This window comes from Peromyscus leucopus, chromosome 23 (genome assembly GCF_004664715.2).
Source record: "Peromyscus leucopus breed LL Stock chromosome 23, UCI_PerLeu_2.1, whole genome shotgun sequence".
NCBI lineage: Eukaryota > Metazoa > Chordata > Mammalia > Rodentia > Cricetidae > Peromyscus > Peromyscus leucopus.
In genome coordinates, this window is record NC_051082.1 from 5,215,622 (window position 1) to 5,356,647 (window position 141,026).

At 50.3% G+C, this 141,026-nt stretch overlaps 3 protein-coding genes and 1 long non-coding RNA gene across 21 annotated transcripts; 2 read left to right on the plus strand and 2 right to left on the minus strand.

Moving 5' to 3' along the window:
* Positions 1–1,601: 1,601 nt before the first annotated feature.
* On the plus strand, positions 1,602–17,597 carry LOC114681333 (trichoplein keratin filament binding). Of its 2 annotated transcripts, XR_005089889.1 has the most exons (14): positions 1,602–1,691; positions 2,273–2,466; positions 2,792–3,002; positions 4,532–4,588; positions 7,218–7,286; positions 8,547–8,720; positions 9,406–9,518; positions 9,643–9,709; positions 11,677–11,849; positions 12,681–12,762; positions 14,277–14,462; positions 15,065–15,208; positions 15,371–15,465; positions 16,011–17,597. XR_005089889.1 is itself a non-coding variant. In XM_028854785.2 (13 exons), the coding sequence occupies exons 2-13, from the start codon at positions 2,273–2,275 to the stop codon at positions 16,041–16,043; spliced, it is 1,503 nt and encodes a 500-aa protein (XP_028710618.1). In that variant the 5' UTR covers positions 1,602–1,691; the 3' UTR covers positions 16,044–17,597. The 2 variants fall into 2 exon arrangements, 1 of the variants encoding a protein (XP_028710618.1); XM_028854785.2 differs by lacking the exon at positions 15,371–15,465.
* An 8,288-nt stretch (positions 17,598–25,885) lies between these two features.
* On the minus strand, positions 25,886–75,096 carry Git2 (GIT ArfGAP 2). 16 transcript variants are annotated; one of them, XM_028854794.2, is made up of 21 exons: positions 74,903–75,096; positions 71,311–71,444; positions 69,023–69,135; positions 68,264–68,369; positions 66,230–66,316; positions 65,984–66,114; positions 62,890–62,984; positions 51,606–51,651; positions 51,472–51,477; positions 50,578–50,626; positions 47,658–47,730; positions 47,306–47,403; positions 46,297–46,408; positions 44,461–44,603; positions 42,717–42,866; positions 38,018–38,266; positions 36,039–36,128; positions 32,651–32,733; positions 31,993–32,181; positions 29,422–29,485; positions 25,886–28,908 (listed from the first exon to the last, which is right to left on the minus strand). In XM_028854794.2, exons 1-21 carry the CDS (start codon positions 74,952–74,954, stop codon positions 28,696–28,698), a joined length of 2,283 nt encoding a protein of 760 aa, XP_028710627.1. In that variant the 5' UTR covers positions 74,955–75,096; the 3' UTR covers positions 25,886–28,695. The 16 variants fall into 16 exon arrangements, with proteins under 16 accessions (XP_028710627.1, XP_028710630.1, XP_028710626.1 ...); XM_028854797.2 differs by having other exon boundaries at positions 42,762–42,866; positions 50,578–50,629; XM_028854793.2 differs by having other exon boundaries at positions 50,578–50,629.
* A 1,601-nt stretch (positions 75,097–76,697) lies between these two features.
* Ankrd13a (ankyrin repeat domain 13A) lies at positions 76,698–111,308 on the plus strand. 2 transcript variants are annotated; one of them, XM_028854745.2, is made up of 15 exons: positions 76,698–76,949; positions 89,405–89,537; positions 90,165–90,289; positions 92,904–92,949; positions 94,789–94,932; positions 95,690–95,879; positions 99,638–99,704; positions 100,896–100,977; positions 102,347–102,408; positions 102,895–103,028; positions 103,432–103,589; positions 104,865–104,972; positions 107,240–107,400; positions 108,943–109,010; positions 109,499–111,308. In XM_028854745.2, the coding sequence occupies exons 1-15, from the start codon at positions 76,854–76,856 to the stop codon at positions 109,692–109,694; spliced, it is 1,770 nt and encodes a 589-aa protein (XP_028710578.2). In that variant the 5' UTR covers positions 76,698–76,853; the 3' UTR covers positions 109,695–111,308. The 2 variants fall into 2 exon arrangements, with proteins under 2 accessions (XP_028710578.2, XP_028710579.1); XM_028854746.2 differs by having other exon boundaries at positions 76,700–76,949; positions 102,898–103,028.
* Positions 111,309–113,276: 1,968 nt separating this feature from the next.
* On the minus strand, positions 113,277–120,041 carry LOC119086577. The gene is made up of 2 exons (XR_005089890.1): positions 119,847–120,041; positions 113,277–114,558 (listed from the first exon to the last, which is right to left on the minus strand). It is a non-coding gene; the product is annotated as an uncharacterized LOC119086577 (long non-coding RNA).
* Between the last annotated feature and the right edge of the window lie 20,985 nt (positions 120,042–141,026).

Consider the following 141,026-nt stretch of genomic DNA (forward strand, 5'->3'; position numbering starts at 1 on the left):
ACTGAGGCCCAGAAAGGGGAGCAGGCTTGCCCAAGACAAATCAAGACTCAAAGCCGGGTACCCTCTGGATTTAACTCTTGCATGTCTGGGGTTCTCAACACACTCAGGGAGTTCTGTCAACAGACAGGCCTTGGACTCCTTACCCTGGCTGGGCGGCCCTTTCTGGCTTGATCACAGCAGGGGTGGGGTGGGGAGTGGGGTGGGGTGGGGTGCCGCCTCCCCTTCATTGGAGATACAGCATGGGAGATGGCCGGGGTGTAGGACATCCATGAGGATCTTCAAGTCTGGAGCAGGCACTCCCCCAGTAAATATCTCAAAACTGAAGGAAAGCAGAAGTACGCTCACTTTGTCCTGGTGGGATGACCTAGATCTCTGACCCCACACCCTCTGACCCCATACCCTCCAGTTAAACCTCCCTGTAGTCTCTTACAAGGTTGCTCCTAGGAGGCCCCAGGGTCAGAGGGTGAGGTGACCAGCCCAGCATCGCCACACTTACCACGCTGCAGGTTCGAACCTGGTCGTAGAGGCCCAACAACACTGTGCGGCCTCCATGGGGAACAGAGAAACAAAGGAATGGAGGATGAGGGGGATGAAAAATGAAAGAAAAAAGAATGAATGATGGAATATTTGTCTATATTTTTACACTATTTTGGGGGTGCTGGGGATTGAACTCAGAGCTTTGAGCATGCTGAGCACACACAATATCCGAGTTCTCCAGCCCTGCCTTTTCTTTCTTTCTTTCTTCCTTCCTTTTTTTTTTTTTGGGGGGGGGTTCGAGACAGGGTTTCTCTGTGTAGTTTTGGTGCCTGTCCTGGATCTCGCTCTGTAGACCAGGCTGGCCTCGAACTCACATAGATCCGCCTGGCTCTGCCTCCCGAGTGCTGGGATTAAAGGCGTGCGCCACCACCCGGCATGGTAGCTTCTTTTTTAACCAATGGTAGCAGCACATAGTCACAGCCCGGCGTTGCCTTTTCTTTTGAATGGAATAGTTCACGCATAAATACATGCAATCATGCGAGTTACAGTTATTAAAACCCTTATACCCCCCGCTCATCTAAGGCAACAGTAGAAATTTACCAATGACTTGTAATGACGGAGACCAGCGGCTCTTGGCCTCTGCTGCCTATGGGACACACCCCGGGAACTTTGAAAATCATTGATCTCTTTTTTTTTGACTCTGGGGCAGCTCCCGGGCTGATGCTGATGTGCCTTGTTTGAGAAACATGTGCTTAATTCTCCTCTATCCTAGCCCGTCGGTTTCCGCCCTCCCTCCACTTCCAACCCCCATCCCCACCCCACGCTCGCTCGCCACCACCCTCTCCATCCCCTCCCCACCTCCTCCCCGGGAACGGCCACCCGAACTCTGGTCCTTCCTTTCTCCCTGCTTCAAGGACTAGCAACACTTGGTTGCTGTCCCTCCTACCGCGAGGGGGCGCCAGAGCAAAAAACCCCACCACCGCTTCCTTTCCCCGGCGAGCGGCGGGTGTCGCGCCGGAGGTGCTTTGGCCCTCGCGGCGCCCCGTCGCCCCGCGCGGGCTGCCCGGCAACCGACCGGGAAACGGCTGGCGTCTCTGCCGCGGGCGGGCGGGCGCCGCGGGACTCTCGGATCCGGTGCGCGCGTGCGCGCTCGCGCTTAGGCCGGCGGCGACGCTTCTTCGAGAACTTGGGGGGCCGAGAAACACGAGCCCGAGGTTAGGCTGGGCCCGCCCGGGGGTCCGGGGTGGGGGCGCCGGGCGGGGGTGCCGCGGGGCCTGTCCACAGGTGTCCGTCCGGTGCTGGGCGTCCTCTCCGGTTATGTTGTTGTTGTTTTGGAGGCAGGTCGGCTTTGAACTCCGGGACCACTCGAGTGGTCTCTTCCTGCTCCGGCCTCCGACGTCCGTCCTTGGGTCTGCAGGGGCTATGCCGCCGAGCCCTGCTTGCCCGTGTAGTTTTCTGCAGAGTGTAAACGTCCTCAGTGGCCTCTCCCAGACTTTTCCGGGCGGTTTCCGTGTCTGTCGTGACCCCCGATGACGGGTGGCCACAGCCCGGGTTTATTTAAATTGATAACGTGCAGCCTTGGCGGCACATCACTGAAAACACGCTGGCGTGGGCCGCCTCCTAAAGTTTTGATCGTTCAGTTGTTCCAGGGTGGGAATGTGGACGTCTTTTTTAAGCGATCATAAAGGGGGCGGGCGCCCCTCAGAAAGGAGAGGAGACCAGACAAGGAGGAGGGGGTTGTATCCAGCGTTTGCAGCTGGCTCAGTTCCTGCCCACTGATGTCCCTCCCCTTCAGATGGCGCTCCCCACGCTGCCCTCTTACTGGTGCAGCGGGAGACCCCAGGACCAGCAGGTCGCACGCCAGCGCCAGCGAGAGCAGGAGGCCCAGCTTCGCCTGCAGTGGGAAGAGAACAGCCGTTATTTCAGGATTTCGGACATCCACAGCTCCAAACAGGCCGAATGGAGCTCCGAGACCTCCTATCGGCGGAGGCAAGTATCAGTGTGTCCTGCCTGCTGGTTCCTTCCACTAGATGCTCGGGGGATGTGGCCTCAGGGCCTAGGGACTGTGGCTTGTGACAGCGTGAGTGATCTACATGGTGATGCTATTTCTAGCTGAAAATTGGGGTGTGTGTGTGGGAATAACCAGTGAAATAACGTGCATTATGAAAGATAAAATGTTTGCAGAGCAGTCGTCTTCTTTGCAGGTGTTTGTGTTTTTTGTGTTTAAATACACCCACCCACCCCCAACTGATATAGAAAAGCATAGGAAACTGTGGCCTGGGTTTGACTGACGCGCAGTGGGCTCCTTACCTAGCATGCATGCGTACCAGCGTGAGAAGCTGAGGGAGGAGAAGAGGATGAGTCTGGAGGTCCGGCGTGAGAGACTCAGGCAGCTGGTGCTGGAGGAGCAGGACCTGCTGGCCGCTGAGCTGGAGGAGCTGAGGCTGAGCATGAGCCTGCGGGAGCGAAGAATCCGGGAACAGCACCGGGATCTGAAGTCAGCCCGAGAGGAACAAAGGAAACTGGTACCTAGTCTAAACCTGAGGAAGGTCGCATGGTGACGTGGCCACAGCCTGAACTGAAGGTTCCACCCCTGGGGCTCTTCTTGGCTGAGTTGGTCAGATGAGATGGCCAGGGGACTCTACAGTCCGTGCGAAAAGCACTCTTTTTTTTATTTTGGCCCATGGCTTTAGAGGGTCTCAGGCCATCCTAATGGGGAAGGCCTGGAGTCCTTGCCCGCTGGAGCTCGCTTATCATGTTGGTTCAGGGAGCAGGGAGCGCATGAGGAGGAGGGTTTGGGCTGTAGCCTTCAAAGATACGCCCTGGTGGGCTGCCGCCGCCAGCTACTTCCTCACCCCCTGAAGGCACCACGGCTTCTCTGCATAGTGCCAAAGCTGGGGGGCAATTGTTTTTGCTGTTGGTTTTGTTGTTGGTTTTGAACTGGTCTGTGTCGTCCTGGTTGGCCTGGAACTTTCTCTGTAGACCAGCCTGGCCTCAAAGTGACAGAGATCTGGCTGCCTCTGACCTCCTCATGCTGGGATGAGAGGGGAAGAGCCTGCCTGGCAAGTATTTAAAATGTAAGCATCAGGAGTAATTCAGATCCGGCTCATAGCAACAATCTGAACCAGATATGGTAAAACGTTAAAGGTCTGTACAGGGTGGGGAGGGCAGCAATGTTTGGTTAGTGCCTTCGGCACATAGTCCGGGTGGTCACAGCGGCGACGTGCCATCGCACAGCAGACAGACCGAGGGTCCAGCAGTTGTTCAACCCATGAAGCTTGGTCTCTCCACGCCCAGCCTGGTGCTGGAGTCGGGGATTTTTTTCTTTTTCATTTTCCTCCCTCCCTCCCTCCCTCTCTCTCTTCTCTCTTTCCTCCTTCCTTCCTTCCTTCTTTCCTTCCTTCCTTCCTTTCTTTTTCTGAGACAGGGTTTCTCTGTGTAGTCCCAGCTGGCCTCGAACTCACAGAGATCCGCTTCCACCAACCTCTGCTTCCCGAGTGCTGGAATTAAAGGTGCTCCACCACTACCTGGTTAACTTCTGGTTTTCTGCTGTAAGAAGTTGGAGTTAATACCAGCCACAGTAACGGTGGATGAGCTTGCCAGCAAGAATGAGGGGAGACAAAAAGCCAGCACCCACACTTATGCCTTTAGAGGGCAGTTTGGTGTGTGGTAGCTCTCTTCTCTGCCGAATAAGTCACTGCAAGTGATTCCTCCTCTTCTCTTTAGTTCTGTGTCCCACGAAGGTCTGGGAACACTATAGTTTATCAAGTGGCTATGGTCATTAGCCTCAGTCTGTGTGTTTCAACTTGCTGTGTACTTGGAAACTCCGAGAAGGGACCCAGCCACAGCATCAGCTCTTCGCTAGTTCTAGGTCCATTCTCCTCTGAAGGCCTGTCCCCAGACCTGTGTGTGCAAGGAGAGCAGACTTGAGTGGCAGATGGGTTGACACTGCTGAATGGAGAAGGTCATGGCCTGAGCTGACTTCTGCTGTACTTTGTCTACGTGAATGGATTTGAACAGTGACGTCAGGTGTCCTTCTATGTTTTCTCCATAGATTGCTGAACAACTCTTATATGAACACTGGAAAAAAAACAATCCCAAACTTCGAGAGGTGAGAATTAAGGGCCTTCCATCGCTTTGCCTGGGTGGGTGACATTGTGTTTTCAGATTTGTTTGTTTGTTTTAATTTATTTATTATTCTTTTATGTACATTGGTGTTTTGCCTGCATGTATGTCTGTGTGAAGGTGTCAGATCTTGGCATGTGGGTGCTGGGAATGAACCCCAGGCCTCTGAAAGAGCAGCCAGTGCTCTTAACCGCTGAGCCATCTCTCCAGCCCCTTTTGTTGTTTTTTCGAGACAGGGTTTCTCTGTGTAGCCTTGGCTGTCCTGGAACTCACTCTGTAGACCAGGCTGGTCTCGAACTCACAGAGATCCACTTGCCTCTGCCTCCTTAAGTGCTGGGATTAAAGGCGTGCACCACCATCGCTTGGCTTTTGTTTGTTTTTGAATCTGGATTTGTGCTGGGTTGGTACAGAGGAAAAAAGATCACCAGGCAGAAGGCCTGGTCGGACAGGGCTGAACAGTGGCCGCTAACTCTTTGGCCCTGGAGCTCTTCCCAGCAGGCTGCAGAGACAGACCTGGGCGGGTGGGCTCAGGACGTCTCTAAGAGCGGTTTCTGGAGGGGAGGAGCACGCAGGATGCTGGCTTTAGTTCTGCAGTACAGAGTGCAGAAAGGGCCTGGATGGAGGTGCTGAAGAACTGGCCTGTGGGGTGAGAACAGAGACGGGGGCTGTAAAGGCCAGGGGGACCGCGGTGCCCAAGAGTAGAGTCCTGAAGTGATGGAGCTGGTGAAGTAGACGGGCCAGACCTTGAGCAGCACTGCCTGACCTCCTTCAGAGGCATCGGACCACTTTAATGTGTGCAGGGCCACAGCTGCATCCTGGGGTACCCCTGCACAGCTGCATCCTGGGCCACGCCTGCACAGCTGCATCCTGGGGCACCCCCGCACAGCTGCATCCTGGGGCACCCCCGCACAGCTGCATCCTGGGGCACCCCCGCACAGCTGCACCCCCGCACAGCTGGATCCTGGGCCACCCCCACACAGCTGCATCCTGGGGTAGCCCCCGCACAGCTGCATCCTGGGGTACCCCTGCACAGCTGCATCCTGGGGCACCCCCGCACAGCTGCATCCCCGCACAGCTGCATCCCTGCACAGCTGCATCCTGGGCCACCCCCCCAGCTGCATCCTGGGGCACCCCCCCAGCTGCATCCTGGGGCACCCCCGCACAGCTGCACCCCTCCACAGCTGCATCCCCACACAGCTGCGTCCTGGGGCACTCTCTCTGGCAGCATTGTTGGCGTGAGCAGCTGGGCAGGGGTGCTGCTGCTGCTGCTGGGCTCCTGAGGTGAAGGCAGACTGGGGTGGAGGAGACAGGAGTCTGCAGACCTGGGGACAGAGGGAGTGATGGCCTGGTTTCCATCACTGAGCAGACTGGCTGGAGGGTGCTAGGCCTGTTACTGATAGCGTTTATCATCCCAGCAGTGTTTGTAGGAGTTAGGTTCTCTCACTTGATGTAGCTTCTTAAGTCTGGAAACGGCCAGGAGCAGTTTCCAGGGGAGATGGGATCAGCCGGTAAAGGTGTTTGCTGCCAAACCTGGTGACCAGAGTTTCACCCCAGGACCAACATGGTGGACGGAGAGAACCAACTGCCACAAGTTGTCCTCTGACAGGCACACGCACACACACGCGCATATGCACAAAATGTAAAAAATAAGAAACCTGGGTGGAGTGGTTCACTTTTTGTTTGTTTGTTTTGTTTTGAGACAGGGTCTTACTATGTAGCCCTGGCTGGCCTGGAACTCATTATGTAGACCAAGCTGACCTTGAACTCACAGAGATCCACCTGCCTCTGCTTCCTAAGTTCTGGGGTTAAAGGCTCTGCACGACACCATCCACCAGGCTCTGGTTCACTCCTTTAATCTCAGCACTGGGGAGGCAGAGGCAGACGGGTCTCTGCGTTCAAGGCCAGCCTGGTCTAAAGCTGCTCCTTTGTAAAGGAAGTTTTGGTGAGCCGAGCTTGGGGCTGGCTCTGCTTCTTACCCAGCTGTCTCCTGAGCTCTCCTTTCAAAACTCAGTTCCTTTTCCGAGTCTGCTGAGAAATGCCTCCTGCTTACCCGGGGCTCCAGGAGCGAGCTTTGGCCCTTCTGTTCGAGGTGTGAACTGGGCTTAGAAGCGGCTGGTCCTTTGGTTTCCTACCTGCCGAGTGTTCAGATTGGTTTTGTTGCTGATTTTATGGATTATTGTGTGTGAGGGGTACAAGTGTGCCGTGGCGACTGTGGAGGTCAGAGGACAACTTTTTTGAGTCATTTCTCCCCTCCCGCCTCGCTGAGGCAGGGTTTGTCTTGTTTATGCCGCTTGGCCGAGCACTCCAAGCTAGCTGGCCCTGGAGCATCTGGGTTTCTAGGCGTTCTCCGTTTCTGCCTCCCATCTTAGCACAGAGGTGCTGGGACCACACACGCATGCCACCACATCCTGCTTTTTCCACAGATGGCTCCAGAGGCTGAGCTCAGGTTTGCAGGCTGCGCCCTCACTCACAGTGTTCTCGTTGGGGCCGCCTTACACTCGAAGTTCACAGAGAGAGTCATGGTCCGGTTCCAGCAGAGGGCACAGACAGGAGCACGTCACCTCAGTCTCACATAGCCCACCGGGAAGTTAATCTTCTCTCTTTCTCACCCTCAGATTGAGTTGGACCTTCACAAGAAGCACGTGATAGATTCCTGGGCAACACAGAAAGAAGAAAAAAAACAGGTGTGTGATGGGTGCCCCTTGCATGCTGTGCCGTGGCTCCTCCCCCACCGACCACTGTGTCTTGTTTCTGCTCTTGGCTGGATGAGCAGGCACATGCAGCCTGAACGTTAGCTTTGTGTGTGCCTACGTGCATGTTCATGCATGTGTCTGTGTGTACAGGTGTGTGCATGCAGGTGTGCATGTGTATGCAGGTATGCACATGGGTGTGTGTCTGCAAGTGTGTGTGTGTGTGTGTGTGTGTGTGTGTGTGTGTGTGTGTACATTGGCGGGTGGGTTTAACAGGTGTGGGTGGGTGTGTGCAGGTGTGTGCATGGGTGGGTGGATATGCAGATGTGTGTGTGTGTGTGTGTGTGTGTGTGTACATGGGTGGGTGGGTGTATGCATGCAGGTGTGGGTAGGTATGTAGGTGTGTGCGTGTGCATGTGGCAGTCAGTGCATAACCTCAGGTGATGGTCCTCAGGAGCCAGCCACCTTTTTTTGAGATAGGGCCTCTCAGTGGCCTGTAGCTTTCCCAAGTAGACTACTGGGGACCTATAGGGACTCACCAGTTTCCACTTTCCGGGATTGAGCTGTAAGCATGTGTCACTTTGTCCGCTTTTTTTAATTAAAAAATTTAGAAAAGTTTTTTTTCTGTGTATGGGTGTTTTGCCTGCTCTGTCTGTATACTTCAAGCATGTCTGGTGCCTGTGGAGGCAGGAACAGGGTGTTGAATCCTCTGGAACTGGAATTATGGACAGCTGTGACTGCCACGTAGATTCTGGGAATTGAACCCAGGTCCTCTGGGAGAGCAGCCACGGTGCTCTTAACTGGGGAGCCATCTCTCCAGCGCCAAGTTCTCACTTGTATTTACTTTTTTTTTTAATGTGTTTGAGTGTGTGCCACGTGTGTACTGGTATCTGAGAGGCCAGATGAGAGCATCAGGTCGCTCGGAGGTGGCGTTCCAGGTGACCGGGATGCCTGATGCCGGTGCTGGGAACTGAACTCTGGTCGTCCCCTGGCAGAGCAGAGGAGTCCCTACTGCCAAGCTGTCTCAGCCCTGGGTCATCGCAGCCCCTCTGGGGATGAGTCCACAGCACGCACGGGTCACTTTGCGTTCATTGTGTTCTCTTGTGGAGGGGAGAGAGCCTGACGTGGAGAGCTCTAGGTCCCTGCTGGAGAAGGGGCTCCAGGCGGAGCTTACCGGGGCCCTGCGGCCGGCTGGAGGCCAGCCGGGAGCTGAGTCTCTGCTGGCTGTGTGTTGAGAGTGTTGCCCTCTGGTAGCAAGAAGCCACGGAGCAGCAGGAGAAGAAGCGGTTTGAAAATGAGTATGAAGCAGCGCGCAGGGAGGCGATGGAGCGGCTGAGAGCGGAGGCGGAGCGGAGGCAGCAGGAAGATAAACTGCAGGCCGAGGCGCTGTGCCAGCAGATGGAGGAGCTCAAGCAGAAGGAGATGGAGGTGAGGGGGAGCCCTCCAGGCCCGAGGCAGCCATTCCGAGGCCAGCGGGGTGGGGGTTCCATGGACGGGTCCCCGTTCTCAGAGCTGGGTGCTCCCCTCTCGTGTGTGCCCTGTCCCAGCTCTGCTGTGCTCCTCCACGTGTGCTCAGACCTCGGGACATTAATGGTCTAGAGACACACCTGTCCACTGGGATCCCGGGTTTTCCCGTGGGACATGCTCCAGCACACTGTTCCACTAGTAGCAGGTTTGGGTCTCAGGGTGTCAGCCATGAGGTGGTCCAGGAGGCTGTCTTCGAGAACGCTGGCTTCCTGAGAGGACTGAGTCTCTGTCCAGATGGAGAGGGGCTTCGCCTCTTTGGTCTCTGTCTGTTTCCCTTTTCCCTAGCCCCATAGTTTCAATAGCTAGAAACTGAGTGCCTCTCACTAATTCTAGATACTAGGAGATAGGGCCTGAGCAAGGCTTCTGTGTTGGCTGAGGAAACAGAAGTTTAGTCAGAGCAGGTGTGGGCCAGCACAGGGAGTCAGTCTCCCGGGCTGGGCCAGGCTTGTAGGAATAGTTCAGTTGAGGTGGGACTCAGAATCCCATGGAGGAGGCCAGGCTGTGCTCATGTGGAGCCCGCCAGAGATGGAGATGACGCGTGAGGACAGTGATTGCCCATCTTACCGGGTTCCCGATGTCACCGCAGGCAACCAAGCTGAAGAAGGAACAGGAGAACCTGCTGAAGCAGCGCTGGGAGCTGGAGAAGCTGGAGGAGGAGAGGAAGCAGATGGCCGCCCTCCGGCGCAAGGCCGAGCTGGGGTGCGTGGGAAGCCTCTTGCCCTCTCAGACTCCCATGGGGTCTCCCCAGAACCAAAGGGGGTGTGGCCTGTGTGGAGCAGTTGTTGGTCCTGCGGCCCTGAAGCCTCTTGCTCCCCATCTTTAGGCGCTTCCTGAGACATCAGTACAATGCGCAGCTGCACAGGCGGACCCAGCAGATCCAGGAGGAACTGGTGAGTGAGCCCACATCCCATCCCGGCAGTTTCCATCCTTTGGAAACGGTATTTTCACCGCTCAGGACCTGAGTGCATCCTCAGGAGAATTAAAACACAAAGGGGAGCAGAGAGATGCCAGTGGACGGTACAGAGGAGTCGAGGAATTTGCAGGTGTGGGGTTACACTTGACAAAGCAGTCAGTGCTGTTCTGTACCTGAACTGTGAGGGCACGGGGCAGCTCCACGGCAGACTCCATTGGTACTGGTTTTTGGTTGTTCATTTTAGAGACTCACAGGGTCTCACTGTGTAGCCCTGGCAGGCCAGGAATAGCTGTGAGGCCACCAGGCTGGCCTCAGATTCACAGGGATCTATCTGCTTCTGCTTCTCAAGCGCTGGGATTAAAGTCCTGCACCACCACATCTGGTTCTTAGGGATTCATTTAGAAAAATAATAAATTTTGGGGACTGGAGAGGTGGCCCAGTGGTTAAGGTCACTTGTTGCTCTTGCAGAGGACCTGGGTTTGGTTCCTAGCAGCCACAGGGTGCTAAAGGGACCTGACGTCCTCTTCTGACCTCTGTAAGCAGCAGGCACACATGTGGTGCACACAGATGCAGTCAGAACACTCACACATAGAAAGGAAATTTTTTTTTTTTTTTTTGGTTTTTCGAGACAGGGTTTCTCTGTGTAGCTTTGCGCCTTTCCTGGAACTCACTTGGTAGCCCAGGCTGGCCTCGAACTCACAGAGATCCGCCTGGCTCTGCCTCCCGAGTGCTGGGATTAAAGGCGTGCGCCACCACCGCCCGGCTAGAAAGGAAATTTAAGCTGTATTGTTTGCAGGGGAGGGTATGCATGTGCCACAGTGTGCACATGAAGGTCAGGGGTCAACTTTCGGGGGCAGTTTGTCCCTCCTCCTGTGAGTTTTGGGGATTGAACTCAGGTTGTCAGGTTTATGTGGCAAATGCTTTTCCCCGCGGAGCCGTCTCTCGGCCCATTCCTTAGGTATTCTTGATGGGAAAAACGATGCCGGTGCTGCGGGTGTGAATAGGCCTAACGAGCAGTCCTTTCTCGCTGTGGGCAGTGCCGGGGTGCCCGGTTCTGCCTCACTGAGGCACACGGCGAGGTCCCCCATCTCCAGAGATGGCTGCTGAGCTGCACACTCTCCTGACTTGTTTGCCACACACCACAGAGGGCGGGTTCCCTCCTGTGCTCACCTCCCAGTGCCTTGTTTGGGTGTGAAAGACAAGTGTACGCCGCTCGGCTTCTTAGTGGAGCTGCTTGGTGTTCCTGTCACAGCTCTGATGAGCTTGTGAATGAGCACAGTCAGGTTCCTGACTGTCTGCCTCCTTTGGTCACATTGGTGGTCTGGTGCCACTGTTCTGCCCTCGCCCCTGCCTGGGTTCCCCTGCCTCCACCCCTGGGTTCTCCTCCCCTCTCCCCCGGGTTCCCCTGCCCCCGCCCCTGGGTTCCCCTGCCCCCGCCCCTGGGTTCCCCTGACCCCGCCCCTGGGCTCCCCCGCCCCCCCCCCTGGGTTCCCCTGCCCCCGCCCCCGGGTTCCCCTGCCCCTCTTACTGTAGTGTGGAGTTCTGTAGACATAGATAAAGGTCACTTTCTGCCAGCTGGCATTTGGTGATTTCTCGTTTTCCTCCGCATTTACAGTAAAGCTGTGGTGAGTAGTTTGTGTATGTATCTGTGTTGACACTGCTGTGACCTCTTCAAAGCTAGTGTTCTAAAATGTGTCATACATATCCAGGGCCACGTATGTGCCTGTGGCGGCGCAGGTGGCAGGAGGGGTCACTTGCTTTAGTGAGAAGCTTCTGGGCCGGTGCAGTGTCTACAGCGGACCTTTGTGGTTACCCAGAAGCAGTCCAGCCCCTTCCCTCTGTCCTGAGAATGCTTCAGGCCCTACATGGCCGTGTCTGAGACACACAGAAGCAGCTGTGTAGGGAGGTGGGCTCCTCTGTCTGACCTCCACGCCCCCCCTCTAGGAGGCAGACGGGCGGATCCTGCAGGCGCTCCTGGAGAAGGAAGGCGAGCTGCAGCGTGTCGAGCTGGCCAGGCGGGAGCAGGCCCTGGCCGATGCAGCCTGGATGAAGCAGGTCATCGAGGAGCAGCTGCAGCTCGAGAAAGCTCGGGAGGCAGAGCTGCAGCTGCTGCTGAGGTGAGGGGCAGCTGCTGGCCTCTGCTCTGGTTCTGTGAGGTGCCCTCAGGTCACTGGGCAGGCCACTTTTGTTCTGAAACATCTGTCCTTGTAACTCATCATCCCTAGGGACCTTGTCTTTGCTAGTAGGTTGGGGTAGTGACCTCACGTTATTCACGGTGGAAGTCTTTATGGTTCAGAGTAATAATGCGTTCACCTAAAGTCTTTAAACCACGTGACGAGACTGTTCCCATCAGTTTAATTTTTCTAAGCTCTGTAAAAACCAGCCTGGATCCCAATGTGCTCCTGAAGACAGTCCCACCATGTTGCCTTGGCTGGTCCCCGCTCCTGAGCTCCTCAGGGCCCAGGGGCTTAGGACTTGGGGCCTAAAAGTCCAGCTCACAGATGGAAATAGCCAAATAACAGGCAATCCATACTGATATGCAGACACGGTGATTGGTCCCAGACATTCAGCCTAGTGGTGGGTACATGACTTGGGGAGATCCCAGGAGGTGGCTAGCTGCTGCCAGGTGAGCCGGCAACCATCCTGGGAGGGTGGTGGTCGGCACAGGTTAGTGCTCTCACCCTTCCCATCTCTGGTCCTGATGGTTTTATTTACCTTAGTGCTAAATGGCTGTGGTACTTTTTTTTTTTTTTTTTTTTAATTTAAGGAGATGAAGTATTAAATGATGACCTAAAATGCTACCAGAGTGCTGTCCTTAGCCGTCATCGTTGGAGAGCTGGTGTGGATGGGCGTGTCTAGAGCGGGGCAGCTGTGTGTGCCCGCTCTGCCGTCCATCCCTGCCTTTGGTGGTGGCGCACAACCTCTGTGTCCCTTTTGTGTTTGTCCAGGGAGGAGGCCAAGGAGATGTGGGAAAGGAGAGAAGCGGAGTGGGCTCGAGAGCAGAGTGCGAGGGACAGACTGATGAATGAGGTAATTCCAGACATGGTCCCACGGGGATGGGCAGCCCCACCGACTCAGCCTGCTCTGGTTGTCCTTTTTTTTTTTTTCTTTTTTCCCTGAGGCAGGGTTTCTCTGTGTAGCTTTGCGCCTTTCCTGGGACTCACTCTGTAGCCCAGGCTGGCCTCAAACTCACAGAGATCCGCCTGCCTCTGCCTCCCGAGTGCTGGGATTAAAGGCGGGCGCCACCACCGCCCGACTCTGGTTGTCTTAAGTAGCATTGAAGTCACTGTGTTAGTAGCACAGGATTACTAAAAGGATCCCGACGTACAGAAAGAACACGTGGGAAGTCCTCAGTCCTCTCCCCCACAGCCTCCTGCTGCTCTGTGTCCTGGCCCCAGTGCACGGCCTCTTAACTACATGCGGTTTTCCCCACTGTGCTGTTTATTGATTTCGAGCATTCTCGCTAGCACACCTCAGCTCCTTATCAGTGACAACCACACGGCTGCAGCCCGCCCTTCCTCCTCCTCCTCGAGTGGGTATTCTCGGAGGCGCCTTCATGAAGGAGTCCGTGTCCCCTGGGGCCAGCAGCCAGCAGAGGAGCCAAGTGTGAGGGGTGCAGGGACCTGGCGGGAGGTCCTTGTCAGGTCCTTGTCCTGCACAGACAGCTGTGCTGAGGCGGGCTGGAACGGTGAGCCCCGTGTTTGGAAATCAGGCCACGCTGGCTGGTCGGTTGGTGCTCACTTGTGTGTAGCAGATTCCCTGTGGGTTTCGAACTTCCTCACTTCAGTTTCCCCCTGGTGGTGGCCACTTTGTGTCCCCCTCCTGACGGTGCAGGCGTTAGGCATGTCTTGTGGCTTCTTGGTTCCTTGGCTGGGGTTGGGACATCTCAGTGCTCTGGGCCAAGGTCCAAGTTCCAAACAGCAGCAGGTGTTTGCTGCTTGGAGCCATCGAGGATGCGTGACTGCATCCTGGCGGCCTGTGGAGAGGCCTCCCCAGTGTCTCCCCCATGACACTGCTGTGTCCTGTAGGTTGGTGTCCTAGTCAGGGTGTCTAGTGCAGTGATAAAACACATGACCTAAAGCAGCTTGGACAGGAAAGGGTTATTGAGACTTAAAGCTCTCAGGTCACAGTCTATCACTGAAGGAAGTCAGGGCAGAACCTGGAGGCGGGAGCTGAAGCAGAGGCCATGGCGGGTGCTGCTCACTGGCTTGTCCCTCCTGACTGGCTTAGCCTGCTTTCTTATACAACTTAGGACCATCTGCCCAGGGCGAGCACCGCCCACAGTGGGCTGGGCTCTCCCATGCCAATCATTAACCAGGAAAATCCCCCTCTGGCGGCATTTTCAACTGATCGTGGAGCATTGGAAACGGAACTCATCAGGGCGGGTGGCATGGCTGGGAAGGGCAGTGGCCTACTGGGCCTGTGGTTCGGTCTGCTGCCCGTGTGTGAGGATTAGCCTGGATTGGTACACTGGCTGCGGCCCGTGTGAAGCTTAGAACGGGTGTCTTAGACTGAAATGCAAACCTTCTTTTCCCCTTGGCCAGGTTCTCATGGGGAGGCAGCAGCAGATACAAGAAAAGATCGAACAGAACCGGAGGGCACAAGAGGAAACCCTAAAACACAGGGAAAGACTCATCCAGAGTCTGGAGGAGGCAAAGCAGTCAGCTCAGCGTGCAAAGGAGGAGAAAGAGGAGCTGAAGTCAGCCAGGAAGCAGGAGCTGGAAGCCCAGGTGGGCGCCGAGGGCCAGGGCAGCCTCTGTAGGTCAGGGCCTGGAGGCAGCAGGCTCTGCAGGGTTCTCGGGACACTGAAGAACAGAGCTCAGAGTTCCATAACTCAGTTCATTCCTCATTCATATCTAAATCCCTTTTGGTTTCTGTAGCAGCCCTGACACTTCAAAAGAATTATGTGCATGCATGTGTCTGAATGTGGGTTTGTGTACTTGTGTGCAGTGCCCAAGGAGGCCAGTAGAGGGCACTGGATCTCTTGGCGCTAAGTCACAGGCACGAGAGAGCCACTCACCGGCGGTTGCTGGGAACTGAACTTGGCTCCTTGGGAGAGCAGTTTGTCCTCCCAACTGCTGAGCCGTGGCTCCGTGGCACAGGCTCCATTCTGGTTCCTTGGTCTCTGTGGGGACCGCGCTGATGTCACGGTTACTTTTTTCTCCTCCGTTGTCCTCCAAACACATGGCTGCACCCAGAGCTTCACAAGGTCCACAGTGCCATCTCCAAGGCCTCAGGTTCCCATCCTGGCTGCTGGCATTGGCCTCCTGGCTCAGAGGCAGGGCTCTGCCCCACGGGCCTGGTCTCTGGTGACTCTGTTCTTGGTGTTCAGGTCGCGGAGCGCCAGCTCCAGGCGTGGGAAGCAGCCCAGCAGGCGGAGGCGGAAGAGGAGGAGGTCCAGCGGGCAGATCAGCTCTCGGATGCCCTGTTGCAGCAGGAGGCGAAGGCCATGGCTGAGGAGGGCTACCGGCCCAAGGTAGGCACTTGCCAGGTGACTGGCCGCCGCAGCCCCATCCTGGGCTCTCTTGCCCCTCCCTGTGTCTGTCTGTGCGGCTGCTGACGGCCTCCGTGCAGAGGCCGCTCCTTGATTGGACCTCAAGTGGTCTGAGTGGCTTTGCTCTGGTTCCCGCCGCTTCAGGCTTTGCAAAGACGGAGAGCCTGACTGCTGATGTTGCCCCTGAAGAATGAAGGCCATAGCTAGTGAGAAGTGACCGTGGGACCAGGTGGAGCCAGGTGACCGGGACCTACTTCTCTGTGCCCCCCCCCTTTCCTCTGCTCTTCATCTCTCTCTGTGCATCCCTATGTGGTGCTCTTGAGTGACTTGTGTGAGCCCTGAGCAGGGCACCGTGGGGGCTGTCGTACCTGTTGGGAGGGACCTGCTGACTAGAGGGTCCCTCTGCAGCAGCTAGAGGGACTCGGGCCACCTGGCTCCTTGCATTCTGAGGGTTGTGTGCTGGAGAGAGGGCTGACCGCTTCCCTGTCAGAGAGCGAGGGGCCGGGGTGGACTAAGACTTCAAAGTCAGACCAGGCAGAGGGCTCTGAGTACAGGAGACAGCATTTCCAAAGTCACTGGAGCATGCATCAGGGTGCCGGGGCCAGGGCTTCACAGAGCACCCAGAGTGTCTCAGGGCCGGTCACAGAGTGCCTCACTCGTGGCTCAGAGTCAGGGCTTTCTCAGCTGTAAGTGAAAAGTAACTCGTGTGCTCCTACTAGAGCGAGAGGTCAGTTCCCAGAGTTCCACACTGCTGACCCGATAAATCATATGCTTGCTTTCTCAGCCTTATGGACACCCCAGAATTGCCTGGGACTGACGTTGAGCACAGAGGAGCATGCCGGACTTGATAGACAGCTCCAGACATCTGCACAGTGCTTGTTCTGGCCAGGGCTCAGGGCAGGACATCGTGGTCCAGCGGGATGTGAAGATGCCATAGGTGCCCGGTGAGATGCCATAGGCGCCCGGTGAGAGCCCTCCCTGCCTTCCTCACCCAGACCCACGTTTGCAGCACTGTCCAGAGGTCGTCCATGCTTTCTACATAGACTTCAGAGCTACCGAGAACAAGTTGTATTCCCGGCACAGGATATGTAGGTTCCCTGTACATGTCAGCTCTAGGGAGGACCAGTCACAGAGAGGAGGGACCTTTCGGGTTTTAAAGTTGCCATTTAATAAGTTATTCTATTGAAGGCAGACTCGCAGGGTCTTGGTGTAGTTATTTCAGGTCATTAGCTGCGTAGCCCCAAAGGAAGAGCCCGGCAGTCTGGGCTTCATCTGCCGTGCGTTCTGCAAAGACCCGGCAAAGGAGCTTCTTGTTCTGCAGTGTTGTGAGAATTCCCATGGGGGGCCGGGGCGTAGTTCAGTGTGGAACGCTTCCCTAGCACCTGTCTGGTCCTCATCCCAGCCCCAGCCCCACTAAGAAGAAAAGAAGCCCAGAGCATTAGAACACATGTCGTCAAGGGCACCTGGCTGGCTAGCCTGGTAAAGGCAGGGGCGTGACTAGGACCTCCAGAGTCCAGGGCAGGCCTGTGTGCAGCCCTGTGGGAATTATGTGCCCAGAGGAGCATGCGACCCTGGAGAAATGGAATCAATCACAGCTGACCCCATTTCCCCCACTGTTGGGTCCCATGTGACAGGCCCGACTCACCTCTGCCCACAGCTGTGGCTCCTTGCAGCAACAGTTGTTAGGTTTATGACTTGTACTTTCCCACGCCCTTCCTCTGGGGTTCCGCACCTCAGTAAACTCCAGCCAGTTGTAGGGTCTCGTCTCTGGTTATGGAAACCCAGAGCTTATGAAACAGCCCAGGTCTGTGGGCCGCGTCCCTTTCCTCCTCCACTGTGGAACCCCAGCCCAGCCTCTTCACTTCCCACTGGAGCTCTCGGATGTGGTCCCCGAGCAGCATTTCCATTAGGCACTTTTCAGATGCTCACTAATGTGAAAGAAAGCTCAGGCTGTCACTGCTGCCGGTGGGTGCTGGGCAGGTTGATGCGTACAGCCCACATCACGGGTCTTCCACTGGTCACATCGCACAGGCTACTCTCACTTTTCTTGTGAACATGGTACTCTCTCCCCTCCTGTTTTTCAAGACAGGGTTTCTCTGTGTAGCCCTGGCTGTCCTGGAACTCTTTGTAGTCCAGTCTGGCCTCGAACTCAGAGATCCACCTGCCTTTGCCTCCCGAGTGCTGGCATTAAAGGTGTGCGGCACTCTGCCCACATGGCTTTTCCCTCTTATTTCTCCCGGAACCACAGAAAATCACTAGTGGTTGCACACTGCTCCAGGGCAGAACCCGGTGGACAGACACTGCACACAGGTATCGAAGGTTTACTGGACAAGCATTGTTTTTCTGGCATTAAAATGATGTCCCACTAGTTCTCTGTTTTGTCATCATGTGTGTGTGTGTGTGTGTGTGTGTGTGTGTGTGTGTGTGTGCTTGTGTATACACACATGCTTTTGTGTGATGGTGTGTGTGGTGGTGTGCACATGGGATTAGAGGACAGTTGTGTACACTCCCTTCTCCTCCCTTCATGAAGGTCCCAGGAATTGAACTAGGGTCATGAGGCTTGTGTGGCAAAGTGCCTTGAACTGCTGACCCGTCTCTCTGGCCTCTGGTTTTAAATGTTTGAAACACTTCCTCTACAAACAGAGTCAAGACGCTCTTTCTAAAGTCAGCACTGTCACGTTCTTGTAAGAGCTCACGCCTCCAACTGCCTGTGTGTTTGTGTGTGCAGTCACACCGAGGGCAGCAGTGTGCTGTGGGGAGCGTGTGGCTTCATCACGGTGCAAACTCAACTTCCACAGGCCAACCCTGGGTTCTGCACCCGGGACCCCAGTAGTCAGTCCTCCCTGCCTGTTAGAGCACGTCATCATGCAGCACACGACCCTGTGTGACTCAGCGTGGTCCGAGATGTCTTCGGCAGGTTCCCCTCACAGTGGTTCTGGAAGAGAGATGGGTTGGAGCCACTATGGCCGTGCAGTGATGGATGCTCTATACAGCCTGTCCTCGGCAGGGCTTTTGGCATAGTCTCCCTAGGGAAGGTCCCTGGCTGGCTCCGAACCCTGGCAGGAGTCAGACGGTGGACTCAGCCATGGACACACAGACAGCATTGCATGACATAGACCATGGCGCACCAGGAAGGAGACATAGTCCCTTTCTTTCTCTTTTGGTTTATCTAGACAGGGTTTCTGTGTAGCCTTGGCTGTCCTGGAACTCTGTAGACCAAACCAGAGATCACCTGCCTCTGCCTGTGGAGTGCTGGGATTAAAGGTGTGCGCCACCCCCGCCCGGCCGTAGCCCTGTGTATGGACAGAAAGTGGTTTCCTGCCGTCTGGGTTTTAGGGAGCCTTCAGTTCATGAAATAAGTATCACTTGCAGGACTAGTGTGATGCTTTTGAAAACCACTGGCCTTGCAGTTCTTTGTCTATGACCTGGCCTGGGTTCAGCCATGTGGAGTCTGACCTCAGTGTCTTTGAGGAAGGGGACTTGACAATCACCAGGACACAGTCACATGCTTCTCTAACACTAGCTACAGTTCCTTTGTTTCCGCTGCACGAGGCTGACGTACGCGTACACTGCTGTTCCTTCTCTCATTTCCGTTGTCTCCGCCTTTTTCTATTGAAATGGGCTTTTCTAAAGTTCCTTGTGTGACCCCACGTGATCCCCACATCTGCAGCCCTCAGAGTCCTGGAGGGCCCCAGGCTGCTGTGCGCGGCCCTACGGTGTTCGTCTTTAGGAGACACACCACATCTGCAGCTCTCTCGTGAGAGTCCCCACGCTGGACCACGCTGTCCTTGACGCCACTTGACCGGTCACTCCCAAGACTGCACTGGGCATCTAGACCTCACTGGCCACAGCTCTGCTTCTGGCTTCCAGCACACATAGTTGTTTCTGGACCTTTCTGGGCTGTGGATAGAAACTGGTTTCTCGGAGGCCAGGAAGATGGCTTAGTGGTTAGAGGCACTTGTTGCCAAGCCTAAGGATTTCAGTCCTCAAGAACATATGGTGGAAGGGGAGATCAGACTCCTGCAAGTAGCTGCATGTGTGTGCATACACGCTCGCTCACACGCACGTGCGCACACACACATGCATGAAAATCAAGACGTGAGCTGCTCTGAGCACACCTGCAGTGACACCGGTCTCTTCTAGCTGTCACCTCAGAAGTGCAGCCCTGAAGGGTCAGGCCTTGACACCTCCCAGGCCTTTCGGGTGACATGAGGCAGACCCTGGTTTCCACATCAGTACCTCACGGGATTGCAGCCTCACTTCCAACTCCTACATCCCCACCATGGAGTTACAGGCGCCTGGGGGTCCCTGCTCAGCTGTCACCAGATGAGTCCAGACTCCATCACAACCCAGAAATCCATCTGCCCTTCTGTGTTCTAAGTGCACAGTTGACAGGAACCTGGGGTCCCAGAGTCTCCCACCTCATCACGGTTCCAGGTGACAGGGACTTCCCTTCACCCCATCTTCTCACGATGTGGTCAGAACTTTTACAGTCTCACACCTCCAGTCGGAGTCACTGGCCTGCAGTGACCTCCCAGAAGCCCTCCTGGAACATGCCACCCTGCATCCTGGCCTGGAAATAGCCTGGGGCAAAGACATGGCTCATGTGCTGGTCTGTGAGAGCTCACTGAAGTGCCCAACCGGGAGGCTGGGGTGTTACACACCAAGACAGCAGCAGACTTGTAAACCAAGTTCTGGAGACTAGTCATGCCTGGATAGATTAAAAAGTGTCTCATCCTGAGTGAGGTAACCCAAACCCAGAAAGACAGTCATGGTATGTACTCACTCATAGGTGGATTCTAGATATAAAATAAAGAACAATCAGACCACAACCCATAGAACCACAGAGGCTATATATATAGCATGGAGGTCCCTAGGATGACTGTGGCTTATAATAAATTTCGATTTTACTCAATTATTGAAAAAAAAAAAGCCAAATGAATGTAAACACATGAACTATGAACCAAAGGCTGAGGGGCCCCCAGCTGGATCAGGCCCTCTGAATAGGTGAGACAGTTGATTGGCTTGATCTGTTTGGGAGGCAACTAGGCAGTGGGACCAAGTCCTGTGCTCATTGCATGAGTTGGCTGTTTGAAACCTGGGGCTTATGCAGGGACACTTGGCTCAGTCTGGGAGGAAGGGACTGGACCTGCCTGGACTGAGTCTACCAGGTTGATCGCAGTCCTCGGGGGAGGATTTGCCCTGGAGGAGGTGGGAATGGGGGTGGGTTGGGAGTAAGGGGAGGGAGTGGGAGGGGGGAGAATAGGGGAACCCGTGGCTGATATGTAGAATTGAATGGTATTGTAAAATAAAATTTAAAAAAAAAAAAGTGTCTTAAAAGCAGTAATTACAGAATTCCAACTTTAAGGAAGCAATATGCATTATGGTGATTTCTAACAGGGTAAATGGTGTTTTTCATTCTGGCGAGTGTCTGCACAGGGTAAATGGTGTTTTTCATTCTGGAGTGTGTCTGCTCAGCCTGGTTTATATTTTGCTGGGGAGAATCCAGCCAGAGCCTCGTATGTTTGGCAAGCACTCACCAACTGGGCTACATCCCTATCCACGTTGTTTTCATTTTGGGTATTTGTCTATATTTCCCCACAGAAAACAGCTGTAGCCTTTGAAACGCAATTTTAAAAATAAAACAGGGCTGGTGAGATGTCTCAGCACACAGCAGAGCCTGCTGCCCAGCCTGGCCGCTGAGTCCAACCTCTGGGACCCTCAGAGAGAACGGATTCCTGCAAGCTGACTTCTGTAAATAAAAAGATAATAAATGTGAAAAACAGATGATGTAAGAGGCAAACACTGGAGATAATTAAAGTTACCCGAGCTCCTATGGCATGCCCCCAGCAGGAAAATTCCTGTGAGAGTGTAGGAGTCTCCTGTCAGGGCCAGGCCTGTAACATCAATCCATGTGAGTCGATTTAATGGGTAACAGAATTTATTAAGATATAAACTGAGGAGATACACTCATGAATACAGAATGGAGTAGCCAGCTGAAGTTGTCCTCTGATCTGACCAGGAAGCAGGCAGCAGGGACAAGGGACTCACGACTCTTCTCCCTTACTTTTTAAGAGGCCACATACAACGGCAGGAAGTACCGCCTCCTTTGAGCCCTATAGCCCAAGGTCATGGGCGGAGCAAATACCACTACATTTCCTCTTTTTGTCTAAATAAGAAGGTTCTAAACTTAATGCAAACTATATACAATAAGAATGATTATCAAGTATTGTCCAGGAAAAACAAAGGGTAACCACATAAACAAAAATGGAACTACAACCAACAAGAACAACAACCAACAAGAAAGACATGCTGAATGTCTAGAAATGTCCAGATCATAGGTAAATGGCAAATTACTGAGATTACTCCGGTAGCTGTCCTATGTGAAGATTCTAGCTCTGGTACTAATATGTTCTAGCTAAGATACGAGAAGATTGTAACTGTAACTAGCTAGTCTTCAATCCCATCAAAGACCTGAGAAGTAACATAATAATACCTGAGAAAACAGAAAATGTAAGCAACCAATTTCTGAAGTTCTTATGAGAATAGACAGAGATAGTTGGCAGCCTGGACAGTCACCTAACGTTTCTCAGCATTGTTGGGACATCCAATTTGTCTACAGGCCTAGACTATCTGACAGACCATTTTCAGAAGCAGGAATTTTGAAAGACCATCTTACCCTGTCTTGGCAGAGTTCAGTAGTCGCTTTTCCTTGTGTCCTGCTCATCCAGAAAGGACAGCATTTGTACTGTCAGCAGTCAAGGCAAGGGCAGTTCTTTGCCCAGCAGGCCACTTTGTGCCAAGAAGAAGACAAACTTCCAAATGGAGTGTCTTAGAAGCCCAACATTCTCTCAGGATCAGTTTGGTGCTGCCAGGAGCAATTGTGTCTCACGCCAACAGAATTATAAGTTATCAAAACACTTAAATGCCATATTCTCTAGGCCTATGAAGTGTTTGAAGATTACCTATCCATCTGACATATGTTTCTGTAAATCTGGACAACCTAACATAACTATAGAAATGTCAAGCATGGGTGACTATAATTCTGTAAGTCTTATCCACCTAAATAACCTAAGGACTAAGGCTACACATTAACAAGGTAAACAATCTGTAAGCAGATGTACAGTATAAGGAAAATTACATCAAAATTTTGACAATACACAAAATATCTTACATTGAGGTAGAAATATATAGTACAATATGATAACAATATCCTTAATATGTATCAATATACAAAATATCCTAAACAGAGGTAGAACATACATACAGTATGGTGAATGTAACTTTACATTTGTATTAATATAAAAAATATTTCAAATAGGAGTAGGAACATGTGTACAATACAACAAATATAATTTTGTATTTGTATCAATATACAATTATCTTAAATAGGAATGTAAGGATAGTTTACATTTGTATTAAATATATAAGAATATGTATCAGCACAGATTATCTACGGCTGATAGTTTGCTAAGTCAGTTTACTGGCAGATACAATAATCTGCCTTAAGATACTATGCCTATCCATACATGGAGTGTATACCAGTCTCAGGGGCCTCTTCACAAGTTCTGTGAAGCCAAACTGGTCCTGGAGATGCACACAAGCTTTGTCAGCTGCCCTGAAGTCTAGAGGATGAAGGGCCCACAGGGCCTTGGAAAGACTGCGTGGGTTCCTCACCTGGGCCTGGGGTCACAAGTGGATAGATACTTCGTAACCCTGCAGCTGTGGCAGTCACATTGAGGGAGAGCGCCCAGCCCTCCTTGGCCCAGGCTCTGGTTCCGGTCAGTGCCCATCACACAGCAGTCAGATGACTCCTCTTGGGCCCAGGTCTTCTGTCTGTGAAATGAGGAGTACGGAAATGTAGGATGTGGGGAACTTCAACAGGGAGCTCAGGAGACCTAGCCTTCCAGGGGATGCCTTCCGTGTGTCTGCCAGAGGTGTGGGCAGAAATGTCCCCATTTTAACCAGGAGCCGGCCATCCTTCATTCTTCGGCCTTGCCTGGGGATGGCCCTCCTCTCAGGACACAGGAGCCTGGCGTGGGGTGGGCTGGGGTGGGGGCTTCTCCTCTCCTCATCTCCTGTCAACATGCCCGTGGAACCTGTGGTCCTCAGACCATTCCTGCTGGTGAACTGGGCAGTGGCTTCACTGAGACCGGTGTCTAACAGCAGAAGGTAAGGGATGCCTCGGTGTCCAACAACCAGAACCGATGAGAAACCCGTGGGGAAAATGTGGCACTGGCAGACAAAACAGACTGGGGGGGGGGGGGAGCCAGTCTGGACCCCCTCCTGGCCTCCTCCTTTTATATAAAGACAGGCCTGCTGTCTATACGGGATGTCCATTCGCCTGGGTTCAGAGCACAGGCCTTGTACTCTGGGCTGCTCCATGACTACCTGTGTTGGAAGGTCTGAGCCTCAGGCTCCTCATCTGCAGAATGGGGAGGTTTCAATTCCTAGTTCCCGGGTGTTGGATAACTGGCTGCAAGATAGAGAGACCCTGGCACGGTGGGCGTGGGGGACTGTAGACCGTACTGGAGGAGTACCGAAGCAGGGTTCTGGATGGACAGGTCAAACTGCAGGTTCAAAATGTGCCCATCTCTAGGTGTTCTGGGCATGAGATGGAGCTTAGAGTAGGCAAAGAGAAGCCAAGGCTAGCAAAGAGAAGCCAAGGCTAGCAAAGAGAAGCCAAGGCTAGCAAAGAGAAGAAGCCAAGGCTAGCAAACAGTAGAAGCCAAGGCTAGCAAACACAAGTAGCCAAGGCTAGCAAACACAAGTAGCCAGGGCTAGCAAACAGAAGCCAAGGCTAGGTGAGTGTCAGCCTGGGCTTTTGAAGGAGAGGCTGACCGAAGTGGACCCGAGAGAGGGCAGACAGGAAGGGAGGATGACTCCAGGGAGGGGAGGTGTTGGGAAGAGGGGGTTTTGTAGGCCGGGGCTCTGGAGTCACTGGAGAGATGCCCCATTTGGGAGACAAATTGGACTAAGTTCTGAGTGAGTGAACCGTTTGGGAACCTGGGAAGAGAGGAAGCTGTGGGGGGTGTGGGGTGGGGAGCAGGAGCCCGGTGTGCAGAGCCGAGGTCATGGCTGCCTCTCTTGGAGACCTGCTTCATGGCCGATGCCCTGTAAGTGGAAAGCAGGTGCAAGGATTGTATGGGCTGAAGCGTGGAGAGCGCGCCATGGTCAGAGGGCAGAGGTGGGCGCCCTCTGGACTTGCTCCTGGACAACCTCCCACTCCTGGCCTGCTGGGAGGCAGACAGGTCCCTTGGGTGCCTGTGTGAGGTGGCCTGTGCTTGGCCTACAGACGGAGGGCATGTTCACACAGTGCTGAGGCATGGCCGAAGCTCAGCAGTCGACACCGGACAGTCCAGGTGCGAGGAGGGCCTGAGACGCTCAGCACAGCCCCTGCTGGGGAGACCCCAGGCTTTGGGTCACAAGCTGAGCAGTCTTCATGGCGACCTGGCAGTGGGGCTTCGAGGCTTCCAGAGCTCCAGTCTGCTTTGCCACATTCTCAAAGATGCCTCATTGGATGGACTGTCAGGCCCCTCACCATCCCCAGGCGGGAGCGCCCCGCCTTGTGTGCGGGTTTCTTCTGTCAAATGGAAGGAAACACATCTTCCTCCATAGGTTGCTGAAGACTGAAGTGGCCATCTATCCTGTGCGTGTCTGTGGGTGTGGACACGCCCTGGGGCATTCATGGCTTTGGAGGACAATTCAAGGAAGCTGGTGTTCTCGACCATGTTCTGGGTTCTGGGTTCAAACTCAGCTTATCAGGCTTGGAGGCAAGTGCCTTTACGGCTGAGTTATCTCACCAGTACTTGGAAGAGGTCACCCACGTAAAGAACTGAGCAGTGCTAATAGTCACGGTCGATCGTCAACAGCAGCTGGGATCATGTCATGATCAAGAGGAGTGCTGTGTGTGCACAGACCTGCGAGCATCTACAGCAATGTCGTCCGGCGCGGTACAGACGGGCAGCAGCAACAGCCCCAGGGGCACCCACACAGCCAGGCCAGCCTCGTATGGCTCAGCAATTCCACAGGGCTTCTTGGGAACCTGGCCCCGGAAGCACTCTGGGGGTGAGCTGTTGGGTGTGACCTGTGGACTGTGGGCTCTCCCTAGATGTCCTCCCTAGCAGGGAGTAACGTCCTGCCTTTCTGAGGCTTCATTTACCGGAAGTACCAAGTTACTTCTCCAGAAGACTGGGTGGCCCCGACAGACCCAAGCACACGGCCCCCACGCAGCTGGAAGTGAAGACTGCTGGGAAGGGGTGAGGCCCTTCAGCACGAACTCCTTCTGTGACCTGACTGCCTGCTGGGAAGGGGTGAGGCCATGTGAGTTAGGCTGGCTTGGGATGACCTAGACATAAAGGGCCAAGTGCACCAGGGTGGGCATGATGGCATATGTCTGTAGTTCCAGTGTTCAGGAAGCCGAGGCAGGAGGATGACTGCTCAAGGAATGCCTGAGCTACAGATTGAGACCCTGCCTCAAATATAAAACACACAGGCTGCATGCTAAACACAGGAAAGAGAAGGCTAAGCTGGGCGCCCCAAGGTGGGGAGACTCAAACCACCCCTCCTCAGAGATACAGTGGCGTGAGGGCCTCCCCACCCCTACCCAGTGTCTGGAGACGTCCAGCAGCTGGAGGAGAGCAAAGTGACCACAGGAACTTGAGGAGACTGTTTATTGCATAACTGGCAGGGACAATGTCCAGAACAACGGTTTTACATGAGGGGACAGCGACGTCAGGAACCGGATGTTTAATGACAACGGGGGCCGGTGCAGGCGAAGGAGTGACGCAGGTAAACACCGGGCGTGACATGCGTCTCCTTCTGTCTGTGCAGCATTCTGTTTTGTAAGAGCACGGGTCATATTCAACTAGCACAAGGAAGGAAAGGAGACTGACTACAAGAGGCTCCCGGGAGCTGTGGAGGACTCGCTGGAGGCAGGGGAGCACCCCACGCTGTGTGATTATAGTCCCGACTGTGTGCAACCCTGGACTCGAGTCTTTGGCAAGTAAGAACCGTCATGCCGAGACCACGGTGCCTTCTGCAAATGGAGCTTGGGGCGGGGCCTGCTCACCAACAGGACCTTCATCCTCTCGGTCCTGGGAAGTGGGGTACGCAGGCAGGCAGGAAGAACGGGGAAGAAGGGACAGAACAGCTGGATTGGACGCAGGGCTGACTTGCGCAAGGCGATGGGACCCACAAGCAAAACCGGCCAGGACAAGCGTTGAGACAGGATGCATTTGCCTATGGGAGCAGAATGTTCTGACCCCAGGTTTCACGAGGGGCTGTGTGGGGCACCTCCTGCTGTTTCCTTGGCCTCCACCTGGAAGCTTCGGCCTGAGGAGCACTCAAGACTGACTGAACTCTGGTGTTTTTGAGAGCAGTTGGAAACGCTGTACTGGCCCTGTGTTCTTTAATTTTCTACAGACAGTGTCCTCTGGGGCAGGTCCTTGCCTCTAACGAAAAATTCTCTTCCAAGAAGCTTCCAACAGAGGCCTGTCCTCCCCGGGGATCATGGGAACCAGCTTAGGATTGGAACCCGCTCCGCAGAGCCTGCCAGGAAGGGCAGCAGAGTCCTTGAAGCATGCAGAAAAGCTTGTCAAAGTCAATGCCTGAGCTCAAGCTAGCAGACCCCTTTGGGAAAGGCGCTCCTGGGCATCCAGCAGCCATGTGGCATTTAGGGTTTTATGGACAGATAAGTGGGCAGAGTTTCTGGAGTGCTGGCCCTTTCCCATGCACACAATGTAGGCAACCTGACCTGGAGAACCTGACTGGCGGTGCTGTTTCCGGGAGGAAACCTGCACCTTGGTCATTCCCACAGAGCACACGGGAGGAGACCGGCAGTGACCTCATGGCAGGTGATCGCTGCCTTCCAGGGTTGGCTCAGAGGCTGCTTCTGGTGGCCAGTAAAGCCAGCCCTCCTCGGGAGGCAGAGCCGGCAGATCTCTGTGAGTTCGAGGCCAGCCTGGTCTACAGAGCCAGATTTAGGACAGGCACCAGAACTACACAGAGAAACCCTGTCTCGAAAAAAACAAAAACAAAAACAAACATACAAAAAGCCAGCCCTCATGTTACAGTTTACAGACCCCAGCAGAGGCTGTGAGAGGCAGCCTAGAGGCTACAGGTCACTTCCGCCTGTTCAGTGGGCATGTCTGGATTGACTACCCACATTTCTAACTAGAAAAATGGCATAAAATGACCCAAATTTCTGGTATTTGGAAAAACCAAAACTTTAGCAACTTCAAGTCTGTTTCTCCACAGCAACAGGAGAGGAGGGAGAGGGAGAGGAGCCGCTGTCCTTGCAGGCCGGGCGGGGCTCCCCCGCTGCCCTCTGCCCTGCTGGACACATGGCTGCCTTCACAGCCATACACTGCCTGTGCTCTCAGGTCAGGGCCTGAGTTCCACCCATACGAAACAGATGGGGTAAGCTGGGACAGATGGGCTGGGGCATGAAGAAAGAGCCTGAGGTAATGTGAACCCCAGTGCTGCTGTGGTCTGGGTGTCAACCTCCTCCCTTGCAGAGCCATGGGAGAGCGGCAGTCAGCTGGAGCATGCTGAGAACTACCTCATCTCTAAGTAGCAGCGAGGTGAAGGGAAGAAACCGAGGCCATGTCTTACCTGGGAAGAAACCCTTCCAGAGCAGGAGTCACGGGAAGCTGTGAGGGGTCACAGAATGAAGGGCACTGTGGTGTCCGCCCAGTGCAAGAGCCGTGGTTCTCTTTGCAGTAAGTTCTCAGTGAACGTCAGGCTGGGGGGAAGGTAGGTCCCTGACAGTGGGTGCTGCTCATGCTCTGAATGTGGCCCACTGGAACCCGATGTAGAGGGGGGATTCATAACTACTATTTGGACATTATGGAGACATCAGCTGATGGTAAAATCTTTATAGATAGAAAATCAAGATAAAAATATTAAATAACACACACTTAACATGATATAAAAGTTAGATATGGGTCATTTCCTTGTCTCTCCTAAGAGATGCGCTCTCTTTAGAAGAGGCAAGGACCCTGCTCTCCACACGCGCCTGGAGATACCCCGAGCTCTGGGAGTCTACGGCAGGATGGACAATCTACTTATTGCACGATGCTTGGAAGGAACAGAAGTCATTTTTTAAAAATCCAACTCTCTTAAGAAAAGGTTTTACTAAAAATATCAGTTATAGTTTCAGCCATGGGCAGAGAGTTGTAAGGGATGGAAGAGTTTTAGCAAACTCTGCACAGAGACTTGAAACACATCTGGTCATGATCTAAGCACCTGGTGACAGGAACACAACAGGAACGAAGCTGCAGACAGGCACAGGTAAGGCAACGGTAAGTTACAGTCAGAAGTCTGTTAGAAAACATGCAAAAATAATACTGAGTTTTCTTTTAAAAGTTTCAAATCATCATTAACGTTTCTATAAAAATCTGAAGAGTTCAGGTCTACACCGAAGCCGGACTTCCAGAAGCCTAGAAAACAGGGCCGCGCCTCACAGCTCAGTTGTTGTTCTCTTTGGTGGTGATTGTGACCAGCTGTTTGGCGGCCTTGGCGATGTCATAGGCACACTGGATGACCTGCTGTGTGACCAACTGCACATCTGTGGGCAAGCTTGCGTCTCCCGGGAGGGCCTTTCTGCACTCCGACTGGAGCCGGTAGGCACTGGACGTCAGTAACCGGAGGGAAGTCCTCACCGTGTCAGACTTGGGTTTCTAAAACGAAGAGGACAGCGGTAGGCTGTGGGCTGCAGGGCAGACCCCGGCAGCAAGGAGGAAGCCCGCCCGAGAGCACTCGGAGTTGTGTTTTAAACGTTACCAGCTTCGCCAACAAGGGCCTAAGCAGTGAGGAAATGCTTACATTTCGGAAGAATTTTAGAAGTCTGTGCTGTTTTAAGGCATTTGGAGATGATCTTATAGGCAGCACATTCTAAACTTTACTCTATTGCCTTGCCTTGCCACCTGACTTCCAGATCCACGTCTCACTAAATCTGATGTTTGTGCATAATAAAAACATCTTAAAGTCCTCTGAGGTGATGTGTTTAAAGCCATGTGCTACAATGTAAGAAAAAGGCTGTGGGTCACTGTACAGCTCCACAGCAGAGTGCCTAGTACACGCAGGGCCCTAGGTTTCATCCCAGCACCCCGCTCCTCACCAAAGACAATCCATAAGGTCCGGAAGCAATGATGAGAAACTCATTCAAAGAGAGCTGGGAGGAAGTGACTTACTTTGGGGAACAAGGCTGCCATCTCAGTAACGGCGACATGGATTCTCTCCGAGCAGGGAATATAACTGTAAGACATTGAAGAGGCCGTTAAGAAGCAGCTCAAATGATTCAGAGGTCAAGAGTGCTCAGCGGCCAGACAGGTTCCATTTCCACTTTGTTAATGCAGGGGCTGAGGCCGTGTGCACCCGAGAGCAGACACACAGCTACAAAGCAGGTCCCCCTCTTTCAGGAACACACGTTCACCCTGTAACAGTCCCCAGGCCTCGAATTTGCACTATGTGCTCTGGGCCACAGAGATGAAGACAACCACGCGCCTAGCCTGCTCCCTTATTTCTCCTATCTACCTTCCAGGTTTCCAGGAGGAGGAGCAATGGTCCCGTGCCAAGTTCCATGAAAGTGAAGAAGAAAGGACTGATAAAAAAAAAAAAAAAGTCCCTCCAATTCCACCAGTGCCTCCACCTCACCATGTGCTGCTTGGCCACAGAAGGAACACAGCTCCTTTCCTTCGGCTGCTCCGAGAGCAAGGAGATAACAGCTTCATATTGCCATCTGTAAAAAGCCTCTTTGCACGCAGGCATGGTGAGCTGACTCGTAATGAGAAAGGGGAGAACCGCCAGGCGGTGGAGGCGCACGCCTTTAATCCCAGCACTTGGGAGGCAGAGACAGGCGGATCTCTGTGAGTTCGAGGCCAGCCTGGGCTACAGAGTGAGTTCCAGGAAAGAAAGGTGCCAAAGCTACACTGAGAAACCCTATCTCGAAAAACCAAAAAAGAGAAAGGGAAGAACCAAGACCCCGGCTTTAAGCAGGAGTCTTATCTGAGGCACCCTGACAGAGCGCAGGGGATTCACTACAGCACACCTGTCAGGTCTGCAGCCTGGGGAGGGATGATGTGCTGCTCTAACACAAGCTGATGGGGACTGAGTGACAGTTCTGAATGCAACACTGCCACCAAGCCTTGGCTATGTGTGCAGGACTTCCTCGCTGCCTGGGAGGGACATGGGCACTGGTGAAGAATGTTGGTAGGCACTTTCTGCAGAGAAACACTGCCCGGACTGCTGTAGGTTTAGCCTGATGAAGGTGTTCCTAATCACCACAGACTCAAAGCCGCAAGCAAGTAACAATCTTTCCTTGTTTTTTTAAAACCATAAAACTGACTTCTGAGTAAAGACTATCAAAAGCCATCTCTATTTCTTATATTTTTGGTTGTGAGCCTAGCCTTTAACGGCTGAGCTATCCCTCCAGCCCTATTTCTAACTTTATATTAGTGTGTGTGTGTGTGTGTGTGTGTGTGTGTGTGTGTGTGAGCGTGAGCGCGCACACACATGTACGTACACCCATGCCGAGGACAGAGACAGGACCAGGAGCACATGAAGCTGCAGCAGAGCCGGGCTGGGGGTGAAGGAAGCCCGCTGGACTCAGGCAACTAGAAGCGAGATGGAGGTGTGGAGGTGCAGACGGCCTAGGGAAACCTGAGTGACAGCCATGTGATGAGGACGCAGGCGGGGAGGAGGCGGTGGCGGCTGTCACTAGCCCAGCACCAGGTCCATGTGAAAGCTCAGAACACCAAGTCAGTAATAAAGAGGAAATTCCCTAGGCCAACTCTAGCTTTAAATCGGAAGCATAAGCCAATGATTTTGATAGCATTTTTCTGATCTTCAAGTGAAAGGAGAGCAAGTCATTAAAGGTGCTGATGAATTTCTACATAAAAAAATCCCCCTAAATTGAAGCAAAGAAGATATGGCAATCGTTGAAGCCGGAAGTCTCAGGGTACATATTTATCTGTATTTCTGACAGCCACCAGTGGTCAGTGTAAGCGCAGCTTGAAACACCAGCAGTGTTTCTAACTGTAAGGAATCACTCGTAGAGCACCCCGACAAACGGGGAGCACTCGGCAGTGGTTCTTGTGTGAGATCCCTCATCACTGTCAGGTGGTGTGGGGGAAGCTGCAGAGCACTCTGCTCTATGCAGGAAGGTGCAGTCTCCTCCTGCCACGTTACCATGGGCACCTGTGTGTGTGCGTGTGTGTGCACGCAGGACGCCTCCTGTCTGGAAGCCTAGTCCCTGGTGGACTCTAGCAGCAGTGGTGGCCTTCGAGCTGTGAGGTGGTTTCCTCCCCTGGGCTATCCCCAGACACTGCAGCTTTATTTCTGGATGTATTTACTCTAGATGACTTTGTAATGTGATGAAAACACAAAACTCCACACTAACATCCCCAGACTCGAGCCACACACGTGTTCACGTTCCCATCCACCCGGAAGTCAGAGCAGAACTCAAGCAGCCCTGCTGGCCTGGGTGCACACTCAGAGCACACCCACCCTGCTGGCCCGGGTACACACTCAGCACCCCCCCCCCGCCCCCCGCTGGCCCGGGTGCACACTCAGCACACCCACCCCGCTGGCCCGGGTGCACACTCAGAGCACACCCACCCCGCTGGCCGGGTGCACACTCAGCACACCTACCCCCTCCCCCCCCCCCCCCCGCTGGCCCGGGTGCACACTCAGAGCACACCCACCCCGCTGGCCCGGGTGCACACTCAGCACACCCACCCCACTGGCCCGGCTGCAGCTCGTACCTGTCGTGTGTGTTCTCCTGGGCCGCTCTGAGGAGCTCCTGGATGTTTTTGGTGATCTGCTCAGTCTTCCGGATGACATCTTCTGTGCTGGGGAGCGTGGGGCTGGGGACCAAGTGGGGCTCCGCTGTGTCGGGCAGTGAGCCGTCACCGGGCCACACCACACTCCTCTGCCGTCCTTTCCGGTTTGGCCTGTGGACAGTTAGGAAGGCTAAGCCCGAGGAGCGTGCACTGTTTCCGTGGTTCCCCTCTCCTGCCTAACAGGAGACCCACAGCCAGGCCTGCCTGTCACCGGCACTGCGGCCACACTCCGCCTTTCACTTTGTCCTGGCTGGAGTTAGGGCTGCTGGAGACAGGGCGAAGGAGAGAGACGGAGGAAAGTCAGGTGGGGAGGGCAAACAGCCACCCCAGGCTGCCGACTCCTTGAGAAACAGGAGGGTGCAGCAGGCTGGCACAGGGGCAAACGGACGGCACTGAGCTGGTGATGTGAGTGCAGAAGACAGACACAGACACAGACACCAGGAAACCCAAGCAGCTTCAGACCGTGACGGTCTGCAGAGCAAGGGGTGAAGGCGGCCCAGGCATCGTTGTCTGTGCTCACAACCCCACGGCCCCGCCCCACAGCCCTGCCCCATGGTCCCCGGCTCCCTCCTGCACATACACTGTGTCATCCGGCTCAGTGTCATAGGGAGTGTTGTCATAGTCGCTCTCCGGGGTGCTGTTCTGCTTCTCCAGCCTGGATGCCTACGAAAAGAGATGGGGCCCATTAGTTTTGAGCATCCCATCCTTCCTCAGTCCTCCCAGGGAGGCACGCCTGTCAGGCTAGGTTACCTTCACACCCAGAGCTCCCTTGGGACAGGAAGCGGCCCTTTAGTGGGAACGCAGTGAAGGTGAGTGAACACCGGGTCCACGTCTCCAGAACAGACACACGCATGACAAGGGCACACACGCAAGCCTCTCCTTAGTTCTCAGTGGAGGGACCGAGACGCAGTTAGTAACAAACACAGCGGCATGTGTCTGAGTACACACCTTCAGAGCTGGAAGCTGACTGTACTCCACCTGGTTCAACACCAGAGGGCCAGAAGGACCGAGAGCTGGCTGCTCACCCTCAGGCAGAGTCTGCAGAGGAGCCAAGAGCCGGGCCTCAAGCCTTCTGCAGACCCCCCCATTACCACATGCTTGGGAAGTCTGGGACTGCTGCTAAGAACTGCCTTCAGGGGTGGTTTCCATGAGCCTCTTTAAGAAAGCCACAAGCTGCCTGTGACCCAAATGGGTTAGCCCAGGATGACTCTTAGTTCCACACTACTTGTTTCCCAAAATATTTACCCCTGAAGATGCAAAGATTCAGTCTAACTATGGAGGTTCAAAATGGGCTGAAGATTCAAAGTGGGAATGCCTAAAACATTGCAAGGGAAAGGCAGTGCTATTAGAGGCGGGGCCTCTCAGTGTGACAAGATGTGGCAAGGACCACATCCTCTGGAGGAGTCTGGTCTGGAGCGTGTGGAGAAACCATCTCTCGGCGTTCATCTTACTGTGTGTGACAACCCCTTATCTAGAAATGAGCATAAGTCGATGCAAAATCTACACCCATTACAGATTGATTGCCTGTTTCCAGCCACCCACGACGGGGACTTAACTGGTGCGGTGGGAGAGTGTGGTGAAGGCTGCGGCTGTAAAGGCTTTGCTTAGACACAGGAGACGGGGCCGCCTCCTCCAGAACGGCTGCCAGAGGAAGCTGACTGAGGAAGTCTGCAGAAGGTCTGTGGTCTGGCCAGCTCCAAGGTGGGGCGCCTTCTCTGTCTGTCTGCCGAGTTCCTTCACATTTCCTCCTGGACTTCCTCTCCCCCTCTGAGAAGACACTAGGGCTGGCTAGTATCTACTACCGACTTTCTTACCCACTCCAACTCATCTGGTCAATGACCAGGTGTTGGCTTGGAACCTCGTGAGAGTAAAACCACACCTCTCTAAGACCGTCCTTACCTCTTACTGGGAATGTCTGGCTAATCTTTTTTTTTTTTTAATTTCAAACAAATATGCACACACACAAACACATGCGCGCACACACACACACACACACGCAGCTGGACAGTCCATTCAGAGCTGCTCCCGTGGGAGGAAAAGTCTAGAAGACAGGACTAATGTCCTCCGCACCTTCTATTTTGGATGTTGAGCAGAGCCCTGCTGTGTAGCCGGGTCTGTCCTAAAATTGTAATCCTCCTGTCTCCTGCAATCCCATGTCTCTACAGCAGATGATTCTGCTTCCCCTGATGTCAAGACGACAGTCAGCAATGGAATACCTTACCCACAGTGATCAGAAGTGCCAAGCTCTGTGTAGACCTCTGAAGAGTGAGCCACACCCCCGCTCAGTGCTCAGAGCTCAGGGAGCGCTCCTCCAGTGCAGAGGACAACCACCCGGGGTCAGTTACTTACGCACTAAGTCCTCCTCCTCCGTCGTCAAAAAAGCATACAGGATTTCAATGTAGCCAGCATTTAAGTTTATGAAAATTACTGTGAACATGCAGAGCCAGGGCTGTTAAGTGCTGCTCTCAAAGCTGTTAATAGAAAAGTTACCTTATAGCTGCTGTTTCTCCAGCTCTTTAACAACTTGCCGTTTCCTCTGCACAGACAGACCACAGAAACCTAACCTACGACAAAGCTGCAGGAGCTCGGATGAGCCTGAATGACTTCACCCATCACTGCACAAAACCATTCAGCAACAGGTCTTTTTCAAGGCTACAAAAACGCCATACATTTTAAAAACTACAAAATTTTATGGTGGGTAAGGAGGGCCTACTTGACTCTCATTAACAAAATTATGAACAAAATGGGGGATTTCCTTATTATTTTGCTGTTCTCTAGCTGGATTGGAACAAATCACTAAGTAGGCCGTCAGGACTCCTCAGAAGACTGCAAGTACCAAACAGCAAGACTTCTTTGGACGTCACCACTTCAAAAGGAAACTCAGACCTGGCTAGCCACGTGACCCTGGCAGCGGATGGGGTCCCTGCCACTCTGAGGGGTGGAGGGGACCCACCAAGCCTTGCTGGGGGAGGTACTCTCTTGCCCCCAGTTCCATCCCTCTTCTCACCCTTGCTCCAGACAGACTGAGCTAGAACTGAAGGGCAGGTCTCCACCACTTGGGCTCTACCCACAGCCTTCCTCAGAGGAAGTCATCATGCTCTCTGTATATATGAAAGCATTCTTTCTACATGGCGGTCCTTTGGGAACAGGGACCATAACACTTAACTCCTTTGCGTCCTTTAGCTGCCTTTCTTTCTTCTTCTTCTTCTTCTTCTTCTTTTTTTTTTTTTTCCCGAGACAGGGTTTCTCTGTGTAGCTTTGCGCCTTTCCTGGATCTCACTCTGTAGACCAGGCTGGCCTTGAACTCACAAAGATCTGCCTGCCTCTGCCTCCCGAGTGCTGGGATTAAAGGCAGGCGCCACCACTGCCCGGCTAGCTGCCATCCTTAAAGGTAGGTGTTGGGGAGGTGACCCCCTAGAGGGGTTTGATCATGTACTACTCTTCAGAGGGCGAGGCACACACCAGCACAAGGGTCTGGCCAATCAGTACAAGCAGACAGTTTAAGCCTATGGCCACCTCACCCCTCACACGCGACAGCAGCACTGAGGGCTGGGTTTGTCAGACATGACGGTGCCAGCACAGAGTAAGTCAGGACACTTTCGTGCCAACCCAAACACAACACTTTAAATAACTGCAGCTCCAAAAACCTAGACAGATTTGCCCTGTTATAGTTAACCAGCAGCCAGTTAAATGTTCTGTTTAAAAAGATAGTATGCTGAGAGTGAGCGCTGCAGGCTGATTCGTGACCTTGGTTAGACAGGTGAGAGGAGCGATGTGGAGGCTGAATTGCTAGGACAGATGTGCATGTGGCTGCTGCTGTGAGAAACCAGGAGCAAAGTGCCGCCGCCATTTCATGCAGGACAGAGGGCAGTTAGCAAGGGGCAGGGACAGGAGGACCAGGGCCCAAGCACAAAGCGCCCAGGAGCACTGCCCCTCCTCCAGGGCAGACCATTCAGAGTGTACTTAACCCTTCGGGCGCTTTCGTCCCTGGACCAGGAAAGTGTGGAGGGGAAGGAAGGCAGAGACGAAGAGGAGGTCACAAGTGCACTCCTCCCGATCTGGAAGTGGAGAGAGAAACAAGCTTGGGAAAATACAAAATAAACCAACGGCCCCCTCCCACCCTGCGGCTCATCACACAATAGTCCCATGAGCTCAGTGACAGCTGGGACAGCTCCTGAGAGGCTTGGTGCCTGCTGGAAACCACTCTCCACGCAAGAGGCCACTTCTGCTGGAGGGAAAAGACAGCACAGCCATCAGAGCTATGCTCGGCGTATGGTCAAAACCGGCAGCGCCTGCTGTTAATGCACAGCCTGCGATGAATGACGCGTGCTCTCCAATCAAGAGGGGCAATGAGACCTAAGTGCTGTGGGTGACGAAACTGGTGCACCCCAGCACGCCAGTCTTCAGTCCTGCAGACACAGGACAACACGACAGCCGTACACCCTGACGTCCTCCAAAATCAAGTACGCTTGTAATTACCAAGGTGGGCTTTCCTAAGTTCTGTTTTCGGTTATATGAAAATTAGATTCTTTTTCACTTAGTTCAAAGACAAATATATTGTCTTCAAGCATTAAACCAAATAAACAGAAGTTGAGAAATGGACTCCTGGTTACATACAATACTACAGCTTTACCACTCTAAAGCTGACAAAATTAAAATCAGTTTATTACATTTTTTTTTTCTTCTCGTATTTCAAGACAGGGTTTCCCTGTGTAATTGTCCTGGATCTCGCTCTGTAGCCCAGGCTGGCCTCGAACTCACAGAGATCCTCCTGGCTCTGCCTCCTGAGTGCTGGAATTGAAGGTGTGCGCCACCACCACCTGTCTAGTTTATTAGATTTTTATCATTTACTTTGCATTACCCTAAGGATTTTTTTTGAAACTCTATTTTCCAAGAAATAATTTTGACACTCAGAACAACTATGACACTCTGAAGGCAGTGTATGCTCATGGCATTCTGTGAAAACAGACAACTTCATAATAAACCAATCCAGAAGAAAGAGCATTTTAATGTCTGAAAACAAAACTTGCATACCAATTTGTGAGTCACTGCAAAGATCGTGAGAACCTGTCACAGAGCAGTCTTCAGAACTGACACTTGTGGGGTAGATGCAGTTTCTATTATTTACATCTTTTTTTATTTTTTTTGAAGATAAGCTCTCCTCATATAGTCCAGGCTATCCCCCTGCTTCAGCTTCCCGAGTGCTGCTTTCCTTGCTGCTTAGACTGCACCTTTATGAAATGACCGAGCCATGCTAATAGCTGTGCTGAGGTCAGTGAACAGGGCGCTGAAGCCCAGAGTCTCAGCCCATGGATCATCTTTGATCCTAAGTGCTACAGTTCATAGAGGGGCCTGCCTCTGCCTACCCTGCTGGGTTCCTAAAGATCATCTTAGGCAGGAGTGTTCTGCTGGCATGGCTGTGTGGCACGTGCATGCAGTGTGCCCTTGGAGGCCAGAAGAGGGAGTCAAATCCCCTGAACAGGGAGTTGCAGACAGTTGTGAGCTGCCATGTGGGTGCTGGGAAATGAACCCAGGTCCTCTGCAAGAGCAGCCAGTGCTCTAACCATTGAGCCATGCCTCCAGCCCCAATCTCTGCCTATTTTGAAGACAAAGACATTTCGGCTGGGGACCTTTACAATTGGCTTTTGTTTGTGGAATCAGGAAGGATGCTTTACATAAAAATTGTCAACAGAGGCTGTCTGGGAAACACACCACAGAAAGAGAGGAACTGAAGGGGCGGGGCTGAGCAAGAGCCAGAATGCCCAACCCAGCCCAAACATTTCAGCCCACAAGCCTGTGCGCACGCCCATGGCACATTGGGAGCACTTGTAGTCATGTCCACTCAGCAAACCCACGGCACTTCTCAGAGCCCAGAGATCACATGGTCAGAAGAGAAGCACGCAGTCAGAGCACACAGTAGGGACAGACACACCACGGGGCTACTTACATGAGCAGGGAAGGGTTGAAGTCTCGTCCTGCTCTCCTCAGGGCGGTTCGCTTCCCCCAGTGGGAGGTATGGTTTCTGACCTGATCCAGTCTCATACATGGACATGGGCCTACTGCCCCGGGCCGATGGCCGGCGCTTTAAGGACGGGTGGCTGGAAGTGTCTGGGTACTCAGGGCCAGTCTGCACCTGACAGGCATTGGTTGTGGCCTGCTTCCTGAGGCTTGAATTCTCACTCTGGAGTGTCTGAAGCTGAAAGAAATGTCAGGCAGTGGGCCTGTGTTTTCGCACAGTGAGCAGACAAAGCAAACATCAAATACATGAGCACAAGGCCGGCCTCAGGCGAACAGTAAAGCTAGCTGGGCTGCAAGTGGAAGCCCTAACTCTCCCTCTGGAGTGACCCACTTTTCTATCACACAGGCTCACGGAAACTCAAGTCTAACCACCTAAAAAGTTGTCTTGGGGTGGGGCCAGAAACATCTGCAGACAAGCTGTTTCAAGGACGAAGTTCAGAGCGTTAACTCGATTCTTTTTCTGTGACCCCTGAGCATTTGCAGATGGGAGAAGTGACGGCAGACACCACGGAAGCAGGACAGAGAAACCATAGCTGCTGTGCGAAGCAGGAAACAGAGTGAGGTTCAGTTCAGGAAAAACCCCAGCGCCTACTGCTTTCTAAAGACCCAACAAGAAAAACTGGGATAAAAACTTGTATTGCACCGCACTCTTGATATTCCAAGCACTTTCAAGCATGTCTTTCAAAGAGTATGAGGGAACCAAACCATGGTGAGTTCGCTATATTCCCTTATCACAGAAAACTGACAACCTATTGGACTACATTAGCATCTTCACATGAAGGCATTCCACGGGGCACATGTGCTTCTCCTGGTGACCAGTGCTCTGCCAGGGCTGGTGCATCCAGCCTTCCTGTCATTGGCCCTGTCACTCAAAAGCCATGCCGCCAGTGATGATGTGGCTCTAAAGGAGCTAGCCTGCCTGGTGGCACCTGGCTTTGGTCAGACACTGACATCTGGAGGCCCCGAGTAATCTCCATGTTCACATCTAGGCTGCTTCAAGGTGAAGAGAGCAGCAAGGAATTGTGGGGCTGGCGACTTTAACCGTATCCATGCTTTCTGGTGCTTCCCTTCTGTATGGCAACTTCCCGACACTGTCTCAACTGCCTCCTCTTTGACAGAATGGACCTCTGACCAAACTGCCCTCCATCGACAAGGTTTAAGTCCATAAGCAACTGTGTCTGCCCCAGGAGAGCCTTACTTTCCAATAGCAAGCTCATGCAGTATTAGGAGTTAACTTTCAATTTTTATTTAGAAAGCACACATCTGTGCAAAATACACCAATAGTGGCCGGCCCTCTTCATTAATTAGCATCGTTTCCAAGCAACTGTTAAATGTAAAAGGTCAGACATAAATCACACTACTTTGCCAATTCTATTAAAAACTGTATCTAGCTGAAATAAAATCGATACATACTTTGCTATATAAACAAGCCCAGGTCTTTGTATCAGAAGAGCCACACTTCCACAGAAGCATGGCTTCCTTGCCTATCTCTGCAACCTCTTCTTCAACCAGAGCCTCCAGCAATCCTTGCATTCCAGGACACAGGTAAGTGTGATTGGCCTGTCAGGATTATGAACAAGGAACTGGGTGGCCTTCAGTGAAATGGCCACAGTCCAAAGAGTGAAGAGTGTAAGTGACTACGTGCCCAAGTGCCATGCGCATGTCTGTCTACATTAAAAGCCCACCGTGGCGTCTCAGACTAGGCTGTGAAATCAGAAACCCTCTCAACACTGCTGATGCCTCTGAAATGTCAAGTCTGGGTCTTGCTAATTGTCTTCTGAGATGAGAACAAGTTCTTGGTTTCAATCGCCCCAGCCCCTCACACGGGATTTAATCCAGGGCCTCAAGCACAGAGGCACATGGTCTACCAGAGCTGTGACCCTGGCATACTGAGACAGAGTACAAGTTACTCAGGCTGGCCTGAACTAGTTCTTAACCCAAGAAGTCTATGAAATTGTGATTCTCCTGCCTTAGCCTCTGTAGTGCCTGGGATTACAAGGCTGTGTCAACTTAAAAAAAAAAAAAAATTAATTACTCTGTATTTACAAAGAAGATGCCCTTAGATAAACTTTAACCATGTTTATCTTTGTAAGAACCAGGCAGTGGTGGCACACGCCTTTAATCCCAACACATGGAGGCAGGAGGAGCTCGGTGAGTTCAAGGCCAGCCTGGTCTACAGAGTAAGCTCCAGGACAGCCAGGGCTACATAACACAGTGAAATCCTGTCTGGAGAAACAAAAAACAAAAGCTACACTGTTTGGAAAAAATATGGCAGGAAATAAAAAGTTACAGATAATTCAATAGTTTCAGAAACCAAAAGTATTTGTAAGAATGGAAAAGATAATCAATGAACAACGGTCCTGCTCAACATCTCCTTTTAAATGTCTGTTTCTTTCTTTGTGTGCACATGTGTGCACCTAGGTGAGTGCACACCACGGCACATGTGCAGACGTTGGGGTGTTGGGTCCTTCCTTCTACTGTGTGCTGGGGGGGGGGGATGACTGAACTTAAGTCATTAGGCTTGGTGGCAAGTGCCTTACCCATCAGCCACCTCCCCAGTCTCTGTTCTACATTTCCTAAAGAAACTCAAGACACCTGCTTTCAGAGATATGGATTGCCTCCAGAAATTAAAATAAAAACAAAAAATGACTATGCACATGGGTATGAAGTGTGAGTTGGGGTGGTCAGAGGACAACGTGGCGGAGTCCTTTCCTGCCTCTATGCAGGTGCTGGGACTTGAATGCAGGCCGTCAGGCTTCTGCAGTGAGTTCCTTTGCCCGCTCAGCCATCACCCTAGCCAATTTTAGTTTTCCTTATTTTTTTGCATATGTGTGTGTACCTTCCTCAATCGCTCTCTCCCTTACCTATGGAGACAAGGTGTCTCACTGTTTGGTCTAGCCTGGCTAGTGGCTTGCTCTGGAGAACCCATCCTGCTTCTGGTGCCCGGCCATTGAAAGTGGACCGCTGTGCCCAACTTGGCTTCTCACATGGATTCTGGGAGTGTGAACTTCAGTCCTCACCTTGCCTGGCAAATCTTCTACCCACTGAGCCATCTCCCAGCACCGTCTGATGAACTCTACAGACACTGAAAGGAGAGCTATAGGAAAAGGTGATGTCTGACAGAGTGCTCTCTACAAAGGCCAAGTTTCAGAACAAAGACATCACTCCAAGAAAATGACTTGTGTGAGGACACATTAAACTACATCCTTGTGTCTCAGAAAAGGTGGAGGAAATGCAAGTCCTGATGTTCCAGCAAAGGGATCTCAGCCTGTTGGTCTCCATTGTGCACTAGCCTAGATGGGGCTGTGAGGCAGGCCTGAGCACTGGTCTGTGGGGGCTGAGTGATCTAAGGCATTCTCACCCTCTGCAGTACAGGTATGGGACCACCCATTTCAAAGGGTCTCACAACCTTAATCCCAGCAAGCAAGAGCTCGATTCTCTGGCTTTCCTTTAGGAAGAGCACCTGTGACCTGGCCTTAAAAGTTTTTTAATCTGAAGCTGCATGGTGGTGGCGGTGCCTTTAATCCCAGCACTCGGGAGGCAGAGGCAGGTGGATCTCTGTGAGTTTGAGGCCAGCCTAGTCTACAGAGCGAGATCCAGGACAGGCTCCAAAGCTACACAGAGAAACCCTGTCTCAAAAAACCAAAAAAAAAAGTTAAAAAGTTTTAAAATCTGAAATAGCATTCTTTGACGGCAACATAAAAACACAAACCAGTCTCTGGTTTTTCCGGGTGCAGAAAAAGCTTGTTTCTCAAGAGAACCAATGAGTGCAGAAACTACAATCTGGGGGTGACGCTTGTTGTTCTCAATGTCCCGCTCTCACCCACGCCCCACAACCAACCACTCCCACAGGTAAACGCACTCACGCAGTTCCCAGGATCTGCCAATGTCTTTGGGGGTTGGGACCTACAGCTTGAGAACCACTGCTCTCGGGGACTAGCTAGGAATGTGCTGACCACAGGGGCTGTCGCTCCTTGCTAGTACAGGGGGAACGTGTGAACTGAGATGCTGGAGAGGGCTTCAGGGTAGCGGTCAGCCAGTGCCAACAGAGAGTGCACCTTGCATGGTGTGTGATAGACCTCCATGCTGATAAGCCCGCTCTTTTGCCTTCTTTGTCTGCATGGTGTGATTAATCTTTGGAATCAGTGACTGGAGTGTGTGTGTGACGCGGTGTCACATCCAAGAAGTAGCTTCCAGACTCCCAGGAAGCCCAGGACAGGACAAAACTATGCTGCCTCACACAAACTAGGCTATTTGTTAGGTCTCTTGAGTGGAGTTTACTCTGGATGCATTTTTAGATGCAAATGATGCATTTAGAAGCACACACTGAACTATATCCCCAGGCAAACATGAAAACTGAACCCAGGGCCTCATGCATGCTAGGCAGATGCTCTACCACTGAGCTACAGTCCCTAGCCCTCCTCTGGATGCATTTCTAATCAGTAATATTTCATTTCAAACATCCACACACATCCTGCTTTCAAGAAGACAGCTTTCCTTGGCCCCCGGATCTCTAGGTCTGCTACAGTCAATGTTTCCCTTCCCTTGGCACACTCATGGTGACTAGGGTTCTCCCTTCTACTCTGGGGTCAGTGAGTCAACCATCCTGGCATTTATGAACATGTTACCTTTTTCTGCATAATTCTCAGCTCGTCACTCAAGTTGTTATTCACCTTCATTAGCTGCTGTATCTTGGCCTCAGAAGCCACTAGGGCGCTTCTGACCTCCATAAAGTCCTGCACAGTGACTGGTCCATCTGACAAATCTGAATCTAGGCTCTAAAAATAAATTGGGGAAAACGTTCACAATCTGAGATGATGATGTTAAAGACTACAGCTAAAAAATCTCAATCTCTGGCCATGCCAGCTGAACTGCAAAGTTAAACCAAATGAGAAGCAGGGGCCCTATAGTACTTTTGACTTTGAAAGCCAGAATTTCCTAAAGGAGCAGGTAGGGAGCTGCAAACCTATATGGACACTGACTGTCTAAGGTTTGTCCTGACTTGCACACATCTTCCTTGCTAATTTAAAAACCCATTCTTTCAAGAATTCATTCATTCCATACTACTTCCTGAGCATCAAGCGATTTCCAGTGAGTGGGATGTATCAGGAGAGAAAATAAAGACTGCCGCTTCCATGGTGTGTGTGCCCAGTAGGTGAGAGGGAGGACTAACGTGGAATCACAGCAGGGCTGAGGTGATTAGTGCTGTGGAAGCAACAGATACAGTGGAGCAGGGGAGGGAGAAAGCTGGACCAGGCTTCATGTTAAGGTGTTGGGGGATCTCTAAGTCGTGTCTGAGGAGCGGGGGCATCAGTGAGAATATCCAGAGGAGAAGCTTCCAATCAGCAGCAGAGCTCAGCTAGAGGGAGCCGAGGTTTGGAAGAAGAGTGGGAACCTAGTCATTCAGTGGAGGGTCTAGCCCGAGGGTCTGGGAAGGACCTTGGCTTTCACTGGCAGGGGTATCCCTTCTGCCAATGTGAGGTAGCAAATGCTGAACACATCTCTGTCCACCCCCCTGCTTCAAGCTATCTCCTTGCTCAGTATTCTAGTGTCTGTGGAGTGCCTCTGGGGGTCAGTCCTGGGGCTCCAGCCTGCAGTGGGTGGGGCCTTCTCTCATGTTCATAGTACAGTGCCTCAGTTTCTCCCACTGGCCCCTCTGGCCTAAGCCCTGAGGGAGCTCTGTGGTCAGCCCTTTCCAGCGTAAAGCTTCTGGGCTCTGCACTGCCCTCTAGGCCTCAGTCCTCCGGGGTGGTGTCACAACCTCTGCGCTGTGTGACCAACCTTTAGGCTGGTCCTCCCCTCTGCCCAGCCCTCTCTGCTCCATCTTCTTCCTGCTTAAGATCCCTACGCTGTCCAAGCCTCCACCCTTGGTGCTCGGTCTCTGCCCCTCCTGGCTGGCTGTCCTTCACGACTCACACCACCTGTGTGGTGCACCTTTTCCTGTTACCATCCACTTCCCCAGCAGTGACCTCTTCTGGGGAAAGAAGAGCCTCATTGGAAGAAGAGCATGCAGAGAAACCACCTGATAAAAATTTGAGCACATAAAAGCTTCTGGTCATGCCCCATAAAACAGTCATGACACCAACAGGGATGACTTTTCATTTGCTTAATTTAACAGCATTTACTTTTTTATCTTTGCTTGTCTTGAGGTAGCAGGGAACCCAGTTTCATCCATAGCACCTTTGAAGGGCTAACCCTTGCAATTTTGCAGGCAAGTTTTATTTTTTTGCATGTGTATGTGTGCTTTTTCTGGTGGTGCTGGGAATTGAACTCAGGGCCTTGTTCATGTTTGGCAAGCCATTCAGTGTCAGGCCCAGTGGGAGAAGAAGTTGAAGAGACACCCGTCTGTCCAGTCTACGTGTGTCCTCTCACCTTCTGCCGGCTTGCCTTGCTCGCTCTGGTCTCCACGTCTGTGTCTTCGTCTGAGGCCACACTGTCATAGTCTGGCTGGTCGTTGTCCTGGCTCTCAGTGCTGTGCTGGTTACTGACGGTTCTCAGTATGAGTTCCACATTATCTATTCACAGAAGCGGGAAAACAATTTCAGACTTACAATCTATTCTTTCCTCCTAAAAACTACTAGGATGACTTACTGGTTTACCCATTTAAAGGACTGAAAGAAAATGAGAGAAATAATAACATTGCATTCTTATCCATAGAGGGCTAACAGAAAGCAAGCAGCCCAATGGATAGCTACACAGAAAAGGTCAGAGTCCCTGATCCAAGCCTGTAGAGAGCTGACCTAGGTCTTCTGCATATACGTTATAGCTGAGCAGCTTGGTGTTCTTGTGGAACTCCTAAGAGTGGGAGGGGCGGGGCTGTCTCTGACTCTTTTGCCTGTTTGTGGGATCCTTTTCCTCCTACTGGGTTGCCTCGTCCAGCCTAGATGAGATGGTATATTCCTGGTCTTACTGTGGCTTGTTATGCCGTGTTTGGTTGATGGCCCTGGGAGGCTTGCTCTTTTCTGAGGGGAGACAGAGTGGGGGTAGGTCTGGGGGAAAACGGAAGGGTCAGGGAGAGACTTGGGGTCTCCAATCTGTGGTTGGGAATAAAATGTATGAGAGAAGAAGAAAAAAAAAACCCGCTCGTCCACCCACTGTGGCTGGACAAGCTCGGGGCTACCAGACTCAGCCAAGGATGTGCTTTGGGCAAATACTGAATCTGCCGGTCAGGAGCAATTCCATGTGCATATTCTTATATGGTCCAGTCTCCTGACACTTCCCTTACAAAATCGAGACTACACCAAACCCTTAAAAATGTCTAATTTCACTTCCCATCACTAAGTGTTTCTGGAATGTTTGTGTGTTACTCTTGTGACTGCTTCTCTAGAATGTATTACTTAGCTGTTTCTAACGTCTGATATTATATACAACACACATGAAACATCTGGTCATTCCTCTTTAAGAGGAGGCTTCTTTTGAGGTTTCAAATTAATGCAGACTCTCCAGACTGCATCTTTACCAATCTACTGCACCTTCCCAGTCTTTATTCTTGGTTGAATTAACAGAACCACAATCTTGAACGAACAAACAAGAGGAAACACAAATTATTGTCTGCCTTTGGAGAATGTGATGCTGACTGGAACCTTAATTTTTATGGTACAAATATCTTGTTTAAGTGCCTCAAAAATAAAAGGCGTCATTTCTGTACACAGACAAACGGAGACTAGAGTTATGGGCCAGCTACGGGGAAGTGGGTTCCTATGTCTGCAGATGGGACTTGTGAGAGCTACTCCGAGACGGACGCTCAGCGTGCTTTACACTTCCCATCACAATGCTGCTTGCTATAGACACCTGACGTTTACAGCAGCATCCAATCACGCAGAGGTAGAGGGTTCTGAATGCAAGGGACAGCAGGGGAAATATACTATATTAATTAGTATATAAATATACTAGTTAAGGGCCGTCATTTTCTCATTTATGTCCTTTGTACACTTTAAATTAGGCTTCCGGGTTCATTTCAAGGTGCTAATTTTATGGGGAAATAAGTGACTAGGAAAACAATTACATGTAAGATAAATCTGAGTAACCCTTGATAATTCTGAAGTATTCTTTGTTCATCAGAGCTCCAACAGGTGGCTTCCTATCACAATAAATTAGCAATGAAACTCTCAGGATGGCTAGGCTACGTTTATGACTATCCATGACCCCGGCTCTGGACTGAACCATGTCTTAGAAGGCCCAGGCACACTCTCAGAGCTGGACACTTGCCTTTTGACCTGGACAGAGGACTGCCTTGCTGTCTCCTCTTGGCGTCACTGAGGATGTCGATGACCAGCGTAGCAAATTCATGGGCATTAAACCGAGCTAATTTCTGTCTGCCCTAGGGGGAGAAAACAATGGAAAAATGTGAGCGTGGACAGAGACAGCAAGTGCTCCACACTGACAGACTTAGGCTCGATCGCATTCACTCGGTCACCAGCATTCTCCACTTAACACCAACATCTGCTGTTGTGAGTCAAAATAAAATAGTTCTGGTAGGAGGTAGAGATCATTGCTGGACACCTGACTAGCACATGAGGCCCTGGGTTCCATTTCCAGCACTATCAGAATATAAAAACGTAGCTCTATTATCAATGATTTAACTTGGAGGTGAGTGAACAGTGAATCTGGAGGGAAATCTCCAAATTTCAAGATAAGGGTAGAGTGTGGATGTGGACTCCATTCCTTCAGACAGTTGTTAGTGGGAACTAAAACCCTCTCCTCATTTTCTCACTCCTCTGTCAGAGAGTGAGGCTCCCTTGAATGTTCTATTGTTACAGACAACACATATGGATAAATCTGCTCCCATTTTTTGGGAAATATTCTTAAACGAGGATTCCTTTGTACAAGGACTCACTACATTTGAGGCTTCTGACCCATCAGTAAACAGTCTTCCTCCTTCCTTTCCCACTGCTCTCCCCATCTGTCACGCTCTTGCTATGGACCCAGGCTGGCTTCAAGCTGGAGGTCCCAGTCCCAGCCTCCTGAGCACTGACGTCACACCCGTGTGTCTGTCACCTGCAGCCGCTCACAGTCTTGTCAGCAGCAGCAGAGCCTGTCACACCCCATCGCCAGCCAGTGTCCTTTACTATCTGTTACCATGTTCCTTTCATGTCTTTCTGTCCATATCCGCTTTTATTCATTCTCAAGTTGTCTGTTCACGTGTACACAGGATACTAACTACCATGACATCAGCCATTTCCCAAATAATATGAACTTTTCACACTGAGCCACTTGCCTGATTTCGTGTTGAGGAGTACTCAGGATTGACCGGAAGAAAGGGGACGACGGTTGTCTCGGTTACCAGGGTGCTGTGGTTTTGCGTGGCAAGCCAGACTAGCCGGAGGAAAAGAGCCAGAGACAGAATCTCATCACACCTGCGGTGCCTGCCACAGCTCCGTGGGGAGGCACGGCCCACACACTACGAGGGAGACGTGGGGAAGCACACTCCAAAGCCAACCCACACACAAGTACACGTCAACACACGGGGTAGGAGGACAGCAGCAACCGGGCAAGTAAAACACAGGCTGGCAGCTTGCCACCTCCCAAGGAGAGCAGAAGCTTAGAGAGAAAGCCGCGTGGTAAGTCACCTGCATCGGTCTCTCGCCTGTCAACTTCATCGTACACATCCATGGCAAGTTCTTCAAACAAATGATTACTTAGCTGAAAGTAAACATATCAGGGACACAAGGGACAAGAGTTAACACCAGGAGGATGCCTGTGGTGGGGTCACCCTCTCTCCAATGTCTTGTTCAAAGCCAGAGCCTAATGAATGCCGCCGCTGTCACCGTTAGCACTTCTCTGCCTGCTTACGACAGGCTACCAAGCGGCCGACGGGTCCTCACTCCGCTCTCACTGTGCCAGTCAGCACCCTAACCTCTGCTGTCCCAAAAGGAAGGGACCCTAAACCCTGGCAGGAGAAAGAAGTGAAAAGCTCAGGTGAGGAGGGCAGCTGATGGGTCGCCGTGGCAGAAGGTGAGGCTCTGGATCAGCCAGCCACTGTCGGGAGTGGGTAAGTATGGGGCCGCACGACACTTCTCAGCTAGGTTTCTTGCTGACTTTCAACCCCAGAGCTGAGCCTCTTTACCAAGCAAAGCAAAATGTGGCTCACGAGGGCACTGTGGGGTGCAGCTTACAACACAATCCCACAGACCAAGGTCCTCGCTGGCAGCAGCCAGGAACGGGGAGGACCATCAAGGTCTTCCCAACTGAGTCAAGAAGCCCAGCCAGGTTCTGGCTCTCCTGGCTCAGCCTGACACCCAGCAGCTGTGATTTCTTTACTGTTTTGTGCTCTGAGGGCAGATGCTGAATTTGTCACACTGCCACTCTGTTCCTGACATCTGGAGGGACATCCACTTGGATGAACTTGGAAGTCTTTTATTCAACAATTAAAAAACAAAACAAAACAAAAAAACCCTGGCTACAGAGACCCCAGAGGAACACAGGAAATGCCTGATACCAACTGGGTAAAAAAAAGCAGGGTATGAAATTCTGGTATACAATTTCCAGAAGAAGAAAAAAAGATACAAATAGGTACCAATAGGAAATAAAAACTGAAGGAAATATACCAAAATGCTGAGCCTGAGCTCACAGAGAGAGATGACTGAGGACGAGCACATCAGTCCATCAGCCTTTTCATTTTTCTATTGTACTCACATTACACCAATTGTTCTAAATAACCCCACTCCCACCCCCAAGAACCTTGCTGGGGAATATGAGCAAGTCTGGGAGCTCGAACATACTTGAGAATCATCCAGTTTCCACCTCCAAGGACTGGACTGCAAACTGTTTTGTTATCACTAATGGCAACATGGCCCACACAGCTATTTAATACCATCAGTGAAGACAGAATTTACTATTGTCCCATTTTACAGACAAGGAAATTGCGGAACAGATATCACTGGCCTTAAGACTTCAAAATGTTAACATTTAGTAATTTAAGAATACATTGGTTTTGTTATATTTCTCTCAGTTTTTCACAGGGAGGAAAGTGAGTATGAGACAGACACAGGGAGGGAGGGAAGGAATGAAAGAAGAAGAGAGAAGAGAAGGTGTATGGAGGAGAAAGGTGATGGGGCGACACACTCTGGCACTGGTGAGAGCAGCCACCTATGAGCAGCAGACCCTGGATGGAGGGGAGGTTCTCTGCTGCAGGGCTGAGGGGGAGCTCGGCCGCTGAGCCTGACATACAGCCTAAGGTCTGGAGAGCATATTAAACTCTGTCCAAGGTATTTATTTAATGCCTGTCCCATGTTAGATATTACAGACAAGCTCAGGTTTTCTGTGGCATCCAGCCCAGCCAACAGAGTCAGAAGGAGTCTCTCTGTCTGTTGTGTATAACACAAGTTTGCTTACAGATGACCAGTAACTAAAGGAAAGCACACACTCCCATCCTGCCTTGAAAGCTTGACATCTCATTTATCTTACTATACGGCCTCCTTAATTTAAGAAAGGCATTAAAACACACAAACACACAAACTGCAGATACAGAACACAGAGACACCAAACAAATTGCATAAAACACATTTATTTCACAATACAGTTAAATACTAGTAAGGATAAATTTACTTTATGTGATACTTAATGATACCATATGAGGCTCTAAAAGAGTCTCCTGTGAAAAGGGGAAGGAGGGGAAAATCACAAATCAGGGAAGTTGGGCTTTGCCTACACCATGGAGGTGTTCAGGCTCTGTACGTGCTAGAGAGATGGGAACTAGGGAGGCAAACACACAGGCCAGAGAGTCCTGGAGCAAGGCCCCACGGCAGCTGCTTTTGGCTTCCGAGAGCGAATCACAGAGCCACCCCAACAACACATGTACACCTAACCGGACGGGAAGTGACACTGTGCTGAAGGGTACTTAAAGGTGACTAAAAGAAGCAAGGGATCTTGGTTCTGATGCAGGGAGCATGGAGAAGAAATGAGGCATGAAATCTCACAAGGGGACCAATAAGCACCTGGCGAGGCTTCGTGGGAAAGCCTGACAAAGGCAAGCCTCTCTCCCAGGGCCTCTTCACACAGAGGTGAGTGTGCCCGACAGGCCTGGGCAGACACACGGGTCCAGACCGTCAGCTTCGCAAGTGTAAATTTAAAAAGCTCTGAGGAATGGCATGCGACGGGCAAGAGCCGTACAGCTCCATGGATAATGTACCAGACTCGATGCCCTGGCAGCATCAGCTATTGCTATTCCGCAGTATCCCATGGGACGAACGTAAGAGATGCCACGGAAGGGTACCCTACTCACCCTAAGAAATACCCAGAACTCTGGCAGAAAACAACATCCCACTACCACAGGCAGGGGCTGCATTTTTAACCCAACAGAGAAGAACATGGGTTGTGTGAGGCAGTCAGTGGACTGGAAATGCTCAAGTGCTTTGGGTCTTCATTGCTAATCACAGACCTGCCAGCCTACCTCTAATGCAACAGTCATCAGATACAACAGGCAACTCAGACCGATACTAGGGACCAGCAGGATGTCCATGCTGGGGTCCACTAGGAAGAGATACTCACAGACTGAAGCTTCTTCTTGGCAGCTTTTGCCAACTCAGACACATCCAGGCTGCTGAGGAAATGCACAAAACCATTAAGTAAGGAACTACAAGTTTGAACTCTCTACAAGATTAAGACACCCAAGGGATGAAAATACTACGGTTCATGGAACTGGCAGAACCAAGCATTCTGTAGCCGAGGAGTCACTGAAGAGGCTGAGACAATTTGGCACTGCCCCACAACTGAATGACAAAGGCTACTGTGCGTTCATCTCTAGGCCCTGGGGTATGGCTCAGTGGTAAAGTGTCTGTCTAATATGTGAGCCACTGAGTTCCATCCACAGCACAAAGGGAAAACAAGGCAAGGTAAAAAGGAAAACAGAGGGGAAACAGAAAACCGGGAAGACAGGAGCACAGCAGAACAGCAGTGACGCCCGCCCTCTGGCAGCACCAGCCCAGGGCTGCAGGGTCACGGCCACGGCCGTGACGTCATCTCACCTTACAGGTGGGGGCAGCGGGCTAGGGCATTTTCTTAGCTCGTGAACTAAGGATGGCTTTCTATCTTTACACATTTTGGGTAGGGAAGGAAAAAGATCTAAACACTCGAGTCTCAGTACCTGGCCCATTATCTTAAGTGCCCTCGGTACTCTCTGGAGGACAAACTGACAGCTCTGACACTCACAGCTCACAGAGCTTAACATCTCCCGGCCCTTGACAAAATAGTTTGCCAACCCCTGTTAGAGACCAGGAATATTCATCTCTTCCGACACAGAAACATCTGTAGATATAACCTAGGAACACAAAATACCAGGACAACTGGCCAAACTAGTGGCAGCACCCCTGGCCCCAACTCCTTCTTAGTGTATCTGTGATCTGTGCTCTTGCTAAGTGCAGTTTCACACGGTGGTTTACTTACAGCCGTCTTATTTCCAAAGTGTATAGCCATAAAAGAGAAAAATGTATGGGCTCTGTTAAACACAAAATATAACAACACACTGACATACTGCAAACCAGGGCAATGCTGGGTAGATAAACTGGACCGGTCCTTACCTGTCTGCCATTTGAGGAATTATAAAGTGCTGTCCGTTTTTGTGATCTGAAACAGAAACCAAAGTTTTGCTCATATCAATATTGAGATATAGAGAGGAGTGCCACCATTTTTATTTTCAGTTTTCCAATAAGTCAGTTTTCATAATCGTGTATCACGTGGGGAAACCGAAGTTCTGAGACTGGCTACAAGTTCTCTGAAACCTGTCTGGTTCCAGACATCACCGGGCAGAGAACCTGTGCTCACCCCAATCCTTGCAACTGATTAACTCACCCCTAGAACAACCGACAGAAAAATGCTGAGGGAGCCGGGTTAGCTCAGAGCAGGCTGTCGGCTCTGGGTGGCAGATGGCAGAGCTGAGCTGCCCCAAGTCTGGGAGAGGTTCAATGAGACAATCAGCGGCAAACAGCCAGGGCCGGAGCAGGTGTGCTTTGCATGCAGATCCAGCGCGGCTCCACCTTGCCATCTGCTGAGGGAGGGACTCTGCCCTAACCCAGATTCTAGAACAATGATTTGCATTCCAATGAACAAAACCACTACAAGAACCGATGCGGTTTTTGTGGACACTCAGTTACCCTCTTAGGCAGTGCCTGGAGTGGGGGCACACGGGGATGCGTGTCTCACTTGGGAGGAGCTCCATTCCTCTGGCAGCTCTGCTGCTCTGTTTGCTGAACAGCACAGAGCTGTTCAGAACAACGGGAGCTGGGCAGAGGGCCTGCGAGTCTGAGGTCCACCGCAGCAAGACCACGTCTGCTAAAGACAAACACTGCATCACACTGCAGCGTTCATCTGCACTTCTGAAACGGCTCGTGACCTACACTCGCGTGCTCGGTGTTTGTTGTCCCTTCGTCTTTTGCCGTTTAGACACTGTCTTTAAGTTCTGTGTTTCTCTCTTTCATCTTTAGGAGATGGTCTTGAACTTGAGTGTAGGAAACGGCCAGAGCCCAAGGAGTTGGCTCAATAAGTAAAACGTCTAGCTGTGAAAGCCTGACAAGCCCGGCCTCAGATGCTGATGGCAGCGGCACCCATGCATGCATACATGCATGCATGCAGCGTGCACACCTGCAAGGAGGTGGGAGAGGAGAGACTCCTGGAAGCTCATGGGCCAGCTAGGCTGGCATACAGTGCAGAGACAAGAAAGACTCTGGCTCAACAAAGTGGAGAGAGAGAACTGACTCCAGAACGCTGGCCCACGTGTACACACACTCTCACACACACACAGGCATGGTATTGCATGTCTATAATCCCAGCCCTTACGCTGACCATCAGTTCACATAGCAAATTAGAGACCAGCCTAAGTTAATGAGCTCTTGCTTCATTTCTTCTTCAAATTTTTAAATTTTTATTTTTATGTGCATACATGTTTTTCCTGCATACTACAAGAGTGCCTTGTGCCCACAGAGCCTAAAAGGTCAATAGATCTCCTGGAACTGGAGTTGTAGGCAGTTGTGAGCCAACATGTGGGCACTGGGAATGGAACCCAGGCCCTCTGCAAAAGCAGCAAATGATCTCAACTACTGAGCCATCTTCCTATTGCTTCCGCCCTCACCCTCTTTTAGACAGGGTCTACTGTGTAGTCCTAGATGGCCTGGAACTCAAGAGACCCTTCTGCTTCTGCCTCCCACATGCTGAGATTAAAGGTATACATCATCACCACCCAGTCAAGATCCTGTTTTCAAAAATATGAAAAAGAAATGATTCTTCCGAAGAAATATGACTACATTCTTTGACTCCGTCTCAAGAGATGAAGAGTCTTAACTGTCACTGCTGGCTCCTCTTATGGGCAGTCAAGCACTCAGACTTCTTATAGCAGGAGTATGTGGGAGGAGTATGGGCGAGAACCAGATCAGTGCCTAGCCCAATTGTCATCAGAGACCCACAAGCATTAGGCAAAGAGAGAGCCTAAATTGGAGATCTCCATCAGGTCCCTGCCCTTGGAGCTTGGGAAATCCACCAGAAGTGGGGAAGGAAGAACTGTAGGAGCCAGAGGGGCTGAAGACACCACAAGAACATGTCCCACAGAATCAACTAAGCAGGGCTCACAGGGGCTCAGTCCAAAGTGACAATCACAGAGCCTCTGCATGTATATTATGATCATTAGCTTGGTGTTTTTGTGGTACTCCTAACAGTGGGGCTGTCTCAGACTTGTGTGCCTGCTCTTAAAACTCTTTTCCTCCTATTGGGTTTCCTCGCCTAGTCCTGAGATGAGGGTTTGTGCCTGGTCTTATTGCATCTTATTATCCCATGTTAACTCCATATCCCTCAGAGGCCTGCTCCTTTCTGGGGGAAAGGGAAGGCTGCAGGAAGATGGAAGAGTGGAGGGAGAGGAAACTGCAGTCAGCATTGTGGAATAGAATATTACTTTAGATAAAGATGTGTTACCTTTATGTTGCAGAATATCACTTTATGTAAAGATGTGTTGTGTTTGTTTATGCTGCATTTGCTTAATGATGTAAAGATGTGTTGCTCTGCCTGCCTAAAGCACCTGATGATTGGTCTAATAAAAAGCTGAACAGCCAAGAGCTAGGCAGGAGAGGGAGAGGTGGGGTTGGCAGGCAGAGAGAATAGGTAGGACTCTAGGCTTCAGAAAACAGAGAATGAGGGAGTAAGAGAGGGAGAGGCCTGGGGCCAGCCAGGAAGCCATAGCATAGGACATACAGAATGAAATGTAAAAAGCCCCAAAGCAAAGCGTAGATGAGAAACAGGTTAGTTTAAGTTATAAGAGCTAGTGGGACAAGCCTAAGATAAGATTGAGCATTTGTAACCAACAGTAAGTCTCCGTGCCATGATCTGGGAACTGGCTGACGGTCCAAGAAAGCCTGATACAAGGATGTCCTGTATGAGAGAAGAATAAAGAAGAAGACACAATCCTTCCTCAGCTGCCCACTGCTGGTGCTGCAGATCTGTTGTGCCCAGCACTGTCCAGGCTGAACTTTAGTTTTTAAATGTTCTTGATGCACATTCTTATCAAAAATGTGATTTACAAGCCCAGTGATGGTGGCACGTGCTGTGCCTTTAATCTCAGCACTCAGGAGGCAGAGGCAGGCCGTTCCCTAAGTTTGAGGCCAGCCTGGTCTACAGAGCGAGTTCCAGGATGGCTAGGGCTACACAGAGAAACCCTGTCTTGAACCCTCCCCCTGCCCCCCAAAGAGAGAAGGAAAGAAGGAAGGAAGGAAGGGAGGGAGGTAGAAAGGGAGGTAGAAAGGGAGGTAGAAAGGGAGGGAGGGAGGGAGGGAGGGAGGGAGGGAGGAAGGAAGGAAGGAAGGAAGGAAGGAAGGAAGGAAGGAAGGAGAAGCAAATGTGATTTCCAAAGACTTCCTCCCAGTATCCGGCTCATCTTTTCACTCTCTAGTTTTTGAGAGCAGGAGCTTTTGGTTTCAAGGCTGGGTGTGATGGTGCACACCTGTGGTCAGGACTAGCGGGGGGGGGGGGGGGGGGGGGGGGGGCGGGGGAGCAGAGGACTGCATGACCTTGACGACAGATGCGCAGGACAGGGGGAGAGCCTCTCAGAGAACACAGCAGGAGAGTGACGACTTCTGATGAGGCACAGATTATGAATGTAACAGAACGAAATCCGAGAACTGTAAACCAGCATCCCAAGACCCCTCCCTCCTTAGTTTACAGCTGTAGGTCTTAGATCTCTGCCTGGATTATTCTGGTGTAAAGTTTTGGTGCACATGGAGTGCAGCGTCCCTATGTGGCAATACCATGTACATTTATGTGAGTAATGAAGGAAATAAGATTTGGAGCTGTTGATTTTATTCTAGGATCTTCCTACACTCTTAGTTTTAGGAATTTTCTTGTAGGTTCCTTGGGATTTTTCCACATAGATATATATAATCTCATTTGAGTGGGGAAAGTTTTATTTCTTCCCTTTTCAATCTCCATGGGAGGTAGAGTTTCTGGAACCTCACTGAGTAGGAGTGGTGAGAGCGGACCCCAGCCCCAGGACAGCAGCTGGTTCTCGGGGGCAGCAGCCAGGATCCAGTTAAGCAGCCCCATCTGTTTCTAGTTGGCTAACTCTTTTCTAAATTATGAATGGATGTTGAATTTGGCCAAAGGCCTGGTCTATACCCACTGACAACTGTGTAGTCTGCCTTTTAGTTCATCAATGCCCTGAACTACATTAACTGATTTTCTTTTTTAAAAAGATTTTTTAAAACTTTGTGGATATGAGTGTTTTACCTGCAAGTATGTCTGGGTTCCATGTGTGTACCTGTGTGGCCAAGGTCAGAAGACAGTGCCAGACGCTGTGAAACTGGAGCTTCAGATGGATGTGAGCTAACTTGTGGGTCCTCTGCAAGAGCAGCAGTGTTCTTAGCTGGTGAACTCAACTGCTGAGCCCTCTGCAGCCCGCTTCCTAGTTTTTGAACCTGACAGTTTCTTTAAGGGGATATGCTGAGGTATAAATTCAAATTCTTGAAAAACACAGTTTCACAGGGCTGGGAGCTCAGCCGAGCAGTCGAGTGTTTGCCTAGCATGCATGAAACCTGACCCCGGGGTTGGTCCTCAGCACTGCAGAAGGACTGGGGAGGAATGTGAGTGTGCATATGAACATACATGTAAGATTATGTATTTAGCTGGGCAGTGGTGGCGCACGCCTTTGGTCCCAGCACTCAGGAGACAGAGGCAGTGGATCTCTGTGAGTTTGAGGCCAGCCCGGTCTACAGAGAGAGTTTAAGTTACAGAGAAACCCTGTCTTGTTCCAATTTTAGTAAACGTGCTGCCGAAGTGAGCACAAAACCTTGTCTCAAAAAGAAAAAACAAACAAACAAAACAAAACTTGTTTATTTATATTCTCCTTTTTCTCGGGCTTTGAAAGGATTAGTGCATCTGATCTAAGTGGTCATATTTATGTGCACGGTTGTAATGTCTTCCTACTGTTGTTTGTAGTGCCGGGGATCAGCACAGAGCCTTGTACGCACGCGCTAGAGCTCTGCCGCTGAGTCACAGTCTCCGCTCCCGCTTTTCATTCTCCATTAACTGTCTGCTGTTAGTAAGACCCTTCTTGCTGTAGTCTGGTTGTTTTTGTTTGTTTTCTTTCTGGCGTGAATAGCCTTCTATCCATTTTCTTGATCTCTATGAAGCACTGGCCACGGTAATATTAATTTTCCCATTGTTTTCGGTGTAACAGTCCTGTGCTGGGCTAGCCATGCTCACCCTAGCTCCTCTGTGAGAAGACTGACTTGAGGGCTCCCTTCTTCTCAAATCCAAGTACTTAATGCAATAAACCTCCTGTAAACACTGTTTAACTATACCCCATGAACATCTCTCTCTGGCTCCCCACCTCCCCCTCCCTTTCTGTTTTTGAGACAGGGTCTTACTATGTAGCTCTGACTGGCCTAGAACTCACAGTACAGACTAAGCTGGCTTTGAATTCACAGATGTCCCAGGTGCTGGGATTAACGGCATGCACCACCAGGCCCTACAAGTTTTGATACTGTATTTTTATTTTCATTTAGTTGAAAGTACTTTTGAGTCAGGCATGGTAGTACAAACCTGTAATTCCAGTACTTAGGCTAGAAGGACTCTGGTGAGTGCAAAGTCAGCCTGGGCTAGAGCATACTACTTACTGTTCAGAACATGGCTTCCCTTGCTAAAGGTGAACTTCAAAAGCAGTATGTGAAGTCTGTGGTAAGGACTGTGCCTCTGATCTTCCTCTCAACTCCACTGGGTTCAGTACTCTGTGCAAGTGTACATGTGGGTGCATGTGTGCCAAGGCGTGAACGTGCAAGTCAGAAGACAACTTCCGGGGATTAGTTAGTTGTCTCCTTCTACCAGGTGGGTCCTGGGGTTTGAACTCGGGCTGTCCAGGGCCCTTGCCTGCTGAGCCCCCTTGGCGTCTCTCCTTTGGTTCTATTAACGCCTGCTGCATGTGATTTGGAGCATGTGCTGCAGCTGGGCATACAGACGTTCAGACTTGCATCGTCTTGGTGTAGGCTGACATTCTGTCATTGTCTCATGTCCCCTCTATCTCTGCTCTGAGGTCCACTCTGACCTATTCAGATCACATCTGGTTTATTCAGGGTGGTAAGGCCACAGGCAGCCTCATGTGGGCATAGCTCCAAAGTTGTTTCACACCTTTTGGTGATGACCCAGTCATGGCATTGACGCTGGTTTCTTGTATAGTGCACAGCTCAGCTTTTAACCCTTTCCTGCCACCACTGCTTCTAAATGCTCTGTTTAGGTCATTAACACTTAATGCAAGTATGGTTGTGTCTAGATTTATGTCATTTTATTACTTATTTTCTTGAGCTTCAGTTTTTTTTCCTATTTTCTTTTTATTAGTATTTTCAATAAAGATCTTTCAATTATTTGAGTACTACTTAACATTTTTCAATTTATCTCTAAAATCTTTTAAAAAGATTTGTACACATACATACATACACACACACACACACACACACACACACACACACACACACACACACAGGTGTTTTGCTTGCATGTATGTCTGTTGTACTATTTGTGTGCACCGAATGCAAAGGTCAGAAGAAGGCATTGGATCCCATGCAACTGAAGTTATGGATGGTTGGGAGCCACCAAGCAGGTGCTGGGAATTGAACCTGGGTCTTCTGGAAGAACAGCCAGTGCTCTTAAACTTCTCAGCCATCTCTCCAGCCCCTATCTCTAGGCTTTTTTGATCACACCGTTTTATTCTTCTTCTGTGCTAAGGATTACACGACCCATACTTTTTTCCCAGAGCTGAGGACCGAACCCAGGGCCTAGCAAGCGCTCTACCACTGAGCTACATCCCCAACCTGACTCATACCTTTTAATCTACTTAGAAGCGTTACCTTCCCACCTCAAGCAGAATGTAGGGACGATACTGTATTTCTTCCCCCTTCTCATTCCTGCTGCAACTGCCTAGTACACACCCAGTCTGCTGGACACTGCATGGCAGATCACGCTGTCAGCTGCAAATCTGCAGCCGGGCTCCTCTGCTACCATGCACTTCTCATGCAGCTCCTCATCCCGATGTGCTAAGATGCCCTCGGGTCCACGCTGACCCGAAGACCCTTCCTTCTCTAGCGCTGCTGTTAGAGCAGTGAAGTCTCTGGTTTTTCTTCATCTTGCAATGTGTTTCCTTTGTCTCCATGCTAAAGGTAAGGCTTTACCAGCTGTGGGGCCCAGGCAGGCAGCTCTTTGAACAATAATGTTTAATGTCCTTTTCATCTCCTTGACTTCCAAGGAGCATCAGGGAAACAGGATGTTTACAAAGTTTGGCACTTCAGATTTCTGCATCAGAAATCTATGGCAAATATTCCAAAATATTTTTTTAAGGAAAATCTGAAACCTGTAACATGTCTGGTCCTAGGCATTTCAGATAAAGGACATTCAACCTGGATGTGTGAATGTGTTCTGGATGTTTAGAGTGTGGTCTCCGACGTCAGCTTCAGTAGTTGGATCTGATGCGTCTCAAGTGCAGTTCTCTTTTGCCTTCACCTTCTTTGGGGTTTCAGGAATTTGTTTTTTTTGTTGGTTGGTTGGTTGGTTGGTTGGTTGGTTTTTCAAGACAGGATTCCTTGTTGTAACAGCCCAGGTTGTCCTGGAACTTAGAGATTCTCCTGTCTTGCCTCCAAGTGCTGAGATTTAAAGGTATGAACCCCACTTCCAGCCCTTTTAAAAACTATTTATTTTTAAGATTATAATTACATCATTTCCCCCTTTACTTTCTTCCATCTAAGGCCTCTCATACAAGCCTCCCTGCTTTTTCAAATTCATGGACTCTTTTTTCATTAATTACTTTATATGCATACATGTATATGTATATGCTACCCTTATCTTTTGAGATAGGGTCTCTTACTGAAACCTGGGACTCACTGACTGGTCAGACCCGCTGGCCAGCCAGCCTCCGTGATCCTACTTCCTCTGCGTGCCCAGTGGTGGGACTTACCGGCATGTCCCACATACCTGGCTTCTGACACCTGCTAGACACAAGCACAGGTCTCACGCTCGCAAAGCAAGCACTGCCAGTGTAGCGCCCCAGCCCCAGCCTTCCAGTACTCCCCACAGCCCCAGCCCTCCAGTACTCCCCACAGGCCCAGCCTTCCAGTACTCCCCACAGCCCCAGCCTTCCAGTACTCCCCACAGCCCCAGCCTTCCAGTACTCCCCACAGGCCCCAGCCTTCCAGTACTCCCCACAGCCCCAGCCTTCCAGTACTCCCCACAGGCCCCAGCCTTCCAGTACTCCCCACAGGCCCCAGCCTTCCAGTACTCCCCACAGGCCCAGCCTTCCAGTACTCCCCACAGGCCCCAGGCAGGCTGCTGCTGGCTCTCCTTTCCGTGTGCTGGGAACTGAGCCCAGAGCCCCCACATGCCAGGTACCCTCTACCACTGAGCTACGTCACTACCTAGCTGTCTATTTTCAATGTATTTTTTCTAATAGTTCCAGTCTGGAATTAAACCTATTAATTTGAATTTGAGATTGTTAGCTACTATAATTTTCAATTCTAATATTCCTTCTAGGTTCTGTTTATGTGTCTTTGAGAGTGTTCATTGCCTTTCAGAGCATGGTCTTACTAGCTGGTTTCAAGTGTTCTGACTGTTCCAACAGGACAACTTGTGGGAGCTGAATCTCCCCCTCTGTCATGTGGGTCACAGGGTCACTCAGGTCCTGCTGGCCACCAGCTGGCCCCACCCAGCATCTGCTGACTGCTTCTCCTTACAGCCCCTGAGGTTTTTCTTGGCTCTTCATACACCAAGTCACTATGGATGGAATCAGGATATTCTAAACATTGTATTTGAGACTCTGGGCCTTCTTCAAAACCGATGGAAAGTGCTACTGCTTGGGTTGGGCTCCGCCTGCTGAGCAGGCAGCAGGGGAAAAGCGACCCCCCCCCCCATGCAGGGCCAGTCATTCAGGCGCCTGAACCTAAGCCACCATCTGTGCCGCCTGCCCATAGTCTGGGACGAGAGAGAACAGAAAAAATAACATCACCTAGAGGAATCCCCTTCCTGTCTGCCTAAGTCTCTTTTCATTTCAAATGTCTGCAGCTGCATCTCACAGGCCACCAAGCACCCCCATCAGAAGTGAAAGTAAGGCACCCCAGCTTGCTGGGACTTCAGGTCCTGTCATTCTTAGCTAGCGTTTACTTTACAGAGCTACTCTGAGCATCCTATCCTTAGCCTTTAGCTCCATTCATCAGGAGAGCTGGGGTAGAGTATGCTTGCCACCTTGCCCCAGAATGGCTCTTAATTCCATTGCACAACCAGGCTGAGGAACTACTGTACACATTTACTTGGACACTGTGCATCAAGAGTTGGTAAACCGCGAGCCCATAAGACGGCTCAGCAGGTAAAAGCACCTGCCGCCACATCTGATCCCCAGAAACTACATGGTGGGACAGAATGACTCCTACAAATTGTCTTAGGTCTCTCTGTCTCTCTGTCTGTCTCTCTCTCACCTATCCAGTATGTGCTCCCCACTAACATTTTTTAACCAGTTGGCAAATGCCTTATGCATAGGGTTGAACAGACACTGCTTGAGGCTTTGTCCTTATCTGCTGCAACAGCAGCCCACACAGCATCAGCAGGCATAGCCGCCTTCCAATAAAATGTTATTTGACAAAACTGGTCACCAGCTGCATGGGCTCAACCACCGTTTGCTGACTCCTGCTCCATTTCACAAACAAGGTCAATTAAAGGTCAAGTTCACACTGAGAAACTACTCTGGAACACTGTGTGAGACGGACTGTCGAGATCTACCTTCAGTCGCTCTCTGTAAGCTGGTGTCTCACCTGAACTACTCTCAATTACTACGGGATACTTAAGGATTTTAAGACTTACCAGAGGATAAAGATTAATTTCATGTAATGAAGTGACAATAAAATGAATAAACGGCCAAGAGAAGAGGTCTGAAAAGCCAACGACTGTTTCTATCCTTGGATTCTTCTAGAAAAGAAAGGCTTCGGCTCTGCTCCTCTGCTGCTAGCTCCACAGTGCTCCAAACTGTGGTGCACGTTCAACACTGGTTCAGTTACGCTCTGGGATTCTTAGTGAAAGCAGTTTTAAAAACTAAAATTTCAGGCTGACAAGATGGTTCTGTAAGCGAAGCCGTCAGCTGCCGACGGCTTGAGCTCTATCTGCAGAATCCACAAGGTGGAAGCAAAGAACTGACCCATGCAAGGTGTCCTCTGACGAGCGCCTGTGCTCACGCAGTACAGCACGGTAAGCCTGAGGGTGCAGCATACCTTGGCAGTAAGCAGCAGTCTCTAACTGGACTCAGGATCCTCTCAACAACAGGGAACTCAGGCCTGGTACTGGAAACTTAGTCGACTACCCAGAGCTAGTCAAGTCCTGGATCTTGTAGAGCCTACAACTGTCACTTTACTAAACCAGCATCATTCCTAACTATGTTCTGAATGTGTGTCCTTATGCCTACAGATAAGGACAGTCCTCGTCCCTCAAGGAAACTTCTCTTTGAAACAGATGGAGACCACTGCAGAAAACCCCAGGCAATCAGAAATGCCATGTGGAGCCCAGTCTCAACAGATATATCCACATCACAATTCTTGCACCTAAGGCTCAGGGATCGTCGTGCAAGAGAGAAGAAAGGTGGTACGAGCCCGAGGAACCGGGAGTTTACCATGAGACTGTCTCCTAGAGATGCCAGAAGTTACACCCATAAAGTCCCACCAGCACGGCTGCCTGAACGGGATCCAAACAGACATGCTAACACGGAAGGGGAAGCTCATGAGGCTCAATTCTTCACGGAGAATGACAGGAAACCAGACTGCCGAGAGCAGAACAATCAATCTTCCCCAGGGAGCACTTCAATTATAACCAAGGCTAAATGGCCAACCACGCAAATATACGTACAAGTAACATAATACAAACTGTATGCATGCACTTAGGAATATATAATGCATGCACGCGCACACACACACCACCACCACCAGCAGCAACAACAACAATTAAAGAAAAAACAGGCCGTGAATTCAAAGGAGAGCAAGGTGAGGGGAACATGGGAGGGACCGAAGGGAGGAAAGGAAAGGGGGAGATGATGTAATTATATTATCTCTAAAAAATTATTTAAAAAAAAAGGTAAGACCAGCTGAAGGTACACAGCTAAGTACCAGGCCAAGGTGGGATACACTGTGAGACCCTATCTAAAAAGGAAAACCTAAACAAACACAAAAATTCTGCAGTTATGGTATCCTTCCAAAAAGAAACCCTATGGCAATCTTCTTGAGGCTAGTTTAAAGCAGAGGAAGTCATAAAAATGCTGTCCGGACCTGTTTTTCCAGATTCGAGGTGGAGCAAGGCTGCCCTCCTCTCCCTCACCTGGTTTCCTGCCGCAGAGGTAGAAGGCCAGTCTGTCAGTCAGCTCGTACTGTATCTCCACGAGGCGCTCCGCCAGCTCATGGTGCCCTCCTTGCCTACCAAGAAGACAAAGCACCATTGACACAGCCCAGCGCGCTGGCACTGAGTCAGAAGAGCACAGGCCGTTCTGAGACACCTGAGCAGCTTATAAAACACGACTCTCGGGAATCTGTGCTCGGCTGACTCATGGCTTTCAGTGTCTCCTCCAGGAGCCAGTGCCCCTACCCAGACACCCTCTTCCCTTTACAAATGTGTCAAGACTCCTGAGTTCATTTAATGAGGTGGAAAAAAATCAAACTAATAAATAGAAGAGGTTCGCAAAAGTCAACCAGAGTGTTCCCAGAAATATCCAGCCTTGGGAACTCTGATCAGTAAGGACAGGACGGCCCCAGGCCAACGTTCCGAAGAAGGAAGACCCTTCCTCCACATGATCCTGATGCCTGTGGCCAGCTGGCCTTGGGTCAGAGCCTACAAGGCAGAAATCACTTCAAGGGCTTCAAGGCAGATTAACCTGATGCAGAACTCATCCCTGCAGCTACTTCTGCCTCTGTATCCGCCATTTCTGCAACATGAAACAGTGTCTGCCTTTCTTTATTCATAAAATATTTAGGCTGCTTGGAATCCTTTTAGCATAGTAAACTTTTACACCGACACTATTACATGCAAAGTACACAGAGATTCCCAAGTGAAAAAAGCGTTTGCTTTGGATCCTGTTATCCTCAAAGATCAAATCTAGCTTCAGCCAGTTTCTCTCTCCACACACTTCCTGACCTGCTACACGTATCGGAATCTAACAGACGCCCTGTCTTCTCAGTCGGTAACTGTTTGTGAAATCGTGAACTGCCCTGTGGTGCTGGTCTGTGGTGGTGCATCTGGCGGAGGTGGCTCTGTGCTGGCTGAAATGGAGCAGTGTGGTCCAGCAGAGCTGATCAAACACTGTATTCCTCTCACCACCACCCCTCAGCTTCTCCAGGCCCATCTCCACGGTGATGAACACATTCGGTCCATCCCCACCTCCCACCCTTGACTGTCTTTCCTCTCTTGAAGATGTTTTAGTTCCTCCTTCATGGGTCCAAATCAAACCCACTCCTCAAAGATCACTGGGGCCACAGTGAAGAAACTTTACATAAGCTCACTTTCTGTTACATGTCAGTGTGTGTGGTGTGTATGAAACACGTTTGCACATATGTGGACCCGTGTGTGTGTGTGTGTGTGTGTGTGTGTGTGTGTGTGTGTGTGTGTATGCACATGTATATGGATATTCAAAGCCTACATCAGGAATCTTCCATGACTGCTCTCCACCTTATCAGGGAGGCAGAGTCTTGAGTGAACCCAGAACTTGATGACACAGCTAGTCTTGCTAGTCAGCTAGCCACAGGATCCTTGTCTCTGCCGTCTACTGCTGGAATACAGGAGGACCACCACGCTCACAAGGCATGTGTCTGTGGGAGCTCTGGTCTTTAGGCTTGCACAGCAAGGGCTTTAATCAGTGGCCATCTCCACAGCCCCTTACATGGGCTTTTTAAATGTATTATGGATTTCATGGCATGTATGTCGTTCAGGGGACTTTTGGTAGTGGGTTCTTGCCTTCTGTCTTATTAGGCAGGGTCTCTCTGGTTTTTGCCACACTGCACACACCAGGACGGCTGGCTCACAAGCTTTATGACTCTCCCCTCTGCTTCCCATCTTGCTGTGGGTGCTGGGATTACAGATGTATGAAGCACACCTGGCTTTGCATGTGGGTTCTGGGGACCACACTCTGGTTTTCAGGGCTGTGTGACAGGGCTTTTACCTTCGAGCCACACGGACTCTTTAAGGCCAACTGGCAGCAGGGTGTGGCAGTTCACACCTATAATCATAGCATGGGGGAGAGAGGAGAGCACCTGCAGGAATATTTCTGGGAATTTAAGGCCAGCCTGGGTTAGAGTCAGACCCTGTCTCAAAGGAAAACAAAACAAAACGAAACACCACATGGCTAACTGTCCATTTATCAATGATTCATTTGTCATCTTGTCTCCATTCCTTCAGGCATTCATTAGTCCCCTCTTCCAGATTCTGGGACAGAGTTTGTCATTTCCCATTTAATTCTTCGTGAAGCAGAACATGCTGCTTCATAGTTAATAAAATGAATCTGGGAAGAGAAGGAAAGCTAGCCACCTTCCATCACCGGCACCTGCAGGTTTCTATCTAACCCTGTGGAGTTCCTCCCCACTCTGGCATTTCAGCTGCAGCAGGGCGTGGTGGTGTGCCTGAAGCCCCAGTTACTCAGGGGCACACAGTAAGAAGTTTGTGTAAGTTCAGAAGTTCAAGATCAGCCTGGGCCCCCAAACAAAACAAAACCACAGCAGGAAAAAATTAAAGATGTATTAAAAACTTGAAGAGTGGGTACTGTGTTTGCCCCCAATGCCAGGGACTGAACTTGCCCACACATGCCAGGCCAGTGCTCCAGCCCTGCGGTGCTTCTTGCCCCATATCATCCCCCAGGCTTACAGGCGAGCACGTCACTCTGTGAGCCATTTCCCTAGCCTCCTCTCTAATTCTTTTATTTAATTTTTACAATTAAGATTTATTTATTTTTATGTGTAAATGTTCTGCTTGCATGTAAGTGCATTTCATGTGTGCCTGGTGCCCTTGGAGGAACCCCTAGAACTAGAGCTACAGATAAGGTACCACGTGGTGCTGGAAACTGAACCCTGAGCCCCAGTCCTCTGCAAGAGCAGCCGGTGATCTTAACCACTAAGTGTATTCTCCAGCCACCCCAACTCCCAATTCTTGATACCTGATTTGTATGCTATGGCTTGAACACCATTTGTTATAAAGACTGGAAGTTAAACACCCCAGTTTATGGTTCTAGATTCCCTGATCTTGCCTATCTCAGCTGATGTTGAAAAATCTTCATCAACAAACATTCTATCAACAACAACAACAACAAAAAAAATCTATTATTATAGAATATAAATCTCAAAAGGGACTGAACACAAGCCATACACAATTCAGTCACTTAACAAGGAATCGTACTCAGCTCACAGGCAAAGCCAGCCCTCCAGCCCCTCACCTTGCATAATCAACAGGAGTCTTCCCACTGGAATCTTGCGTGCCTGGGTCAGCTCCGTATACTGCCAATAATTCAGCCTGTAAAATCTGTCCTGCTTTGGAGGCGACGTGGAGTGGAGTGCTTCCTTTTTCCTAAGAATTATTAATAAAAGTAGACAAAAAAAAAAAAATCAAACTAAGTAAACTTGGCCTATTCCAGTGCAATTCATTTTCAATTTAATATCTGAACCAACTGAAGTCTCCGTACAGGATGGAAGAAGTTGGCTTGGGCTCCCAGAGACAGCAATCTCAGACAGGTCTCCAGGTTCCCTGTTCGCACACTTGAGTGGAGTTGCTGGAAAAGAGACAAGAAAGAGTAGCTGTGAGAAGTGTCAGGGTGACATGCTCCACTAGTAGCAGATCTTTACTTGGCTCAGGAAGATGGGAGGCCTCTGCTGACACAATGGCTGCAGGCTGAGTGAGTCTTGCACTTTTTATCCACAAGGAGCTAGAACTGCAAAGGCCAGTCTACCCAGTGTGGGGCCTGCCAGGTAGGGGCACAACTATGACCCGAGTGGGAAGCACGAGAAGGAGACTGCGGTTGGGTGGAATGGACTTCAAGGCCCATTGCCTTCCAGCTGTGTGAGCTGAGAAAAATTCTTTGGGCAGCGGAACCTGGGTACCATGGTGCCATCTGCCAATGGGGTCATTGTGAGGATTCAATGATACAGGAAATGTTTCAAAACTCAGACGCTGCTACACTCGTAATTATTTGCTGCTGCCATGGGTACTGCTGATCTCAAGCTGCCCACTGCATAAGCTGCACACCTGCCTTACACCATCCACTATCAATCTGCATTGTTCATCTATCCACACAAAGCTTTCAAGAGGTTGCTGTTGGTGGGAAACAGGCCTGTGCTACACCAAATCCTTATTATCACAGAAAAGCTTTCCCTCAAGTTTAATCTAGAACTGCTCCAGATGCAGTGATTGGCACCACAGGAACAGAGAAACCCACTGTAGCCCCTTTTTTTTGTTTTGTTTTGGTTTTTATTTTTAATTATAGGTATGTGTGTATGTATGTGCACACTGATTGAACACAGATGCCCACAGAGGCCAGAAGAGGGTGTCAGAACCCCTGGAGCTAGAGTTACAGGTGGTTGTGAGTCATCTGATATGGGTCATCTGCAGAACACTATGCACTCACTCTTAGTTGGTTATCCATCTCTCCAGCCCCATGTTGTATTATTATTATTATTAATTTTAAACACACACACACACACACACACACACACACTTTTACACAAGGTCTTACTATGTAGTCCTGGCTGGCTGGAACTCACTATATAGACTGGGCTGGCCTTGAATTCACAGCTGTCTCCCTGCCTCTGCCTCCCAAAAGCCGAGGATTAAAGATGCATGCCACCACACCTGGCTGTATTTTTTATTTGGTAAAAAAGGAGAGAAACTATTTAAGTCTTACTAATTAGTAGAAAACATATATATGTATATATGTAAAATTAGTGTTCTGAATTGGGCACATGCTCTGTTGAGTGAACATCCAGTTCAAAGCACTGCTCCAAGAGTTAAGACGTGCATTTCTCCAGCATCTCCCAGACACTCAAGGCCCCCTGTGCACCAGCTCTAGCCACACCCTCCCTTCTGAAGATCCCAGCCCTGCACTCCTGCCTCTGCTGTTCTCGTCTCCTAGAAACAAGCATCCTAAAAACTTCCTAGGCCTTCCTTCAGAAACACTCCTTTGAAAATAACAATTTCCAAGTACAGAACTTACCAAAATATGTATGTGAAAACTATACTGAGAAGCACAAATTAATTAAAACTCTTAAAAAGAGGGAAAGGGACTGATTCTGAGACACTTCTTTTTCCTGTTTGTCTAGCATGTCCAAGAGGAGGAGTGACTGCCATTTAAGAGACAACTGCAACAGAAAGCAGTCAGTTAAAGGTTCAGGAGAGATCCGTTCCTTCCTCCTAGTGAGGCAGCCCACGGTCGGCAGGCCCCTGGGACTGGGAAGAGTGCACCCACCTTACTGAGGTCTTTGCAGTCACACTTCCCCCTAGTGAGGCAGCCCACGGTTGGCAGGCTCCTGGGACTGGGAAGAGTGCGCCCACCTTACTGAGGTCTTTGCAGTCACACTTCCCTCTAGTGAGGCAGCCCACGGTTGGCAGGCCCCTGGGACTGGGAAGAGTGCGCCCACCTTACTGAGGTCTTTGCAGTCACACTTCCCTCTAGTGAGGCAGCCCACGGTTGGCAGGCTCCTGGGACTGGGAAGAGTGCGCCCACCTTACTGAGGTCTTTGGCAGTCACGCTGTCATCGTCACGGCAGGGCAAGCGGTGGACAAACGCTAACATCTGATACTTGGCTCTGATGAATTCTGCTTTATTGGGGCTGGTTTGAAAACAAAAGAGAAAATAGTTCACTTGCAGTTCAGACACATCTCTCATTCTTTGTATCGTGAGAGGAAGTGACCACACCCCCGACTTGAGACATTACAGACCACCACTTTCTTTTTTTTTTTTTTTTTTTTTTTTTTTGGTTTTTCGAGACAGGGTTTCTCTGCGTAGCTTTGCGCCTTTCCTGGAGCTCACTTGGTAGCCCAGGCTGGCCTCGAACTCACAGAGATCCGCCTGGCTCTGCCTCCCGAGTGCTGGGATTAAAGGCGTGCGCCACCACCGCCCGGCAACAGACCACCACTTTCTATAGCATCCTTCTTCCCTTTCCAACCTCCTTAGCTGATGGAACCCCAGGAGGAAGCAGCATTTAGTCCTCGTTCTAGGTGAGCACTGGGCAGAATGCTGCCAGAAGCCAGGTTTCTGGTCTGACTGCCACTAGTTCTGATCACACCTACTTGCCAAGCTCCGGTCTCCAACTGGAGAAATGATTAAGTTCAGTTGGCTGACCAAGCAAGCAATGGCCTCCTGCCTCACTCTGCCTTTCTAACAGAAAATGCTCAGGTACAAGGCCGATCAAAACAGCCACATCCCTTCCAATTGGGTTGTTTGTTGTAAAGAAACAGAAGGAGTTAGAAACAGTCCACTCACTGCACTTTATCCTGTGGATTAGCTTTCCGTCTTCCACTCATAATAGATGCGGGGTCCAGCAGAGAATGCTCCCATATAGAATTAGCACCATTGTTATACAAGGTCTCAACCATCTGAAACCAAACAGTATGAAATGATATTTTATTCCCTTAAACATTCAAAAAGAATCAGTAAAAAACATGGAAGAAATAACACTCCATTAAAACACTACCACGTCTGTGTACCACTCCATTACTATTTCTGATCGTAAAGGGAGACTGAGGAGCTCGAGGTATGATTCGGCTTTGCTTGCAGGATAGCCAAATCCAGCTTGATTGCACATACTTACAAACTGAAGGGAAACTGACTGATGCTTTAGGGTGGCATTTCCCTGCCTGAACAAATGTTATTTTACCCACATACACACTATTCACTTAATACTTTTCATTAAATCCACCTATTTAAAAATATTTTACTAATAATTGTTAGTTATAAACACTTAAATAAAGTAATGCAATAAACAAATATTTGAGTGCTCTCTCTCTCACACGTCCCATCATGTTCCATCCTTTAGAATCTGATGCCTTAGTGTCAACCCCAGCAATTTCAATTACTCATCTCTGGACCATTTGTAAACTCTAAAACGGTAAACAAAGACAGACCTAGGAGCAGCACACTCCTTTCATGTGAGAATGGGCCTTTGGAAACTTCTAAGGCGAACTTTTTTGTTTGGTTGTTTTGTTTTTTGGAGACAGGGTTTCTCTGTGTAGCCCTGGCTGTCCTGAAACTCACTTCCTGAGTGCTTGGATTAAAGGCATGTACCACCACTGCCTGGGTTAAGTAGACAAACATCTCAACTTCATTTCCAAACAGGAGTCCTAGAAAGGCCCGTCTGTTTGGGCAGCTCAATTATCAGCAACCCAAAGCACTTGCTGTGGTACCTTGACTCATTCAAGTTTAAGGGGCACCGTGTACAGCTGTTGCAGATTTAGTGAGATGTGTATTCAGACAAAAATCACAAAATGTACTGTTGTGGAATAATCCTTCTGTACACTGTAAAAATGTTCTAATGAAAAACTCCATCTACAGCGCACAATTAATCCCGAGTTTCAGAAGAATGAGGAATGTGTACCCCAAATAGAAGTACAAGGAACATGACATCAGATCCCAAATAAGACAAAGACCCAGACAAGTGTTAGGCGTGCAATCAAAACATGCCACTTAGTCTCTGCCTGACAGTGGGGGCTTTAAAAAAAACTTCAGATATTGAAGATATTTCTGAGGAATCCCAATCTATGCTTTTATCAAAGCAAGAAAAAATGGTCTAAAAATGTGAGCAGGTACTCAGGAATCTAGTGTTAATGAAAAGTTTCTTAGCAGTGGCTTTTAGGATCATTCATCACACTATATATGATAGATAGACTTTTTAAAAATAATTTCCAGTAGCTGGAGGGATGGCTCAGTGTTCTAACCAAGCATTGGCTGCTCTTGCAGAAGACCTGGGTTTGAGTCCCAGCACCCACATGGTGGTTCACAATCATTTGTAAATCCAGTTTCAGGAGATCCTATGTCCTCTTCTGGCCTCTGTGGGCATATACATACATGCAGGAAAAATACTTATACATATAAAAATAAATAAATCTAAAAGAGGTTAAAAAAACAAAAATAATTTCTGGGGGCTGAAGAATGGCTCAGTAGTTAAGAGCACTGGCTGTTCTTCCAGAGGACCTGGGTTCAATTCCCAGCACTCATAGCAGATCACCACTATAACTCCAGTTTTAGGGGATCCCAACACCCTCATACAAACACACACGCAGGCAAAACATCAATGCATTAAAAAGAAATTAAAAAATAATTTCTGAACCTGGGCATAGCAGTGCACACCTTTAATCCTAGCACTTAGGAAGCAGAGCCAGAAGGATGTCTGTGAGTTCAAGACCAGCCAGGGCTACATAGTGAAACTATTGTCTCAAATAAAACAAAACAATTTCTGTTGACAATCTAGAAAATCAGCAGTGAAAAACTAACTCAGAAATTTAGATTTCTATTGATACAGTCTATTGATACATTTGTCTAGGTATAACTCCGTTTAGGGGAACAAAATTATGTTCGGTGAGCAAAGAAAGAATAGATAACTATTTCAATACAGGACAATATTTTATACTATACAAAGGGCACAGCACTTTATCCAATTATGATCCAAACATTTTTATAAGATTTAAGATGTATATTAGGAGATCTTTTAGTTGATAAAATAACACTCTCTAAACCACAAATTTCCAATTATGAAAATTTTTCTTATCATTTACCTGAAGCAGTGTTGGAGGCCATGGTGTGTGTTTAAGATGCCTTACTTGGGAGATATGGCGCCCTAGACTGCGATGAACACTGCAACACTCGTCACATATAAAAGTTCCCCTGTTTACTGATGCCCAGGAAGGATCTGGAAGAAGAACGACACCTCAGTGGCAAGGACACTAATTGGCTGCTATAAATATGATGGTGAAAGATGGCTGATATTTGGTTTCTAAGAAAACAACAGAACATCCTCAACATAGAATCGGATGGACCAGCCTGAGAATCCTATCCAAATGACGGATTAGGCACAATGTTAACTAAGACTCACAGCCTTACACATCAGCTACCTTCCTGTGTAGGCCACAGTCTGCAGCCTGAATGTGGGTCGACCACCACAGACACAACTCTTACAGAACGTTAAAGCAGCAGACTGAAGGAGTGAGCAGGGGGGGATCATTCTCCTGTTTCCTTTCTCGCAGTGCTAGGGACTGAACCTGGGGCTTGTCCACGCTAGGCAAGCACTCTACCATTGAGCTCCATCTTCCTTCAGCTCGATGAATCATTTTGAGTCCATCTCTGTGAATAAAACTGAATAATCTCGACAGTGAATTATCCGAGTAACAGTATCGAAGATAAACAGTGAACTCACTGCTGCCCAGTGCAGGAAGTCAAGCCCCATATGCTAACAGAAAGCCAGAAGAGAACTGCAGAAGCACTCAGCTCTTCTGAGGGCAGGGAAGAGGGTGCCCACTCTGCCAAGGCGATGCTCTATGACCACACCAGTTGTTTTAGACAACCTGCTGGACCCAGTCTTGCAGCTGACTTGAAGGAAGGGGCCTCACAGATAAAGACAAAGCAAGGGAACAGTATTTCTTGTTGGGTACTAGAATTTTTTCCTTTGAAATCCACAGAACTTCATCAGACAACTTTTCATAAGAGGAATAATTTACACTAGGTGGACAGGATGGATCTGGGTAAGTAAACCTAGCTTTAGAAACCCCAAATAAAGACAGGCCTTTCCCATTCCATCAGACTCACAGCAGAGTGACAAGAGGTGCCATGCCAGCCGCCTGGCCTCAGGGTTATATTTAAAAATTCTTCAATGTCCACAAAAATCTCTAAAATGCATGTATATCATCCTTACCATTTTAAACAGTTTACGCTAACCCTTTCAAACCATATAATGAAAAGTTATGGGATTTCAATCAAAGACATATCCTGGGAGCCAGAGAATACAGTGGTTAAGAGGGTTGGTTATGGAGACAAACAGTCCACGGTTTGAACCCCAACTCTGCCACACTTCTTGTGCAATAATCTGAGGCAAGTTACTTCTTTGAGTGTCCTCTCAGGGCGAGAGGGGAGGGACAATGTAAAGAGTAAATAAAGTGTCTGCATGGGGGCACAGGAATGATGTATTTCAAATGAACTAGGTTCCTTAAAAACAAACAAGAAATCAGGGCTGGGCTCTCCTAAGCAATTGTGAGGTCCTGACTTTGAGCCCCAGCACCAGCGAGGTAAACAAGACTTAATCACAGTGAAGTGTCTTCTCTAAAACCAAACAGAAAAGGAGCCGGCAAGCTTAACCACAGGTGCTGCTGTGCCGTGCTGCGGAGGGGAGAGGGAAGCAGGGGGACTCTGCACAGACTGGCAACACTGCTTCCTGCGTCCGTCTGTCGGTACTAGGACTGGATGTGGCTCTGCTTCTCATTATCAGAGGTTCACAGTACTCCTGCACAAATCAGCCAGGAAAAAGAGAGCAATGGTTTAAGATGTAGTAAGCAACGGTCTCGATTAATCACTCAAACACCATGGATCAGAATCCCAAGGAAAGAATACTTGACCACACAGAAAATGAAAATCAAGCTTTTATGAATGAGGCTGGGTGAAGCCCTTCCAGTTTATCTGGAAGGCAGGGTTTTTTAAGGCTCCATGAACACCACAAACGGACTTCAAAAGTATCTGTGTGCCCCCCCATCTTATGCAAATTTTGTCCAGGAGAGTTAAGTATTTGAGTATCTTTTGAGATGGCCTTATCATTAGGATGTCAAAGGAGCCCTAATCTTACAGGTAACCCTCCACCTGAGCTGTGCTCAAGAGGCAGTACAAATTCCTAGTTGCTCGTTCACCCTTCAAGGTAGCCTCATTATATTCAAAACAGGAAGGAAGTGACGACTCAAGCCCTTCTAGATTTTGGCATTCAAGACAGCTAATATGAAACAACAGAAAAGGTCCTGAAGTGCCACAAATGGACAAGACCGTACTCAGGGTGGCAAGGGCAGGCAATCTGCCTTTGCCGTGTACCTTCCTCCGGAGAGGTAAGGAACGTGCATCCCAAGAGGAAGTTTTAAGTTAGGCACACATGAATCGACGGAAAACAGGCAAGAAAAGGAGGAAGCGGAACAAACGACATTTTTAGAGAAAATGATAGTGTGTATAAACCTTACAGTAGTAGGATTAAAAACCCTCCCTGCCTGTCCTCATCTTCCACCTGAATTGTGAGCCCGCAGTACCGAGGGCCACGACATAAGTAAGGGTTACCACAGCACCATGTAAAATCAGGCCTCTGCTTCTAAATGACAAGATGAACGGGAGAACAGTTGCAAGCCGCTGGTGTTCAGTGACTTCATTAAGATTGTTTACCGAACCCTGCCGGACCAGGAAAGTCCTCTAACGTGTTAAGTGACTGCGAACTCGAAGTTAATCCAGTCCAAGGACCAAAACAAGAACCCCCCCCACCAAAAAAAAATCTGAATCGGGACCTGTCCATGGGGTTCCAGTTACCAAACGAGATCCGATCTTCCAATCCAAATCCTAGCTACAGTAAGAACCGTTTGGGCCGTTCGATGTCCCGGACTGTGTGTGTGTATGTGTGTGTTTGGTACCACTCTGAACCCAAACTTTAGCTGAAGGAACTACGAGGGTTTTGAACTGAGCCACACCATACAAAAGAGGCGATCCCTAGAGACTATCCATTGACCACGGCGCACGGGTCTGGCCAAAGTTTCCATCGGGGCGGGGAGGGGGGGGGGTAAAAAAAAAAAACGAGGAAATCCAGGTTTGAGCAAATGAAGTCATCAGTCCAAGGTCACGCCGAAGCGCAATCCGGTGGGAACTTAGACCCTCCAACACCCCCGACCTAGGTAGGGCTGTCCCAGCTCCCGGGAGCGGCTGCCGGGCGCAGGGCAATCCTCCACTCGGGGCCCCGCAGCGGAGCGGTCGCGCACACGCACGGGCGGGGCGGGGCGGGGCGGGGGGGGGGACGACACCGGGAAGGGGAAACACCTGCAGCCTCGGGCCGCCCGCGTCTGACTCCTGTCACCGGCTTTCCCGCCCCGTCCGGTCCGCTCCGCTCCCGGGGCCCGTCGCCGGTGTCCTCGGCCGGGCCGCGGGAGGGAGGGACCCCCTCCACCCCCCGGGGGCCCCGCGCGGCTGACAGGCCCGGGAGCGTCTCGCGCCCCGGCGGCCCGGCGGCCCGGGGTGGGGGGAATCGGCGTGGCTGGGCCGCAGTCCACCTCCCGCCCGCCGGGGACCGCCCCCGCCAGGGGGTCCCGGTCCCCGAGAGCGCGGCGAGCGGGCCCCGCCGGCGGCGGCGGCGTCACTCACCCGGCCCGCTGCAGTCGGCGCACACGTCGCTGCTCCGGAGCCGCTTCGACATGGCTCCCGCTTCACCTGCCGGGAACCCCCCGCGACGGCAGAGGCGGCGGCGGCTGCGCTTCCGCTCTAACGGGTCCCCCCTCCCCGGCGGCGCTGGCGGCGCCTCTCCCCTTCAGCGCCTTAGCAGCCCCGGCACACTGCGCATGCGCGGGGGAGACGTCCCGCTGAGCCTGGCGCGCGCGGGGGGGGGGGGTCATGTGACCGGAAAGGGCACGCTTCCTTATCGCCATGTTGAATGAGGGCAGAGGTCTGCCTGAGCATCCTTTACCTGTCTCTTAAAGACTCTGGCGTTTGGGCTCTCCCTTTTGGGAAGTGACTCCTCGAGCCAGTACTGATTCGTACCAGAGGAAGAAGCAAAACTTTGCGACAAAAACTCTAAACATATAATCTCCCGGGGACAACAGTTCATTTAGTCATTCCCAGAAGCACGGGTCATGCCCATCTCTCCAGCGTGATCACGTTTGATGGTTCACCACACTCCTCCATTAAAGATCTTAGGTACCATCTTGACGTTACGAATCCCGTCTTAGCTCCCCCCTCAGTCTTCAAGGACTCCACCCCCAAGGAGAATGGACTAGGTCGGTGGGAACCCTTGACCGGCCCTTGCGCTCATCTGAAAAGCTGGATGTATGTCAAAAGCCAAGAGGGAAGAGCAAAATGCTTGCGTGTTGTTGCACTGGACAACTTCGTCGTGGCATCGTCGTGGCAGCTGCGAACATCTGGGCAGACACAACACTTGGTTCTTCGTGGTGGTGTCAAGAAGATACAGAGCCTGCGAGCCGCAACCCAGAGGATGAATTTTACTTGTGCATATTGTGGGCCAACCTGGACACTCTTAAGTCCTTTGGGCCACAATCCTAAATCTGAATGGCTAGGTTAATGAGACTGATGCGGGATAAACCTTCACGGTAAGTACACCGAACTAGAGCCGAGTTTGGGAACTCAGACAAAAGCAGTGTTTTCCAACGGGGCGACTTTTCTCCTCCAGGGGATAACTGCCAACGTCTGGAGACAGTTTTGGGGAGCGTGCTGATGGCATCGAAGAGGCAGCGCTCACCCTCCTCCTACAAGGCATCGGACAACCTCCCCACAAAGAACCACCCAGTTCAGATTCAAAGTGTATTATTAGCCCAGAGTCACAACCACCCCGTTATCATGAGGGTAACCGAGGGGGCACCTCTCCAGGGTACAGTTCTTCCGTGAAAAACGATTTCGTGTTGCCCACTTCCAAAATGGCTTCTGACCAGCCGTGGAAGGGCACCAGCCGGAGGGATGGTTTGCTCCAGGCCTCCGCTCGCACCCCCGGGGCTGCAGAGCCAATGGAAGGGGCCCAGTTGTGGAGCGAACCATTGGAGAGGGCTGGAGCGGGGGGGGAGCGCGCATCCTGGAATTTTCGCGCGGGGATCTCTGGCTTCTCGGGGGAGGGGGTTCCACGGTTCCCCATGACTCTGATCGTCGCGTGTCCCGGCGTGGGGGTGGGTGCGGCGGGACGAAATGGAGCGGGGCTCGGGTCGGTCGCGGGGCCGCGTCCCCCCCCCGCCGCGGCGCTCGGTGGGACGGCCCGCGCACTTCCCTGTTCGGGGCGGTTCGGGCCGCGGCAGTCGGTGCGCGAGCTGTCAGCGCGGGCGCGAGTGCGCGGGGCGCGGGGTGGGCGCGGCCGAGCGGGTCCCCGAGCCGGTCCCTAGCCCGGCCCGCGACCCGGGCCTCCAGCGCCGCCCGCTCCGGCCTCGGAGGCCCGCGCCGCCCGCCGCGCCCCGCACTCGCCGGCTCGCCGCTGTCCTCCCCTCGCTCTCCGGCCAGTCGGGCGGCGGGCCCCCGAGAGACCCCGTCGGGTCGAGGCTGGTGGCTGGCAGGCAGGCGGGCGGGCGGGCGGTCAGGCCCGGGCCTCGGCCTCCTCGCCATGTCCTCGGGCCGCGACGCCAGCGGCCGCTTCCCGCTGCACCTCCTGGTCTGGAACAACGACTACCGGCAGCTGGAGAAGGAGCTGCGGGACCAGGTGAGGTGCGCGGCGCGGAGTCGGGGGTCGGTTCCCCTCCCGAGCCCCGCTCGACCCTCGAGCTCTGCGGGCCCCGCTAGGACCCGCATCGAGCGATTCCGGTAGACCGGGCCCTATGCCGAGGGCTTTTGGTACCGGATCCCTTTTCCAGTGTCGCTAGGAATGAATGCTTGTAATTCCACTTGACCGGGAAGGAAACCGAGAGACCCTGGAGCCTACTTGCCTTGCGCAAGGCCACCAGGCTAATGAGTACCAAGTCGGGATCTTTTATCTCAGGCTGGCTGGCCTCAGAATGCACCTTTAAGCTTTATGGCCTTGAAGGCGGAAGAGCAACACACACACACACCCTTGTGCTGGGGGAGACCTTGGTTGGCTTCGGAGGCCCGGTTCTAACTCCCCTGTGACCTTGGGCAAAGCAGTTACGTTCCGGGGGGGGGGGTCCCTTTACCGTACCCATAGGGTGAGGATGTTGGCGGTGATGAAGGAAAACCCAGTACTTGTCTAGATTGATGGTTCTGGGGCTGGGCGTAGGAATCAGAATGTAACGAGCTTTCCAGGACGACTGATGGAAAGTTCGAGACTCTCTGGTGCTCAGACCCCTTGGGACCCCTCTCTGTTCTGAAGTGCTTTTCCTTAAAATTATATAGCCATTTCTCAAAAATCAGCGATTCTCAATTGGAGACAATGGGGATCATTTGGCAGTGCAAGGAGACATTTTTAGTTGTTATACTTGGGAGTTGGGTGCTCTTAGCATCTACTTGGGTGGAGGCCAGGGTCCCCGCTGTGCCCTACAATGTTCAAGGTAGCCACCCACCCACAACAGAGAGTTTATGTGACTCCAGATGTCAGTAGTGCCTTGGTTGAGAACTGTTTGCCTTGTATGTATATTCTTATTTTGTTGTTTGGGTTTCTTGGTTTTTCTCCCCCCCCCCTTTTTTTTTGAGACAGGGTCTCACTGTGTTGCTTTGCTTAGCCTGGAATTCACTAGGTAGCCCAGGCTGGCCCCTAACTTAGGAGGTAGCCTCCTGAATGCTGAGCCACCACCTGGCCCGAGACGATGGCATTAATGGCGCTGTAGCAATTTTAGTAGGTATTGGTGCCCTCGAGTTCCATACTAAATATTAGCAAATACGATAAGGATGTGCAATTACTCCTGAAATCGGGCGTGATTGTTACGGTTCCTCTTATCCAGTGTGTTAAAGGCCTGCTTTTGAATGACTTAACATCGACTCTGTAATTGTCAAGAACCTTTGGTGGTTCTGGTTGGTAAACACTGGGCACACTCCATGGCCTGCTGTTCAAACAGCTCTGCTAAGTGTTCGTTTGCAGCTGGCCATGTGTGTTTTAAGTTGTATGGGCACCCGAGAAGAGTCAGAACTCACTTTTTTCATTTTAAAAACAGGATCCCATGGCAGGTGTGGTGCTGTACACCAGGAACCCACAGCTCCCAGGAGATTGAAGCAGGAAGATTCCAATCTTGGAGGCTAGCCTGGGCAATTTAGTGAGAGCCTGTCTGAAAATAAATAAGAAAGCTCAGTGGTACAGCACTTGTCTATTGTGTGGGAGGCCCTGGGTTTCATCCTCAGCGTGGGGGCGGGGGGGGGATAGCCAGACAGAACACGGTTTTGTAAGAGTCATTGTTCTCAATTAGATGACACAGTAACTATTTAAGAGTTAAAGAGATAATGACACATGCCCCCAGAGAGAATGATTCACTGCCAACCATCTCAGTATACCTGCTGATAGAAGTCTCTTTCTATTAGACACAGCTCAGAGACCTTCTTATCTTAGGTCTCTCCCCAAATCTCATCCTGGACATTTCAAAAAGGAGCCACTTTTGACTAGGCATAGTGGCCCACACCTATAATGGAAGCTGAGGCAGAAGAATTACAAGTTCAAGGCTAGTATGGGCAAGTTAGACTCTGTCTCAAAAGAAAAATGAAAAGAAAAAGTACGGAAGAGATGTTGGGGTATGTAGCTCGGTGATGAAGGCCTGGGTAAGGCTCTGGGCCCAGTCCTCGGTGCTGGGTTCGCTGGAGACTGTCGTTCTCAGCTTGTGCAGTGTTGAGGGTACAGAAAACATCACAGAATTAAAATCCTGTACGATAAAAAGGTTCATTATCATCAACCCACGGGCTCCCAGTTTGGAAAACAGCATTCTACTCATTGAAGAGAAAGAGCTGTCTGTGAAAATAAGAGCTGCACCTTGGTCCCTGGTCTCAGCTTGGCCAAGCGCTGAGGTGCAGACTCTGGTAAAGGCCTCCACTGAAAGTTCTGTCTCTGACAGTGGCGACCTTAAAGGCCTTTGTGATTACGATTTAGGAATCCAAAGCTTTTAGTTTTGTTTTGAGACAGGATGTCACTGTAACTCTAGGTAGCCTGCAAGTCGTCTGTGTAGCCCAAGCTAGCCTCAAACCCTCTCAATGATACCACCCCATCCCTGCTCCCTATATGCTGGGATCAGAGGTTTGGCAGTGCCCCAAATTAAAATCTTGCAATAGATTTTGTGGGAGAGAAAACTTCAGGTCTTTCCTGCCCTTGACTTCAAGGCTGAGAAAGAACGCTCATACTTGCTGATTCTCAGGTTTGATGTTGCTCTTGTAACAATGGCCATTTCATATTGTAGCTCTTGCTCCAGGGAGAGGACCTTGGCATGGACATCTTGACTGTCATACTGTACAGTCCAACTGCAGCTTTGAAGTTTGGCTGCTGAGTGGCAGGGACAGAGCAGCCGTGTGGGCCCCGTGCTCTGCCATCACTGTTGTGAAAATCTTCTCTGTTTTGGATAAGGGGCATCTTACACTTTAGTTTGCTTGAGTTCCTACAGATTATAGAACTGGTTTGGGGCCAAGATAATCGATATTACTAAAATACCCTTCAGTACCAAACATGGCGGGAGATGCGTGTTGCTTCGTGTTTGTCCAGATTCCTTGTTGATTATGACATAGCTACCTTAATGGTCAGTACTAGTGCTGACTCAGTCGTGTGTCTGGGTGTGTGACCTGTCCTGGGTGAACTGTCACCTGTGAAGGTGACTGTGGACCGTGGAAGGCGGCTGGCTCCTGCTGAGTGCTGGGCTGAAGTGACTGGTCGCTTTGTTGTTTGGTGGAACTTAACTATGTAGCCTAGGCTGGCTTTGAACTCATGGCCGTCCTCCTGCCTCACTCAGTCTTCTGAGTGGTGGAATTAAAGACCTAAGCCATTGTGCCCAGCTTCTGCTAAAGTATTTTTAAATGCAGTCTTAAATTTTTTTATATTTGAATTGTGTGTGTGTATGGGGGGGGGATACAATGTACACAAGAGCACAAATGTACTTCTCCGCTTCCATTGTGGGTCCCAGAGTCAGAGTCATCTCTTCAGGTTTGGGGGCAGTTGCCTTTACCCACGGAGCCATCTCTGGGTCCCTGGAGTCTTTGACTTAGATCTGCCAGCCCTCTGAGGAAGCGGTCACTGTGCGTCCTTTCCCAGAGCTCTGAAGAGAGAGCAGCAGCTCACTTGTGTGCTTAGCTTGTGTTTGAGCCATGATTTGAAGCCTGTGAGGAGAGGTGTGCTCTGTCTGAATCTGTCTCTTTCCTTCCCTCCCTCCCTCTTCATCCCCCTTCCCTCTGGAGAGAAGGACAAACAAAGAAGAGAAATCAAAAGCAAAGTTTTGTACTCTTGGTTGTTTCTCCTTGGTGCTGTATGTGTTGTGTGGTACACGTGTGTTCCTGGTTGGTGCTGTATGCGTTTGTGTGGTACACGTGTGTTCCTGGTTGGTGCTGTATGTGTTATGTGGTACACGTGTGTTCCTGGTCGGTGCTGTATGTGTTGTGTGGTACACGTGTGTTCCTGGTGTGCTTGCTTGTGAGGGTGCTGCGGGGAGGCTAGAGGTTGGTGTTGGGATGTCTTCCTCAATCATTTCTCTGATCTTTTTGAGACAGGGTTTATCACTGAACCTGGAGCTCCTGCTTTCTGCTAGACTGGCAGGCCAGTGAACCCTCAGGATGCTCCTGTCTCCTGTCTCTGTGTCCTTAGTGTGTGTGTATGACAGGTGTGTGCCATGCCTGGCTGTTACATGGGCAGTGGGGATCTGACCTCAGGATCTGACCTCAGGATGCTTGCACAGTGATCACCTTACTCACTGAGCTGCCTCCCCAGTGCCTGCTTTGTGTGGTTCTTTGAGACGAGGCTTCACTGTGCAGTATCTCCTCCTGCCTCTGCAGTCTTCCGGCCTCAACCTCCTGAGCTGGGATTGTAGAGGTATTCCATCACGCCTGGCTAGCAATTAAATCTTGCAACCAACTGGCCCAGGCTGGCTTCAAACCTGTCTTCCTAACTTCTGCTCACCACTCAGGGAGCTTGCCTCTCCCTCAGGGGATCTAGGGACAGTAATAGATCTAACCTCTGGTGTACAGTAAATGGGCACAATGCCCCTGAGCAGACCCAGCAATAGCCACTGAGTTCCCGAACCCGGGGAATTTAGCTGTACTATGCATATTCCAGTTTTCCTACAGGAGTTGGGAGTTGGCTGCAAAATTAAAAACAAAGGATTCCCGTCACCTTGACAGTGAACTGCTGCTCGCCTCGCTGTGCCGCGCCATTGAGTTTCCGAGGTCCACTTCTTCAGTCTTCCGTCACCTGAGTGGAGCTGGAAGCTGGCACAGCAGGATTGTTTTGTTCCAAAAGAGTTGAGTTTATCCAGACCAAGACATCAGGTCTCGGCAGCTTTGAGTGTCGCTGGCAGTGAGCACTGGTGTGACTTGGCCAACTGGGAGCATTTCAGGCCTCAGCCTGGGCCCCACAGTGCCGCTCACCCCTCGGCTTTAATGGTCGGTGGGGCTTTGAGGTTGGTGGCCATAGGGGAAAAGTGTCTTTTGGCCAGGAGGTCTTTGGGACTCTGACCTTCCACTGATGCTAGAGAGTGAGCGAACACTTGCAGAGATGAAGGCAAAGGGAGTCCACGCATCTGAGCACAGGAACCCTGGGATCACGTTGGCGGAGAGTGGCAGATAGACGCTTTTCTGAAGCTAGCAGCCAAAGCACAGCGGTGGGAAGGGAAGAGAATGTTCCAGACAGCCATCGTCCCTGGAGCCTGTTGGAGGCCTATGGCAGCCCCCGGGAGGTCACTGGGCACACGTTCTAGTCGGTGTCCTTTGTCTGGAGGCCAGTGTGAGCCACCTCAGATGAAACCCCTACAGGCTCTCTGGTGCTCCTCCTTGGTGAACTCAAGTTCACAGAACCACCGGGGGTTACCTTTTCCTATCTGACTTGAGGCAGGAGCCACAGTCACAGAGGCCCAGGGCAGTCAGAGAGGAGAGGGGTGAGGGTGGTCAGTGTGCTGCACCCTTCTGTTGGAGGCCTCAGGTAGTGATTGCCCCAGGCTAGGTGATGTTGAGGATTCCTGGAAGCCAGTGAGGGAGCTGGAGCTGGGGCCCAGGCTGTCTGCAGCTGGCCCTCAAGTCAGCCACACCCCGGCCTCTGATGGCAGGTGGTGAAGAAGGCTTTTGTACAGAGGAAAGGGGAATTAGCAAGCAAGCACAAAGGAGATGTGGGAATCTTACTCCTTGACTTCATTCCAGACTCAAAGGAGAAGAGGGACTTTTACTTTGATATAGCTCATGGCTGAGGAAATGCGAGTCAAAACGTCAAGGATCAGAGTTGGTTGAATTCTGAAAGCCCATCCTCTCTGAGCTGCTGGTAGCTGGTGTAACTCATGAAACAGCACATTGTCTCTCAGGGAGCGTGACAGGTGATCTGAACCTCCACAGTGGGTGGCTGCTCCGAGGAACCCACTCAGGGTGCCAGCTGTGAGAGCTGTGAGGTGGGGACCTTTACAAGGGAGCAAACCCAAGCTCAGAAGAATTGAAGCAGCTTGTCAGGCAATAAAACGGTTTATAGATGGTAGATTAGTCTTAGGTGCCACATATAAACACACATGGTTTTTCCGACATCTTTATTGACACACAGTTCACTTGCCATGAATCTATCTCTAGTGGTTGAACCGATTGTGTTTTTGTGCCTGGTCCCAGCGAGTGGTGTCTCTGGGGGGGTTCGGTCGTGCAGCCTTACTGGAGGAAGTATAGTACTTGGAGGTGGGTTTGAGATCACACACACATCTATATGACGTGTGTGTGTGTGTGTGTGTGTGTGTGTGTGTGTGTGTGTGTGTGCATGTGTGTGTGTGCGCGTCCCCGTCCATCCTCACTCTCTGCTTTGTGTGTAGGATTGGGGTGTGAGTTACAGCTTCCTGCTCCACCACCATGACTACCCACTGTGAGCCAAATAAACGCTTTCATTTCACTTGCCATGATCACGGTACTGTTCTCACAGCCGCAGAAAAGTAGCTCACACAGCACTCTCCATCTCAGGTGTCCTAGCTCAAGGTTTTTAGTATGTCCACTCCCATTAGCCAAGTGCCACATGGCACCTGTGCCACTGTCTGCCACCAAGCAGTGGAGCAGTGGCCTGGGCTGCCTGCCTCGGCCCAGCCCCTTCAATGTACTAGTCCTGGCAAAATCCAAACGTGGGTTTTGTTTTCAACCTGTTAACACTTGAAATTCTAAAAAAAGTATTTAGATTATTTTTAAAAATAATAAAGAAGTAAAAAAGGAACCGTATATTCTTAGCATCTGCTCTTCACCCCTCCCTAACCCTTCAGTCGCAGGCAGCTAACGCATTTCCTGTCTTGGTACACCTGTCTCATCCGGGGTTGCACATGATTGGACTTGTGAAGCTTGTGGTCTTTTGTGTCTAGCATGATGATGTTACAACATGCATCAGTTCTCCATTTTTATTTATTTTTTTATTTTTTATTTTTGGTTTTTCGAGACAGGGTTTCTTTGTGTAGCTTTGCGCCTTTCCTGGAACTCGCTTTGTAGACCAGGCTGGCCTCGAACTCACAGAGATCCGACTGCCTCTGCCTCCTGAGTGCTGGGATTAAAGGCATGCACCGCCGCCGCCACCACCACCGCCACCACCACCACGACCCAGCTAGTTCTCCATTTTTATGATGAAAGCAATTCTTTTGCGTTGATAGACTGTATCCTGTTCATTTATAATATGGTCACTCTAACTTTCTGAGCAATTTCTGATTTTCAGAGAGATTGCACTTTTCTTTTTTTCTTTTTTTTTTTTCTCTTTGGGACAGAGTTTCTCTGTGTAGCTCTGGCTATCTTGGAACTTGCTGTGTAGACTAGGCTGGCCTCAAACTCACAAAGAAAGGCATGTGCTACCACTGTCTGGCTTTTTTATTTATTTATTTTTTTGGCTCATCTGAAATGTGCTATGTAGCCATTGGTAGCCTTGAAATTCTGAACCTCCTGCCTCTGCCCTCAGTGCTGGGTCCAAGTGTGAGTAGCATGCTCATCTAAAGGGAATATTCCTTTCTCAATGAATTATTTTGGCGCCTTCATTGAACTTTTACTGAATCGGATGGTGCCTACTATAATCCAGACATAGGGCATGGAGGCAGGAGACTGAGGATCCCCAGGTGGTCTTCACCTACATACCAAGTCCAGGCCATCCTAGACAGGTGAGACCTTGTCACAAACAACAACACAAATCTTTAAAAAAACAAAAGTAAAGAAGGTGTTTATTCGGGGTCTAAATTTTATCCTTGTGACGGGATGTTTGTCCTCATGGCAGTATCACCCTGTCCTGTGTTTTTGTGTACTATGTTTTGAAATTGTAAAATGGATGTCCTTGAACTTGGCTTTTCTCTTTCAGAAAATTAGTTTAGTGTATGGGTGTTTGGCTACATGTATATGTGTGCGCAATGTGTGTGCCTCCTGCCCTCAGAGATCAGAAGAGAGTGTTGGAGCCCATGGAGCTATGGGTAGCTGTGAGTTTTGCTGTGGCTCCAGGGGATGGTACCCAGCAGCTGGTGCTCCTGACTGCTGAGCCTTCTCTCTGTCCCTTGGCTTTTCTTTTGATACTGATGACTCTGGGTTCTGTGCATTTCCATATAGTTTAGAATCAATTTGTCAGTTTCTACAAAAGCCTGCTGGGATTTGATGGGCATTGCATTGAGTCTACTGTAGTTCAGCATAGGTTGTCTCTAGCTAGTCTTCTGAACCGTGAGCATCAGCTGTGCTAATGTTTCTTTAAGTTCTTTAAAAATTCTTTCAGTGGTTCTTCAGACCCTTCAGAGTGTGAGCTTTGTCTTTATTTTCATTTTTTCCTCCAAGTGTTTTTTATTGTTTTTGATGCTGTTGTACAAAGCATTGTTTTCCTAAGGTTTTCTGTTTGTTTTTTGCAAGTGTATAGAAATGCAGTTGGCTTTGTTTTATACTGTGATCTCTTTGTTTTGGTTCGGTTTTTCTTTGGTTGTTTTTGTTTGTTTGTTTGTTTGAGACAAGGTTTTTGTGTCCTAGAACTGGCTCTGTAGAGGCTGGCCTCCAACTCATAGATCCTCCTGCCTCTCTCTCCTGAGTGCTGGGGTTAAAGGTGTGCACCACCACCGTGGCTATACCTTGATCTTTTATCTTGCAACATTAATGAGTGTGTGAATGCTAAATGCATTTAGTATTAGTTTTGTAGTGTACTCTTTAGGGTTTTCTGTGTACATCATCCTATGAGAAGAGATGCTTTTATTTCTTTACATTTTATGTATGTTACCCTGTGTTCTTCTGTAGGCGTGTGTTTCATGTGAGTGCAGATGCTCAGCAAGGCCAGAAGAGGGTGCAGATTCCCCTGGAACTAGAGTTAGAGGGGGTTGTGAGCTCCTCTGTGTGAGCCCTCTGCAAGAGCAGCATGAGTTTTTTTATCTGCTGAGCCATCTCTCCAGCCCACTGCTCCTGACCTGGGCTCTGGGGACAGCACTCAGGAGGTGAGCTTGTGTGGGAAGTGTTCCCACATGCCGAGACGCATGCGTTCATTCTTGATTTTAGTAACTCAGAGCTTTTTCTTAGCATCTGTCAGTGCAGTGGAGGACTTTGGAGACCTTTGCCTTTGTTGGTTTGAGAGCTCCTTATTTCTCCCTCATCTCTAGCCTCCCATAGTTTTCAAATCACATTGTCACCATAATGTCGCCGGGGGGGTGGGGGTGGGGGGTTCTTCGTGCCTTTCTCATTCCAGGTTGGAAAGGGAGGCCTGGTAAGCCCAAAGAATTCTCATCAGCCATGCAAAATGTGATGCCGAAATGTGTCCTTCTGTGGTTTGGGACAGAAGGAAGCTAGCTTAGTGATCTGGGTCTTTTGTTTTATATCATGTCTGAGATAACTGCCCAGGAGGTGAGTGCCGTCTGCAGCCTCCGTCCGTCGGTGCTTCTTGGTTTCTGGGTGTGGAGGAGTAAGTACTTCCCTTTCTATGGTAAACACGGTAAAAGCTGTGAAGCCCGGCCTGTGTGGCTGGCTGCAGTGTGCCGAGCCTGTGGCTGGCTTAGACTGCGCTTGAGGACGGAGTGTGTGTAATGGAGGGGAAAGGATGCTAATGAGTTTGCTAATTACTTCCTCACTGTTAAGCTTCAACTGTGTTCCAGCTTCACAAGTTCATAGTCCTGCTACTTTTAGGAAAAGAGTTATTTAATGCAAGTTAGAGATTAGGATGGCAGGAGCCAAGAAATACAATACTTAGATCCCGTTTTGTTTTATAGTTTCAATCTCTTTGGTGCAGTGGTCTAGCCATACCCTTGGTGAGGAACCCTGGCAGGGGTGTGGACTGTAGATAGAGACATGATGGTGCAGTGGTCTAGCCATACCCTTGGTGAGGTCCGGGGAACCCTGGCAGGGGTGTGGACTGTAGATAGAGACATGATGGTACAGTGGTCTCCCATTTTCAGGGCTTTCCTTTCTGTCAACCTGACACAACCTAGAATCACCTGGGAAGAGAGTCGGAGGGAATGTCTATGCTGGGTTGGCCAGTGGGTGTGTCTGTAGGGATTGTCTTAATTGGCTTAGTTGATGTGGGAAGACTCAGCCCATTGTGGGTGGCACCATTCCCTGTGAAGGGGGTTCGGAAATGTGCTGAGAGTACAGAAGTTGGAGCTGGAGAGATGGCTCAGCAGTGTAGAGCACTGGCTGCTCTTCCAGAGGTCCTGAGTTCAATTCCCAGCACCCACAGGGTGGCTCACAACCATCTGTAGTGGGATCTGATGCCCTCTTCCGGGATAAAGGTTGCATGCTGATAGAGCACTCATATACATAAAATAAAATAAATAAATCTTTTTTAAAAAAGAGTGGAGAAACGAAGCTGAGAACTGGCAAGTGAGCATGCATGTGTGTGTCTCTCTGCTCTTGACTGCTAATGTGACGTGACTGCCACTGTCTCAAGCTCCTGCCCTTGCAGCTTACCCCGAGCGCTGCCTGGTGACCCGGAATGGTGAGCCCAAGAAACCTCCCTCGTAAACTGCTCTTTAGTCGGGTGTTTCACCACAGCAACAGAAGTGAAAGTGGAGTCCCCGTGATCAACCACGGTCCGCAGCTACTGAGCGGGAAATTCCGGAGAGAACGCGGCCATTTCCAGTTGTGTGCTCCTCTGCTCTGCGTAGGGTGACGAGATCCCTGCCGAGCACCCAGTCCTGCTGCTGACATGGGTCACCCTTGTCCAGCAAGCCCACGCCGTGTGCTGCTCTCCATCAGTCACTACGCAGCCAGCCGCTGGGCGCAGCCGCTCTGCAGGTGGAGAGCCACCACCATGCTGGTGCTCAGACGCCTCTTACTTCACTACTGTCCCCAAAGTACAAGATGATACTGGCACCTGGGATGTGCCAACGGGGAAGCTAAAGCTGGTCCTTTCATGCAAAGATGAGACAGCTTCATGAATTCATTTTTTAGACAGGGTCCTCACTATGCAGCCCTGCCGACCTGGAAATTGCCTTGTAGACTAGACTGGCCTTGAACACAGAGAGATTCACATACCCTTGCCTCCAGGGTGCTGTGGTTAATGGTATGGGCTGCCCTGCTGGGTGAAAATTCTTCATCTTATTGTATGAATGTATGTGTAGGAAAAGCACAGTGCATTTATGCGGTTCACACTGTACATAGCTTCAGGCTTTCACAGGTTTCCTGGGACCTATACCCCATGAAAAAAGGGGGGTATCTTATTTTAGCACCTGGGAGAGTGCCGAGGCCTGGGGTTGGCCAGGGACCTCCGGTTCAGCAAGCACACTGCTTCCCACTTCTTTTCCTCGATAACAGTTCTTCTCTTCATTGCACATAGCTGTGATAAAATTTTGCAGAACAGGAGGTTGCGTAACTGTCAGCGCGTGGCCGTTAACCCTCCGTCTCACCCCGGTCCTCCCTTTCCTTAGCAGCCTGTGAGGCTTTTGCTGGAGACGACAGTTGACCCGAGCAGCTGTGGTTCAAGGCAGCTCACCTTTGCCGAGGATGTTCAGCCTTTAGAAAGGCTCTTGTTCCCTCTGTCCGCAGCAGTTCACTGTGTCCTGGGAAGAACTTGCCGAGCTGTGCCGAGCTGTGCCATGCAGGCAGGCCGGGACACTGACACCACACCAGACTCGGCCACTTGGCTCCAGGGGAGAACTCTGGGAGCACATTAGAAAAGGAGAGCGCAGACCTCACGTGTGTGCTGTGCGTCTTCTCCCATTTCCCCACACGGTGTCCACAGACGTGCCTGACAGACGTGCCTGACGGGGCTCGCTCACAGTCATTGAGACCTCAGCTGCTGCTGTGTGCCCCTTCTGGGCCTTTGGAACTCAGCACACAACCTCTGTTGTGCTGCTTTGTAGCAGCCGCCTCGGGACTGACGTCCCGATGGGACCCAGCTGATGTCCCGATGGGACCCAGCTGATGTCCCGTGCTTTCAGTTCTGACCGCAGGCCTGCACTTCCTGTTCTGAACATGAATGCTGGCCCGTGCTTGAAGTCGCCACCCTCGGTGGACAGGGCGTTTGTTCTCCCTGACAGCCCTGGCCTCTTTAGGTTTCACTTGAATGGTGTTGAAGATTATGGTTTATGGTGGAAGCCATGAGGCCTAGAGTCTTGTTTGTTTATTAGGCCCATAACTTTATAGAAACAGGAACTCATTGTTTAAAAAATTAGCTAAAACAAAAAAAGAACTTGAGCACTGTGATGGTGCCCTCCTGAAACCCCAGCACCTGGGGGTGGAGGCAGGAGGAGGAGGAAGAGCTCCAGGCCAGTCTTGGCTGCCTGAGAACCTGTTTCAAACAATAATGAACCCAGCCAACTCACTGGCCATCTCCTTTGTTTCTGGTCCCATGTTCGTGTTTGACCAGTGCTCACATGCACACACACACCTTGCAGCATCTGTTGCTGAAGTGTGTGTGTGGTGTGTTCTGTTTTCTACACTTCGTGAGGCTCACAAGTGCCTGCCTGTTCATGCTCATTATATATGACCAGTGTGAGATTTTCATGCTCTGTATGGAGGTCCAGTGTGTGATTTTCGTGCTCTGTATATATGACCAGTGTGAGATTTTCGTGCTCTCTATGTATGACCAGTGTGAGATTTTTGTGCTCTCTCTCTATATGTCCAATATATGAATGCATTGTTTGATTTTCACAGAATGCAGAAGCTCTGGACCCACGGGGTCGGACATTACTGCACCTTGCGGTTTCTTTGGGGCATTTGGAATCTGCTCGAGTGTTGCTGCGACATAAAGCAGATGTGACCAAAGAAAATGGCCAGGGATGGACAGGCAAGTATACATATTACCCAAGCAGCCATCTCCATGTTTCTGGCTGCAAATGAATAGTCTCAGGGTAATTTTCCTCTCCGTCAGCTGGGCACGATGACAACATGAATCCAGGAAGCTTGATCCTCACAGTCTTGACCCCTCAGTGGAGGGTGACTCCTCTCCCAGAAATGGTCCTTCTGGCACCTGTCAGTGATGCCAGTTTTACCCTGGTATGGTGGGACTGCACTGAGGCCCACAGTGTAGGTGAAATCAAAGATAGGAATGCCAGAAGTAGCCTCTTGGTGTTCGCTGTTTGGACACCCTCTTACTATCAGAGACAATAGTCTTGTGTGGGCCAATCAAGGACACTTGTATGTGCAGGTGAGTCCTACCTGCCAGAGCTAAGTGTAGTCACGGCGGTGTGAGTGCATGAGGGGGTGTGATCGGGCCAGTAAGTGTGCTGTTTTCTTTCATGAAGTGATGACTTGGTTATCAGAAGTCATGGCCATGCCTCATCAACTCCAGCTTCAGTCCTCTGCCTCTCTGAGGCACATATTGAGCTCCACAGATGGCTCTTCGTGCTGGCACAGGAATCTGTCAGAGGACATGAGGATGCTTCATGATTCAGTTTGCTCTTTTGTTTCCTAGTTCTGCATGAAGCTGTGAGCACGGGTGATCCCGAGATGGTCCACACCGTCCTGCAACACCGAGACTACCATAACACATCCATGGCCCTTGGAGGTGTACCTGAGCTGCTACACAAGATTCTCGAGGTAACTGTAAGACTGCGTATGCCTTCTCTGAGTCAGACACTGCCGTTACCGTGGGAGACGGCCCCATGGCCTTGTGTGTCTTCCTTAAGAGTAGTGAATATGCCAGGCGGATCTCGGTGAGTTCGAGGCCAGCCTGGGCTACAGAGGGAGTTCCAGGACAGGCTTCAGAGCTACTCAGAGAAATCCTGTCTCAAACAAACAAACAAACAAACAAAAAACCAAAAAAAAAAGAAAGAAAGAAAGAAGAAGAAGAATAGTGTATATGGTATTTTGTTGCCCAATAGTGCCGACAGTTTACCTAGGGCCTGTGTTCCTAACAGGGCACCTTGTGCTGAGGTGACCTCACAGAAATAGTGATGGGCACAGTTGCTGTGTGGCCATTGCCAGGGTCTGTGTACTGCATCTCCTCAGCACTCTGGTCACTTGTAGCCAGTGGTGTGGCTTCAAATCCATTTCCTTCATTCATCAGCAGTCACTGGCTTTGGGGACATCTTGTGAATCGCATTGTGAGAGCGCTATGGCTCTGGGGTCTTCCTTTAAAGACCAGGGATTCCTAGCCTCCAGGGTAGTCTGGGATGATGGCTGTCATTCTGTAGCTGACCTCTGCTATCTGGGGGCTCTCTCGGGAGCACCTGTGATACGCCCGCCCCGGGCAGCAACAGACAGAAGGCAGCGGAGGAGACTCCATCTTCGGTGTTCCCGAGTCTCAGCTTAAGCACGGAAGTGACTTAATTAGCTAATTCACTATTAGCTAGTGATTGGTTTTACAGCCATAGTTAAGGACATTCTTGAGTAAACTGACTGTATGGAGAGGAGGAAGAATTCGGTCGGCTATAAGTAAAGCAGCCGTCGGCCATTGTCTGAGCACTCTTCAGAACGGTTTTATGAAGCTCACGAGAAAGCTTGGGAAGGTACTCTTTTCTCAGATAAGCACAAAAGAACTTCCCATGCAGTGTGAAGTAGTTAGATACGCTGTTTGAAAACCAGATGTCCGGTTAGGGGTGTGCAGAGGTCACACGGCTCCGCTGTGTTATCATCAGAGCTACTGTAAGCGGACCCCAGTCATTTGTGTTCTGTTGCTTTTTGTCTTTTTTTCCTGAAGCAGTTATCCCATGTGGCTCAGGCCGGTCAGCCCAGGGCTGACTGTCCTCCCACCTCACCTCCCAAGGCTGGGATCCCAGGCGTGCGCCACGCCTGGCTTCTGGCCTGGGAGGCGTGTGCTGTGTGCACTGTGTGCACTGTGTGCACTGTGCTATGTGCCAGCCTTTCAGTTGTCTGTGTGACAGGGAAGAAATAGGATGGAATGTAGAGACTGTTTTTGAAGACCTGTATTGACCGTTAGAAGTGAACTGGTGACATTGCTCCGTGTTTGACGCTTCAGGGTCCAGTCTGTAAATCATTTTCAGTGGCACCAGAAGCTATTGTTGGTGGCTGTATGTTTCAGCAATGTCTCTTAGAACATACATTAACATTCCTTTCTTACCAGTTACCCTTGGATGTTGTCTTCGCCCAGTAATTAAAATCTTGGCTGCTTTCACTCAGGGTAGATTTCCTTGCCTTCTGCTCCATACAGGGACAAAAGCCAGTGCAGAGCCTTGGAGGGGAAGAGTAACGGGAGACTGAGGAGACAGTCTGACCTGTACTGTCTCCAGGACAGGGTCTCACTGTGTAGCCCTGGCTGTCCTGGAAGTCACTCTGTAGACCAGGCTGGCCTCGAACTCAGAGACCCTTCGTATCTCTATCTCCCAAGTGCTGGGATAAACACATGCAACACAGTGCCCGGCAGTCTCTCTTTTTGGATGATCAGTTGGCTTTCTTAAGTAGCTCTTCAAGAGCCTTCTGTAAGAAATTAATGAGAGGTGCACGCACACGCACGCACGCACACACACACACACACACACAGTCCTAAAACAAGGATGCTGTGGTGGCATAACACTTCAGAAAGCCAAATTCTAAAAGTTTCTGAGGAAACCGAGACGTTGGTTAAGCGAAGGGAACCCACTCCTGAGGAGGTGGTGTCGGCCTCCCTTGCCATTCTGTACTGTCGGCCAATCAATGTGAAGGACTTCCCAGCACGTCCAACCTTTCCACTCAAGTTCCCCGAGAAGAGCCAGAACTGAATTCCTTTTCTTGGTAGTGAATAGGCATCAGCCGTTCTTAATTCTCTAATACTGGGAGCCTGCTGGTCCCACGTAAGGTTAACCTTGGTTCCATCCTACCCGGTCACTGTTCTTCTGTTAACCTTTTCTTTTAAGTTGCATTTCCTTATTTGGGGTGCAGGTGCGTGTATGTGGGCATCACAGGACTCCCGTGGGGCTGGCTCTCCCCTTCCGCCACCGTGTGGATCCCAGAGAAGGAACTTGGGCACCAGTCTTGGCTGCTGGTACCTTTGCCTGCTGAGCCGGCCACCGGGTGCCTCTGAGCCTTCTTGGCTGACTGGAAGGGTTTTCATCAGGACGGAGGGACAGTTGAGACACCCGTGACTGGTTTAGTGTGTTCACGGTTGCTCGCCCTCCCCTCCCTTCATTGTTGAAGAAGCCACATTAACCCTGCTGTGCTTGTCTGAGTAATCGTGTCATGGGTCACCTATTCTAAACCTTTGTCTGCCCTTCAGGCCCCGGATTTCTATGTGCAGATGAAATGGGAGTTCACCAGCTGGGGTGAGTGGCTGTGGGCTTGGAATTTATGTGTTTCCAAATTTAAATAGCCTGTTGGTAGGTTTATGTTCCTTTGCAAAAGCTCGTGGGGGGGTTGGGTGTGGGGGGGGTGTGTGTCTTAAATCCAGATCTGGTAGATGACCTGCATTCCCATTCAGTTTCCTCTAGTCTGTCTTTGTGAGTGTCCGACTTTGGCCCGGAACATGTGTACACGCAGTAGACAGACGCTTCTGTTCCCCCTGCATTGTGTATCCCTGACACCCGCTTTATTGGTGTGATTGGGTTGTATTATTTTTAGGGGTTGCTATAGCCCATACTGGCCACAGATTCTTGTCAGTCCTCCTGCCCCTGGCCTCCCATGCAGGGATTATAAGTGTGTGCTGAAGCCTACAGCTTCTTTAGGAAGCAGGGTCTCACTGTGGCCTCTGGACCCTGGGCTGAAGTAACCTTGCTTTGGCTAGGACTAGGCGAGTACCACTCCACCCAGCCACCTGACCATCTTACTAGTTTTTTTTGGTTTTTCGGGACAGGGTCTCCTTATAGTTTTGGTGCCTGTCCTGGATCTCACTCTGTAGCCCAGACTGGCCTTGAACTCACAGAGATCCACCTGCCTCTGCCTCCCGAGTGCTGGGATTAAAGGCGTTGCCACTCCCACCTGGTACTAGTTTTTAATGCCTATTTGTAGTGCTATCATTTTTGTGATTTACTATAATTTGTTACTTTTCTTATGTTGTTTAGCTTGATTCTTTCAAACTTGTTATTCTGGGGAAAATGAGTCAATATTAGAATAGTTTTCTTTCTCTGTGTTTTTGTTTTTTTAATTTAATTTTCTACAAAATGCATGTATTTCCCCAGAATACTCTGTGAGGTAATTGATGATATATTTTCATAGGTATCTGCTTTTCCTTCTTGTAGGCCGGTGAACTAACATTAGGTTTTTATAGCTTTTCCATCTCACTAGGCTTTCCAGCTTTGATAAAAAGCAGCAGGGGCCGGGTGGCAGTGGCGCACGCCTTTAATCTCAGCACTCAGGAGACAAGCCAGGCGATCTCTGTGAGTTCGAGGCCAGTCTGGTCTACAGAGTGAGATCCAGGACAGCCAGGGCTACAGAGAGAAACCCCGTCTCAGGGGGGAAAAGGGGGTTTAGACCCTTGATATACTGTGAATGGAGGCTATAATGTGGTAGCTGCGGCCATGTAGCAGTGGGCTTGTGAGAGAGAAGTCCAGATGGGCACACTCCTCAGCCCTGGATGGTCAGACTGAGCCAAGAAGACTGCTGGGAAATTTGTTTACTGTTTTCTCTGATGTGTTGAAATAGGCTCTTTTTTCTATATTTTTTTGTTATTTTTTTTAATGCTGGGAATTCAGCCCCAGGGCCTGATACATACTAAGCATGCACTCTACTAGTGAACTACATCTCTAGCCTTCCTAATTATTGTCTGTCTGTCTGTCTGTCTGTGCTGCTGGGATTAAACTTAGTGTATGCAGCTGACCTATCATGGGGATAGAACTCCAGCCACTTTTTTTTTTTAAGTTAAAATGCCCTCACTAGGTTGTCCTGGCTAGCCTCAAACTTGCTATGTGGCCCAGACTACCTTCAAAATGAACTCCTGCTCAGCCTCTTGAGTGCTATGAGTGGAGGCTTGCCCCGCCTTGCCCCGCTTCCATTTCTGTTTCCCAGGATGAGTTCCTGTACAAGCGGGAAGGGGGAAGTCCAGTTGTGTTTGGGCGGTCATGACCGAACCATCCGCCCCGTTTACTGACGTCAGAACCCCGAGTTCCTGGCTCACGCCTTCTGCTGAGTCCTTCTGTTCTGCTCAGTAATACGCCTCTCTCCTCCAGTGCCCTTGGTCTCTAGAATCTGCCCGAATGATGTCTGCCGCATTTGGAAGAGTGGTGCTAAGCTGCGCGTGGACATCACTCTGCTGGGGTTTGAGAACATGAGCTGGATAAGAGGGAGACGAAGTTTCATATTTAAGGGAGGAGGTGAGTGACTCCGTTGTCATAATCCCTGCCCAAGCCAAGCCCCGGGTCACTTCGTTGCTGAGACAGGGTCTCACTGTGGTGCCCGGGTTGGCCCCGGAACTCTCCTTGTAGACCAGGCTGGCCTCTGCCTCCTGATGCTGGGGTTGATGGTGTGCACCACCATGTCCTGTGAGAAGCACAGTAATTGTGAACTATCAGAATGTGTTTGTATTTTATTCTTTATCTGTTCGGGACTTCATCTTTGTGGTGGGTGGAGTCGTCTGTCACGTGTGAGCTACTCACTTTCCTGAGCGTCTATGGTTCAGTACGCCCTTCAGAACGGGCACGAGTCTCCAGTGAAGGCACAAGTAGCCCTGCTCACCAGAGTGGTGAACAGACCATTCACGTCAGCTCTGTGGCAGTGTTTTCTAAAGGTCATAGGTGAAATGTGTTGGAAAATTAGTTTTAAAATCTCCATTTCGGGGAAGATGCTCTGGGGTCTCCTACAAGTTGTAGAGGGCTGACCAGACAAACACCGTGCACCGAGAGTGAGCAGCCGGGGGTCTTGAGGTGAGGTGCTCAGAGGCGGTGTGCCCTCTGTCACCCTGAGGTGCTCAGTGGCAGTGTGCCCCCTGTCTCCCTGAGGTGCACAGGCATCTGGGGGGTGTGGACCAAACGAGCGCACTGTAGATGCTCTGAGGGTGGGGGTGAGGGTGGCCTTGCCGCCTGTGTCTCCCAGCCATGTGCTTCCTCCTCACACTGGTGCTCTTGTTGACAGACAACTGGGCAGAGCTGATGGAAGTCAACCACGATGACAGAGTGGTCACCACTGAACACTTCGACCTTTCCCAAGAAATGGAGCGCCTCACCCTGGACCTCATGAAGCCAAAGAGCAGGGAGGTTGAGAGGCGGCTCACGAGCCCAGTCATCAACACCAGCCTCGACACTAAGAATATTGCCTTTGAAAGGTAGGGATTGGACTCCGGTTCACCATCGGCCGGGGCCTGCCTGCCTCGTTAACGGCATGTCTGCAGTAACTGGAGCTGTGATGGATTAGGACTTGTTCTTCCCAGTGTGCTTAAAGCTAGTGGGTTTAGAGTGATCAAATGCTCACCAAATAGACTCCCAGCTGACGTCCTGTGTACATCATTTTTGTAGCATGGTGTCTAAGCCTCATCTTCGTGTGCTTCTGTGGACGCTGTCTTTTTTTTTTTTTTTAATGTATTTTTTTTTTTTTTTTTTTTTTTGGTTTTTCGAGACAGGGTTTCTCTGTGTAGCTTTGCGCCTTTCCTGGAACTCGCTTTGGAGACCAGGCTGGCCTCGAACTCACAGAGATCCGCCTGCCTCTGCCTCCCGAGTGCTGGGATTAAAGGCGTGCGCCACCACCGCCCGGCGGACGCTGTCTTCTGGGTCCTCGGGATCTTGTTTTTGTTTTGGTAGTTTTGAATGCACAACACTCCTTCATCCCAAAATGTGGATCTTTGAGTTTCCTGAAGCTAGAATTGGCATTGACATTGTACTGACATTAGGCAGTCAAATTTATACTTACTACGATGTATTGTGACCCCCCCAAATCCCACCTATGAGGCCCAATGTGTAGAAGAGTCTCAAGGGTGTTCAGTTCTTCCCAGTTCCTATGAGCATAGCTCTCCAGAGGGGTCTGTGCCCTGGTTAATGCTGATGACACACTGGTCATAGCATCTACCTGTGGGGCATGCCGGGCATGTACAGGGTACTTGGAGTATGAAGGAGGTAGAAACTGTCATGTGTCTCTGCCGTGGGAGTCTGCAGTGTCCCTGGTGTTTGCCGAGGATGTCACATCTGGCTGCCTGAGACTTATTGTAACCTGAGCTAATCTGGGCACTGTTCTGGACCTAGGCATTCCTTCCTCCCACGAATATGCTAACTGATCTCTTTAAAATCGTTTTCTTCTGTTTCCGTTATACAATCGGTGAAGGAAACTGAGAGATGTCTCTTTAGTCAAATCTAAAACATAATTACCCTTTTCTTTTTGTTTAAATAAAGCCATGAAAGCAGAATGTCTGTACCAGGCTAGGGCCTGCAGCCTGTGTTGTGTCTGTCTGGGGGCCACTTCTGCTTTGGAAGTAGGAACTGGGTTCTTGAAGACTCCTGGCTAGGGACACTGAGAGTTAGGGACTGACTGTGGGATCTTGCTAGATGTCTCTAGGCTTCAGCATGTCCCGCTACAGGCAGGGAGAACCTTCAGTGTGAGGCTCTGGACTGGAGGAGGCCATTGTCACTGCTGCAGCCTGTCAGCATGGTGAGAGCAGGGCGACTAACAGCAGTGGCTGTGGGCAAGTGGCCCGGCCCTCCACTTTCCCCAGCTGGAAGGAAGACAGGAAGTGAGCTTCAGAACACAGCCCCCGAGGCCTGTGACCCACCCTGCGGCTGCCATTCCCTGTTGCTCATGGGGATTGTTGGAGCCATTGTGATGAAGTGTGGCTTCTCCAGGGTGTGTGGACTGGCTTGAGTCCATGAGTGCAGACAGGAAACAAGAGTGTCTTCCGTTGTACTGAGGACGAAGGTACGCTGGTATCCGTGTGGTCAAGCTGGCTCCCCTGGAGCGGACAGTGGGCTGCAGCGGCTGGCCCACAAGACAGCTGTTGCTTCTGCGCTGTTCTGTCTGCATCACGCTCGGACGCGATGGGGAACTCAGGCATAAGGGGAGATTTGGGCCGCTCCCGAGTGGAGGTTTGCTGACTCAGAGATGTGTGGACCATCGTGACTGTGGCGCTCCTCGTGGTTCTTTGCCATGTTACACCGTTTACTTCTGTCCTTTTCCTGAGTCTGTACTAGGAAACTGACCCTTACAAATCACTACCCTCCCTGCTGAGCTTTGGCTGGTGGCACTTGGGATTTTACTCTTTTCCTGAAAGATTATGCTGTGCCATATCAAAAAAACAAAACACCCTGCCAGTTCAGAGCTGCCTTTAAATTATGTAGTAGTCACCAAGTCACAGTGCCTGCTAAGTGGCCTTCGGTGTGTTGGTCTCGGGGACAGGCAGGAGGAAGCTGGCTGCTGTCATCTTCAGACGCCCATGCACGCCGAGCTAACGGAGGCACAAGGAGTCTTAGCAGCCGGGTTTAAAATACTAGACACTGACACTAAGCGTTCTAACTCAGCCGCTGTCAGCGCGGAACTGCAAAGGGCGAGGGGCAGCAGAAGCCAGGGTTGTGCAAGAGCAAGTGTGGACAGTGAAGAGTGGAGGGCCCACCGCGCACTAATGCAGGCGCACTAATGCAGCAGGGAAGGGAGCAGCATTGGCACCCCTCAGGCTGCGTGTCTGGAAACAGCAGTTTCCCAGATTAAAACATCGATGTCTGCAAAAATAAGGAACGAGTTAGTTAACTAAAAGGAGTATCTTGACTTTTGTTACTGGTGACGGACAGCGGGAGCTGTGGCTTTAGTCAGTTGGGTGTGGTTCCCAGCCCCTGGTCTCGTTTGCAGTGCAAGCTAGAGTAGCCGGCATCTGCCACCATCCCTGCAGGACCCCATCTCTGGCTGTGCAGATCGTGATGCACTGATTGTAGACACCCAAGAGGAAAACTAACATCCATGGTCTTCCTTTTATGATGGGTTAAAACAGACAAATAAAACTATGTCCCTGATTTGATTGGCCAAATTCCATTGGACAGGGAACCGAAAACACCAAATTTAAAAGCTGCATTTTGCTTTTGTGACTTGGCTTACCCGCCAGCTTCCTGTGTCCACTTCACTCGGTCAGACAGAGCAAAGGGTAGACTTCTGAGCGCTCCACACAGTGCCAGGCCAAGCTAGGTGTGATGTCCTAGCAAAGGGCTGGATGACTCCTGCGGTGCACCTCCTGGGGCAAGGTGTTCTGAAAAGATTCACACCCAGGAGTGGCAGGAAGCTCTTGTCTGTAATTCTAGCACTTTGGAGGTGGAGGCAAGAGGCTCTCTGGTTTGGGACCAGCCTGGCCCACATAGCAACATCCTGTCTTTAAAACAGCACACATAAAAGAAAAAGAATCAGAACCTAGAGGCTGTTCTTGGATCCTGAATACATTTTCCCCCAGAAGTGTGTAGCCTTGGGTAACTGGGTTTCTGAGCCCATGCTACTGCTGCAGCTACACCCTGGGGTACCTCAGAAGTCGCTGCCCAGCTGGGAATCAGTGGCTGGGCTGAACAGCCACTTTTCATGTCCTTCCCTCTACTCTACCTGACCTGATGGACACGAGACTCTGCAGTCATTGTGAAAGCTTTAATGGCCACTCCTACTCCATCTGCCTTTCTCCAAGAGGCGGGGAGCTCTGGGCTTCACTTCTGAGAATTCCTGGATGGAGATGGAGGCTCTTACGCCCCTGCCTGCAGTAGATGACCCAGATAAATGCTCTGACCCAGATTCCTCCTTGGAGCAAGCGAGACCTTGGACACTGGTCATCTCCACTTACTTCTTTGGGATAGCTGTCCACAGATGTCACGACCTTTGTCCCCTGTACTGGCAGTTCCTGTTTAGAAGCCAGAAGTGGAGGCTTCCTTTGCTGGAGTGAGGCAAATTGATTGATAACCGTGGGAGGGGGCGGGGTTAAGCCATCTGTCATTGGTAGCATCCTTTTGTGGACAGTGGGACCATGATTTCCAAGTGTCCTTGACTAACTTAAGCTGGGGGACTGTAAAGTCTGTGGGGTGAACTCAGAATGGCATACTGTACATGTGGAAATTTGTGGTGTTCACTCTTTATCAGAACTAAATCCGGATTCTGGGGCTGGAGGACAGATAAAGCAGAAGTTGTTAATGGTTACGAAGCCAAGGTAAAAGGAAACTCTTACAATAAGATTTCATATAGCTTTTTAGCTTCTATGCGAATGAGGAATCTGTTCTGATTGTTCTCATGCATCTGTGCGAGAGGATCCCTGGGGAATAATCCAATGTGTCTCCTACCTGATAGTTTTTTGTTTGTTTGTTTGTTTGTTTTTGTTTTTCGAGGCAGGGTTTCTCTGTGTAGCTTTACCCTTTCTTGGAGCTCACTCTGTAGCCCAGGCTGGCCTCAAACTCACAGAGGTCTGCCTGGCTCTGCCTCCCGAGTGCTGGGACTAAAGGCGTGTGCCGACGACACCACCACCACCACCCAGCTTGATGTTTTATCTTAACTGATTTTCAGAAAATGGGATATCATTCAGTGAACAGATCCACAGCTTTCCTAAAGAAAAATGATTGTTGGTTCTGTTTTTTACATTAAATTTAACCAGTTTGTCTTTTCTAAATAGACTATGCCATTTAGTAAGGAGCTTCTGTGAATCTTTGTTACTTAGGTTTTAGTTGATTTCTAGAGCTGATGCATCCCAGCCCACTTACATGGCATCTGTGAACTGAGAGGGATGCCTGTCATGTCATCTGGTATTTTATCAGCTGACAGGCTGTTTGCTGGACTTTCCTTAGTGTACGGCGGCGGGGATGGAGGGAGCCAGGTGCTGTAGGGTCCTCTGCTGGCCTCTGGGTGAGCAGATCCGCTCCATCATGCTCAGATGCTGCATTTAGAAACAGCTGCTGGGCTCCAGACAGTTGGGCAGCTGCCAGCACACAGCACACCAGCCCCGCAGACGGCTCGACGGCACAGCTCCCTGGCCGGCCGGCAGGAGAAAGGGTGTGGTGCTCTCTGTCTCCCAGGTCTAGAGAACCTGGCTTCGGCTAAGGCAGGACTGTGATAGAGCACCACGGAGCACAGGAGGCAGGGTTAGAGCAAGAGGCGCCCAGTGCAACCGCCCTGTCTGCAGGATAGATACCTGCCTGCTGAGCCCTTAGCAACAAGAAGGGCACAGAGAAGGGCAGGTAGTGCTGCTGCGTCCCCCGGGCTCCCAGGGGTTGGGGAGGCTGGGTTTGGTGACCGGGTCTCACGTTTAGTTGGCTGGGTTTGCTGGGTTTTGCTTCAGCTCTCTTGGACTTCCTGTGCCTGAGCTGGCTGACGCCTGTGTCACTGTTCTCTTTTGCACACACACCTCAAGGTTTACACGGTCAACAATGTGAGTGTGATCACCAAAATCCGCACGGAGCACCTGACAGAGGAGGAAAAGAAGAGGTACAAAGGTAATCGGCACCGCCCTGCCTCCTCCCCGGACTGCCTGGCTGGGGAGAGCAGTGGCTCTCAGCCTTCCTAACGCCGCAGCGCCTCACCCCTAACACCACAGCACCTCACCCCTAACACCACAGCGCCTCACCCCTAACGCCGCAGCGCCTCACCCCTAACGCCGCAGCGCCTCACCCCTAACACCGCAGCGCCTCACCCCTAACACCGCAGCACCTCACCCCTAATGCCGCAGTGCCTTACCCCGTCCCTCGTGCTGTGCCGTCCCCAGCCCTGAGACTATTTCCGTTGCTACTCAGAGCTGTCATTTTGCCACTGTAATGAATGATAGTGTAAATATCTGAGTTTTCTAGTGGTCTTAGGCGACCCCTGTGAAAAGATCCTTTGACCCCTTAAAGGGGTAGTGACCCACACACAAGTTGAGAACCACTGGTCTAAACAGTTCTGTTTAGTTTGGGCTAAATGTGCTTGGACATACAGATCCTAACTTTTCTTCATAAAAATTTCTTGAAGTTTTTCATGGTTGGTTTCAGTTTTAATTAAAACCATTCACGAGGGTGTGTCTGTGTGTTATTACAAGTAACTGTTGGATTTAGCAGCAACAAAAATGGAGTGAGAGAAGGTACTGGAACTCGGGCTCTTAGCCGAGTCACCGTGGGTATGGGGTTATTACATCCTGGCTTTGCCAGCTCCGTGGCCTTGTGAAGCTGTCCTGCTGGAGGTCTCATTCTCCTGTGTAGTAACGTGGAGGTGCTGCTGACCACTGTTGGTCACTGAGAACGTGCAGGTAGTGACGTGGCCACCAGCTGTGCACCTGGTGGGCAGGCTAGAGCCAGAGCACAGCCCTGAGTGGCCAGGGTGGCAGAGATCCACACCAGCTCTCCTCTAAACCAGGTGCTAAAACTACTCTGCTTAAATTCTCTTTTCCCCCCCCACTTTCCTAATTGATCTATGTTAATCACATATAACAATGGTTTCTATGGTGATGCTGCTTGGATTTTTTTTTTTTTTTTTTTAAGATTTATTTATTATGTATACAGTGTTCTGTCTGCATGTTTGCCTACAGGCCAGAAGAGGGCGCCAGATCTCATTACAGATGGTTGTGAGCCACCATGTGGTTGCTGGGAATTGAACTCAGGACCTCTGGAAGAGCAGTCAGTGCTCTTAACTGATGAGCCATCTCTCCAGTCCTTTGGATTCTTATAATGGTCCCTCCAAGTTAAAGCTGCTAATGAAAGGATGCTCTAAGGATAAACTCACCCTGTTTTTATCTCCCTGCCTGCAAATGGAATCGTTACTGTAGGGAGCTTAGATCAGGACCCGGGAAATGCTGCGAAGGCCTTGATTCTGTTTATCTTCCTTCCTCTCTAGAGGACCGGAATCCACTGGAGTCTCTGCTGGGAACTGTGGAACATCAGTTTGGTGCTCAAGGGGTGAGTTGAAGACAGGGCTTCTCCTGTTTGTGATGGCGGCCGCTGGGTCCTGAGTAGGTCACTTGACTTGGAAAGTAACCTCAGTCCCCGAGGTGTACTACAGACACTCTGGGGGGAGAGAAGTAGATGAATGGGACTTTGAAACATCAAGATTTTGGAGAAAGGGTAGGTCCTAGAATCGGGCTCTCGTCTGTGGTGAACAAGGGCCTTCTCGGAGTGTGGCCTTGAGACAGGCTGGGGCTTTATGCCACTCATCAAGCATTTTCCTGACCCCCATCATGCATTCGGTGCAGTGGGTGCCACTGAGGGTCAGAAAAATGCAGCTCCCACATCCCACACTGGCTCCCCTGGCTGTCTTCTCTACCCAGCACATAAAGATGGGAAGAGGGCGGGAACAAACCCGGGGCTGTTATGTTAGACATGCTTGTTCCTGCCGTAACCGGACTTAGTGAGGGGCAGCCGTGACTCCCCTGAGTTCTGGCTCAGCAGGACCTCACTACGGAGTGTGCCACCGTGAACAACCCCACGGCCATCACACCCGACGAGTACTTTGACGAAGACTTTGATCTGAAAGACAGGGACATTGGAAGGCCAAAGGAGCTGACGATCCGAACACAGAAGTAAGTGGAGGGCGAGGCTGTCGTGTTCCCTCTGAAACTGTTTCCGTTGGCTTTGGCCGTTCCTTGCCCTTCCCTTTAAAGGGAATGTTGAAGTTACTCAACCTGACAAAATCTAACAGTGACGGCTCTCCGCGTGGCCTTTGTCTAGAGAACAGAGAGAGAGGAGCGCCTTTGTCCTGTAAGGCTCTGTTTTATTCACTGCCAGTAAACCCCAGCTGATCAAATGAAAGTCTGTCAGCGTTCAGGGGAGCCGACTTCCTCGGGCTCTCACAAGTCCTCAGTTGAGGGGTAATGAGGAGGTGTGAGGTTCCAGAGGGTGGTGTGTCTAGCCTGCTGAGTAGCAGTGTCCTGCCTCTCCCACCCAGGGGAGCTGGCCTCAGCCCTGTCCTGTCAAACCGCACAGGTTTAAAGCTACACTGTGGATGTGCGAAGAGTTCCCACTCTCCCTCGTGGAACAGGTCATTCCCATCATCGACCTCATGGCTCGGACCAGCGCTCATTTTGCAAGATTGAGAGATTTCATCAAATTGGACTTTCCTCCTGGATTCCCTGTCAAAATAGGTATGGTTAAATAGAATTGAGGGGTACCTGCAGGCTTGCCTGTTTGTGAGGGGGACCAGTGCACGTCAGGGAAATGGAGCGTATTAGAGAAATTAGCAGCAGGCTGTGGTGCGCACACCTTTAATCTCAGCGCTTAGAGACAGAGGCAGGTGGAGCTCTGTGAGTTCAAGGCCAGCTTGGTTACAGAGAGAGTTCTAAGACAGCCAGGGCTATGTAGAGAGACCTTGTCTAAAAACAAAACAAGGCAGTGGGAAAGACCCCAAAAAACCAATAACATTAAAACAAGAAAGGGACATTGGAAGGCCAATTAATGGCGCACACCATTAATCCCAGCACTTAGAGACAGAGGCAGGTGGAGCTCTGTGAGTTCTAGCTAGCCAGGGTTACATAGAGAGACGCTGTCTCAAAACACAAAACCAAAAAGAACAAGAATGGAGAGGCCAGCATTATCATCTGAGTTGACTGTATTTGAAGACTTGGCATGCTGCTTGATTCCTTTTGTTATCAAAATGAACAGATTCCCAGCCAGTAGGTCTGTGTATGGACGGTACTAACAGGTGTGAGAAGGGCCAGGAGTGGTGGTGCACGCCTTTGAACCCAGTACCCAGGCAGGCAGGCGGATCTGTATACATTTGAGGTCAGCCTGGTCTACAGAATGAGTTCCAGGCAGGTCAGAGTTACATGATGAGGCCTATCTCATAAAACAAGAACCACCCCCAAATAAAGAATATGAATCTTGTTTTTGATGTCATACCTTTAATGTAAGCAAACTTCAAATTGGATAATTTTATTTTGAACTTTTTAGATTGTTTTTTTTAATATTTTGTTAATACTTCAATAATTGAGTGTGTGTGTGTGTGTCTGTCTGTCTGTCTGTCGCGCGCGCTGTCCATCCTCCTGTAAGGTAATTGCTCCTAGATTCACCTATCACCCTAGATAATTAGTGGATGAAAGCATTTGACACTAAGATCTTCCCATGCATCCACATGCTTTGGTTTTGGACTAGTATGGACAAGGCTATTTTGGATTAGGGTGTTTGAGTATTCGTGACACTTGACTCCTGTCTTGATCACTTACTCACTGTCATCTGGGAGAAGTTCTTCACCTGGGTCTGACTGGTCTCAGTTTTCCCATCCGTGGACTGGGTGTATGTGTATGTATGTGGTGCTGCCCTAAGCCTGATGGAAACCTGCCGATAGAGTGTGCTTTGCATGGTGCTAGCCAGTGATTATTGTTCTCGGTGAAGTCTCCTGATAGAAGCTTTTGCTTTGTCAGAAATCCCCTTGTTTCACGTTTTGAACGCACGGATTACATTTGGAAATGTTAATGGCTGTAGCACCGCTGAAGAGAGTCAGAATGTGGAGGGGATCCAGGCCGACACAGGTAAACTGAAGAACTGCGTTTGTGACTTGAGAATCCTGTCATTAGACTAAACATTTGATGTCATAGACTAGACATTGGATGTCATAGACTAGACACTGGATGTCAGTAAACTAGACATTGAATGTCATAGACTAGACACTGGATGTCATAGACTAGACACTGGATGTCATAGACTAGACACTGGATGTCATAGACTAGACACTGGATGTCATAGACCAGACACTGGATGTCAGTAAACTAGACATTGAATGTCATAGACTAGACACTGGATGTCATAGACTAGACACTGGATGTCATAGACTAGACACTGGATGTCATAGACTAGACACTGGATGTCAGTAAACTAGACACTGGATGTCATAGACCAGACACTGGATGTCATAGACTAGACACTGGATGTCAGTAAACTAGACATTGAATGTCATAGACTAGACACTGGATGTCATAGACTAGACACTGGATGTCAGTAAACTAGACACTGGATGTCATAGACTAGACACTGGATGTCATAGACTAGACACTGGATGTCAGTAAACTAGACATTGAATGTCATAGACTAGACACTGGATGTCATAGACTAGACACTGGATGTCAGTAAACTAGACATTGAATGTCATAGACTAGACACTGGATGTCATAGACTAGACACTGGATGTCATAGACTAGACACTGGATGTCATAGACTAGACACTGGATGTCATAGACTAGACACTGGATGTCATAGACTAGACACTGGATGTCAGTAAACTAGACACTGGATGTCATAGACCAGACACTGGATGTCATAGACTAGACACTGGATGTCAGTAAACTAGACACTGGATGTCATAGACTAGACACTGGATGTCATAGACTAGACACTGGATGTCAGTAAACTAGACATTGAATGTCATAGACTAGACACTGGATGTCATAGACTAGACACTGGATGCTGTAGACTAGACACTGGATGTCAGTAAACTAGACATTGAATGTCATAGACTAGACACTGGATGTCATAGACTAGACACTGGATGTCATAGACCAGACACTGGATGTCATAGACTAGACACTGGATGTCATAGACTAGACACTGGATGTCAGTAAACTAGACACTGGATGTCATAGACCAGACACTGGATGTCATAGACTAGACACTGGATGTCATAGACTAGACACTGGATGTCATAGACTAGACACTGGATGTCATAGACTAGACACTGGATGTCATAGACTAGACACTGGATGTCAGTAAACTAGACATTGAATGTCATAGACTAGACACTGGATGTCAGTAAACTAGACACTGGATGTCATAGACCAGACACTGGATGTCATAGACTAGACACTGGATGTCATAGACTAGACACTGGATGTCATAGACTAGACACTGGATGTCAGTAAACTAGACACTGGATGTCATAGACTAGACACTGGATGTCATAGACTAGACACTGGATGTCACAGACTAGAGACACTGGATGTCATAGACTAGACATTTGAAGTAAGTGCAGCAGGTCTGTGATGCAGAAGAGGAAAGTTCAGATGCAATGGAACAACCTGTGGCGTTGGGCATTGTGACAAGGACTTGGAACAACCAGAGGAGGAAGGATGCATTTTTGCCGCGGTTCTAGGTCGCTCAGTTGGCTCCATTAGGGAGGAGAATCTCCGTACTTTACAGTCTACCGAGTTCCCTTCGTTAGGATCACGCGTTAGTTTCCACAAGAAAGATCAAGGACAATGAACCCATACTCTGGTGAATTTTGCTGTCACAGTTACTCTTTTAAAGTCTTCCAATAGCAATTTGGTTATTACCACTTTGATCTTTCACGCTTTATTATTTGCCCCGCTGCCCCGCTGAACCGAGCCTCACGTGCCAGGCCAGCGCTGCACCGCTCAGCCACATCCTGGCTCCTGGGTGGTTCCTGGTTTCACCTTTTTCACCTGAGATGTCTTTAAGCTGAGCACAGTGACTCAGGCCTCTAACCCAGCCCTTGGAGGCTGAGGCAGGAGGGTTGGAGTCCAGGAGTTTGAGGTCAGCATGAGCTTTACAGTAAGATCCCCGTGTCAGGAAAGAACAGTCAAGGAAACAACGCTCCCCACACATAGTTGAAAACACACCATACTCTGAGGCTGGAAGATTATGTGTTTGGAGCCAACCTGGGCTGTGTTTTGAGTTTGAGGCCAGCTTGAGCTACATAGACCCTGTCTCAAAAACCTGAAAGAAAACAATTGTCTGAATTGACTGTAATGAGCGAAGACACTGGACAGTTGCCTTTGTATTTCAGCTTCCGAGGTCACAAGCTTTGAGGTTGATCAGTCTGTGTTTGAAATTCCTGAGTCCTATCACGTTCAAGACAATGGCAGAAACGTGCATCTCCAGGATGAGGACTATGAAATAATGCAGTTTGCCATCCAGCAGAGCCTGTTGGAGTCCAACAGGAGCCAGGTACATTGTCAGCACGGAAGTGTCTAGCTCAGACTTGTCTAAGTAACAAGGTTGGCATGGCATGGTGACGGTGTTTGTCAGGTCATTTCACAAAAGCTCGCTACCGAAGAGACTGGGCTCCCTCTGGCCGTCACCGGCTGGCATCGTTCATAAGCTGTCTTCAGACAGACTTCCTTTAACCGTTCACCCGGGTAGCTCTTGGGTATTTTTCAAGGTATGCTTCACAATCTTCTAGTACTGAAGTATCATGTTTACGTCGGTTGTCTCAGTTAAGGTAGTGGTGTGGACCTTCACCCTGGTTCCCCAAGAGGACGATCACTGTAAGGGCTGCTCACTCAGGGTGTGGTAAATGAGCTCACTCTTGACAGTTGAGTCTCTTTCTGTTCTCAGTCAGAACTAAGAAAAGAGCACATGGGGTGGGGTGGGGGGCGTGTCCCTCCCTCCTGCGGCTTCTGGCACTATTCCGGGAGGCTTGCTTTTCCACCCTCTGGGGCGCCTAGCTTGAGCAGAGGTCAGCTGGGCACATAACGGAGTGTCATTGCTGTCTTTGTTCCTTCCTTCCTTTCCCTACGGCAGGGCTCCTGTGGTCCACAGTGGCCTTGTGCCCTGGGCTGTGCTGTCCAGCTACTGGTTTCTTCTTTCCTCCCCATTGTCCATTCACAGGGATTTGCAGAGCATGCTGGGAATTCTTGGGTGAACCAGCTCCTGCTCTGCTGGAGCCTATGAGCTGTGAGCACAGTGTCCATGCGCCTGTCACTGCTCACCAAGCCTTCTGGGGCTTGAGCAATCTAGTCCCACCCCGTCTTTACTCCCCCATGGCCATCATAGACCCATTCCCAAGTCATTTGTTGTGCTTTTTTCTTTTCATTCATTTTTTAATGTGCATGGGTGTTTTTCCAGCATGTATGTCTGTGTCTGGTGCCTGAGAAGGCCAGAAGAATGTTGGATCCCTTGGAACTAGAGTTATAGATGGTTGTGAGCTGCCACGTGGGTGCTGGGAACCAAACCTGGGTCCTGGAAGAGCAGCCATTGCTCTAACCATTGAACCATCTCTCCAGCCCTCTTTTTGGGGGGTGGGTGGGTGGGATGGAGTTGGTTTTATTTACTTTTTTGGCCGCTGGGCCTGCTGCCTTTGGGAAGCTCCCTGTATCCCAGCCCCTGGACAGAACTGTCAGCACTTCCTCTCCCCGTGCTCTCCCAGTAGCGGTGAGACCTCGACTTCACAATAGCTCGAGTCCAGGGCCACAAAGACCAGACTGTGCCTCCTGTCTGTCTCTAAAGCATGCCCCGCCTTGGCTGTTTGAGTGTTGCCCCAGGTTAGTGGTTCCAGGCTGGAACCATGTGAAGCCTGAGAAGGTGGTGGTGGCCCTGAATCCAGGGTGACGCCTGATGCCGGTCCATACGGTAGAAAAGTATACAACCTGACAGTCACCAGTGACAGGTTATAAATACTGCACATTTTGTCCTCACTATCTTCATTTCCTGGTCATTTTGGCAACTATTCCTTCTGTGAGGTATTTATACCCGTCTTTGGTTTTCCAGGAACTTTCGGGACCAGCTTCAAATGGAGGGATCAGCCCCACCCACAGCTATGAAGCCCAGTATGAGAGGTAAGGGATGGGACCTCTCAGGATGTGGCTTTTGTCAGACCTGGGTGGGCACAGGCGCCCGGTACAGAGTCAGCTCTGCCATCCTCTTCTGTGCTTCCTCATTAAACCAGCTCTGAATCGAGTGCATTTCTGGAGGGCACTGCGCTGCCTGGCTCACAGGGGAGGGGTTTTCTGACCGGCCTGCTCTTCTGTCAGTGTTGATGGCGGGGCTGGCTGGGGAGGAGCTACAGACCTGGGAGACGGCAGCAGTGCCTCCTTTTTCCTGTGTGAGCCAGGCACCTGAGCAGTGTGGGTCAAGAACCTCACCTTTGCTTTCAGACAGCCCAAGTTCCCTTCATAGCTTAGTCCTGGGTGATGCTGGGTCACATCGGCCCAGCACCTCCTCCTCACCAGGAGTGCTTGGTACAGGGTGCTCTTAGTAATCAGTAAGAAGATGGTTGCTGCCACTGCCTCCCGGACAGGAATGACTGGCCTGTTTTCCACCCTAGGGCCATCCAGGAGAGCCTCCTAACCACCATGGAAGGCCCGTGCCCAGGTGCCCTCGGTGAGTCAAGCCGCTTTGACAGTGACCTGCAGCTGGCCATGGAGCTGTCTGCCAAGGAGCTGGCCGAACAGGAGCTCAGGCTGCAGGAGGAAGAGGCCCAACTCCAGCAAGTCTTGCAGCTGTCACTCACCGAGAAATAGACATTTCTGTCCAGGGGCTGCGCGGGAGTGCTCCGTCAGCTGAGACCCGACGGCAGAGGGCCTGCACTCCTGCAGACAGCAGCTGCCCCTTCCTTATGCAAAGGAGCAGGCCCAGGGACTCCCCAGAGTGGAGAAGGGGAGCACTGGCAGGCCCCATCTCCAGGCTGAGGGGAGGGGCATCGTCACCTTCCATTAGCTGCCCTGGCTTGCAGGTCACATCTCTACTACCAGCTTTAGACAGACGCCAAGCCCTGCGGGTTAGCAGAGACATCTTAATCAGGAGTTCTAACAGTTCCTGTAGGGTCAGGGTGCTTTCCACACGGGAGCAGCGGCCTTTGTAGAGTGCTCACCAAAGAAACGGGTTATGCTGACCTCTCCATTTCCCTTCCTGTAGGGTCCCTAGGATAGGACGTTGCCGCCATTACACCTCCTCATCTCTACCTTGTCCATGCCCTGTACCCCAGCTAAGAGGATATGCACAGGATCTATTTTAGATTATGGCTAACTATTTGCATCAAATTAAGATAGACAAATGACCACGGAGGTTGCCTTAGCCTTAAAAATTACTAATAGTTTTAAGCCACCTCACTCCACACACGGAGGAGAGTTCCTCTGGGAGCAGCATCCTCCAGGCTACACCAAAGGCAGCTAATCCTGTCCTTGGAGGAGCAGCTAGGGGAGTCGGTCGGCGGCTGGTTCTCGAAGCAGGCAAGCTGACCGAAGCGCTGGCCCAGCAGAGCCAGCTGCAGGCCTGGCTGCCTCGGAGGACGGACAGGATGGACTTGAAGTCAGAGGGACGCTAACATGGAGTAGAGGCTCTTCATCCAAAAGGGAAAAGGGACAACTCATTGCTTTTTAGAATTCAAATCAACATCTTTCTGGATAAATATATTTTTTAACAGAATCTTTTTATTATTTTTAAAAGATATAAAAATGACTACTCCCATCAGTAGCAATACAAGGTTATGCATTTTAACCAGATTTTCTCAGGCCTTTTTTGGATACCTTTAGTAGTTAACTATTTTGTCTAACCCTCCTGTAAATACCTACTGCATAACAGACCGACCCCTGGGGGATACAGCCAAGGGCACCCTGCACCTCTCACCTGGTGCAGGCATCCCCCCCCCACAGGCTGCGCTGACCACTGGTAAACAGCACCTGCCTCTGTTTTGCATCTGTTTCCTGTTACGCTTCTTTTGGGATAGGAAGGGAATCCACTAGTCCCAAGAATGTCTGTTTGATACAGTCAGTGTTGCCAGTAAAATGTTCTTAGACAAAAAGAATTGTGATTTTAATTCCTCATAGCCATCTGCCTTTTGTCACGGTCTAACCAGAATTCCCTCCCTGTACATAGGCCGGTATGGGCATCACATTTGTACAGCTTGGCGGTCTGTTTCCTTGGCGTTTGTTGGGGGCAAAGGTACTGTGGGAGTGGCAGTCCTCGGCCGTGTCACCCACCAAGGTGACTCCCGGGTGACTCCTCTGTTTGCATTCCTGAAGTCTGTGACTGTGTCCCCAGGAAGTCACTTGAAAAAGGACTGAGCATTGCATCAACATGTTGCAGCTTTCCCCACGTGTTCTCTCTTAAAACGCCAATAAATACGCTTCCATAGAGGGTGCTCACAGTCCTGAGGGCCGGCCGGAGTCCTGTCTCTCTTAAAACGCCAATAAATACGCTTCCATAGAGGGTGCTCACAGTCCTGAGGGCCGGCCGGAGTCCTGTCTCTTCCGCGGAGCATCCTCTTGTCACTGGAGGTTCACGCACTCCCCGTCACAGTGCCTGTCCTTTACAAAGTAGCGCGCGCGCGTGCGCGCACACACACACACACACACACACACACACACAGCCTTCCTGCCCAGGGCACAGTCAACATTGCCTCACTTGTGCCAGATGGAGATGAAGAAGCATCCATTGTTGGGCTGTTTGGATCCTCTTCGTGCACCTCCTGAAGTGTAGTGTCTTCAGGAAGAAGGAAAAGTGGGTCAACATCACCGCTGAAGTGGACTCGCTCCTTGAAGCGAGGGTGCTGGGGGTGGGGGGGCGGTGGGGGTATTTGTAAGGCATTCAAGTGAAAACCAGGGTCTTAAAAAGGCAGTGGCTAGATAAAGGTGTTAGGGTTCTCTGGAAGGGGCTTTGCTGCCCTAGGAAGATGGGAAGAGCAGCTGTGTTTGGGGACGTAAGCAATATTTGAGCCACGAGAGCGTCATGAAGAACAGCCCCTTAACGCCGAGCAGTTCACCAAGGCTCACGCCCCCAGTCCGTTCCACCTGGAAGCGTTGCTGGCATGAATACAGGTTTCTGAGAGTCTGTTCCTGCCTTGTGCTTTACCAAGTTAAGTGTGAAGAGAAAGTTGGCTTTGGTAGTGATAGTCACAGGAAGGCAGCAGCTTGGCCTCAGGCTCCTCCTGACCATCAGGACATGAAGGGAGATGAACTGGACTGCAGAAATCTTAAGTGACCACGGGACAGGAAGTGATGGAGTCAGAGTGCTGCCTAGCCCCGAGTCTAGCAGAGGTGTGGGTTTGAGACTGAAATCAGCTAGAAACTGACTTGTGAGTGCTGGGATCAAAGGTGTGCACCACCACCAGGCCTGCCTATGTCTGATTGTTCTTAAGAAACGCTTAATCACGTGTCTGAGGAGGGTAGGTGTGCTGGCCCCCTCGGAAGCCAGCGCTCCCTGGAGCTGTAGTGGAGCTGGTTGTGAGCCACCTGAGATGTAGATGCTGGGGATCAACCCGGGTCCTCTGGAAGCGCAATACATGCTCTCAATTGCTGAACCCTCTCTCCAGCCCCACAATTTCTGTCTCTAACCAGGTGTCTCTGAGGGTCTCTTTGCCCTGGGACTCATCCACAGCTCCTGGTTACCACCAAGTGAAAACAATAACAAGGATTACTTGGCAAGGTTTTACTCTTTCCTTTTAAAATCTTAAAAATGGCAACAAATAGTATAGCGGCATATCAAGAGGTTGTTCATGGAGTGCGGACTTGTCCTCCCGAGATGCTCAGTCTCGGTGTCCACATATTCCTCATCCAGCAGGGCAATAGCCTGGAACTTCTGGGGGGAGCGGCCTGGCTGTGACCATGTCTCCCACACTTCAGTATTTAACATCACCTGGCTTCAGGGTGCCGGTGTACTGCTTAGAGGGAATCCGAGGCTTTGGGGAGGGTAAGCTGCTTACAGTTGGCCTTGAACAAGAATGCAGGCCTGCTCTCCCAGCCCCAGAGTGATTCTGGCTCAGCCTCACGTCACATACCAGTTTAGATTCCACTGCACAGGTCCTTCCTTAAACAAATGAGACCAGATTCAAACACACCTGCACTGAAGTTTTTACAAAGGCTGTGAGTGGTTTGCCTTTGTGATGTCTGTTCACTACGCATATGCTTGGTGCTCCCCCGAGGTCAGCAGAAAGCGTTGGATCCCCTGGAACTGGAGTTCCAGGTGGTCGTCAGCCACCACCTGGGTTCTGGGAACCAAACCTGTATTCTGTACAAAAGCAACCAGTGCTAACCACTGAGCCACCTGTACAGCCCCACCCCACTTTCTAAACACTTGGGAACATAATGATGAATAAAACAGCAGGATTTCTCTTTAATCTTGACATTTTAATGGCTCAGTGTTACAGGGTTACCAACAAGACCCCAACAGTTACAGTGCTCCTCATCAGTTAATTCACATCAAGTACAGGTTATTAGATTATAAGACAAAAAAGACCAGTGCTGTGCTTGCAGGGAACACAAGGTTAAGCATTACAACAATTCTATAACAAAATTAAATCCAGCACCTTTCAAATAAATACTAATAATCACTATCACGATGAAAATATCAGCAGGGAAATCTAGTTCAGTAGCAGCACTTGAAAAGCTGGCAGCCTTGTAAACACAGCAGCCTGCACAGTGGACAATGGCTGACGGGCCCCTCGACAGCCGCGTGAAGAGGGGGAGCGAAGTCTCACGTTCCCATCTGAAAAGCTACCACAGGCCTGAGCCGCGGGTGAGAGGGACATCAATGTTTGGGTCAGGTGGAGTTGTTCTTCTGATAGACAGGAGCATTTCCAGTCCAACCCAGAGCCTTCCAGGCCAAGGGGGCTTGGGGTTACAGACCGAGGATACAATCCTGGCAGAACTGTGGGCATTCAAGTACAGTGCGATGCAGGAGCGCTGGCCTAGGTGGCCCACAGTGAACGCTGGCTTTGCACCCAGGGCATTCCAGGGTAGCTCAGTAGAGCAAAAACGTGGGCTTTGTTTTTATATTTACTCATCTGCGGGGGTCAGAGAACAACCCATGGGAGTCGGTTCTCTCCTTCCACCAGATGAGTGCTGGGAATCAAACTCAGGTCATCAGGCTTGTTGGCAAGCCCCTCTACCTGCTGAGCCATCTTCCTGGCCCCCATGTGTGAGCAACACACAGTGACAGAATGGTTGAAAGCAGGGGATGTCTACATGTTAAGTCTCCTTACTATTTCAAGCATTAGTGATGCATCCTCTTCTCCAGTGCGGTTCTTCCGGTGGACACTGCAATGGACACATCTTTACCGGGAACCTTGGGGCTTCCGGCTTCACTTTTAACTGGTACAGCCAAACAAAAAGAAACACTGAGACGTTGACTCAGCCGCCAATAACTGATGTTAGGGTAACGATTACTGCTGGGTGCCTTCTCAAAGCCCGTCACGTTTACCACCCATCAGATCAATGATCACTTCCAAGAAGCTGATTCCACCATCTCCAGCGGCTCATGTTCCCGTCCCAGAAACTCGAAACAGGGTGACCCCGTGCAGCCATCACCGACGACGGATGGGCTTGTAGACACAAAATGCCATAAGGATGACGGTCACCAGCAGGATGCTGAAAATGGTCCCCATCAACACTGCAAAGGGAAAACAGGTTACCTCGTGAAAGCTCCAGTCTCCATGACTTCATTAAGAGACAGTGCTTTTCCAATTGCTACTTGAACCCAGGGTACTTACTGTGCTGGGCGCCAGAACTAGCCATGAACAGGCACTTACTCAAGTCGCCCCACAGATACGGGAAAATAAATGTGAGTGTTCTTCATACAGCCTGAGGCCCGGGAAGAACCACATCTGAGCTACTTGTGAGAGACAACTTGGGTCAGCAAAGCAAGGGCCTTGGGAGCCAGAACAAGCTCAGCACGTGCAGCAAGTAGACAGGCATCACAGAAAGCACGCCGAGACGCAGGAGGTAACAGGAAAGCAATGTACACAGGGCCTTGCAGACAGGAACCTAGACTGATGCTCGCATGCGGTGCATGCATGTGGGTGTGCAAGTGCACACGCCATACACATGTATGCAGGGCCAATGCAAGAGGTCAGATCTCTATCGTCCCTACTGTATTGCCTTGAGAGGGTCTCCCACTGAACCGGAAGCTTGCTGGTTTTTGGCTGGGCAAGCTGAGCAGCCGGCAAGTTTTCTGTCCCCTAATGCTGGGGGTCCATCACAGGCAGTCATGTGCAGCTTTTTACGTGGGTGCTAAGGTCTTGAACTTAGGTCCTCAAGTGTAGTGGTATTGTGTTCCCCAAAATATTGTGCACCCTAATAAACTTACCTGGGGTCAGGACATAGAACAGCCACTAGATACAGAACAGCCACTAGATACAGAGACTAGAAAATGGTGGCACACACACCTTTAATCCTAGCATTCCAGAGACAGAAATCCCTCTGGATCTCTGGGAGTTCAAGGCCACATTGGAAACAGCCAGGCATGGTCATGGACTCAAGCCTTTAATCCCAGGGAGTGAGGGCAGAAAACAGAAAGATATATAAGGTGTGAAGATCAGAAACTAGAAACTTTTGACTGGTTAAGCATTCAGGCTTTTGAGCAGCAGTTCAGCTGAGATTCATTCTGGATGAGGACACAGAGTGGACACAGAGGACACAGTCTGAGGAAACAGGATCAGCTGAGGAACTGGCAAGGTGAGGTAGCTGTGGCTTGTTCTGCTTCTCTGATCTTCCAGCATTCACCCCAATTCTGGCCTCAGGTTTGATTTTATTATTAAGACCTTCTAAGATTGCTGCTCCACTCAGGCTTGTAGACCAAGCACTCTTACTGAGGCATCTGCCAGGCCCGTCCCCCACTAAATGTCAAGAAAGGCCTTTGGAAGGCTGCAGGCAAAGACAATCGTGATCTGGTGAGTTGGGGAAAGAGATCCTCTAGCTCCTGCTGCAAGAGGCACCTCATGATGGGCAATGAGAGAGCCAGGGAGCCCGTTCATCTTTAAAGCCTGAGGGGTTGATAAATAAGGCAGTTCAGCAGCTGGATGAATCTTGACAAGGGGCTTCTCACCAAAACACTGTAACTTTATAAATCTGCTTTCAAAAAAAAAAAATTTTTTTTAACTCTTTTTTTTTTTTTTTTTTTGCTTTTTCAAGATAGGGTTTCTCTGTGTAGCTCTGGCTGTCCTGGAACTCGCTCTGTAGCCCAGGCTAGCCTCGAACTCACAGAGATCCACCTGCCTCTGTTTCCCGAGTGCTGGGATTAAAGGCGTGCACTGCCACCACCAGGCTAAAAATCGAATTTTTGTATGTCTCTGCGCATGCACAGGGGTCAAAGGACAATTTCAGGGGTCTGTTCCTTTCAGTGTGTGTCCCAGAGATCAAATTCAGGTCACTGGGCTTAGCAGCAAGCACAGTTACCTGCTGCGCCATCTTGCCGGCCTAATTATCTGCACGTGTGTGTAAGCTTCAAGATTTGTGTGTCATGTGAGTGTGTATGCCATGTGTGTACAGGTACCTGCGGAGACCAGAAAAGACACTGGACCCTAGAACTGAATTACCGGAGGCTGTGAGCTGCCAGAGTGGATGCTGGGAACCAGCTCGGGTCCCCTGGAAGAGCAGGAAGCACTCTTAACCCCTGAGCCATCTCTCCAGGCCCGAACTGTGTTCTTTTAAAACTTAATTGTGTGTGTGTGTGGGGGGGGGTTGTCTGGTGGCTGCAGAGGCTTCAAGAGGGGGTCAGATTCCTGGGGACTAGAGTTACAGAAGGTTTGAGCTGGCATGTGGGTGCTGGGAATCAAACCCAGGGCCTCTGTAAGAGCGTGCTCTGTAAGGCTGGTGCTCTTCTTAACTGCTCCACTGTCTCGCCAGCCCCCAGCTGCGCTTTTGAGAGTCAAGTTCATGCCTAAAAGGTGCTCAGGGAGGAAGTGGGCCCTACAAGTGGCCTCAGCCTGGCCGTCCGGGGCTTTAAGCTACTAACATAAGCCACCTACGTTACTCAGCAGCAGCGATCTTCTGTGGCGTTCAAAATGCTGTGACCTTTAATAGGCAAAGGCGCCTTTATAAATGCTCAGTTCCAAGTGTGTGGGCCCACACGGGCTCCAGTGGCCTGGACTATGGTCGTGCTGGTCAAGGTCCAGTTCCTCCGAAAAAGCCAAGCCCTGACTACTTTCAAGCCGGGCATTTCAGAGCACCTGTGCCTGCCCCACCTCTCCACCCCAGCACCTCCTCTTAGCTCAGTTATTACACACAGAGCTGCTTTTCTTGGGGAGCGAGGGGAAGAAAGGATAGGAAAAAAAATGACAAAGAGAACATGCCACAACTCCAGAAGCCAGATGTAATTTTACGATTGTTATGGGTGCTGGGAACTGAGCTCAGGCCCTCTGCCGAGTACAGCCAGGACTGCCTGCCAAGCACCTCTCCAGCCCTGCTTCTGTATTAAGAAGCCGGTTTCCCTTCCCTTTGCTATCTTGAAGCCCCTTCCAAAATGTAAGAAAATGGCTTAAGTGGAGCAAGAGAATTTTAAGTCCAGTTGTAGTCATAACTTTAGGTAATTAGAAATTCAAGACTTTTGACAATTTGGCCAAGTATTTAGTTGACCTGGGCTATCTGGAGATAGGGCATTTAGCTCATTTAAGACCAAGATTGTGTTTAACAAAGACCTAGCATCCATACTGGACCCCACCATACCTATAACTCCAGTTCCAGGATCTGATACCCACTTCTGGCCTCATGGGACACGGACACACACGGACGGACACACACACACACGATCCAAACAGGGAGAAAGGAAAAAGCTTAACTAAAACCATGTGCTAGGTATACAATATCATTTGGATTCATATCCACTTGAAGCTTGATAAGCTCCTCTATTTTTCATCCTTGTACCACCTCTCTCGAATGGTACATCAGTAACCAGACTGGTTCCAAAAAGAACCTTAAAAGACAATTTTTTGTTGTTGTTGTTCTTTGCGATAGGGTTTCTCTGTGTAGCCCTAACTGTCCTGGAACTCACTCTGTAGACCGGGCTGGCCTCAAACTCACAGAGTTCCACCTGCCTCTGCCTCTGCCTCTGCCTCTGCCTCTGCCTCTGCCTCCCGAGTGTTGGGATTAAAGGTGTGCAGCACCACCACCACCACCACCACCACCACCACCACCACCACCACCACCACCACTACTACACGGCTTTAAAAGACAATTTTAACTCCATCCTTTGGTCCCTTCCCATAATTGAGCCTCATGCTCTGCATCCACAGAGTGGGACAAATGAAAACTGAATTAAAAGGACTCCTTTACACTTAACTACGGCTTACTCCAAAGTGTTCAATCACGTACTGAAGTTTGGGGTCAGACTGCCTGAGTTCCCATGTACTTCGTAGGCTATGCACCTTCCTAGGCTAAGGTACCCAACTTCTCTGTGTCTTATTCATGAAATCGGAGACAAAAATCCCACTGCCGGGCAGTGGTGGCACACACCTTTAATCCCAGCATGTGGGAGGCAGACCGATCTCTGTGAGTTCGAGGCCAGCCTGGGTTTCAGAGTGAGTTTCAGGAAAGGCACCAGAGCTACACAGAGAAACCCTGTCTCGGAAAAAAAACAAAAGACAAAAAATCCCACTGCCCTTAACTGCCTAGGGCTGCATTTCTTGAGCTCCAGGTATTAAAGGACAATTCTACTTTGTCCCAGACCTCTAGATATATGCACGATCACTAAGCAGGCCACCTCAGAGCATTCTGTACAGACACACAACCTGCTTGGATGCTGCAATGTCAGTGTCAACTTTCATAACACTATTTCTGTGGGTTTTTTTGTTTTCTTTTTCTTTTTCTTTTTTTTTTTAGGTAATAGTTTTGGAGCATCCTCAGCTTGCTGTTCTTCAGTAGGGGTCTCAACCAAGAAGGTTAGGACTAGAAACATTTTGATTATGTGGACTACAAGAGGCGGGTGTGACTGCATCCAGAGAGTAAAGGATAGTAAAGGTGAGGCTCAGGACAGCCTCTCCCCCTCCCTCAAATGAAAACAAAAACAAAAACCACGTGATCTAAGGTGTCAGTAGTATCCAGGCTGACAAAGCCAGGTCTAAAGGGTTAGGCTGGAAATCTAGACAGGTACAAAGTATGTGGTCAAAACGTGGGAGAAACCAAGCACATAAAAGACAATCCAGAAACGATACCAGGTGGTCACTCACTTCAGATACACAGATGTCCTAATGAGGTGAGAAGGGAGGGCGGAGGCAGGACAGACAGATTCACTCTGGTGAATTTGCCCAGGATCGAGCACCAGAGCTCTTCAAGGCCATGCACTCGAATGTGTGTGCATGCATGTTGTAGATACTCCCCAAAGTTGTTTCAAGCCCCCACAAACCCCAGACTCAAATACTGGCATTCACCACGCCCTACCCCGTTGTCCCTGAGTAACATAACTTTCCTCTGGGCTTCATTTTCCTTTTCCGTAAAACCGAAAAGCCCTACTTTTCTCATTAGCTTACAATGAAGCCCCCCCCCCCAAAAAAAAATACACGTAAACAGCGCTGAGCACAACACCTGGTGTGTAGGAAATGCCAAAACGTGTCCATTACAAACGCCATCACTGAGAACGGGCCTATCTGGCAGGAAGAGGGATGCAGGGTGAGCCCTACTGCCTAGCCTGGATCCATAGAGCCGGACATGAGCGCACAAACCCAGGTCTCCAGCTTCCAGTGCCAGCAGGTGCCGCCAGCACACAGGGCAAGAGCGCCGGCTCCCAAGGCTGGGGGCTGACAGCAGGAAAACCGGGCTCCTGAGGACCAGCGGTCCGGGACCAGCTCCCGCGCCGCCCGCCCGCTCGCCCGCTCCCCAAGGCCGGGACCAGCTCCCCGAGCTCGGCTCTGTCTGCAAACGCGCATCCCGCTCCGCCCCGTTCCAGCCCCGGCCCGCGCCGCTCACCCAGGTTCTGCCCGCGCAGCACCGCGTAGGGCCGGCTCCGCTCCGGCGGCACCCCGGGGCTCGGGGCCTGGGCCTGCCCCAGCAGGAGGCTGCAGAGCGCGGCCACCAGCCGCAGCCACCCCGCAGGCGGCATCGCTGCAACCTGCCGCGCACCGAGCCTGCGGATGCCGCTTCCGCCGCAGGCTCCGCCCCTAAACGCACCCTTCTCCGCGGCCCGCCCACTCGGCCTGCGTGGTTGCCACGGAAACTAGACGGGGCGGGGGGCGGGGGGTACGAGACGAGGTTCCGCCTATGCGGAGTGGTCCGAGCTTAATACGGCACCCAGGCCAACTTCCGCCGGGGATCAACGTTCCGCCTGGAATGTTCCACCGCTGCCGCAAGCTCTCAAGTCAACCTACCCTGTGGACGGCTTTGCTTTACAAACCCATGCGTTTAAATCGTATTGAATCGTCACCATGGTCTGGAGAAACAGACTATGCATTCCCATTTTACACGTACTCTCTCAAGGAACCTACGTCCTGAACATCTTTTTCTTTTCTTTTCTTTCTTTCTTTTTTTTTTTTTTTTTTTTTGCTTTTCGAGACAGGGTTTCTCTGTGTAGCCCTGGCTGTCCTGGAACTCACTTTGTAGACCAAGCTGGCCTCAAACTCACAGAGATCTGCCTGCGTCTGCCTCCGGAGTGCTGGGATTAAAGGCTTGCGCCAGGCCTGAACATCTTTTTCTAAAACTGAGACCTCCTGTTCTCTCAAAAATATACCCACTCTACACAGCATCACGCTTAACCTCATTGCCTTAAGCCTATCACCGTTTGACTGACGAATTTAACACATATTTAACTATTAAAAAATATATATGTATACACACACACACACACCATCTACCCTGGCATGTAAAATTCCACGAGGGCAGTGATTTTGGTTTTGCTTGCTGTTCTGTCCAGAGACGAGGGTAGCATATTATGTTGAATGAATGTTCACTTAATGACCGAGGAAACTAAACTTTAGTTAAGTGTTAGGGCCAGTTATGAGACAGACGGCTCCTCCAGTATTTTCTCTTCCTCTCTCCTCCCCCTCCCATCCTCCTCTCCTTTCCCCCTCCCCTCCCCAACTCCAGCTTCAAAAAGTGAAACTTCGGCCACCACTATTTCCAACAGCTTGTGACACTCTCTCTGAAGCCATTTCCACCCACCCTAGCTGTAGCACAAATCTTAACAGGTCTTATAAAAACAAACCCGGAAGCCAGGTATTGGGATGAAAACTGGAAGATCAGAGAAGCAGAACAAGCCACAGCCACCTCACCTTATTGTGCCCAGATCGTAACCCCCAGAGAGACCACCAAAGACGAGCATGCCAGAATGCAAAAGCAAGGTTTAATTCTGGATATACAAGCCTAGGCAGGGACTTTGTCCAATACATCCAACGTGGTGGAGGCTGAAGGAAGTGCCCACCTGTCTGCAAGCTCAGCTTTTAAAGGGAAAAGTCACAAGGTTACGTCATTTAGGGGTGCTAGTACGGGTACAATTCTGACTGGCTCGCTTCTAGGGACTTCTAGAAATTACTTCTAAGGGAGTGGTTGCCCACCACCATTTCTCATTGGCTGCCCTCAGGTGGGGGCATTTCTGTGGTCAGTTACCCTGGAAACCAGGGAGAGGACATTCCATAGTCCGGCAGGCATTACCTCGTGACTACCTTGTGACTCTGTACTTTTACACTTCCTGGTTTCTGGAATCTGAACTGGTTTCAGTAACTAATGGCCTATTCCCAAAAGGAGAAATCTTAGGCCTTAATTTTAGGGTGAAAGCATTTTGGTCTTATTTCTAAGATGGCTCATTTTGGTCTCACAACCTCACCAATTCCTCAGCTGATCCTGTTTTCTCAGACTGGATGCCTCTCAGCTCTCATCCAGAATGAATCTCAGTTGAACCACTGCTCGAAAGCCTAAAAGCTTAACCAGCTTCTAGTTCCTCATCCTCACTCCTTAAAAACCTTTCTGCTTTCTGCCATTACTTCCTGGGATTAAAGGCGTGAGTCACCATGCCTGACTGTTTCTAGTGTGGCTTTAAACTCACAGAGATCCGAATGGATCTCTGCCTCTGGAATGCTAGGATTAAAGGCTTGTGTGCCACCATTTTCTGGCCTCTGTATTTAGTGGTTGTTCTGTTCTCTGACCTCAGATAAGTTTATTAGGGTACACAATATTTTGGGGAACACAATACCACCATACCCAGCAGAGCTTCATGAAGGTCTGCTGTGATTGGTATGAGTTTCGTGAAGGTCTGTCTGCTGTGATTGGTACAAACACAACACTCCTTTTCTGGCTGAGTAAGTAGGCTGTTCAGTTCACTGGGAGACACTCCCCTGTGCTACCTTCCCTGTAATAAAATGCTTCTCTCCAGTGGTCTTTTGTGTTTGTGTGTGCATGTCTGCTTTTGATATTCACATTAGTAGAGTAGACTGAGCTGGTAACATGAAAAAGAGGCATAACCAGTAGAAGCTTGCAGGGTCTCAGAGCAGAGGTAAGAGTACGGAGGGAGGGAGTGGGGAGAAGAGTACCAGGTGCAGAGAAGCAACAGCAGGATTCTCGTAACCCATGTTAACCGGTGTAGTGGCTCACCTGTGTCCAGGGCTTGCTCCAGAGGAGACAGGGTCAGAGCAAGCTGACAGATGAGCTCTGGGTTCAAGTGACAGACCCCACCTCGATACATAAGGTGGAGAGTGATGCAGGAGCCATTCATCATTAACCTCTGGCTTCCACAAGCACCAATGTACATACTGTGCACATGCACCCACAGACCCAGGTGCACCCACACACATACAAACACACATGTGTAACATGTATATACATGGTTCTAAAAGCACCGGAGAAGTGAGATATAGATAGATAGATAGATAGATAGATAGATAGATAGATAGATAGATAGAGAAAGCAAAGGACCCCAGCCAGCAGGAAGTGCTAGTGCCAGTGCCAGCGCTGCACTGGGCTCAGGTAGAGTTCTTGGTTTGAGACATTATTCATACAATGATGGAGGAGCAAGGCTAAGAAGCAATGGAAAGCATTATGTCAACTTGAGATGATAATGCTCAAGTACATGCAATCCTAAAGAATAGGATTTTCATCCATCCATTCATCCATCCATCCATCTATCCACCCATCCACCCACCTATCCATCCATCCATCTACCCATCCATCCATCCATCCATGCATCCACCCATTCATCGATCCATCCATCCATCCACCCATCCAATTATCCATCCATCCATCCATCCACCCATCCATCCATCCATCCATCCATCCATCCATCCATCCATCCAATTATCCATCCATCCATCCATGCATCCATCTATGCATCCATACATCTATGCATTCATCCATCCATCCATCCATCCATCCATCCATCCATCCATCCAATTATCTATCCATGCATCCATCCATCCATCCATCCATCCATCTTAACACTCACCCCTTGTCATCATGTAACTTTCAATCTAGTTAGGAAGACAGATATTCAATAAGCAACCAGAAGGGAAATACTACTAAAACTGTGGATCTGTAGAGATGGCTTAGTAGTTGAGAATACTAGCTGTTCTTCCAGAGGACTCAGGTTTAATTCCCAGCACCCACACGGTAGCTCACAACTGTCTGTACCTTCAGTTCCAAGGGACCTGTTGCACTCTCATTTCCTCTGCAGGCACCAGGTGCACACACATGGTGCATGGACATACATGTGTATACACAAAATAAAAAAAATTTAAATTGTGATAGATGCTATAAAAATAAGTCATGATTAAGTGCTGAGTTTAGGCATCAGGGTGGCATAGTCTCATGAAGCTGGTGGGTTTCTTGTCTAGCCTTGGGAACAGGTGGGGTGTAGGGTGTGAAGAGCACCCCCCCATGAGCAGAGAAGGGAGAATGTCTTTATCTACCCCAAATCAGGGTCCTGATTCCTTAACTTCTGGTGAGTGGATGAGCTCATGCTGACAGCAGGATTTCTGGTACTTGTACAAATCTAAGCAGGGAGCAGAGCGTGTGACCTGCCTGCCCAGCATGTCACCTCCCCTGAGCCTCACTGTCTGTATCTAGAAAATGCCAGCAAGACAATTCCTCTGAACTCTTAGAAATTAAAAAGCACGCAGCTGACACCGGGCACTGTGATTTATATGGGAGCTCTGATGATTGTTACTCTGGGTGTCTGTCTGAGAAGAGTGGGTTTTGAATGAGCCCTAGAAATCACATACTCTAATGGTCGGTGAATTCCTGAGGTGCAGGCTTTCTCACGCTGCCTATCATTTAACTCTTCCCATGGGAATTTCCTTCAATAAAAGCAGATATGGAGGAAACCAAAGGCTGTGTGCTTGTTTAAAAAGACTGTGTTCTCTTCCTGCCTCGGGACTGCCTATTCTCTTTATTTTCAACTTTTCCCTAGGAACTGTACATAGCCGGCCTCTGCAAACCACCGAGGCCCGGATGTCCACCCCTTGGAACACCCTTTCCTCATCTCTCAAGCGACCTCCACAACCACTCACCTTCACAGGACTTCCGTTTTTGGCACTACCTGTTCTGTTCCTTCTGTGGGTATTTGTCTCTCTCCTACTGAACTACAAACTGTGAGAAGGCAGAGACAACATCCTCAGTGCTGGAACGTATGCAGAGCAGTGTCCTCATTTACCTCCAAGGGCTGGATAAGGGAAACGAAAGGATGGAAAACAGCCCTTTACTCCACTTGCTGACTTACATTTGTTGTGCTGGCTAGTTTTGTGTCAGCTTGACAGAGTCACTGGAGAGGAGGGAGCCTCAGCTGAGAAAACGTCTCCATAAGACTGGATATAGGGGCCGGGCGGTGGTGGCGCACGCCTTTAATCCCAGCACTCGGGAGGCAGAGCCAGGCGGATCTCTGTGAGTTCGAGGCCAGCCTGGGCTACCAAGTGAGCTCCAGGAAAGGCGCAAAGCTACACAGAGAAACCCTGTCTCGAAAAACCAAAAAAAAAAAAAAAAAAGACTGGATATAGGGCATTTTCCTAGTCAGTGACTTGATGGGGGAGGGCCCAGCCTGGTGGGTGGTACCATCCCTGGGCTGGGGTCCTGGGTTCTATTAAGAAAGCAGGCTAAGAAAGCCATGAGGAGCAAGCTAGTAAGCAGCTCCCCTCCATGGCCTCTGCATCAGCTCCTGCCTCCAGGATCCTGCCCTGCTTGAGTTCCTGTCCTGACTTCCTTCAGTGATGAACAATGGTGTGGAAGCGTAAACCAAATAAACCCTTTCCTCCTCAAGTTGCTTTGGTCATGGTGTTTCATCACAGCTATAGCATCCCTAAGACACTTGTAAATTCCTAACACAGTGGATTCAGAACTAAATGTAATAATAACCACCAAATATTCATGGCTCTAGACCATTTGATGCTTTTTGAGAGATTGCCTCCATTGTCCTTTCCCTTCAGCTGAAATAGACACATCTGCATTCTCAGGTCCTCCCTTCCACACAGATAATTTACCTCACTGTGGTATTCCTCCAGTCACCGTGCTGACATGAAACAGGATCCACACACAGCCTTTATTAGACAACTTTTCTTGAGACCTTGAGATCACAGTCTTAAAAAATTAAAATGATGCGAGTGGAACACCAGATCACAGATCTGAGAGCATCTTGTCTATGGAACTGGAGTGAAAATTCCATTGGGGTTGTAGGACACCTAGTTAAAATTTAATTTCAGATCAGGAATGGTATTTAGTATAAATACATTCCTAATAGTGGGGGGGGGTCAAATATGCATGATGTACAATGATATATGTGTGAAAATGTCAATACAACCCATTGTCTTTTTTTAAAAAAAAATTTGAGGTTTTACTTTCATTTTCACTTTTTAAAAAGTTTTTGTTTTGAGACAGGGCTTCGCTATGTAGCTCTGGCTGTCCGGGAACTCGCTCTGTAGACCAGGCTGGCCTTGAACTCAGAGATCTGCCTGCCTCTGCCTCCCAAGTGCTGGTATTAAAGGCGTGTGCCAACACTGCTACTATGGCAGGGTCCTGTGCTGTTGTTCCCTTTGGGGGAGTAGGGCAAGTAGGCACAGAGTCAATGACACAGACTCTGGGAGAATGTTGAAACAAGCTGCTCAGTTTATTCAGGAAGAGGCAAGCCTTATATACCTTCCACCCCACCCTGGGGGAAGGTCTGATGACTATGCATTAGCTGGTGTGACATGACTGCCTCTCATTGGTCCAGGTCATCTCCAGATCACATCTCAGCTGCTGTTGCTTGGGCCCTTAGGCAGACCCAGGTTGGCTCTCAGAAATTATCTTATTACTGGTTTGGGCCGACTGGCCCTCAAACCTGTTAGGGATGAGACGTCCCACATATCCACCCCTTTTTATTATTTTGTGGGACATGCTCAGTGGGTACACTGCCCTAACCTTGTTGATCCTACCTCCAGAGAGCTCAGCATAATGGACTGTGCCTGGCTTAGGTTAGCTTGCCAAACAAGCTCATACCCTTCATTGACTGCCAGCCTTCGAAGAGCATCACAACCCACAAGCATATGCATGCATTCATGAAAACACACAACTAAAAATAGTCAGACCATGGCTCCATTTCCTGAGGGTCCAGTCCTTATATGGAAATACCAAGCGAGTCTGAACAAAAAGTATGCGCCACCCTACAGTACAGACTCATAAACAAGACAAACAAGAAAAGTGTGTGTGTGTGTGTGGGGGTGTCCCAGTGCTTACCTGCTGAAGGAATGAAATGCACACAATGTAGAGGGGCCTATTCACCAAAATACACCACTCCGGGGGGCTGCTCAACCAGCGCCATGCATGAGGAAAGGGAGACAGACAGTCCCAGTTCAAGCCCCAGATGTGGCAGGGTCCTGTGCTGTTGTTCCCTTTGGGGGAGGGGGCCAAGTAGGCGCAGAGTCAATAACACAGACTCTGGTACAATGTTGAAACAAGCTGCTCAGTTTATTCGGGAAGAGGCAAGCCTTATATGCCCTCCACCCCACTCCAAGGGAAGGTCTGATGAATATGCATCTGCTGGTGTGACATGGCTGCCTCTCATTGGTCCAGGTCATCTCCAGATCACGTCTCAGCTGCTGTTGCTTGGGCCCTTAGGCAGACCCAGGTTGGCTCTCGAAAGTATCTTATTACTGGTTTGAGCCGGTTGGCCCTCAAGCCTGTTAGGGATGAGTCATCCCACATACCACCTGGCTTATTTTCATTTTGTGTATATGGGCATTTTGCATGCACGTATGTCTGTGTACCACCTAGCTGCCATGCCCACAGAGGCCAGAAAAGGGTGTTGGGTCCTCTGGAACTGGAGTTATAGATGGTTGTTAGCCACCATGTAGGTGCTGGGAACTTGGGAACTGAACTTGGGTCCTCTGCAAGAGCAGTCAGTGCGTTTAGCCCCTGAGCCACCTCTCCAGCCCCCTTAATTTTATTCATGCGTATATGTGTGTGTGTGTGTGTGTGTGTGTGTGTGTGCGTGCGTGCATGCACACGTGCGCACTCATGTGTTTGTGTGTATGAATGCATGCTATACAAGTGCAGTGTCTGTGGTGGCCACTAGGGGCTGCTGTACATCCTGTAGCGCCTGGAGTTACAAGGGGTTGTGATGTATCTGCTGGGATAGCTCGCCAGCCCCTAAAGCCATTGTCCTCTACACGAACTAAAAAAACGTTAAAGTACATCACAAATACCTCATGGAATATCACATTTGTTATCTATTTGAAATTCAAATGTATGATGGTGGTGGACATGGGCTGGTTTTGGCTCTCCGAGATTGCTCTGGGCCACAGAAATATGAAGCAGGAATTCAGCTGACCATAGCAAAGGCTAATACCTGGAAAAAGCAGGGCTCTTCCAGAGGAGAAAGCCAAGCCTCAAGGAGTCTTGGTGATACTAGCTTTTATATATACATTAGCTGGTTCCTGCAATGATTTTCGTGTGTGCTATGGCAGCTTTCCCAACTGATTCTTCTCCTAAGAACTTCAAAACAGGGTGGACTGATCATTTGTTGCTGTTTGTTGCAGCGTGGGTGTGTGGGTTCACAGGGATGCATGGAAAGAAGACTCAGAGGCATCTTAAGAATGAATCTATCCCTTTCATGGCTGCAGGGGGGGGGGTCCAACCTCAAAGGACTCCCTTCACCCAGGGCATTTTTATTTTCTATTTACAGTTTAGCCAGATAATTTCCATATGCTCAAAACAACCTCAAAGGAGCTCCCAAAGGTACAACACCAAGTGCAAATTCCTTGATTTCTCAGGTACCACGGTTTCCCGGGTTTCCTGAACCAGGTTTTGCATCCTTAGGAGACCCTCAGACAAGATTCACATAGGGTGGCTAGAGGAATAAAAGGTATTGGTTAAACAAAGGATGGATTAGGGCTAGGTGCTACTCTCTGGAGCCAGGCCAGGTGTAGCTCAGCAGGAATGTAGTCACAATCATTCCTTGGGCATATACAACTAAGGTGTTTGGGTACAGTCACACAGGCAAGGCTTCCTGCTCCCAGGCTTTCTGCTGCTTCTTTTTAGCATGAGAATTCAGATGTCCGCCTTCTGCAATTATCTCCTTTAGCAAGCACACAAAGCCAAGGCCAGCTCCGGACAAAAGCACCCAAGGACAAATGGCAGACAGAATAAGCTCTCCAGACTACCCACTGTGCAAATATACATGCAAGACACTGCCTAGGCCAGGTACATAGCTTTGCTTCTTGTGCAAGCTAAGCTCACAGCCCCCCTTGCTCTCACAGCCCAGTGGCACCCTCGGGCAACTGACTTAGAACAAAAAGGGTTTTTACATGCCAGGTGCCTCAAGCTATGAGGCAGGCTTCCTAGCTCGCCTCACACCAAGCAGACTTATCCCCCCTGGACCAGAAAGCGGCAGGGCCGGAGGATTGCTGATGGTAGGGTATGGAGGGATGAAGGAAGGGGAAGCTGAGAATGAAATGGAAAGAACTTAGAGCTATGAGAGGACAGGACAAGGGACAGAGAGGAGCTATATGAGAACAGAACTGAAGCTGTGTGGATAGAATTTCGTCTTAGAATAAAGTGAATGGACCGAGGAGCTCGGTGGACTTAAGATTCATTCCCTCGGATTATTTCTCGCCATTGGTAGCATCTCTTCTGGAAACCCTGGGGGAAAAGACTATTAGAAGCTGGACCCTAATAGCCTCTGTTACGGGATCTGTTCCCTTTTGAGTTACAGGTGGTGACCAGATGGAAAGCACCCCTCTCTTCCTACCCATGGGGTTCTGGAGTCCTTGCTCCAGGAGCATACACACTATCCAGTAGCCAATAAGCATCTTCCATCCCTTTGGCTGCAAGGACTAGGTCAGGCCTGAGTGTGTGACCTGAGTTAGACCAATGTGTTGTAGGCGGGCCTCCTTCCATCCCTGTTCTTGAGGAATACTTACTGTTGTTGAGATGGGGTGTCTCTAAATAGCCCTATCCTGGAACTCCCTTTGTAAACCAGGATGGCCTCAAATTCCTAGAGATCCACCTGCCTCTGCCTCCAGAGTGCTGGGATCAAAGGCGTGCACCACCACACCCAACCTATACAATCACTTTTAAGGTTTAGTTTATTTTATGTATATGAGTGTTTTGCTTGCATGTATGTGTGTGCACTGCATGGGTGCCTGGTGCTCCTCTGGAACTGGAGTTACAAATAATTGTGAGCCTCCATGTGAGTGCTGGAAACTGAACCCAGGTCCTCTGGAAGAGCAGTCAGTGCTCTTAACCATAGAGCCATCTCTCAGTCCCTCCTACACAATCTTAAAATCACCTTAGCTGATAATCTCACTTCTGTTGTGATGGTGAAAATCCACAATGTAAAACGAATCAGTTTAGCTGCTTTTAAGTATAATTCAGTGGTATTAGGCATTTCAACACATATGGCCCATTTTCAGAGCTATTTCATCATCTCAAACCGAGACCTCACGTCCATTAGACGGTAACTCAGCTACTTCCCCAGTCCCCATCCCCTAGTGACCCGTTTTACTTTGGGCCCCTACATAGTTATCTATTCCATACAAACAGATCACCATCATCAGTGGAGCGTACATTTCCCTGTTGGTTACCCTTAAATAGCCATATTTGTGGTTTGTAGCAATCTTTTAAAAGCAGCAGAACTCACGCACAGGAATCCAGTTACAAAACATTTACTTTCCGCGGCCACTTGTCTTGACATTGATCCATAAAACCCAAAGCAATGCCTGTAAGCTTCCCAGACCTCACTTAGTATTGCGTAAAGGAGCCCCCTCACCAGGTGAAAGGGCGCGCACACATTTTGCCCGACCTGAGCATGGTTTTCTTGGCACACTCCCAAAGCAAACGATTCCTCGATTCCTCGGCCCTGGGGATCCTGGAGGGCTGCAGGAGGCTGTGAAATCCCTGAGAGCTCCTGGGGCTCCCTCTGGGGCTGGGGCAGGAGTGACTCCACGCTGCCCCACTGGCATCAAGGGACCACAGAGGGCGGGGAACCATGTCCCGTGCAACACTGTGCGGTGTTCACGGGGTTGAGGCGGAGGAGACTGACCTGGCTGCACAAGCCACTGTCTCTGAAGAGAGCTCCAAGAGCCAAGTAAGCGCTCAGCCCCGCCCCCGTGCCCTGGCTGGCCAACCAGGGACGGAAGGGCGGGAGGCCACGCCCACCCGCGGGGGCCCGAGTCAGCATTTTCCGCAGCGGTGGTGAGGTCTGCAGGAGAGCGAGAACCGCCAGCGCTCACAGTGAGTGGAGCTTCAAAGCGGCTCTGGGTTAGAACTTGCACCTGAACTTCCAGACTATCTGAGAGGGCTTGAAATCCCACTCTGAGTTTCCCCGAGTTCCACTCATTTCCCATATAGACACTTAAAATATCCCCAACTTTATGAAGCCCTGTTTCCCTTTATATCCAACACCATCAATCCTTCTGGCCTCTTTATTTCCCTAGGCTGGGCTGGAACAAAGGAGAAATCAAAAGGAAAAGGTAATAGCTTGGGACGAATGAATCCAGGAATGTTGCCGGGCAGTGGCGGCACGCACCTTTCATTCCCAGCATTTGGGGGCGTGGACAGGGCCAGGAGGATCTCTGTGAGTTCAAGGTCAGACTGGTCTACAAGAGTGAGTTCTAGGACAGCCAGGACTGTTATACAGAGAAACCCTGTCTCAGAAAACAAAAACAAACAACTAAAATAATAATAATAATAATAATAACAACAGGAATACCACACATTGAGTTTCTAGAATGCAACAAAGGCAGTTTTAAAGGGAAGTTCGTGGCAATAGATTCACTAGGAAGAAAAACAGGCCTTAAATAAGCATTGTAATAGACCTCGAGGTATCAGGGGAAATGAAGAACCCAAGGCCAAAGAGAGCAGAGGGAGAGGAATAACAGAGGTTAGAGCATCGATCAACAAAGCCAAACAGTTGGAGGAGGAGGAAAGAGCAGGTACGGTTGGTGTGAAAGCAGGACGGATTCTTAAAACGGCCACAAAATTGACAAACGCTTTGCCGTATTGAGAAACACTGACAGAAGACACGGCGCTGCTTTGGAGTCACAGATTGCCGTTGTATGTGAGCTGAGGTGGAGGAGGGGACGCCCCGTCTATTTCGGCACAGGACCCCTCGGCAAGGAAGCCGTCCCATTTCACTGCCCTCGAGTGACCTTGGCGATGAACTCATTCGTGAGAACGACAGATGCATCCCTTCTGTGGCTCGGAAACGACGGCCAGGTTCTCCGAGGCACGCGGCCTCGGCAGGCACAGCACGTGCCAGACTCTGCGTTCGCCAGATTCCTCTCATCCCTCCGTTGTCCTGACCGCCACTGGTTCTAGGAAGAAAAGGCAGAGGACCCTGCCCCCACCCACCCCCACCAATCTGCAGTTGCTTTTATGCTATCAATAGCTGTGGTCTTATGCGGGGGAAATTCGAGGTTTTCTCTTCCCTTCATCATCAAGTTCTGTCACACATCCCTAACCAAGTCAGATTTTTTTTAAATCTAATTATAGCAGAAAAAAAAAGGTTAAGTTCTCACTGGAGATTTCTATGTGGCATTCATCTTGTTAAAATCCTTAATCCTAAGAGTGCTTTTTTTTTTTCCATACAAAGATTAAATTGCCAGTTTTAGGTCAGACCTAACATTGACATCACAAGGTCATTTAAATTTGAGATTTTATTTCATTCTACTGAGTGTTTTGCTTGAGTGTATGTCTCTGCATTACATTTGCACAGTGTCCTCAGAGAGCATCGGACTCCCTGGGACCAGAGTTACAGATGACTGTGAGCCACCCCGTGGGTACAGTCGGTACTCTCTTGTTTTTTTTTTTTTAAACAATTTATTTTTATGCTATGTGCTTTGGGGTTTTGCCTACATGTATATTTATATGAGGGTGCCAGATCCCCTGGAACTGGAGTTACAGCCAGTTGTGAGCCGCCATGTGGGTGCTGGGTATTGAACTCAGGATCTTATTAGCCTCTTAGCCATCTCTCCAGTCCCAGCATCAGGACCAGCCAGCTCTACCTGCTGCCCAAGCCAGGTGGAGGGGCCTGCTCTCCTGAGCGCTGCAGCTGGTGGGGGGCAGGAAGAGCTCTCCTGCTCTCATGACCTCAGGGTCAGCTCTCCCACCACCTCAGGCGTAGGGGGGGGAGGAGGGGCATCTCTCATGCGGCCACGTGGCAGATGAGCGATAGGGTTAGGTCTCCCATGCTCACCTGCGCCCCTTCAACAGAGTCAGCTCCCGCTGTGCTGCCCTGACAAGGTGCAGGGCCTGTTTTCCAGAGTGTTGCATCTGATAAAGGGGAGGGATCCGCTCCCTCACCAGTTGGAGGGCATCTTTCCCTCACCCCCACCACCACAGCTCAGACAAGGGAGGTGGTACCAGCTATGCCCCCTCCCATGACCCCCACCCCCCCCACTGCAAACAGGGTCAGCTCTGTTGTGCTGCCCAGGTGAGGTGTAGGACCCTCTCTCCCAAGCGCTTCAGCTGGTGAGGGGCAGGACCAGTTCTCCCTAGTGTTGCAGCCAGTGGGTTGGGGTGTGTGTGGGGGGGTGGAGCCCTGGAGCAGCTCTGTACAGCCCTGGCCTCTCAGCCTTTGGTGTTATCAGGAGTCATGGACATCAACATCAGACATGAGCCCCAGCAGCAGCCCAGGCCCAGACATCAACAAGGCCCTGGGGGACGATCAAGCCATCCACTTCAGCCCGTTCCTCACCGTTTTCACCTCTTCAGATTATGCCTCTGTCCACAGGACATGAACCATTCTCTGCCTCTCTCTGTCTCTCTCTATCTTACCATACCATACATTTGCTCATCATTAAAGTGCCCATCTGCCCGGTGCCACAAGGCCCAGGAAGGACCATGTTTTCTCCTTGGAGCCCCAGGCCTGCCTGTGGGCCTCCTTAAATGCTTGCTTTCAAAGGTGCCATGGTCATGGTGTCTCTTCACAGCAGGAGGACAGTGACTGAGACTCTCTCTAGTCCACAGGGTCGTATTAGTGAGGGCCCAGCCTGGAGGACAGGGGAGCTGGTGCTTTCTTCTCTTGAATCTTTTCAGTCTCCTGTCTACTGGGATCCTCACCACTTTGTTTTCAACTTTCAAACACTTTGAATATGATCCTGCTTCTCCTCTTTTAACCTACTGGATACTAAGCTGCATCTTTTTCAAAAAAGGAAAAGAAAAAAAAGATATCATTTAGGTCCTCTTCAACCCTGATGGGATGAGCTCACCCAGAGAAGCCAGACTTGAGCAAAGGGATTAACAAGGCCCCGGGGCTGTCGCAGGAGGAGAATGGATCCAGTGAGTTCACAGGCACTGAACTGACTACAGCTTTGTTTCCACATTCGGATAAGTGGGTGCAGCCCTCACATCCTGGCTGCAAATGCCTTGCCTGGTATCTTCCTAACCGAGAGAACTGCTACATAGCCCAGGATAGTCCCAGGTCTCCTCTCTCTGCCTTATAAACACCAGGATTACAGGTGTGCATCACTATGCACCTCTTCTCCCCTATCCCCGCCCCCACTGAATCAGAAACAAATTTAAAATTTTAATCTACAAATGCCTAGAGACTCAGAAATAGTGCTGCCATATAGGTTTTTAATTTCAAAATGAGAATAAGCCTCTTTTTATTCTGAACATATTAATGTTACACCCTTTTAAGTTTTCCAGGCCTGGTGACACAGCTCCCCAGGTGGCTGACAAAGAAGGACCTCAAGTTCAGGGTGTGTCTACTGAGTTCAAAGCCACCCTGGGAACTTAGTGAGACATTCTTCAAAATATTTCTTTTTAAACGGAGAAAGAGGGTTGCATGTAGCAGGAATCTTAGAAGGACTTAATAAAAACAAACCTAAAGCCAGGTATTGGGGTGAATGCTGGAAGATCAGAGAAGCCACCTCACCTGGCCAACTTCTCAGCTGATCTTGTTTCCTCAGACTGGAAGCCTCTGTGTCCTCATCCCAATGACTCTCAGCTGAACTGTGCTGCTCGAAAGCCTGAAAGCTAAATCAGCCAAATGCTTAACCAGCCAAATGCTTCTAGTTTCTGGTCCTCATGCCTTATATACCTTTATGCTTTCTACCACCACTCCCTGGGATTAAAGGCTCACTTTCTGGGATTAAAGGCATGAGTCACCATGCTTGGCTATATCCTTGAACACACAGAGATCCAAGTACATCTCTGCCTCTGGAATGCTAGGATTAAAGGCGTGTGCTACCACTGCCTATCCTCTATGTTTAATACTGTGGATGTTCTCTTCTCTGACCCCAGATAAGTTTATTAGCATGCACAATATTTGGGGGAACACAATACTACCACAGTTGCAGGAGCTGTAGAGATGCCTTAGTGGTAGTTTCCACACACACACACACACAGTGTATGGGCTCCTAAATTCAATCCCCAGTATAAAAAGGAAAATCAAAATATAAATAAAATAAAAAGAGAGCAAGTCATTTTTTTGCTCACCTAACTCATTTGATTAAATACAGAATAATGTGTGAGTTCAGGGTTTAGTTTTAAAACACGTATTCTTCGTGACACCCAAGGACATACTGGCCTACAGAGCCCTACAGGAAGGGGCACCCCAGAGGGTGCAGGTGCTCACATGAATATTCCATGGTGATCAATCACCACTGCCATCCTGTGACAAGGCACATCTAGTTTTCTATTCCAAAAGACACTCGTTCCAGGGGTTTTCTGATATGGAAAACTCACACAGCTGCTTCGGAGGTGAGTTCACGCTCAGTTTTTACGGGTGTAGCTTCCTCAGATGGACTGGCTCAATTTCACAAAATGCATTTTCTTCCTGTGCATTCACGACCCCCATCAAATTTCTGTACCTTTTTTTAAATTTTTTATTACTCAATTTTTTATTCTCTCAAATTGGCTGTCTTAAGTATTTTCCTAAACTTGGGAAAACTCTACTGTAGGAGGAGTTTCTCTCTGTGTCCTGGCAGCCGCTCCCTAAATAACCACACAGAAACTTATTATAAATGCTCAGCCGATAGCTTAGGCTTGTCTGCAGCCAGCTCTTACAGCTTAAATTAACCCATTTCTGTTCATTTGTGTGCTGCCCCAAGGCTCATTTACTTCATGTATGAACTTTCCCACGGTGTTTCTTTCAAGTCTGGCTCATGACCCCTCTTCCTCCCAGCATTCTCTCTGGCCCCCAAAATGCTGCCTAGCTACTGGCCCACCAGCTTTTTATTAACAATGAGAGCAACATGTCTTCACAGTGTATAGAAGGATTATTCCACAACACTGTACATTTTTTAAGGTCTAAAAGTTTTTAATTCTTTACTGTAAAAAGACTAGTCCTTAATCCCAGCACTCGGGAGGCAGAGCCAGGCGGATCTCTGTGAGTTCGAGGCCAGCCTGGGCTACCAAGTGAGCTCCAGGAAAGGCGCAAAGCTACGCAGAGAAACCCTGTCTCGAAAAACCAAAAAAAAAAAAAAAAAAAAGACTAGTCCTATGTCTTTCACTGGGTAGATGGACTTGAATAATTCAAGTGTTGGACCCCAAAGTTTAGGGTCTCAAGTGGGTACCCCAAGAACCCAGACTCCAGTCCAGTTGATGCAATAGCAGGAGGATTTATTAAGCTTCTATATAGAAGGGCAAACCCTGCTCCTAAGAGCAAGAGCTGCATCTTACTGCAGCCACATGGGGGTTTTTAAAGGAAAAGCCCACAAAAGCCATAAGATTAAAATTCCCATAGAATTTCATTTCGCAAGATCATGGTCTGGGTACAGAGTGATCACAGAGGGGGTACAGTTATGTCAACAGGTACATTCTTCCTGAAACCTCAAGGGGGGGTGGTATCAAGGCGGGAGTGGAGTTTACACACAGGTCACAGTGGTCCTTCCTGAACACCTGCAACTATCCCAGTCACAGTTGAGCACATCTCTTAACAGACATCTTTTTACATTGTTATATAGTTGCAGGGGAGATTGAACAATGGCTGAGTCAGCTTGCTCTTGGAACTAGATTTTTAGTTTCTCATTTCCTGAGGCTTGGGGGTGTAAGCCTGAAGGGCTAGGGTCTTTCACAAGGAAAAGTCACCTTGTTCAACTTGATAAAACCCATGTCCTTTCGAGTTCAGACGGAAATGCCGCCTGCAAGTGCCCAGCCTGTATTTCTGGGCCAGACCTTGGCACTGAGCAGACGGGAACCCAGGGCGACTCCAGTAGAGCGGCTGGTGACCCATCTTGCCTTCAGATGACCAGTGAGGGAATGGAAACCATACACTTCTTGTCAGTTTTGTGCATACCAGTTCTCAACCTGTGGGTCGTGACCCTTTGGAGGTCAATAGACCCTTTCACGGGGGTCACAAAAGGCCATCCCGAGTATCAGATATTTACGTTACAATTCATAACAGCAGCAAAATTTCAGTTATGAAAAGGGCGCTGTCTTGGCCCTTCAAACACCATCAGAGTTCTACTTGGCTGAAGCCAGGAGATATCAAGGTCATCCATCAACTGTGACCATCTTGAGGAGTGACTGATGCTGCTTTTCAGAGTGTCAATCGGAAGTGGCTAAAACTTTTCATTTCTCCATGGGAGGTGGCGGCGGCAGCAACGGCGGCGGCGGCGGCGGCGGCGGCGGCGGCGGCGCACGCCTTTAATCCCAGCACTTTGGAGGCAGAGGCAGGTGGATCGCTGTGAATTTGAGGCTAGCCTGGGCTACAAAGCAAATTCCAGGACAGCTAGGACTGTTACACAGAGAGGCCCTGTCTCAAAAAATCAAATAAAATTTAAAAAAAAATAAAAATCTTTCCTTCTCTTGCCATACATAGTTAAGTCACATGAAAGTCGTAAAATTATGACTTAAGAATATTGATGGCATGTCATTTTTCTATTTTATGATACAAAGGATGACTCTGGAATATGGTTGTCAGCATGTGTCTTAGGGTTTCTCTTGCTGTGAAGAGACACCATGACCACAGCAACTTTTTTTTTTTTTTTTTTAAGGAAACCATTTAATTGGGTGGCTTACAGTTTCAGAGGTTTATCATCATGGCGGAACGTGGTGGGGTGCAGGCAAGCATGGTGCTGGAGAAGGAGATGAGAGCTAATGCATCTTGAACGGAGCTAGGCGTAGCTTGAGCATAAGCGACGTCAAAGCCCGCCCCCACAGTGACCACACCTCCTCCAACAAGGCCACGCCTCCTACTGGTGCCACTCCCCATGAGCTTATGGGGGCCAATTACATTCAAACTACCACACTATGTAAATTTGTTTTTTTTTAAAGATTTATTTATTTATTTATTTATTTATTTATTTATTTATTTATTTATTTATTTATTATACAGTGTTCTGCTTGCATGTATGCCTGCAAGCCAGTAGAGGGCACCAGATCTCGTTACAGATGATTGTGAGCCACCATATGGTTGCTGGGAATTGAACTCAGGACCTCTGGAAGAGCAGTCAGTGTTCTTAACCTCTGAGTATCTTTTTTTTTTTTTTTTTTTTTGGTTTTTCGAGACAGGGTTTCTCTGTGTAGCTTTGCACCATTCCTGGAACTCACTTGGTAGCCCAGGCTGGCCTCGAACTCACAGAGATCCGCCTGGCTCTGCCTCCCGAGTGCTGGGATTAAAGGCGTGTGCCACCACCGCCCGGCCACCTCTGAGTATCTTGATCACTTATGTCATGCTATGTAAATAAAAATGATTTAAAGGAGAAGGCTCACACTTGGGTTTCTGTGGTGCCACTGTGTCTTTGTGCAGAGGGACCTCTGAATATTCTAGTTGGTCTTTTAGTCCATCTTATATGCTTATAACGGAGGACCAGAGACTAGGTATTATTTCTTAGCTTTCGAGTCTGGAAAAGTCTGAAATCGAGGGGCTGGTGCCTACCTAGCCCAGCCTACTGTGTCCACCTGTTGCATTCCCCAGGCAAGATGATGATGCTGGGCTGAATCTGTCCACCTGAGGACCTCATGCTCCCCTCACTCCTGAGGCCACAGCGTCATCCATCCATGGATGCGGCACCAATCAGAGAGAACCTCCAAAACACCCCGTGTCTCGGCCTGCTGCACCGAGGATTACGATTCCAACACACGCACCTTGGGGGACCATTCAGGCTACAGCAGCCTTGAGGACGCAGTCAGCCCCGCAGAGGGCGCCGGGAAGCTTCCCCACGTGAGGGCCCCAGTTTCAGGCCAGCGGAGAGCCAGCAGACAAGCCTTATACCCAGCCCCAGAGGACCCTAACAAGGTCCCTGTTTCCCAAAAGGTCTCTGTCTCACAGCAACCTCTCTCATCTGAGAGATGTCCATGAAACAGCACCCACTGACAAGGGCAGCATGAGCAGGCAGGTGGGTCACCGGGGTCACCCAAGGAAGAAACCATGACACAGGAAGGAGGAGACGGTCTAAATCAATGGCCATTACGGTTATCATGGAGCTCAGGCTAGAGCTTTGTCGAGGGACATGACAGTAGAATGGGACCTTTAAACCTGACATGCTAGAAATATCAGGATTGACTGGACAATTCTCTTGTCTGAATGGAGTCGGAAATTTGAAGCAGACTCGGCAGGATTTTTAGGAACTGGCAGAAGGCATTTCCATGGCTCGTTTTGAGGCCCACCCAAGCTAGGCACAGGTGGTGCAGGGATGCGTCCCAGCCTTCCCTGTGCCAACCTCGAGTCTGCAGGCATGAAGAGAGGAAGAGGATGAGGAGAAGGATTCAAAGGACTATCAGTGTGTGTGGGCTGGCGGTGCTGGCGCTCACTGTTCATCCCTGTGAGTCCCAGGCCAGCCGGAGGCACGCAGTGAAATGTTTTCTTAAGAAACAGGAAAGGTTAAAGTGATGTGTTTCATTAACTGTGTATGCTCCAGAAGGATGCGAAGTGGGAATCCGAAGCTCACTTCTTCCCACCAGGGGCATCTGCTGAGAGCAGCATCGACTTATTCCCAGAACAACCTGAGCACACGGGCACACCCACTGGAGAGGGAGGCTGGGTGCAGTATCCCTCTGTCTAGGAGATGAAGGACCTAGAGCATTCAGAGAGTTCTGTGAGAGCGGGGGGGGGGGGGGGGGGGGGGGGGGGGGGCAGGGGTAAGCAGGCTCACGGGGTAGCGTTGCCTTCCCAGCCTGCCCTGCTCCACAGCTCAGCTGCCCCAGCATCTCTGAGTAGTGTCTATTGTCTTGGCATCAGTGGCCCCCCACCCCTGCCGTGGCTTCTCGGGGTAAGGGCAGGAGGACCCCCGGGAGCTGTGCCCAAGGCTGCTGCCTCCTGCAGGAGCTACTCGGCCAGCAGCTGCCCCTCCGTGGGGTGCGCTGCTCCTGAGTGGGGTGCGCTGCTCCTGAGTGGTGCCGAGAGCTCTGGAGCAGGGACCAGGCCCAGTCCTGCTCTCTAGCTCAAGGCCCTCAGGGAGAGCCCCTCCACCCTCTCAGGGGATCAGAGGCCTCCAAGGCCCAGAGGGAAGATCTGCAGCCTTTGGGCACTCCAGTCCCCCCAGCCTCTCACACCAGCAACCCGGGGGTGGGCACACACTTTGTGTCCTCGGGAATCTGTGACACGGGCCCGGGCAGCACATCTGTCCTCACCTACCACTTCTTTGCTCACACATTCCAAATACTGGTTCCAAGCGTGGGCCACACATTGCCTAGGTCAACGGCAAGCAGGTGAAAGAGAAGGTATAGGTAGGCTCTCTCCATCAGAGCACCAGCCTTCCCACCTGCTTGTGTCCTGGGCAGCCTTTGTCCTTCCGGCCTGCCCAGGCTCTAGGGTACAAGGACCTGTAAAAAGAGTTTGCCGCCCTGAGAATGCATGTGGATCACCAGCTTCCCTCGAATGGCGGCCAGCCCACAGGCTGCCCTGCTCGAGCTTATAGGACATCTCAAGGATCCAGTGACATTGCATGTGTAGTTTACTAGTGTGCTTTCTAGACACCACTCCGTGACCAAGCGCTTTGGATTCCTTCCTGGGTCCCTGCGGGATTCTGCAGGCTGCCGAGGTGAGCTCACCTCACAACCCGGTGCACTGTTTACTGAACATATCTGAGGTAGAGGTGATAGAGGTGGTAGAGTTGGTAGAGTTTGCAGGTCTGCACCACACACGCCCAGGTGTGTCCAAGACCCTTGCAAAAAGAAGACTGCATTCAGAGCCCCGGGAGACCGCGGAGAGGGACGGAAGGGACCAGCGAGCAGGACGAGCATCACTGCAAACGGAACAGTAAGAACCCCAGCAGAGCAGGGGTTCAACGGGGACGCAACTCCGCATGGGGGTCCCTCCTGGCCAGCGGATGCCGGGTCCTCCCTGCCCAGGCCAGGGGCTCTGAAGACAGCTCTCACCAGAGTTCCAGACCCCGGAGGTGAGCTCTAGTACCCAATGTGCTACCATCCAGTCATACAACTCAACCTAAGGATTCCCACCACTTCAGAGGAGGGGGGAGCCTCGTCCTACTGCGGGCTGCCGCCCAGCATCCTCTAGGAAGAAAGACAGGACACCCTGTCTACCTGACGGGTTCCTCTGGTGCCAGACAGTAGCAGACACTATCACATGAATCACACACAGGAGAAAGGTCTAGGGATGAAAATGGGGGATTCCTATGCTCACACCTGTATGAGGAGACTCTGTCTCTTACCATCATCACCCAGACTGTGTCTAGAGTCATCACCCTACGCCAGACCCCCCAGTACCCGTTCCACATGCTCCCCTGCTCTCCCCTCTACCTGCCCAGGCCCTCAGGCCACCATCCCTCCAGTGCCAGCACAAGCATGGCG

Bases quoted from the DNA above. Each gene is read 5' to 3' on its own strand.
- LOC114681333 (XM_028854785.2), top strand. From the start codon at position 2,273: ATGGCGCTCCCCACGCTGCCCTCTTACTGGTGCAGCGGGAGACCCCAG. The intron at 8,721-9,405 runs GTGAGGGGGAGC...ATGTCACCGCAG, and splicing joins TCAAGCAGAAGGAGATGGAG to GCAACCAAGCTGAAGAAGGA. The intron at 9,710-11,676 runs GTGAGTGAGCCC...CCCCCCCTCTAG, and splicing joins AGCAGATCCAGGAGGAACTG to GAGGCAGACGGGCGGATCCT.
- Git2 (XM_028854793.2), bottom strand. From the start codon at position 74,954: ATGTCGAAGCGGCTCCGGAGCAGCGACGTGTGCGCCGACTGCAGCGGG. The intron at 51,652-62,889 runs GTGAGGGAGAGG...TTTCTGTTTCAG, and splicing joins CCTCTGCGGCAGGAAACCAG to ATCACAAAAACGGACAGCAC. The intron at 32,182-32,650 runs GTATGTGCAGGA...AACTGTCCACAG, and splicing joins ACTGAGCCGGATGACACAGT to GCCAAACCGGAAAGGACGGC.
- Ankrd13a (XM_028854745.2), top strand. From the start codon at position 76,854: ATGTCCTCGGGCCGCGACGCCAGCGGCCGCTTCCCGCTGCACCTCCTG. The intron at 76,950-89,404 runs GTGAGGTGCGCG...TGATTTTCACAG, and splicing joins AGAAGGAGCTGCGGGACCAG to AATGCAGAAGCTCTGGACCC. The intron at 95,880-99,637 runs GTAGGGATTGGA...ACTCTTTATCAG, and splicing joins AAGAATATTGCCTTTGAAAG to AACTAAATCCGGATTCTGGG.